At 41.9% G+C, this 144,179-nt stretch overlaps 2 protein-coding genes across 5 annotated transcripts in view; both read right to left on the bottom strand.

Moving 5' to 3' along the window:
• The window catches only part of SPECC1L (sperm antigen with calponin homology and coiled-coil domains 1 like), a 54,805-nt gene extending 4,074 nt beyond the window's left edge, over window positions 1-50,731 (bottom strand). Inside the window, exons 1-15 of one of the 2 annotated variants that reach the window (XM_072350835.1) lie at window positions 50,709-50,731; window positions 41,164-41,353; window positions 36,406-36,568; window positions 33,809-35,436; window positions 32,034-32,241; window positions 26,813-26,886; window positions 26,172-26,347; window positions 24,251-24,414; window positions 22,527-22,618; window positions 17,559-17,649; window positions 15,707-15,790; window positions 14,869-15,025; window positions 11,821-11,923; window positions 1,818-1,934; window positions 1,411-1,470 (exon numbers count right to left, since the gene is read on the bottom strand). In XM_072350835.1, the coding sequence (XP_072206936.1) occupies window positions 1,411-1,470; window positions 1,818-1,934; window positions 11,821-11,923; window positions 14,869-15,025; window positions 15,707-15,790; window positions 17,559-17,649; window positions 22,527-22,618; window positions 24,251-24,414; window positions 26,172-26,347; window positions 26,813-26,886; window positions 32,034-32,241; window positions 33,809-35,436; window positions 36,406-36,568; window positions 41,164-41,316 (3,270 nt within the window). In that variant the 5' untranslated portion in view covers window positions 41,317-41,353; window positions 50,709-50,731. Of the gene's footprint in view, window positions 1-1,410; window positions 1,471-1,817; window positions 1,935-11,820; window positions 11,924-14,868; window positions 15,026-15,706; window positions 15,791-17,558; window positions 17,650-22,526; window positions 22,619-24,250; window positions 24,415-26,171; window positions 26,348-26,812; window positions 26,887-32,033; window positions 32,242-33,808; window positions 35,437-36,405; window positions 36,569-41,163; window positions 41,354-50,393; window positions 50,521-50,708 lie in introns of those variants that run through there. The other variant, XM_072350834.1, reaches the window with a different exon arrangement.
• Window positions 50,732-56,609: 5,878 nt separating this feature from the next.
• BCR (BCR activator of RhoGEF and GTPase) lies at window positions 56,610-143,815 on the bottom strand. 3 transcript variants are annotated; one of them, XM_072350629.1, is made up of 24 exons: window positions 143,725-143,815; window positions 141,131-142,684; window positions 100,698-100,882; window positions 92,382-92,486; window positions 91,690-91,875; window positions 87,747-87,854; window positions 86,200-86,260; window positions 85,259-85,311; window positions 84,779-84,919; window positions 76,597-76,718; window positions 75,644-75,812; window positions 75,002-75,121; window positions 73,921-73,996; window positions 73,251-73,355; window positions 72,755-72,829; window positions 71,944-72,041; window positions 71,147-71,278; window positions 63,361-63,420; window positions 63,130-63,239; window positions 62,282-62,421; window positions 60,760-60,894; window positions 60,091-60,196; window positions 59,299-59,461; window positions 56,610-58,585 (listed from the first exon to the last, which is right to left on the bottom strand). In XM_072350629.1, the coding sequence occupies exons 2-24, from the start codon at window positions 142,644-142,646 to the stop codon at window positions 58,496-58,498; spliced, it is 4,056 nt and encodes a 1,351-aa protein (XP_072206730.1). In that variant the 5' UTR covers window positions 142,647-142,684; window positions 143,725-143,815; the 3' UTR covers window positions 56,610-58,495. The 3 variants fall into 3 exon arrangements, with proteins under 3 accessions (XP_072206730.1, XP_072206731.1, XP_072206729.1); XM_072350630.1 differs by lacking the exon at window positions 143,725-143,815 and adding an exon at window positions 143,031-143,199; XM_072350628.1 differs by lacking the exon at window positions 143,725-143,815 and adding an exon at window positions 143,107-143,173.
• Window positions 143,816-144,179: the final 364 nt, after the last annotated feature.

Raw genomic sequence — 144,179 nt, 5'->3', positions numbered from 1 at the left:
CTAAATCCTTAAGATGGATGCAATTTGCACACTGAATATTTATTTCCTTTCAATTTTGCAGAAGTCTGCAATTAAGTACATGACAAAAATCAATGGACAAACAGCAGTCACTGAGACTAAAGCTAAAGTAAGAAAGAATTACTGCAGTTATTTTCCCACACTGTAGTTCTTACATCAGCACTTGGTAAGAAACTTCCAGGTTTCAAATCCCTGACAAAGCTTAAGTACTTATGTCCAGGATCTGCACTGCCATTGTGAGCAAACACAATGCTGGTGCAAAGGCTCTGATAGGGATCAAGGAAAGTGTTATTTTTAAAATATCTGACTTTGCTGGGTACCTAGTTGCTAACTATGGCAGCTTTGTTAGAATTGAGATTACTCAAATATCACTTGAGGATCAGTTCTGATACTGGCAATTTTAGTTGAATTTCTGCACTTAATAACAAAGGCTTGGGATACTCTCAATTCTCTACCTTCAGGAGTCTTTCACTGTAAATACTATCATACTGAAAATTAATTCCTTTAAGCCTTTAATTCCTTTAAGTTTTTTTATAAGACACATAATAACCAATAATTGAAAAAAAAAAAACCAACAAAAAAAACCTTCAATTATTTACAATGCTGACTAATTAAATCTGAACTTAAAAGTCTTGACTTTTACATTTAAGTGAGCAAAAGAACAACTTCCATCGCTTGATGTGTACTTCTGAAATTCCAACAAAACCAATTAGAAAGTAGAACAGAGACAGGAAAGAGTTAATGGATCCTTGAAGATGGTATCACAACTATTTCTCAAATTACTTGATTTGGGTTGAATATTAGAAAGAATTTATTCCCTGAAAGAGTGGTGAAGTATTAGGATAGGTTGCCCAGGGAAGTCACCGTCCACAGGAGTGTTCAAGAAACACATTGATGTGGCACTTATGGATATGGTTTAGTGGGAACAGCAGAGATAGGTTGACAGCTGGAGTGGATGATATTAGAGGTCTTTTCCAATCTTAATAATGCAATGACCATTCTTTGGTGAAGAATCTTTTCCTATTATCTAACCTGATCTTCAGTGCAGCTTCATACCATTCCCAATCTGCCACAGGCTATTTTGCTGTTGCCTTTGGTGCAGCAGCTTGAGTACAGATCTTTATCCTACTCACTATTTTACTGCAAAAAACAGTATTAGCTTAAGTGGCTGACAATATTGGATTTATACTAGACCAATAGAGATTAAGCAAAACGACTGATGTACTTGCTTACCATTTATGTGTTTTTTTCAGTCAAGCATGATACAGAGACTATAGCCTCTAGCTGAGCTCATCTGCTGTTTTTCCTTCAAAATCTTTCAAAAGCACAAAGTGGAATAATTTATTTTTTACGAATGGGATGTAATTTGTTCAGTATGTGTTTAAAACTCACCAGAGTAGATTTGATGCCAACACTTTCAGCTGCTTGAAAAGCCAAAGTGAAGTTTCTTCTCTGCATGAGATATGAAAACGTATTAGAATACAAGTAAATACTACTTCATAATAAGGTGGTGTTAAGAAAGTTTACAGTAAAACTGCTAATTTTGCTTCAAAGTGAGTCTGTAATTGGATGATATTAATTTTAAAAGGGCAACAGGAATGAACATGTCCTAATATCATCCAAAAGATCATATAATATTAAGGTTTTAGAAAGAATAGCAGTAAGGTAGTCTGAAATGTTTCAACACTATGATTTCTAGTAAGATCTTTTTTCTAGTGCTTAGATTAGTTCATTCTTCTTTTTAACCCATATTAACTATATATGCTTTGGACACAGTAATGGGAATTTTAAAGTCATACCTTGTCCTGGCTGTTTAGCTCTTGATAAGGAATATGGGCTGGGAGGTAAGTATGGAGGACGGCGCAGAAAGCCAGGCCATCATTCCAGCTACTGCTGAAGTTTGTTATGTCAATATTCTTAAAGGAAAGAAAAAAAAAGAGGAAAAAAAGCAAACAACATTAAGATCATACACTAACAAGTATTAGTTCAACAAACATCTTTTTGTTGGTAAAAACTCAATTTTGAACAGCCTAACACTGAAGTTTTGTGGTAAGAAACCAAAAAACACTGCTATGGAAAATAAAAAAAACACAAAAACAAACAAGCCATGATAAGAATGTCAGCTAACCTTATACAGGTTAAAGAGAAAGCACCTAATATGCAGTCTGAAATTGTGCAAAGATGGGCTAGAAAAGAGTATTAAGAGTATAAATTTGTTGTAACTGTACAGAGCAAAATACAAAAGCAAACAATAATGGATGTATGTCAGGGCTCTTCCTAAAATCCCTGAGGTAGACCACATAGCTGTATCTTTGCTAATACAAGACTTCACTTCTGTGCTTTATTAACAACCAAGCAAAATTTCTAGTTAATATTAATAAGGAAAAAAATATTCTTTCCTAAATAAAATGTTTCTACATGAAAACTTATGTGAACAACAACACAAAGAGAAATCGAATTGTCACTGCAAATAAAGATATTCCAACTGATTTAACAGGTACCAAGGCAGGGAACCAAACCTTTGTGACTGAAACTGAAATTGAAAAATGCAGCCTTGCACTCCTGATTCTCTGATGACACTCAGTAACACTGATAAATGCCACTTCTAAGAATGCATGCAACGTTACTGTAAAAAGAGTCAACACCGTTCATACAAGTCAGGAGCAAGTAAGTCATCAGCCTTTCAGATCACTGCTTACTTGGCTGTTGGCAGCCCAGCAGTGGAAGAGCAGCTAGGTGGGCAGCAATCAGTCTTTTAGGAACCAAGGGTCACCCTTTTACCTGACAAGAAGTTATAGACATCACTTTTGACATGCACTGAAACATTTCATTCCTCTAGCAGAAAAATGAACACAGAACCAATGTTAAAGCTGCAGGACACACACAACTAAGGAAGCTGAATTTCTTGTCAAACTGATGATTTGGATACAAACGGAATACAACTGCAATCCCCTCTCCAACTGAGGAAAAAAAACCTAACAAAGCTAAAAGCAATTTCTAGAAGAACGTGAGGGAAATCTCCATTTCCTGCTCAGCTTTCACACTTCTTACACAAAGTCTGCATGATACAGGTTCAGGCTGTGGTGACGTAAGTGTACGTGCTGGGACACACAATGCCAGGGCAGCAGTCTGAGCCCAGCCGGCTGCCTGCCCACAGAGGAAATGTCATTGTTGGAGACCCCCAGGCTGTGGGAACATGGTCCTCACCGCTTCCTCGAGCTGCAGGGGTGGGAAAAAATAAAAAATGAAAAACATAAAAAAAGAAGGAAAATAGCTCTCCATCCTTTCTCCTCAAGGGACAGCAAATTGGATTTAAATTAATGTGTGTTTAAAATTTTGGAGTTAGGCAAATAAATGCAAGATGCAGTATGAGACTAAGGGAAAATACCAGCAAGAAACAGATGCTGAAACATTGCTGAGTCTGATTAACAGACTCCAACACATCAGTTTCCAGTCCAGTGACTTAACGGTGGACATCAGTCCAACAATACCTGATAATAATGACAGAACATACGCAATAAACCAACAGCCTGTGAAACCTTGCTTACAATTTGTGCTTTTTGCTGTTGTTGTGACTTCTGTGTTTTTGCTTTAATTATTCTTATTTTTGGTGGGTCTTTAAGACTGATAAGCTAAATAACTGATAAATATTAGCCCTAGACCATCAACTGATGCTGTACATACCTTATGCAGTATAGGAAAGGAGAATTGCAGTGAGGACTCTGAAGGAAACTGAGGTTTTGTGGCTGGCTATAAGGAAAAATGCTTCCAGGCTGCTCCACTTGTTTCAGAGCAGGCACAGCAGTATTAATGTGAAAATGTTAGAGCTGCAACACCAGCGTTCCTCAATATATATGTCACTGAAAGCCCACAGAACTGAGCTGAAGACATGTTTAAAAAAAAACCCAAAAAACAAAAAACCAACAAAAAACGAGGAGTGCTCAGCTCCAATTAGAATGCATTTATAAAAAGAAAAAAATAAATTAAGTTTATTCACCTGTAAAGGTGAGCAAGGAAAACAGGACCAAGTTGTGCTGAAAGTGGTCAAAGAAACTAAAACAGGAGAAATTCCCACAGAGATAATAGCTGTGTAAAATTGAAATGTCATTTCAAATATTAATAACATCTATGGAATGTTATATCTGCAATATAAACATGGGAAGTCAGGCCATTAAAAAATGTCCACCAACAAGTTTGGATGGTACTCAAGAAGAACTTGGAATCCCCTGATTTCCTACATCATCCTGTAGGATCCAGCAATTATTACTAAGATAACAAGCAAAAAACAAATCCATCATCCAAGAATCTTAATGTATCCAAAGAAGCTGCATTAAATACAACGGAAGGAAACAATTAAAAGGGACTGGTCTCTGTTCCCAATTGCTCCAAGCATTATGAATGGTTATTAACTCTCTGATTGAAGAATTGTAATATTGGTCAGGCATTAATCTAAAAACTGGACAGACTTATTTAAACCGGAAAGTTTAATCTTTTACACAGGGCTTTGAGAACATAACTGGCACTTTTAAATATGGTGTAATTTTATTTCCCAAATGCTTTTAACTACTTGTGTTTTTCCAAAAAGCTCGGTGGGTATAATGAAATCAATCTTGCATTAAGCTCTTATTTTTCAGAGCGCTGACAGTAAATAGAACATGGATCTAACATCTTTGACATAATTTCTCCTTTGTTACTGCTTTTATTAAGTAATTGGCTCTATTAGGCTGCTGGAATCTAGTCTGGAATTTTTCTCAAGCCATTTCAGACCACAAAGTATTAAAGCAATTGAAGGGCATGCTTTCAGATAAATGAGGAATGAGCCTTTCTAGAGAGGTGAACTAGGAGGAGTTTCATCAGTCCTTGTCTAACAACGTTTAATACTCAGCACAGGAGTGAAATCATTTCCAGTATTACAGATTTTCTGCAAAAAGCATTTCTAACAGTAAAATGACAAGCCTTAGTCATAAGGTGATGGAAAGCACTTGCCAATCAGGAATGAAAAACAGAGTTACAAATTTTTAAGACTTTTTTTCTAGAGACAAAGTATGAGCAAGAATATAACATTTCAAATAATCAAACAGACCAAGTTCTGCCCTACAGCAAAGAAGGAGAACAAACAACGGTGAAGAAACACCCACAGCAAAACACATTTCAAGCATGACTCAAGCTCCTGTCAGAATGCAAAGAGTAGCAGCAGTCACCCCCAAATGAGTGTCCTCTTGTGTGCACATCAGAAAAATGAGTAAGAAAGTTATTCCTGAAACTCCGATTCTGCTTGTCTCCCCATCATATCACATTCTGCAGCTAAGAAAGCTACAGAAGGCACGGCTCCTAAGTTACAAACTAAGGACAAAGTTTCCCTAACACTCTCTTTAGGGTAGATCCACATCTGTCTTCCATCTCCTCAAATACACCAATCTAAGCAGAGAAGCACCCTGCACAGCAGCTAATGCTCCAACCCTGCCCTGCACAGGGAAGCGAGGTTCCCACATCTTCACTCAGCTTGGTTCACAAATGAGTTAGGACATAAGGAAAATAAAAACATGTGTCTGTGTCTCTGTTGTATTAGTTAATTAAATAAGTGGCCTGAGAAAACATAATATGATTCTGTAGCATAATATATGAAATCATTAAAGGGAGGTTTGAGGTTTAACTTTACCTTAACCTTGGCAGGCTTTTTGCTGTGGCATAAAATTACTACTAAAAAGCTTTTAGAACCTTTTAAAAACACACAGAAAAGAGGAGAGCATCCATTCAAAAATTAGAAAGGTAAACTATTAAATAAGTGTTCCTGTTATGCTTTTGGAAGGTTTTCTAGATTGCATTTTCCCTGGTCTTTCTGTGGTATTAATCAGCATCAGTATTCCTTCAGTAGGTACAGCAGAACAGCGCCTGGTAATGTCTCCTGGGTACAAAGCTGTATTCTGAGCTGTATTCTGTCCTCAACTTTTGTCCATCTCTCTTGGGTAGGGCTGGCTCTCCCAGTGAGGACAGTAGTGTCTGCTCCCAGCCATGCCATACCAAGTCTCTCCTTGGAAAAGTCTTTTTTCATTGCCTGTGTCAATGGAAAGCAAGGACTCCCCATAGACGAGGAGACCCACTTCTTCCTACAAAAGGCTCACCCACATTTAGAACTGGGGTTAGGTAGGAGAGGCTCTCATACTAGGAACAGCTGGGTCCATGCCCACCAGACAGCTTCTTTTAGAGCAGGCAGGTCAGCTCATGTTGGTGGAAAGGGAACTGCTGCAGCTCAGCCTTACCAACAACACACTCTTCTGTTTTCCAGCTGCACCTTCTGCAGGCAGTATAGCGAAGCACATCACCTTCTATCTGGAACCAAGTATTTAAAGACTTTCCCCCATCCCTTCTTATACAGTGTTACTATGCCAGTAACTGTTTCTAATATCAATATTAGGCTCAGTTTGCTACTGGGCTTGAGGTTCCAGACAGCACAAGCTGAAGAGCAAATCCTGAGGAAAAGGCTTTGATGTACAAGCTGGTGGTAATTCCAAATTCCTGCTGAACCTAGTACCATGCCAAACAAACATGACTTTCTTGCAATCAGCAAAAACTCCCATCTGCTCCCCGCTGAATGCACTGCTACCCAAATCACACACTAAAGCTGAGGCTGGGAGGTAGTAGGTGACAATAGCCAAGTGCTTCTGGAACAGACTCAAGAGCAGTTCCAACCACAGGCCTCCTCATTCCCAGCTCTGAGAAGGCAGTAAATAGGAAATATAAACCATCAGGATCCTGAAACATTGACTATAAAAGTTCCTTTTTACACCAAAGTTATGTTAGTTTCCAATTTCACTCTTTAAACCAGGGAGAGAATTATTTTGGCAGTCAGTTATTTCGGTGAACCAGACAGTGCCACAGAAAGCGTGCGTACACTGCAGCAATTACTTCAGCACTAACAAAAGTGCTCTAAATGCAACCTATGCAGCATTTTTGGCTTGTTCGAGCCACGCAGGGAAATCAGTGAGAAAAACTGGTACCATAACTGAACAACACACCACTGCATGAAGACCACTACATGCCTGTCCTGAGCAGCCCCTTCATAATCCATCCTCTGTGGAAGCACAACCACTAACACCAAAACTAACCTGCCAAATCTCTTGGCCTTGGGTAGAATCCGAAGCCCTTGCTTTTGTGCATGAAAATGCGACGCAAGTGCATGAGAAAAGATTAAAATGAATGTCATTTGACTGATGTGCACAGAATAGATGATCTTTTGATATATTATTCATTTGTTCCTCCTATTCTTTCCCCTCTACAGGATAGAAAAAAAGGAACATATTTTAACTAGGTATCATTCAGTTGTCAAGAAATCCTCCCCCTGTACCCTGCCATGTCAGACACTTCTCCAGGTTCTCAGACAGTGCTCTTTCCAAAGCAAATACCGGACTTACTTTAAAAAATGAAGTTTCAATTTCAAATATGACGCATATTTACAACTACAGATATATCTCAGCAATTTCATATTACATAGTCAGCCTAAGAACACTGAGCAAAAGCCCTATTTCTTACCTTAAATACCTTAACTTGATCTCCCAGCAATTGCTACTGGACAGCTAAAATCATACTTACTTATGCAGCCAGTTTCAATGTGTAAGTCACCAAGAAACCAAGAAATGACTGAATCCTAACACAGACTCTTCAATAGTGTTAGCCAATAATCTCATACCTTTCTGATCAAACAGCACGTTTTCAATAAAGACTCAAATCAGGCGTACCCACATCACAATCATTTCAGGCTGTAATTATCCCATTGTGAACAACTGCAGTAGCATCACCAAATGTTGTACATCACTGGAGTGTTAAAATACAAAAATCCAAGTTCAGTAAAGCTCTATTATTTACTGCTGCCATGTAGATACATTTATTTATTTTTATTAGACTATAAATATTATGTTTTTAAGATTGTTTTTTTTTAGGAGACAAAAGTTAGGCAGCATTATAATAATTAGAGAACAGGTGCCATAGGGCTACATTACAGGTGTCTTTCAGTACATCTGTAAATAGAAAGCATGGAAAGAAAACTAAAAACATATATATATACATAGTTCTATTCTTGCAGCCAACTTCTGGCAACTGCTTTTTGGTGCTAGACCTCTGGAAATTAATCCTTTCTCAGAATGCTGACAAAAGTGGAAAATATACTGTTGTAGATAAAAATGGGTAAAGGATATGTGTATCCTGTTTATTGGTCCCCTTCTTAATGTGAAACATGCATGCTCACATTCCTTTTTGGACTTTTATTAGTGATGTACTTAAAATGAAAGTAGCAGTTCTTCAGCTAGGCTAAATGCTCTATAACAGCTGGACAGGACTGTGTTATGCTTTGAAGATATCTGGAATTTATGACAGTTTTATGACACTGTATGTATTTTAGAGAAGCCAAGAAAATGTAGTACTTGACACAGAGCTCTAAATCAGTACGTCAGACCCTAAACTAAGGTTAAATGTGTTTGTCTGTTGTTAGTTTTCAGCACAAAATATCATGCTGAAAACTGATGATCCAAATCCTCCAAACAAAATAAAATAAAATAAATAAAGTCCACAACTCATCTTAAGAGACCAGATCTCCTCTTTCATGGCTTAAGGATCTGTTGAGTCTTAAACTCAACTCACACTAACTTAAGTGAATCACAGATTCATAGAAATACCCAGGTTGGAAAAGACCTCAAAGATCATCAAATCCAACCACAGCCTAACCATAGTGCCCTAACTCTAACAACCCTCTGCTAAATCATATCTTTGAGCACCACATCCAAATGGCTCTTAAACACATCCAGGGACGGTGACTCAACCACCTCCCTGGGGAGCCTATTCCAGTGTTTAACTACCCTTTCTGTAAAGAAGTGTTTCCTAACGTCCAACCTAAACTTACCTTGGTGCAACTTGAGGCCATTTCCCCTCGTCCTGTCACTTGTCACCAGTGACAAGAGACTTGCCCAGCTCTTGCTGTAAGCACCCTTCAGATACTGGAAGAGAGCGATAACGTCTCCTCTCAGCCTCCTTTTCCCCAGACTAAACAGCCCCAGCTTCTTCATAAGGTTGATTTTCCAAGCCCTTCACTGGCCTCGTTGCCCTTCTCTGGACCTGCTCTAGTACCTTCATGTCTTTTCTGTACTGAGGTGACCAAAACTGAACACAGTACTCGAGGTGAGGCCCTGAATGCAATGCTACCTAGCTCAACAGCCTCTTAGATGAAAGTTAATATAGAACCTGCCTGCTGCTAGATAGACCTTCGGCAGACTGCCATTCACAAAGCAAAGCTTCAAGGAGGAGTTCTGCCTGCAAACAGCATTCAGACAGCATGTCTGTTAAAAGGAACAATATAAGAGAAAATACCATAGAGTTTCTTGTTTCAATAACAATTTCTTATTTTCATTGGCTGCTTTGGCCTTTATTTTTTATTCAGGTACTCCTGAAAAGAATACCAGGTTTGGCAATACAGTTAAGTATTGTTTTATGACTAAAATATTTCTATTCATCAATTTCCTTCCAAATTTGCTTAAATAAAACAAGAAAACTGCACAATGAAGTAATTTATTAGCGGTTTTTAGATAGAGTTGGTATTAGTTTTTTGCAATGCATTCACAGAAGAGAGAGATGTAAGATTGCTTTAAAAAAATATTGCTCGGTATTACATGTTTGTCAGAAGGGAAAAGAACAGTTTGACAAATGCCTGCGAATGTGTATGAAGAGTTCTAAATAAAATCCTCCCAAATTAGAGCTTCACAATGCCACAGTCTTTGAATTGTGTAGCACTCACAACATTTCAAACTTCTAAAAGAGACAGATAAGACTCTTAATCAGAAGCTTGAAAGTAACTTCCTGGGGGGGATAGGAGTAATTCTTCCATTTTATTTCAGCAGATAAAAAAAAACACCAGTTGCTGCAAGCAATTAAACAGTACTATATTCTCCATGAGCATCTTATGGATACAGGAAACCTTCTGTCTGTGAAGCAGTACAGACCTTGGTTGTGGTTTTTTTTTCCCCCATTTAGTATTTTTAAATGGGATAAAAATGGAACAAAGTGCAGCTCAAGAGCTACAGCTGGCCTTCACAGAGAATCATGCTTAATCATATGCTGCTATTTATTAATAACAATAAACCAACCACACCGTTGTTTTAACATTTTAAGCAACTGGCAGCTCATCCATAACTCTGTACATTAAAAACTTTCTTTAAATTAAAATTCATATCTGGTTATTTGTTCAATTTCTATTTGTTGTTTCTTCAACTGCTTTCCAATTCGCAGTGCATAACAGAATGCCTGGAATGAGAGCTAAAACACCACCAGTAGCAAGCATAGTGCCGCATTAGAAACAAGGCTTAAACTCATGTGCATGGTTCCACCTCCATTGGTGAAATATGAACAGTTGGAATAATTCCTTAGATATTTTAAATACATGTTTGTATAGAAAGCTACATCTCTGAGAGTCTCCAGATGAGGCAAAGAAAAGAAAACCAGTGTCTGTATTTGGTAACTAACAAAGATGTGAACACAGCTTTCCACGGTGGCAAAGACATATTTAATAATACTGGCTTTCAGAGCAGAGTTTTACTTGCATATCAGTAATGTTATGAGATTGGCATTAGAAGTAAATTGCTGTGATATTAGAAGGACTTCCAGTAGTAACATAATCAGAGATCCCTATTATAATTGCTTAGAGAACCTTACTACAGTAATAGTAAATGTCAAAACTTATTCTTCTTTATTCTTCTACTGTGTCTACAAAACTCAAGAAGATTAATTGGAAGCAACAATCTATTTAAACAAAAGAAAGCTCTTCTACTTTTTGTTTGTATGTGCACACAACTGTAGAGTGAAAAAACTGGCACACTTTTCCTAACCAGGTGTTGGATTTATGTATACTTAACTCCAAGGCACTATGAGAAAACACTGCTGTATTTTGTTTTACAGGATTTGTAATGCAATATAACGTCCTGCTTTCTTTAAAATGTAGGGAAGGAGAAAGACTCTGTCCACAAAGCTATTCCTCAGAAAAAGCAGTTTAGCACTAGATGTGCCACAGGAAGTGGGGGGAGGGGTTATAGCACAAGCCTCTCCATTGTACTGAAAGAGGACTTTTCCTATGGATGGGCCATCATCCTGTTTTGTGGCTCTGAACTTCCTCCTGCATTGTGAGCCTCAAGTCATGGAAAGAGTAAAATTCTTAAACTGAGGATTGTGTTGGGAATTCCAAAAACTTTCAATACAAGTTAACCAAACAAATACATCACAGTCCGATTGTTAACATCCTGGTTTAGTTTGCTGAAGCCACTTCTCTTTTGAAAATTAATGTAATCAGGAGAACTCTGGATAGTTATCTTGTTACTTCTTTCAGGTTCTGCTATCATTTAGACCAACTGCAAAGAAGTCTGAAACTACACAAGAAATCTAGGTACAAAATGCAAGACAACACAGTTGTCTAAAATCCAAGGAATCATACTACATCTGCATTTGGGAAACATTAGTTTAAAATTTAAAGTGCTGAAGTTTAAAATACTGTTATGGTTTCAAAGACTGTTGTAAAGTGTCTCAATAGGAGGTCACCTGCCCCCTTAAGAAAAAAAACAAAAACATTAACAACATGGAGCAAAGTAACTAAGAAGCTATTAATGTTAGGTTAGGACTTGTAGCACGTGTTCCAAGAAGAGAGTACAGTACATACCTGTGCCATTGCAATCTATGCAGTCAACTGTGGAGCAGTCTGGCTTATGCCATTGGCAGAGTCTAATTTGTTGCAGCTACAAGTATGCTATGTTAAAACAGCTCTACAATTACCTGATATCCTTCTGTTTTTTTCTGGCACCATTTCAGCAGGGCATTTCTCTTTGATCCTCCATATTCTCTTGCTAAGGCAGACAAGGGATCTTTCCTTTCTTCCCTAGGAATGAGGGAGAAGTGCAACTTATAACTAATTATTTACCTTTCACAACAGACATACATATTACAAAAGCTTAAAAAAAAACCACCATAATTTATTGTGACTGAAAGTAGTAGGGTGCAGCATTACTAAGAAAAAGAATACAGAGATACTTGGCAGACTTAAGAGTTACTTCGGTGAAATACTTTCATCAGTAAACCACATGTGTTTTCCCCCCTTAATCTAAACTTCTTCTAAGTATTTCAATATCAATGATATTATTTCCTAACAGTTTGGAAAGTAAACTCAGAATACTCTAAGTTCCAGCTTGAAGCATTAAGCTAACTCAAGTGACTTTATTTTGTATTTAAAAAGAGAATAAACTGATGTTATCTCTTCTGCACCTCATGGCTGATTACAAGTGTCACCTTGAAGCAACAAGTTTGCATATCAGCCACATGTCGTTACTAACAGAACATTTGCATCTGGAGTTCTCAAAAAGGACGGGGTAGATCTACTATGTAGATCTGCTACCTGGTACACTGGAACAATAATGATTCACCTTTTTTAAAACATCAAAGTTCAGTTCTCTATAAAAGCCATCTGTAGTGACAAAAAGACAAAAAAGACTGCTGTTATGGAACAGTTACTGGATGCAAAGTGTGTGAGCAGTTGCTCCTGTTTCTCACAGAATCACAGAAGGGGTGAGGCTTGAAGGGACCTCTGGGTCCACATGGCATGACCTCTGCTGAAGCAGGACCATCCCCTGCAGAGTGCCCAGGCCTATGTCCTGGTGGCTTCTGAAGATCTCCAAGGAAGAGAACCCACAGCCCCTCTGGGCAGCCTGAGCCATTGCTATGTTACCTGCACAGCATGAAGTGCTTCCTGATGGCCAGACAGAACGTTCCAGCTTGTGCCCACTGTATTTTGTCCTGGCACTAGTCACCACTGAAAAGAACATGGCTCTGTACTCTTTGCACCCACTTCTCAGGTATTTATGAAAAATGATAAGATTTAAAATCCCCATGAACTTCCTCTTCTCCAGGTTGAACAGTTTTAACTATCTTGGCACTGACAGTTTTGTGTTATCTTCAAACTTACTGAAGGGTGCACTCTGCTCCATCACCCCAATGGTTAATGAACACAGCTAGAGAATTGGATGCAGTACAGAGCCCTGAGGTACACTGTGAGCAACTGGCTTCCAAGCCAGGCTTCATACCACTGAACTGCTCAGCTAGCCCACACAGAACAACCTGGTTATGAGGATCCTATGGGACAGCACCAATGGCCTTACTCAAGCCCACTTCAGAGGAGGTCACAGAAGGTCACCAAAACAAGTAACTGCATATTCCATCTACAATCAAGATCACGCAACACTACAAGAGCTTCAGCACAGAGGTTTGGAACAGTCTGTTAGATCTTAAACTTCAAGATCCCTCTCTTTACATCAAATCAAACTGTTTAGCTGTGAGTGAGCAGCACAACCTGTCCTCAGATTCCCGTAAATGCACATGGTTTATATTGAGTTGTCATAGTTAAGAAGACACTGCTGAAGGAAATAAAGTAGTGTAAGTTATATGGAGGCAATGAGAATGATGTATAAATCTTATAAGTTAGTATATTAGGTCAAGTGAATTCCTAACCAAAATAAGCCAATGAAGTTTCAGCAAGAACAGGGAACAATAAACTGCAAATGTTTGTTTTAGTGAACTATAGCAATAGCTGCTCATTTTACCACAGCATTCAGAAAAAGGTAGGGGAGAAAAACCTCCATCCCAAAACCACACAAGTCCAGCAGCAGTGTTTTGAGGAGTGTTCCCAGGAGCCCAACTCTCACTGCACATGCACAGCTGCAGACCACACTGAAGAGCTGGGCCTTTCAGTCAGTGCCAGGGCAGCACAGTATCACAACTGTACAATCACACCATGAAATGACACATCATCTGCCACAGCCTGCAGGTTGTGATCAGTGCAATTTTAAGTTACCAGTTCACAGTTTGAACACAAGTCTTTGAGTCTTTTTTTTTCTTGCTGTGCTTACTTGGTCTAAATTTAGGTGCTAACACACAATATTCATTGCTGCTTACTTGCTAAAGTAACCACAGATTCAAATTCAACTTACTTTCTGGAAGGAGAGCAGCAGCGAGGCATGTTTCAACTGATTTCAGAGAAACATCATTTTTATCACCCACAGTTGTAAATAGCTTCACAATTTAATAATGTAATTCCTACAGACTGCAATGTCTCCGAAGGCTAAGAATATAATATTACTGCTGAACAAAAACTGTCAGTTCTATGTTAAATAGTCCTGAGAAAATAATTTAGTCTCTGTCTGTCAGTTCCTCAGTGCAAGAGGCAGGGCTTAACTTGCATAACATGAGGCTTAAATACTTAGAACTCCTTTAACTGATAACACTGGTAAATGTTACCAGTCATGCCAACTGTCTCTGTTAAACTATCTGTCAAGATTTTTTTTATCATGCTAACAAAAAAGGGGTGCCTGGCTAGTGTTACCCATGGCTTGCATTATGATTTCATGTGTGGTACAAATAACCCAGGCCCATTGACTCCTTGCTATTCAGAAGGCTTGGCAGTGTCTGGAATTAAGACCTAATTGTGCTGCTTTTCTTCAGCTGTGATTACTAAAGTAGAAGTTTATCATGTGATCTCCCTTGAACCAAATCACTGTGAAAGGTTTGTTCAGCATGCTGGAGCTCATTTCTTGGATTTGGCTTCGCAGTATTTTGAGCAGATGTGATGTTATTATTTATTGACATTATTTAGTCTGGTTTTCTAGTGTAGCTTGAAGTCCTGGTATGGAGCATATAAGCTCTAAAAGGTATACTAAGCTGCAGCAAACTTCAGTCTAAGTTCTCAAAGGTTACTGAAGATGTCTTCCTACCAACATTATATAATAGACAGCTGCAAAGTTATAATTTCAATAAGTCACAAAAAAGAGCTTTTACCTTATTCGACTTCTGGTTGTAGGGGTGACAGATGCAGTAGGGGAGGATGAGAGGGACAGCTGTGGTGAGGTGGTACCCATTGCCATGAGAGATGCTGGAGATGCTCCATCGGGTGCACTGATATCCCGTTTGATTTCTTCACTACTTCTTCGAGACACTATGTAGTAAAAAACGTCCATGTATTTAAAATTCCCAAACATTAAATCTTTTGAACTCATTCCTACTTTCTAATAACCAATAGTTCAGAAACAGTGAATGGAAATCCATACATGATACTAGGTTTTAACACTTCACATTTCCTATCTAAGAAGTACCAAGGATTTAGAGATCAACATTACTGATAAAATCTGTATCTGAAAGCAAACAAAATTTGATGAATGCATCTAACAGCATATCATTACTTGCACTGGGAGGACAATATGCTTCTCTGCCTCCTTATCTCTGTTTAAAGAAAAAAAAACACATTTAAGCAGAAACAGTCAGCTATAGCTTCTTGGAAAATATACTTCCAAACCAAAATTACTTCTAATGCAAGGAGAGGATGACATGAAAGTCATGTGCTGCATGCAGAAAAAAATCTCTTCAGTTTCACTTGAGGTGATAGATACTATTTTTTAACCATCAGACTTATTTTTCATTGTTTGATTTTTCTGTTATATGAGGTTATATGAGATTTTTCTGTTAGTGAGGAAAACTGCTCCAAAAATCCAATCTACTGACAAAATCTCAATGGTGTTAACATAAAAGGTCTCTCTTGAAAAAGTAAGACAGATACATCGGTAAATGATTGAAATAAGAGTTCCTAATTTTATTAGTCATCTAGAAAACGCGATATTACCTGAAATAGATTTGGCACTTTCCATTGCAGGAACTCTTGGTAAAGATGCTGGTCTGCTAGTAGAAGATGTTCTCAACAAATGTTCTGGATAAAGAGAATGAAGACAGAACACTATTTTCAAAGATGTCAGTTAAACATAAGAGATTAGGTATGCATTATGAATACAGCCTAGCAGTGCCTGACTTTGGCTGTATTACTGAGAGCAATATTTCCCTTTCTATTTGAAAGAGAAGGCCTAAAATTTGCACATTACCAATACAGTTCACTCATGTATTATGACACCTTCCTAATCCTTTTACAGTATGGCCTCTCTTACACATACAGCTGCCCTTGGCTACTGTAAAGGAACTGTTAAACCAAAAAGTCCAAGCAAATAATCCCCACTTGGAATGCAGCAAAAAATGCTTGATATGTCATTTACAATGTGGATTGGTAAGTCACATTGTTTTGTCCCTTATGTGAACTCATTCTGTTCTAGTTTTTGTTGATTTGATTTTTTTGTTTGCTTTTTAAACAAAATTTTGCTTTCTTGTCTCCCCATGCAGTGGGATCCATGAGGTACCTTAACAAACCATAGGGAAGATCAGTTCTGCCCACCGCCATTGAGTGAAACCAAACTGTAAGAGAACTAACTTTATGAAGCATTTAATCAGAAGTAGCAACCTTTTTCTTAACTACCTAGAGAAGTATTCCTTTAGCAAGCACCTTAGACTGTATGCAAATGTTTACATATTCCTGTTGTTGCAGAAACACTCAAAGGTACTAATTTGAGTACAAAAATAATTTTGAATCATCATCCATCCTTTTCATAAAATGCTAAACCCATTCCAAAAGCTGACCCAAGAAACATATATTGCGAATAAAGATACTTTAAAAGTATAAACAGTTATGAACAGGAATTCTGTCTGACATATTCTCTGTTGGAATGCAGTCCTGCTCCTGCATTGACTGTAATGAAAAAGCAAAAACTACATAAAGTACACCACTCAGTTTGTGTTCAAGCTGATGTCTACTCATGAGCTCTGTTACAATTAAAGAATCCTAAACCATCTTCTTGGAAAGATATTTCAATATTCCTAAAAATATCGAAGTTTCTAAAATTAAAACCCCAGCTGCATCAACCAAAACCTCAACATGCATTGAACAAAAGCAAGAAGGAAATCTGGCACATACAGACCATTACAAAAAGTCACACACACAAAAAGTACCCTTTAGAAAGCATCAGACCTCAGGAATACCAAACTGAGAGGAAATATTCAGTCTGGAGTCATATGGGTATTATCTTGAGAAACATCTACAAAAAAAAGCCTGAAACAGGCATAAATCAGAGAGCTACACCCAGCACATGATAGCCATTCATTCTCACAGGAAGAGCACATTGTGAGTGGTACTTTTAGAGACAAAACAAAGTTCACAGAACAGAGAATTATTGGAAAACAGATAAATCAACACTCAATTCCACTCAATTTTTCATCTGGCTCCTGAAGATTCAATATTTATTAAGTTTGTATTTTGTTATTCACATGCAATATGGCCCCAGAGATGAAAACAGCAGCACAAAATCATCCTGACTGTCTCACGTCTTCATTTTGCAAGTGATCACTTTATGCACACACAAAAAACAGATTCTTGCCCAGTTACCTGGACAAAAATGTGAATTTGTTGAAGATTCAGTGTGTTTGATGAAACAAGTAATAAAACCTTCTTGTTTCTTATTTTACATTTAAAATACAATGAAGTCAAAATAGTTTGCTTTAGCACCATATAAGATAATAATCATCTAGACAGAAAACACTGTAAGTTACAGAAAAGTAGCACTGGTAAATAAGCGTAAACGAACTCGAGTGATTACCTTGAACAGGGATTTCAGCATAGCTTGGTCTTTTGTCTGTCAGCGTAGTAAGGGGCTTGGAAGCAGAGATTGGTCCACTTATAGAATGCCTCTGAAACAGAAAACACAACATGTCAAACATAATTTGGTATGTATAAATCAAGTAGAACAGAGTAAAACATACAACATACAACTTCTAAACATGCTTTCAAGAGGAGAAAAAAAAAATGAAATGCCCTTTTTCATTTCTCCACACCTCTGTTAGAAATGCATTCAATTTTTTCACAGTATGGATTCCTCTGGAGATACCTTAATGAAAGCCTCCTCTCTCACTCTGAATGGCAAGCAGAATCCCACATGGCTTGAACTGTTGCTAAGAAAGCTGTACAAGTTACCGTCCTAACATTTAGCAATGCATGGCTTCTAACAGCTTGATGTACAAATATGCAATGACAGATGCATCTTGTACACAAATAACCATTGGACAGCAGTGAAATAAGCTTCTGTACTATCTACTATCACACAAATGAACCACACAACAAAATAATTACCCCCACACTTGACACACACAGTTGCTGAAGACTTAGGGAAGACATGGTATGGCTGCCCTCCAGCTCACGCTGCTCAGGGCCCATCCACGGCCTTGGGCACCTCCAGGGATGGGGAACCCACAGCTCTGGGCAGCACTACCAGGGCCTCACTGCCCTCTGAGTGAAGAATTTCTTCCTGACACTCTCCCCTCTTTTAGTTTAAAGTCACTCCTCCATGTCCTATCACTATCAGACCATGTAAAAAGTTGCTCCCCTGATTGTAAGCACCCAGCAAGTTCAGGAAGGCTTCTTTTTCTCTGAAAAAGAATCATTTCAGAGGACCAATTGCAAACTATAGTACATTCTTAATGTACTGTATGATCTATCAGATTCCTGTATTTAATCACATTTAACGTGCTTATCCTGAACTCAGCTTTAACCTTTCAGAGAAGCTTAAATGAGCTACCAACTTGGTAGCCTTCCATGATGTTGTCACTGGCTGGGTGGATGGGGGGAGAGCGGTGGATGTAGTCTACCTTTATTTCAGCAAGGCATTTGATACCATCTCCCACAACATCCTTATAACAAAGCTGAGGAAGTGTGGGATGGATGAGTGGACAAGTGAGGTGGGTCGAGGAAGGTGATCCTTCCCCTCTACTCTGCCCTGGTGAGGCCTCATCTGGAGTACTGTGTTCAGTTCTGGGCTCCCCAGTACAAAAAAGACAGGGATCTCTTGGAAAGAGTCCAGCAGAGGGCCACAAAGATGGTGAAGGGCCTGGAGCATCTCCCCTATGAAGAAAGGCTAAGTGAACTGAGTCTGTTCAGCCTTGAGAAAAGAAGACTGAGAGGATACCTGATCCAGGTACCTGATTATCTTCATGAGATAATAAAGTTCTGACATTTCCCTCCAAATCATGTAGTCAAGACAGATAAATCCAAAATAATGATAAAAAAGTTCACAGTATCTATACACTACAGCATCCTATAGCATAGGCTGGATTACAGGGCTACTTATCTAACATTTGTAGTCTAACTAAAGTTATGCTTTTGTGCTAGAAATCAAATGGAGAGCAAAGAGCAGCCAATATCTAAGAATCCAAGTACAAAATACACTGTGAAAAATTTTATCACCTTATATATCAAATGTCTTGTATGTATGTAACAGATTATTCCTTTAAACACTTAAATGAAAGTGACTGTAACCATGAGCCACACACAGCACTCACTGTAACAGCTTCCCATGATAACTGGTATTTCAGGCTTTTGTTACCTTTAGAGATTATTTCATCTCCTTGAGCTTTCTTTTTTTCTTAATAAAACACTGCATCACAGTGACAGTCTGTTTGTTTCCAGTAAATAAGGAAATAAACAAAACAACAACAACAGCAAGGTAATGAGGTTGGAAAACATCATGTCACTTGGCCACTTTTGGGACTGTCACTATGAAGGCAGAGCAGTACAAAGCTCAGTCATGAAAGGCAGGTACACAGAGCAGACACTCTGCTGGGTCACCACAATGCTTTATCACATTCTCAGTTTCAGGGTATCACTGAAAAACAAACATCCTTTATGGATACTGGCAGAAAATGACCACATTACTCAATTGATAGCTTGCTATATCTTGGTCCTGTCTCCTTGTTATAAAACGAAATGTTTGTTTTGCTGCTTTTTACTCCTATTGACACTGCAGACTGAGCTTAACTTCACTGTTGCTAGTTCCTTGTTAAATATGTTACAGTTACAACCATCAGCAGTAACATACTGTCTCAGGAAATCAGAGGAAAATGAACCAACTAATATGTTCATGCATCAAGTTCTGCTTGGCAATACCCTCAGAGTAATACTGCACATCTGTCTCAAGGAGAATTACTTTTCCTGAAGCATTTTACAAGTATTAGAAACATTTCTGCTCAAGTGAGCTTCTGTTGCATCTGCTGATGAATCATTCACCATTTCACCTACATCTGAAGCACAATGAAACACGTACAGATCCTACCAATCCCTTGATAAACAGACTTTGTTTTCCTTCAGCTAGAAATGTACTCAAACTTGTTTAACTGCTAAACAACAATTTTCCTTAACACTAGCGATCAAATTCCTCAACACTAAGTAAAACAAGATCCAAAGTTCTCAGGAATAATAGACTTTCTGAGGCTACTCATGGAGATTCCCAATGGGACAGAAATTACTAAAGAAGCTTTACAATCTCTGTTCCTGGTTTTCATTCACTCCACTCTGAGGTCTAGCAAAGTAGTACTTTAGATGAGGTGCAATAAAGGAAATTGTTCACTTAGATGTTTTTATGTAGTAGTCTCTGAATTATGTAATTACAGTAAGAGATGAAATTAGGGTTGTTAAGATCATCACCAGTCAGTTTCCCATAGCCATTCCTGGCCTCTACTAGCTGTCTGTTACTCTCTTCTTTTCCTTGCTCCAGAAGAGGAAAAGTCACACAGTACAGAACGCAACAGAAAAAAGAACAAAGATCTGACACTTCAAATTTGAGGCAGAACTACGGCAAGAACAAATCCCTCCAACTATTTTGCTTCTGACTCTTAAATGGTGTAATCTGCAGTTAGCTTGGGACAGAAACATGACCTTCAGCTACTATTCAGGTATCTATTTCTGACCACTTTGCACTTCAGTACATACTTAAATGAGTACCTTAGTAAGATGTTATACCAATTTCAAAATAAGCACAGCTTTTTGAACACTAAGTAGTTACATTGTGGAAGTTTGACACTGAATAGCCTGGAGCCTGAAAGCTTCTTGTATGTTCAAAACAGAACTGGACATTCACTGTTGATCAGGGAATCTGAAACCACATCTGCTTCATTCTTCCAACTACTAAACTGAAAAAGAAAGTACCCGGGGAAACCAGTTATAAACCTAATAAGCCTTTCCTTTATAAACCTTTCTAGACAACTGCGTAGCCACTTCTGGGTTAAGTTTTGCTGTGTTTTACATTCTAAAAAGCAATGTGTTTATGTATATTTTTTCCAACTGTTCTGCAATATTGTTAAGGTCTGGTATACAACCACTAAGCTTTACTATGGGTTCAGACCCAAAGCTAGAAAGGGGTTTTTGTCTGGTTGTTTTCCATTTCTCATTAAGTTCCCACTCTAGTATTTCCTGTGATAGCTTTTAGAAGTATCTGACAATAAGCACTGCAACAATCATATAGAGAACAACTCTTCCACCTTTACTCAAGATCTTAAATCATAGATTAGTTCTGTAAGGTGAGTCTATAGATCAACTCATGCAGCAACTACTTATAAAAAGGCAGACCAATAAAAACCAGAGAATGTCACATTTAAATACTTCAGAAAATTGTCATCTAGAGTGACAGATCTCAAAATAAATAAATAGATAACTAAATCATTCAAGTAATACGTTGAAGACAACAGGAGGATTAATGACATTAAAAGCATAGAGTATAACAATTTGTTGGGTTTTTTTTGAGAATCTGGGGCCATCTTTGTCCTTAAGTTTATTTGCTTCTGTTGAAATCTCTTCATGCAGCTAGTTCTATCAAGCTGAGCATATTGATGATACATTCTTTAGTGTAGTGTTGTCTCCTTTACCTAGACTCCTATAGTGGCTGAACACATGGAGAAAGCTTCAAAGGAGACACAACAGAACACACAGTACAGTCAGCAACTGGACAAAACTCCCAGCCAGTACAAAATGAACAAAGATAATCAATTTACAATGACTTCATTTCTCTCTGGTCAGGTCTGGAAACAAAAGCCCATGCAACGTGGGATACATTTATACTAATAACTGCTGACAGATTGTACAGAGCTCAGTCCACTTTCCAAAGGAGGTGACTGCTGCTTCCATGCCAGGCACAAGACTAAGAACTGATAAACAGAGAGTCTAAAACTAGGGAATGTAGATAGCTTTCCACTTGTAGTCCTCAGCAGCACAGGAATCGTAACAGTTGGCAACTGTTACCAATAACTTCCAAATTATGTTGTCATTTCTTGTATTTACAATAGCTTTTGCCATGAAAAACTCCCTGGGAAAGCACAGGGCAGGCTAGAGCCTTTTACAATTTTTCTTTAATTGCAATGCTTGAAGAGACATTAAACAAATGGGACACACAGCAAAACATACCTAAGTTATAATAACGCCCTTAAAAAGAAGATAAGCTTTTAAGGAGGTATCTCCATGTGGACCTGAGCAGTGGGGATGAAGAAGTAAGAGATGTAAGCTGTATCAGTAGCAAAAGCACAGCATTTTTCATTTCTCAAATACAGCTGCCTAAATGTCATTTTCTCAGAGGTCTCCTTAGGGAAAACAAGCTTTCATTAGAACAAACACTTTAGTAGCTACTTACTTGCAGCATCACTTTATCATTATGTCCCCATAAAGACAACCAACTTTTGTGTATTACTGCTTGTAGATTCATGTGCTCTTCTTCACAAAGGATTAAATGTGGTCATAGAATACATACCTGCATTGGGGATACAGCAGCAGCTGGGGGTGTCTTCATAGGACTCGGACTCAGAGGAGTGCGAGGAATTGTGGCAGCAGCAGGACTTGGAACTGGAAGAAACACAGCAAGGAAGCCATCAGGAGCACTGCCCTGTTTTCAATGAACAAGCAGTCTGTCTGCAAGTAGCAAATTCTCCCCATCTGTGTTTTAAACTCCTAATTTTACAATATAGCATCTTTGAAAATTTCAGGTAGCAACTGCCTGCAAAACCATTTACAAGGCTGTCATCACATTTACTCCTCCACAGTCATATTCATTTTCTGTCTTGAATATCTCAGCCACAGTAAAAATATTTCTAAGTTTACTAAGAGCTGGACAAAGCTAAGGTGTAGGATGCTATTAAGCTGGTAGATGTAAATGAGAGCATAACTAGTTCTCTATCTCCAGGCAATTGAAGACACAGGCTCCTGGGCCTGCCAGTAAGGCATCCCCTGTATCTGCTTTCTAGCTTTCAATTCAAGTCCCACAGCTAATGAAGACTTACTGTTGTGTAATACACTTTCTGAAATTTTGAATTAAACAAATACCAGGTTTAGAAACACATGAGAACAGAAATATTGAGCTGGGTGGTTAGTCATCTAATTCTATAACACCGTGATTAGGCATAAGTGCTGAGGAAGATAGATACCAGCTTAAAATATATGGTGAAAAAAGGTAGAAAGGCTTTATTGTTTTATCAGACTAACTCTGTCAAGAGAGCACTTTCTTGAAGAATAGATTAAAAAACCTTTTAAGTTAACTCTACAAAAATTAGAAAATGTAAATATCTATAAAAAATGAGAACACAAACTGAAATGGAACCATTCACAGAATCATCAGGTAATAGAGGAATTTCTATAATAAATTTTCAGTCATTAGGTATGCAGAAATAGATGAGTTGTGCACAGTACACTTATTGCAATACTGAGCATAAAATCTACTTTTCAACCAAGCTTTTCTGCATCAAAAACTTAGTGATTCTAACAAAAATGAAACTCAAGGCCAAAAGGCTTGTGGCACATGAAATATTTCCATTACCACTTCAAATGTAGTCAAACCTAAAATCCATTTCCCATTTTAGGGTAATTAATTGGATTCCTTATTCTGCTCATCTATAGAGGACAACAGCGTCTGTTTTCACAATCAGAATATTACAGTGAAGTCCACTGTCTCAATAGTGAAACCCTTTTCATTTCAGAAGGTAGTCTTTAATTATTTCATGGTGAAACTGGTTGGAGCCTGTTTTGAACTTTTATTAGCACTGACTACAAGAATGTAAGTTATAAAATGAAACAAGCCCAGTTCTAGCTATTACACAGATTTAAGAATGCTTAAGTCAGTATGTAAGTTCACAGCTTAAGAGAAAGGCTGAAGTCAGTTGTGCTTCCAGCTACAATTATGCCATGTGAGTTTATGTATTTCTAATATGAAGCAGCACTGAATCAAAGTGTATAACATATGAATCACTTGCAATTTGACAGAGAAGGAAAAATAAGGATAAAAAAAATGATGCTTGCCTTTAGCCACTTTGAATAACCTGTCAAGCAGTCTAATTTAGGTTGGTTTTTTTCAGCTATCGCTTATAAATTATGATTGCACAATAAAACAACTTATCTGTGAATTAGCTAAGCCATTAGAGGTGTTCATGTCTACACATCCAAAATAATAACTTGGTACAGACTGCACTGGCTGCAGATAGTTACCCTGGGAAGCACTGTCAAAGGACTTGATGAGTGTTTTGACAGTCGGAGTTGGCTCTGAGGAGGTGGACGACCTGCGGCTCAGCCCCATTCCCTGTCTCAGAGCTGCCAAATCTCTCTCCACAGCATTCATGTAATTGTACACTCGCCCACGTTCCTCTTCCTGCCTGAAATCAAGTTTAAGGCATTTAAAGCCACCTTAGCATACAAAGTGTTAAAACTGGAACATAAATTTGAAGACAAATTTCAATCTACAGAAAAAAGAATTAGTCATTAACCCAGTTTTCTTTCCACTGTAATTTAGGAACAGATTATCATCCTACATTATCAATTTAAGTTCTCAGTATTAGTCAGCAAGACAGCTTAAGCAACAGGCAAAAAGTCTATCAAATCAATACCCCACTTAAGGCTTAATTTCTATTAATTTCTGTTCCTCTCATATACACAAATACATACACATGCATATATGAATTGAAAATTTAAGGCTCAAAAATTTCACCATTTCACATAAAAATGGGGATTTTTTTTCTTGCCTGCATAAACAGAAAACAATGTAAATCAATTGTAACTAAGTAAGAATCTATTCCTGGTACTGTTCTCTGTGCAGTATCCAAATAAGCTTTGAATCAAAATAAACAAGAATCTTAGAAGAGAAGATTTATGGTGGTTATTGTATTCGGTATTACTGCTATGACAAGAAAAAAATGTTTCAAGTGATCTATTTCCTACAATTTCAATTAAACATGATCTGTTTTCTGTTTCATTTTACGTAACATACTTTCTCAACACCTCCCTTTCATGCAGCAGTTACACCACTTTCGCTTACTACCTCAACTGCCTCCTTGTTCTCTGTCTACAGTGAATCAAATGATAAAAGTTGGCTGTGTGTAGATAATTACTGAATATACTGACTGGAATCAGCAATTCAATTCTACCTTCCAAAGTACAGCTGTAACTTCAAAGTTTGTGGAATTTTTTCCCCCCCAAGGAGTACCTGAATGATTACAGTTTTTCCTGAAGTATATTAGTAATGCTCATTATAATCAGTTTAGAGCTCTTAGCTCAGACAAGGAGTCTTACACCCACCACTCACTGTCACCAGTCTGTTCTTCCTACCCCTCATTTCTTTACCATCAGGCTTTTCCCAAGTTCCATAGCCTACGCAGGAAGTAGGACTTGAGATAGGCACCATGTGTCCTTTACAAAGCTCATCCACATGACAAGAAAATTGTTTAACATATACACATCACAAATATCATTATTCTAGTTGTAAGCTAAACCTCTATTCAAATCCTTACAGACAATGCAGTCAGGATTGAAATGGTGCAGCTCAAGATGTCACTATTTCATGGAAGTTTTGAGAACTTTAATACTTCTGGGAGATGTATGACTTGGTTTTGAAATAACTGTATCACACAGTTCAACCTGGGACATATTATAATCTGAAATATTTCATCTAAAATGTTAATTTATATGAAGTGCCTCTAATTACTGCCAGAAATAATTGTGAGAGGAAAGAAAGAAGTACAAGATGTGTGCAGAAGAAGGTTTCTTCTCAGGTAAAACATCTCTATTTATCATAGCAAAAGCCCTGGCTACTAAGGGGAAGTATTCAGGATGCACAGAAAAGTTGACACTGCTTATTTTCCATACTGAAGGAAGATGAATTAAGTCCAGACATTTACTGGGAAAAATCCCCTATGAGAATCAAGTTTATACCAAAGTGCCAAACTAAATATTCTTGGAAGAGGACTAGATAGAAGTAACTTTTTCATCTACATTTACTCCTGAAAGCCTTCACAAGGCAACGTGTTTACAGTGAAAGGAAGAATTTACAGCTTCTAGAGTGTCAATAACACATAGTGGATTTTCAAAATCATATCACCCCACAAGACAGACGATATTCCCATTGTCTCTTGCATACTTGCGTGACTTGATTTCCTCCAACTCCTTAGTGAGCTTCTCGTTTTTTTCCTGAGCTTCGTGTAATCTTCGCTTTAGGTCTCCTATCTCTTCCTGGGCCTCAGACTTTATATCATTTGCTATAACCACCGCAGTCTGGAGATCAGCTTGGAACTGACGCCATTCAGCTGACTCCTCCTATAGCAAACAAAACATTAAACTGAAAGCAGCAGCAAGAATTTTGAAGTTAAAAAAAAAAAAAAAAAAAAAGTTATGCATATTATTCATATTTTCCCCATGTTACTACAACAAACTATTTTCAGGAGCAATTAAAGGCACTCACCACTGGTACTGTGCATAGCTTAGCTTACAACTCACATTCAACCAGTTTTGCTAGAAACAACCTGTGAGAATGATTGTAGTATTAAAAATGTATGTATTAAACAATACATCAGCAGACACAGGAACACATTCTCCAAAGTACAACACCACATCTCTGGAATGCTGAGAGTTTTTCAGAACTAATCTTCAGTCTCTGTCAGTTAGCAAATATATATATATATTCCCCTGGGATGCCTTGCTCTCACCAGCACTTTTAATGTCATTACATTTAATCATATTACTTTTTCCATACTTTATTGTGCTTTTCTGTTTTCAACCTACCCGGAGTCTCCTGTGAAGATTCTTTATCTCTCTTTCCATGTCATGCTTTTGGTCCTGAAGTTTTTTAACTGTATCTGAAACGAAAGTAAAATTCCCTGTAACATTGTAGTCAGGGCTCTATTTACTTAAGAAACAGTAACTGAAACAACCTATAAATGTTTTTAAAACTTACCCAGAGAACACTTCAGTATAATCAAAGCCATCAGGAGAAAAACAGTATTACTAGAAATAATTTGGCAAAAATCCTCGATAGATACCTACTGCTCTATGACTGGTGGGGGAGCAGCAAAAACAAACAATTCCTGTCACAACATTAAGATGACAAAGCAGTAAAAAAGAGCAAATAAAGTATGTATTATTTTTATTTGATAGGTGGGCAAATTAACATGGAAAGATCCTAAAATGGGTATTTTCAAATACATTAAGCCTCCTGATCAATTTCCTCCTCTGCCTCAAAGCAGCCAACAGAACACTGTTGTGCCTTTAGCAGGGATAAATTTCTACCTGAGTCCACAAGAATTTTACATTCTTGTCTATCAAGCTACTATTTGGAATAGAAACAAGCTACGTTTACAGCAAAGGGACAAACAGTCAATGTAATTATGTTATGAAATAGATGGTTCCTCAATTCTGTCAGCAGCTGCACAAAAGGGTATGCAGGGTAATCAGCAGCAGCTCCTAATGTGGCGTCTGACAGGTTGGCTACAGCAATTATTATTCATTTGGTACTTTATTCAATACACAAGGACAGTGTGATTGATTACTCCATTCTTATAACTAGCAACTAATGAAGAAGAACATAAGCCTCTCATTAGCGTGTCCCTTCACTGATCCTAGACTGGAAGATGTTTCATTTTTATAGCACCGTGTATTTCCAAGATGTAGAACTGATAGGCCAACTGATTAACCATGTTTTAGCGCAGATTCACTAATTCAAGTTCTGTTGGAAAGAAACATTTCCAGCATGTATTGGCAAGAACCTTTTCACAAAGACTGAATGTGCAAAACACACACATTCATGCAGATAAATTGACACTGTAAGGTTTTGACGGTCTCATTTCCCTAGATGGAACACCCTCCAGGATTCTGACCTGGTTATTAGGGCTCAGAAAAAACAATGAACTCATTATTTGCTCCTAATCAATGTTCTACCACTACCACCTTCTCCCTGAGCAAGCCTATCACTTCAGTACTCATCTTCTGCCACATTGCTCTTCCTAACAGTAAAGATGAAGCTGTGGAAGACTAAGTGGAAGACAGTAAGCATTTCAAAACGTTTAAATGAAATGCAACAATGACTAAGTACACATTTAAGCCCATTTATGATATGTACATTCAAAAGCCTCAGCTAAGCTCACAAGAGCATTAAAATTTTTCAGCCATGGAATTCTTTCTGGTTTCATCAGAAGAAATTCTTCAGTGTTGTCTCAACAGCCCCAACTCAAAAGCTTTAAATGCCACGGCTGATTTCTGTACAAGGATGATATAAACCTTAGTTGGTCTGAAACAGTGATAACCTCTCTGGCTTGCGAAAGTTGAAACAGTAAAATTAGACAAATATTTCTGAATGAATCTCATTCTTTCAGGACTGCACAATTTAAGATGCATCCAACTGATCTTTAAGTTCTGAAGACAGCCTTAACAGAGCAAGCCACTCAAACCACATGCTGCTGTTATACTCAAGAAAAGTTCTCCTATTTTTAGTTTGTCTGTATATAAAACTTGGTTGAGATAAAGTCAGCACTGAAATGAAAGCTTCAGGTGAAAGTTAAAGAAGTTGCTTCCTCTCCCCACTGTTTTTTCCTTCATGCTAAAAACCACCATCAGCTAAAAACCACCAGCAGAACACCAACACAAATTTGCAAATTAGGTACCTTTCGACTGTGATGGCAAGTATATAAGGAGATTTCAGCAGCACTTGGAAATGAAATTGAGTGGATGGTGGTCCTTTTAACAAGTGGTTCAAAGACTGTCCTTAAAAGTAAAATTTGTTCTACTACTGAAAGCAATCTGCAGTTCATCTAAAAATAACCACAAGCCAGAAACCAGAAATGCATCCAGAGCTAAGGTTGTATAATGCCATTGTTTTGGGCTTTTGTGAGATATGAAATGCACCATTAAGTTTTAGTATATTTATGCTTTGAAGTAAAACACAATGGTCTGAATATTCTGCAGTTACCATAAACAATACAGAGCATTTCATAGCAGTTGGAAACAGTTACCTCTGCACAAACCTTAAATCCATCGAAGAGATTCAGAAAAAACAGAACTGAAAAGAATTTGAAACTTAGATAGACTGAGATAGGGGATTTCTCCTCTTACTGCTCAACTCCACTCTTCACATTGGTTCTGAAGGCCACAGAGCCAAGCAATAACAACAAGCAGGGGGCAGCCACTGTTGTACAGCTGCTCTGGGTACCTTTCCTCACTGCATCCTCTTTGCCTCCCCTAGTCTTCTCTAAAATGCACAAATAATTAAAAAACTAATGATTTATTTTCCCAATATTACGTAGGAAAGGACAAAACATCATTTGTACAAAGCATGCGTGATAACTACTGTCAAGGTCCTTTTGAAAATGAGACTGTATTAAAAACTAACTCTGACTGTCCTACAGTAGAAGTACTCATTCACTGAATCACTGTATCACACTTCTGGCTCACCTAGTCTTGTACAAGATATGTACTGACTGAAATATTGATGGATGAAGAGAACTGATACATTTAACACTCATATCTTGCAGTAAGTGAATGTACAGCAGGTATTTTCAGACATCAGAACACTGACAACCAACAAGTTAACCTACAAACATTAACTTTTTGCAAATCATGATACAAAATCCTCCATACCATTTTTTCCCTCCCTTAGCAAAGATGATGATCGTGCCAGCTTGGTTACCTGACTACTGAAGCCTGTCTGAAGTGGCACACAAAAAGTAGAGCACACACACCACCTAGCGCAAGGCTCTGCTGCTGCTCTCCTGCTCACCAACACCTCTGTGCCAGCGCTTGGCCCCACACAGGCTGCTTCAGCTTGCTGTGTCTAGCGATAGCATGGAACTTAAGGCTTATTGCAGTATTTATTTTCCTGATTCAGTCCAGAATCACTATGGCTAAGTCTCCTTATCCAATTGATGGCAAGTTCAGGTGACACTGACTGTAGGCCCAGCCACACCTGGGCTGACTGCAAGAGCAGTATGCTTTTAATCAATGACTTCAGAATTCCACTGTCCTTATCCAAGAGATTGCTGTTTTTTCCAGGCACTCATATTCATATAATAACAGCTAAAATGTGATAATAATATTCCAATAGCTGTGAAACATGTTTCATTGTATGATCCTTGAACTCTTTCCTAGAATTAGGAAAGCCTGCAATGAAGCATGCTCCAGGCAGTCAGGCCAGAGCATTGCGTGATCCTACATGACTTTTTAGTGCAGTGGCTCATCAACACTTAATGCAAACTCATCAGCTCATAAATGAAGCATCTTCCTCCTAATTGTAAAGTCTCTCTTCTCTGATTTCATTAAGAGATAACTTTCTGCCATTTAACACCTGCAATTTATTTGCTGTCTCACCATCACTCTCAATCAGACAGCAAGTTTGTCATTAGGAAAGCTCTCTCATGTTCTCTCAAATTCTCCCATATTTGACACCGGGCAAATGAGAGATTACATAAACCTACAACACATCTCCACATTTGAAAGCATAGTATTGTCTGGTAGAAAACCAGATCAGCCCACAAGTCTGATCAACATAAGAGAACTCTGTAGTAAGATGTAATTTCCTATGACTTCAATACAAATCATTAAAATTCTGTCTGTTACATATTGCACGCACTTCCACAATTCTCCGTGTGCAATCCCTTCTTCTGGTCGCTAGATGTCACTCTCCAGATGCTCGTTTCCTCTAGAAGTAACCACACCAAACAGCCCAGCTGCCTTTCCAGAACTATTTCTGCAGATACAAGTAACAGACTACAGCAATTTTTGTTGAAAATCTCAGCACCAATAGAATTTTTTCCCACCAGCATGTTTACCAGTTTAACTGCAGAAACATTCTTACAAAACGCCTGTCAAAACGACATGCCCTATTCCCAAGGCAGAAGCATCTAAAAATTAGAGCTGCCTTGTAATTAGGTATTACTAAGTAAACACCTAAATGGTTACTTGACGGTACGAATGGATTTCAGTTAAGACAAAGAGAAAAAACACAAGTAGAGAAGCGTTCCTTTTTCACAGTGTTTGTTATAAAATGACATCAGGAACAACGTCAGAGCCACTGCCCATACACTTCAACACCCATTCCTGGATGGGAATATGTTCCTTTGGCTTTGGCACAGAAAGAGGAGGAAAAAGAATAAAAAGCTAAAAGAATTTTGTAAAGTGAAACAGCAACTGTCTTGCAAGATAAGGAAACACTGCTTGGGGAAACTAAGCTGACATCCACATCTGAAAATACTGCTTTTCAGCTGAATAAGCAGTTTTGATTACTTGAACGACTATCTTTCCTTGATAGCAGACCAATTTAAAATAGTTACTTACAGTGAAAAGGAATAATACTTTGGCTTTTCATTATCTTATTTAGAAGAGTGGACATTTTAATTCCCTAAGCAATACAGCACAAATAACAGCTTTCAGAAGGTGCAGCTGCCCAAGTTCTTGCTCAGATGGACACTAATTGCTGAATTCCAGTCTGCGGTAGGAATGCCCGAGCAGGGCTCAGAGGTCAGATGGGAAACAGACAGATAGGTGAGTGTACAGTAAATATGAATTTCATTATAGGCTCCAACCATTTCTTGTACAGTGAGTTGACAGAGGGAAGAAATCATCAGTTATTCACGTTCTCAAGCAATCAGGTAAATCCTGGTATTCAGGCACTTGAAAAAGAGCATTAAAAATAATAATAATTTTAAAAAGATTAAAAAAAAATAATAATAATAATCAATCAACCAGTTTCCAAACTGCACAAGTAGCACACTAGTATTAAGTCTGTAAGTTTTCGTACTTCAAAAAGTAACTTGAAAACAGCATTGACAGATTTCATATTCACTCTCATTTCACAGGTTTTGGTTCACACACCAACTAACAACAGGACTGGAAAAGAAAACCTGGCTTTTTTTTCCCCCTACCATTATAAGGGTGACTTAAACTCAGACAAATGAGAATATTTTCACTATTTCAGTATTCTGCTTCATAAGTTACACAAGCAACACATAACACTTACTCTCCAAATCAGATATGATGAGATTGTCATGAAGCTTCACAGCACGATGCTGCTCTACTTCATCCTCCAACTCAAAGATAGTTTCTTTCATGTCACTTCTCTCAGTTTCTTTCTCATCTAGCTCTGCCCGAAGTTTTTCTAGAGTCATATTAAGGTCATCTATTTGTTTCTTGGCTTCTTCTTGGAATACTCTGTATTCATCTTCAACCTGAGAAAGAAACACCAGGTGTCATAACTAAACTGTATTCCCATAAAGATAAACTTTCTGTTTTCCAGCTAGCATACCTACAATATATTTTTGGAACCATAGGAAAGGGCATTGGCCAAGAAATTAAACATAAGCCTTTAAAATTGTATATGCAACTACTTTTCTGTGACAGAGTCAAACCATTTTTCTCCCAAGTTGAATAAATGAGCTTCCCTCAGCTACTCTATCAGCAGTAAGAACCACAGTACTGGGGTTTCAAGAGCAGCTGATGCAATTTAACATCTAGCTGCTATGTACACAGGGGAAAAGGCTTTATCCTTTCTTTATCTTGCCATGAGAAACCCACTCTTCCTCATGCATCAATATTAATGCTTTCTGGTTCCCTAACCTAGTAGCAAGATTCATATTTGTGCATGTGATGTGTGTCAGTGATTTGAAGCAGTTCCCTGAAAAGTCTTAGAAAATACTGATCTGTTTAATTAAAAAAACACCTGTCAGGGAAAGAAAAAGGCAGTAGACCTCTTTTCAGGAACAGCAAGACCATTTTATCCTGCCTCATGAAACTGCAGCCTAAATAACAAGCTGAGATCAGAGGCTCTTTAACATTCACTCCCATGCCCAACAGCAAAAAACAAGGTCATGGCTTAGGGCGGGTCAGCACAGGCACCAGTTTTAATCCACAAAATGCCCTGCTTTAAATTACCTGCTTCAGTATTTATTTAAATATCACTACCCAACTTTAATTATTAAAATTTTATTTTACTTAAATCTCTAATTAGGATTAATTCTAACTGGCTATTGACCTGCAATTAACATATAGCTGAGACAACATGTTCAACAAACTTTCTTATCAGGAAGACTTACCTTCAAGTAAAGACATTTTTACTAGACAAATTTGTTCCATTCAAAACTAAAACCTTTAGCTAGCAAATTAAATTACATGGAACACCTCCCCTACAAGGACAGGCTGAGAGAGCAGGGACTGCTCAGCCTCAAAAAGAGAAGACTCCTGCGGGACCTGACAGCGGGTTTACAGATATTTTCAATTTCTCTAAGAGTCTGTAAGAAGGAAGGGGCAACCTCTTTAGCAGGGACTGCTGTGACAGGACAAGAGGAGATGGTTTCAGACTAAAGGAGGGGAGATTTAGACTGGATATAAGGAAGAAGGTTTTCACAATACAGGTGGTGAGACAGTGGAGACAGTGGCACAGGGTGCCCAGAGGAAGTGGAAGCCCCCATTCTTGATGATATTCAAGGTCAGGCAGGATGGGGCTCTGAGCACCTGACCAAGCTGCAGAAGTCCCTGTTCGCTGCAGGGAATTTGCACTAGATAGCCTTATATGTCCCTTTCAACTCAAATGCCTTCCCTATAATTCTGTGATTACATATATTTTTAAAAAGCCTGCGGCACTTTCATAATAAAAGTGAAGAAAGCCATTAATCCTAACCTTACCACAATCCAATTAGCCTTGTAATTAATCCTCTACTTCTGAAAGAACTGCAATGACCAACAGTAAAAGGCTTAATATAGAGGTGATGTTAAAAACACAGCGAATGTAAACACTACCTTAGCAATGGCATCTTGCAATCGATTGGCATCATTACGAGTGTGCGCCAGCTCCTCTTGCAGACTGCTGGCCAGCGTCTCTGCTTTTTCTTTATCCAGCCTGACACTCTCCAGCAAATCCTGTATATCTGATTTGTCTCCAGAGTTGTGTATCGAATACAACTCAGCCACCTTCTGCTTCTCATGCTCTAACTGAGCTTTCAGCCTGTTCATCTCTATCTGGTCACTGGCTACTGTGGCTTTGTACTCCTCTAAGGTCGATGCTATTGCTGTTTTGCTTTTCTGTTCTGACTCAATGATCCGTTCCATGTGGTGATTGCGTTCTTTCAATGCCCCTATCATTTCTTGGGCCTCCTTATTGTCCTGTTCTGCCATCTTCAAAGTGTTGCTCAAGTGCTGCTGAACACCTAATAGCTGCTCCCGCTCAAACCGGGCATTCTCTGCAAGGTCCATGTAACGCTGCTCTAACTCCATGTAGCGACCACTTTTCATATCTTCATCAATTACATAGGAAATATGGTGTTCATCTAAAAGGGACCGAAAATACTCTATCTGACGACTGAAATGTTCCAACTTATCGCTTTGCTGGCACAAAGACTCCATCAGGATTACTTTTTCCTCTCCAAGTCTTTCATTTTCACTGTTTAGCTCTTGCGTTATTTGCTGCAGATCTGCAAGCTCTTGAAGTGTGGCTTGGAGCTCTTCTGCTGTACTGTGCTGGTTCTCTTCCATCTGATGTATCCGCTCTGTCAAACAAGCTACAGACACTTCACTTGTGTTGCCACTGCTTCCTTTTCTAGACCTTTCTATACTTGGTACGCCTTCAGACTCTGAAGATGATGGAGCATCTAAAGCATCGTCACTCGATGTCAGTGGCTGATAAACTTCACTGCACTCACTATCTAAATTATCCATGGAATTACTATGCTGGTTGTCCATCAAAGTATGTTCATCCTGACTTAACAAATCTTCCATTGATCCAGGAGCAGAACCTTCCACAGAAGATGTTAGAGTACCACCACCATCACTGTGGCTGCCAACTGTAATCTCCGGACTCAACGACTGATAGCCAAAGAGTTTCTCAGAGTTGTCCAGCCTTTGCTCCAAAGAGAAGCCTAATGCATTTAGTCTGTCTTTTAACATTCGGTTCTCATTCTTCAGCTGGTTGAGCTCTTCTCGGATCGCAGTGTTTTGTTCCTGTAACTGTAGCAACGTAGATTCTACATCAGTTGGCTGATGGACAACAATGGCCTCTTTTTCTTCCGATTTTTCATCACCTTCAACTTGGTCTTCATTAAGTCCCAGCTGAGCACGCATGTCCCTTAGTTCATTTCTCAGATGCAAGATCTCCACATCCTTAGTTTTTGCTAATGTCAGAAGATCATTCACCTTTGCTTCCAATGCAGCTTTGTCACTGATCTGATTGTCTGACTTGGACTTGCTCATCCGAATATCCAATTCTGGATTGGTGCGACTGCGGGAACGTTTTGCCAGTACCGTATCATTGCTGCCCTGTCCAGTCAGAGGCAGTTTTTTACTCTGGCTCAAGCGGGAACGATCACGTATTCTCTCCCTAGAAGAGCTTGATTCTTTAGTTCCAGATGAAGTGCTACGCTTAGCTGTGGAACCTGTAGGGTTTTTGAAAGTTAGGGATACTCATTTAAAATACAGTATTTGTAATGTAAGACTGCGTATTTTTTAGCCATACAATGGCTGATTTTCTAAACTACACTGGCAAACACATCTCATAAAATAGATTTACAGTTAACATTTACATAAGCCTACTTATGAGGTAGAGCAGCAGTATTTTATTTGATGCATGCTTTTCAACTGCTATGCTGCTGCAGTATTTGGAAACTCAAACCTTAGTTTAACCGTAGCATTTACATTTTTCTTTTTTCCTATATTTAAAAGCTTCTGACAAACTGTACAAATAGGACAGCAGTGTTTTCCTGCAAGTTCAAATTTCACTCCTTATAGTAGTTTTGAATGCAAGCATTTAAGTGATGAATTGTGTATTACAGGTACATAAAATATAAGGGTACTTGCTACTCCATTTTCATCACATTTCATAAAGGCATAGATGAATTATTGCTATTTTATTCCCAGATGATTTACAGCTTTGCAAGCATTACTGAATCTAAAACACAGTGAGGAAGGCAGGATGTATTTCCATCTGTACTGAGAGCACATTAAATAATTCCACTTTTCTGAACAGTTTGTGAAAGCTCTTTTACTTTTTTACTAAGAAAGCCCCACACTGATTGTAACAAGCAATCACATCTTAAAGTTTTAATGCTTGTGGCTTGAACCTTTTAAATACAAATTAAGCCATGACTCTCCAGATGAATTTCATGATCTACTATTATATAGTAGTTACTTAAGCAGTACTAAAAAAAATTAAAAGGAGCAGCCTCCAAAAAGGCAATTACAATATTACCAAATATGTAAAGAGGATCAAGGCCAAAGCACAGAAGGTATTCTATTTGACCATGGCCTTACCAACCACTTCCTTAGGCAGTCTGCATCCACACTACAGGATAGGAAAATAAAATTCTACCCAATTATTGTCTTCAAGAATCAGAATATCCATCTACCTGCAACAGTTTTAGGTTTATTTTCCAGAGTGTTCATGGTTGTCCCTGTAGCTGAAGACACTGTTGATGCACACGTGCTCTTTTTTGCCTTGACACCACCATTGGTCATTGTCACTCCACCACCAGTAGCCATCCCTGCTAAGAGGTCATCGTTGCTCTTAGTCTGAAAGAAAGGTAAGACACAGCTTACAGACATCTGGCTAATAAGTTTGCATAGCCAACATTTCTTCTGTGAAAGATTCCATCAGTACACTGATGGAAGTACACATTTGACCAGTCCTGTCTCTGTGCAAGTATGCTGAAGCATCACTGCATTGCACCATCCAGAGCAGGTGAGCTGAAAATGAACTTCAACTACTTACACACAAATGACCATAGAAATCAAGTCTTCTCTCTCCCAGGAGAAGAAATAATCAACAGTTTTTATACTAAAGTGGGGAAAAGATAATAACAATGATTAAAAAAAATTCACAGGGAAGTGTAAAAAGAAGAAATTATAATGAATTTTTCTCAATTTTGATGGAAAGGTTCTCCAAGTATAAAAATAAACCAACAAATAGGAAGTTTGCATAATGTTCTTCAAGAGAACATGATCGAGCATTTTCTGTTGGACAAATTCTCAACAAAAATGAAACCTAACAACAATAAAAACCAATCCAAGACAAATAAAATACCATTTCTAGCTTAAAATGCTAAGCCACAAACCACTAGAGACAGTATCAAGAGGGGGGGAAAAAGCCACCTTCACCATATATCCCTGCCTTGTTTTCATACTCCTTCCTGGGCACGCTCAGAGACAGGACATTTGTTTCATGCACTTTTTGTCTGACCTCTTAACATCATTCCTGAAGCTACTGTTAGCCACAACAGCTGCCTGGAATGTGACAAGAGTAAGCACAAGGATCTCAAGAGCCAGACTGCCAAATACAGAATCCATCTTCCAGAGTAAAGCAACATCTAAAAATACTAAGTACCCAAGTATGAATTGGCAGACAGTACCACTCTTTAAAATGCGATTTGTCAAATGGACAAACAATCATAATAGGCTAAACATTCTTCCTATTATAAGGACCAAAAGGACATTAAATGTTTAACAGCATCCCCTGAGTAACTGTATTATTCAGTTAGATAACACATTTGAAGTCTCAACCAATGTTCCTGCCAAAAGGTCCTAGCCAGGTGCTCTACATCATGACACAGAATTCTGCAGATTTGTAACCTCTGTACCACATACATATCTGTGTTAAATAGTGTAAGCCAGACACAATGGTTTTATACATTATGAATGAATTTACATATGCTTAGTTAAAACCAATATTCCATCTCACTCTATTATAAAGCTTCTTTCTGCAGCTGAGAATTTGATGACAGCTAGCAACATTTATAACAGTGATTCTACCATGTCTGACATGAGTCAGACAGACTATTAGCTCTTGGCATTTGTACCTTGCTAAGAGAGCAGAGAAATTAGATTAAGCTTTTAAACACTTGTAGCACATGTTATCAAGCCAAATAGGTCAAGACGTGACTCAGCTTGAAGAAAGAGCACTAGGTTAAATGACATTAGTCATCTCCAGCCCTTGCTGAACAAAGGAATTTCAGGCAGCCGTTTTCTCTCTGACTTACCCATGCACTATTTCCAGGGCGGGTTGGAAGGCACTGCCTCCTCTGCAGCCAATTAATAAACAGTTTAGAGAAACTGTAACGCTACACTGTTGGCAGGGAAAACTATTTAGCAAAGCTTTGGAAAAATTACAAACCAGCAGCTCTCTTCTGAATGCTCCCTAACAGAGGCCACACTTGACTCAAAAAATCAAAGTACTTTTACAGTATATGTTTTTATTGGAACTGAAATTAATGTTGTATGTTTATTAAACAGTGTTCTCAAGGAAAAAAAATCTCCCATTTACTGGAAAAGTTGCATCCTTGTTAGCAATAAAAAGCCTTCTTTAAAAACTGAAAGACAAGAAAATCAAATAAGTGTCAATGCAACACAATTCACAATCCATTTTCCCCCACAACTTTATTTCTTTCAGTGCAATGAAACCTGAATTACTGCCTCTAGAATTCATTTCACATTAGTTTCCCAACATGCGTATCCTATTTACTGCACCTCATTCAAATCCTTTTTTCAACTATCTACATAATTATTCCTACATGGATTTTCTTTGATACTCACTGTTGCTGCATTGAAGTACTTCCAATACTAAACTTCACAACAATCCATAATTAAGTTATTGCATTTTGCAAACAGATCACTGAAGCCCAGACACAGGAATACTGAAGATACATTCTGATTTTTAACATTCAAATGTTAGGTCTCACTGCTCAGACTTTCCAGGAACACTGGATTTTTGCAATTCATTTGCACCAAGAGCAGCCACTGTCTAATTACAGCTGTGTTTGTGAACATGACTGAAAGCTCATTGGCTGAAGAAGTAAAAAAAAAAAAGCTTATCTTAAACACAATGCTGTTTGCAAAACTATTTCTTGACAGATTAGAAAGTAGGGGTGGGTGGCTATTAGCTGTCTGTTGTAATAACGTGTGTATACAGGTGGGAAAGTGGTGGATGTTCACCAAAGTCCTGGGTACAGCAGGAACCAAAACCTTATGAGAAAGATCACCTGAAAGGGTTTCTGAAACAGTTGGGTCAATGGCACACAGGCACCCTGCAGCAGACAGACTGACCTCCAAAACAGCATTCAGCTGTACTGAAGAATGGGTCTCCCATTTTCTTCCTGCACTCCCTGTCTAAACACTTTGAAAAAGACATGGAACAATGCATGATTAAGGAGCCCCTACCTCTTACCCAAAGCAAGGCACCACCCTACAGGTGTGTCATGAAGGAGACAGGAAAAAAAACAGTACTAGAATTAGAAAGACATTTTCAACTGCACTACTGATTGAGTAATGTGCCTGTGCATTTCTATTCCTTAGTATCTGCCTTTTAAAAACCAACCCAGAGGTTTTCAGATCTATATGCACACTTATTTTGTGGACTGCATAAGTCAGTAAGCTGCTGCAACCAAAACTATTTCATACCAGCCATGTTTGTGTTATTTCAAGGGATATTAGAAGAAATTTACCAAATGCAGACCAATTTACCACGTCTAAGAGGAGATTCTGGAAACTACTTTAATGAAAGCAATAAACCAAAAACTTAATTGATAAGGTCAAACATAAGACCACACAAAATAAATTGTTGCTATTTCTTTCAAATCAGAATTTACACAGGTGATTTGACAGCAACCGTAAGTCCAAAAATACAAGCAACTAACTTTTTGTTTAAGTATGGAACACTCAGAGAAGATAAAATAAGAAAAAGTCATTAAGTCACACAGCTGGCACAGCAGCAGCTTGACAAGGAAGAGACACCCAACTGCATGAGTAAGCCTGGCTGTAACATAAAGCTGAGATAAATCTCAGTAATTATAGGGAAATTTTTCATTGTACCTCAAACAGACGATTGTCAAATTCTAATCCAACACCCAAACATAGCCAGAAGTGTTACTAAAGTAAGAAGTAAAATTGTGAAAGCAGACTGGGTCAGATTTCTTTAGAGTTAGATCATCTTCCTCCTTTACCTCACTGAGAGGTATCGCTTCAGAAACTTGATCAGTAAACTACAAAGGGGTTTTGTTTCTGTATTCTTTGAGAGGTTTCTAGAAATGCAAAATGAGAAGAGTCAACAATCATCAAAAGATTATTTCAAGTTAGGAAAAACGGAGTGGCGGGAGCAGAAGGGGCACATAGGGAGAAAAATCTACATGAAAGCCAGCTTGGCAGTTCATTGCAGAAGTACTAACTGTTATTCAGTAACAGAGAAAAAAGAGAGCAAGACAGACTTTGGCAATTCTGCAAAGTTATTACAGAGTGACTTCAACTACTACAATTTCTTAATTCTACATCTTGCCAGCTACGTACACAGCCTCTCTGGTTGCCTGTAGGCAGCACAGATTCAGGTCTCAGCTGCACACAGCAGCCCTTATCCTCAGCATGCTCCTCTGCTGCAGGGCAGCTGCAGAAATACTGTAGCTTCACACACTGGGCTGCAGACAGGCAGCAGGAGGGGAGCCCAGCCACATCTCAACCAGGACAAGGAGGCAGAGTGGGCAGACTCATAACATCAGTCCAGTCTTTATGTACTCTCAGGTCAAAAATTCCGCACCAGCAGAAATTGCTAAGTCCTATTTCTTGGTTGTTGAAAAGTCTATGATCCTAAACCCAATAACATATGAGAGAACCTCTACCTTTGAACTTGTTCTAGGAGCAAGAATTGACTTGTGCATGTGCAGCTCAAGCAATAGTTCACACAAAGGAAAGGTCAAAACAGCCAGAAGAATGCAGCTGTGCTGACCTGACATCAACCACCAACATCAAAAAGTTTCTTGTGTTAGGTACCTCATTAGTTCTAGTTTCAGAACGGTGCATAGCTCTCTTCAAATCCCATCAGTCACTGACACAACATTCAAGCACGACACATGACACTGCTAATAACACTCATTCCAATGCAACTTCCACATCACTCCTTTTGCAGAACAACCAAATTCTGCAAAGTATACTGCCTTCCATCCCACCACAAACTGCAGTGTGAAAATAAAGCACAAACACCCTATCACCCTGCCCAGTGCTGTATAACCACTACAATTCCCTTCAGTGCCCTGCAAAACAAACCTCTAGTTGCATTGTAAAATACTACGCTTCTAAAGTTTTCTTGTCAAAAACTGAAATAGTCAGAAAGTTGTCGTAGCTTTTACCTTCAAAAGGGATGCTGACGTCCCAGGTTTGGAGAGTTTTGTTACTGCAGACAGTGAGGAGCCACTTTCCGGTTTGGTTTTTTCAGTTGTTTGAATCTTATTTACTCCAGGCACTTTGGGCACTGAGCCAACACTCCTGCTTGCTTTCTTCATTCTGGGCTGTCTGTTTATGATGCATTTACAAACAAATCTGCAAACAGAAAGAAGTCTTCAGCACAAAATACAAATGAAAAGCAACTTTTTTTCTTTTGTAACACTCCATTTAAGAGCGGAAATCCAGAACAGCACTATGAACAACAAACCAGAGCCAAACAGCAGATATATATATACGGGACTGACCTACAGGTTTTATGCTTTTATAAAAAGGATTGAGTTTATTTTTATTTTACCATGAGTTCCTACAGCTCCACTCCAAGTTTTATTTTTTCCAGTTCCCTTTCCACAAATGGCACTGAACCAAAGATACTTTATAAGTGACCCACATTACCGAGTTTGCTCATTAGCTAGCAAAAGAAAGGCTTATTAGGGCTGCAGTGTTCTTCAGTTCTGACTGTGGGAAAGAAAATACCGTGGGAGCATAAAGGCAACAGACTGACTCCCAGCAACAGTGGATCTGAGAAAAGATTAGCCTGGTAACTGAAGTACTGAAGAGTATCAGCAGTTGCAGAGAAAATAGGCTTATATAACAAGTCAGAGAAGTTGAAAAATTCAGATTCCTTGAAACCAGTTATTATTAAAAGTCATGTTAATAAAGATGTGGGATTTCAAGTGTCTTGAATTTAACATTTCATACTGCCACATGATTATGATGACTGTCTCCAAGAAGTAACCCAGCACGCCCTGCCACGGGACACCTGAGCACCTCCTCGCCTTCTAGCTCCCTCCAACAGCAGACAGCTGTCAGACCTGTAGTCCAGCCACAGAAAACCAAGCTGACTTCACACAAACATGGAGCAGATGTAACAGACAGCTGCACTGCCAACTCCAGCAGACAGCCACAGGAAAGGCACAAGAGATGACAGCTTGGTGCAGGGACACAAGAAGGACCGGACACGTCATGCTCATCCTCTCTCTTGCTGGAGCAGGACAGCTGGCAACTGCATTCCTCATCCTGCCTGAGCCAGCAGACAGAGGAGAGAACACCCCTGCTCCTCTTCTAACCTCCCAGGCTGGATGGAGCAAGTGCTCTGCTCCACCTGAGCTCAGTATCCCACAGCCAGTTACAAACACAAAGCCCATTGACTTCTCCCCATTCTTCCAAAGCAAAGCACTTCCGAGGCTCAAAAAGCAGATGGGCAAATGAGTTCAAGGGAAGTGCTATACAAAACGTAGCAATCAGAAGCAATGTGTTACACTACCAAAGTGATGCTGAACACCGAGCACGCACTCCTCCAGCCCAGCACCACTCCTGCACACGAGCACATTCCAACTCTGACCTCCCTCAAACTCAGTAAAACTCTCAAAGCTTTACATCTTCAGATCTCCCAGCACCATCAACACAAAGTCTCATTTCAAGACACTGAAAATATTTGTTTACAGCTTCCAGACTCTTGAACTCTGGCATGAACAGACACACAAAACTTTGGCCGCTGCTGCAGTTTCACCATCAGAATGTCAGCAATTCAGCAGCACTGCCATGCTGCTACCAGGAACCAGAACACCCATGCAGAGCAATACATCACAACTCCTAAGAAAAACACAACAAAGCCCAAACCAGAAAAGCCCCAACCAGAGAAGCCCCACGAAGGTGAAGCACTTGCTATACACCAATACCTCCCCAGAAGGTGATGTTTATAGGTAGGACCATGCTGTCACGCTCACACTTGTTACCTTTTCCATGTTTGTGAGCCAAACACTTACACATGGTTTTGATCTTATTCCACTGAAAATCAGAGCTGAAAAGAACAGAGAGAACAGAGAGCACAAAGAGAAAATGGTGCAAAACCAGTTCCATTACAAATGATATTTGTAATGTCCTTACTGATTACAAGTGCACCCATAGCACACTTGAGAAACAATAAAACCTCTATTCTTGCAACATTTGCTTCAGCCGTGGTGATTTCAATAAGCGAAAATAAAGCTGTGTGAGCTTAACATGCAACACAACATAATTCAGGTAAGAGCTAAAATAACATTTCAGCATGGTTTTAAAGAGCAAACACTGCATACAGGACTGCAGTTAATAACTTACCCCAAGGAGAAGGAAGTTACCAATGCCTTCCCTCCCGTAATACACTCCCTCCAACCTCAGAAAACCCAAAGCAAAGAGCAGAGAGGAGCTCAGCACTAACAGCAGAACACAGCCTGCATCCCCACCTGAGCTGCTCATGGGAATGCCCCCAGCACACAGCCAACAGATCACCGACCCACTGGCAGGGTACAAAGCATTACTCCAGCTGTTTGATTAACACCAGCATTACAGTATCAAGTATAGCATTAATAGGGATGGAAAAATGCCCAAACGAGCCCCAGCTATCAGACACAAAAACCACATTCCTGACATGCAATGCAAGTGCTGCCTCCAACCTGTATCCCCTCCCAGAGCTCTCTCTCTCAGCAGCACACATGGCTCAGGACACAAAGGCAGATCCAGCCGAGGTACAACTCTGGCAGTGTATGGAACCAACCTGGTGATTTGTACAGCTGGAAACACAGCACCATAAATAATAATTTGAAAGCACTCTGACCAATAACACAGCTCTGCTCCTTGCTGCAGGCCGAGCTGATGCACCCAGTCTGGCGCTGGGAAGTGCTCACAGGGCTGCCCCTATGTGCACCCACAGCCTTCACAGACCTGAATGCTGCAAGCAGGGGAGATTACTTATCTTACCTTTCTTCATATGCTTCTTCATGCAAATCCTGCTGTCAGAGAGGCAAGGCTTAATTAGAACAGAAAGCAGTTTCCTGGGTTTATAAGCCAAGAGGGCATCCAGCCGCAAACACGGCACCAGCTGTCTGCTGCTTGCTGAAGATACCGCATCGAGGAGTAGTACAATGTTTCACCTATTAATGTCTTCCAATAAAATCTGGTAAATAGTATCAGAATGCCTCTCAAGAGTTACTTAAAAGTAAAGTGAAGAGATCCCTCACATTTGAGGGCATCGGGCCTTTTTGGAAGCACTTATGAAAAAAGCAGATGCCCAAAACGCAGAGGGAAATGGCTATCTTCAAACTGAGCCTTGCACTCGGTACGCTCACTCTCTGTGTACAAATTCCTTGGATTTGATGTACATAGGCTGACGACTTCTGCCCAAACAAGCAGGCAACGACAATTTTAGGCCACTCAGACAGTCCCAAAAGGCAGAAAAGGAAAGATTATGCAATACAACCCCTCTAGCCTCCTGTAAAAGACACATCAGAATCTCTTCAAGTCTCTGCAGGCAAGAGAGCATAACTACCATCAACTCCACGTCTGGAACATGAAATAAGCTACCGGGGCAGAGACTGCGGCCTCCATAACATGCACTGCTCACACCCCCAGCCCACAAAGCTGCTGGAGGCATGTTCTGAACTGATCAACACTGCTCTGCACAACTTCAGTGCTTCGATTTGCAGCTTCACAGCATTTGGGAGAAGTGAAAAGAGTAAAAGCAATTCCAGGAATTACTGAGAAAGTAACACAAAACCATAAAGCAAACGCAGAGCTCAGCAAATCCGTCTCTCCTGCCCACCCACATGTCAGTTGATACGTGCTGTTCCCCAGCCTCAACCTAAGGGCTGCATTCGGACACAAAGGAGCCCCGGTGAGTGGAAAACATAAGATCAAAGGCACTTCACGCTCCACATCACCTGGGGAAGGTGATGAACAGCCCATGGGATCCCAAATGTCACAGACTTGGGCAGAGCGGGGCTATCTGCAAACCACCACTGCTGCACCAACAGCTAAAGCCAAGTTCCAGTGAGACCAACTGTGCTGCTAATGCAGCACTGATATTACTGTTTTTCTTTTGAAACCAATGGGATGAAAGAACAGAGCTTTGGACAAGAAGTGGCCGTTGTGCACCTCCATTCCTCTACTCCTTCTTTGGAGAAAACAGCAGAGCTCTAACTGCTCTGAGCAACGTGCAACCGTTGCAATGCTTCACATTCCAGACAAGTGACAGGAGCAGCTACAGAGCTCCTAACTCACAGGCTGTGCTCTAAAAAAGCCTTTTCATAACAAAATTAAATAACGCCTTGTTTCCAAGCTCCTACTTTAAACAGAAATTGTTTCAAACCACTGCTGAGGACAGAGGAAAGCAAGCATCCATAAGACGGGCTCAGCTGCCCTTCCCAGCACAGACTGCAAGCAGCACCTACGGAAGCTCTTTTGGCAGCTCTGCCAAGCAGAACAATGGCCCCAGGGATGGTGACCTCAGCAGCCCCTGGGCAGCTGTGCCACTGCATCACTGCTCTCTCAGAGAGGAAACTGTTTCCAATACCTGACCTGAACCTGTTCTGCTGCACAATGTGGCCATCACCTCTCATCCTATTGCTGTTCCCTGGGGAGCAGAGGTCAACTTCCACCTCACCACCACCTCCTTTCAGGGTGTGGTAGAAAGTGATAGTTACCCTTCAGCCCCCTCTCCTCCACTCCGCACCTCTTAGTAAAACTTACACTTGCATCCAAATTTTATACTACGCACACACAGATGATACAGTACAGACCTATTTCCTGGATCGTCATTACAACTCTGTGTCAGAGTTTAAAGGTTTAAGCAGACTTGGCAGAAGAATCCATCTTCTCTACAAAGCTCTCAGGTTAGTACTGTATTAGAAGAGAAGCACCGTTTTGGAACTGCAAGCTTTCTGGGTGAAAAATAAAAGCAAAGATATTACACCACAAATTTCCTGGCCACCTTAAACTGCAATCAGCAAGTGGTAGGTAACCCTGTGATCCCATCGTCACCCACCAGCTGTCACAGGGAGCTCTGAAGTAACTGTTATTGCACAAGCCCATCAGCCTCCAGCTACAAAGGTGTATTTATAATCTCGTAACCTTAAGCACACATTCTATTATTTAACCCACACTTAGCTTGCCCTGCACCAGTGGAGATTCTCCTTCTGCAGCGAGGGACACACCTGCACGAAGAGCAACAGGCTAACTGAATGGCAGGACAGCTTCCTTTCAGCCCAGCGGTAACACCTCATGGCACTCCCATACCCAGAAGGACAGGCTGCAGCACTGAGCAGCAGTGGCCTTTTCCTGGTCTCCACTCAACTCTACCAGCTGAACTCCACTACCAGCAGCTGCACAAAGCCTTTCGCAGCATGAGGCCCAAAGGGAGAGGAATAAGGTCAGTATGATGGCTCCCATTAGAAGAAGGGGGACAGAGAATGCCAGTAGACAATCGGTGTGCTGCCTGAGGAGCTAGAGCAGTGCTTTCCAACATAAGAATGGACAGGTCAAACCTGTAAGTGAATAAAATCGACCAAATCAAATATTCATCCAAAATACTCTACCAGATCTTCCATTTGTGCAAAATCCCCAAGGCCAGCTTCCTGCTTGCAACTTGGTCATGACTATCAGGCTGTTCTTATCAGATGCTGATTCACACATCCTCAACTAGAGGACTAATGCTGCCTGCATTTCTGCTGCTGGGAGACACCAGAGCGCTCCCTGTGTCCACTCCATCGCTGACCTGGCCCAACAGCATTCCTGAAGGGCTGCACCAATGAGAGAAGATCCACCACTTCCATCTCAGCCATCCCAGCCCCAGGGCTCACACCTGGATTCCCAGCATAGAACATCCCAGTTCTGGTCACAGCTGGGCCGAACAAACGGCATAGGTGGGAATTGCCCACCTGTAAACCAGTCCTGCTGGGGCTGGGGGAGGGAAATGCCTTCTGGGGATTGCTTAAGCCAGTTGTGAAAATCATTTAATTGTACCCTGCCACCAAAAGAGACAGTCCCACCCCTTCCTCAGTCCTCTCCCTTGTTTCAGTTCTAGAGATCATAGCTCGTTTTCTGATGAGTTCGTTTTTTTCATCAGATCTGACTCACCTTATAATTACCAGGCACTACGCAGAGCAGCAGGCCATGGAACTGGGAATGATAGGAAGGCTCCCACCGTGGGGCACTGCCCAACTCCAGCCTGAGCTTAGGGTGAGACAACACGGCAGAGCTGCCACCCTGCTGGTGCCCCACCACCACCACTGCAGGGCCACATCAGCTGGATAAGGAAACTCGTGAGCTCTGTAAGCAATCTGAAGATAGAATGCAGCGGCTGCTAGTGGGGCTGAAGATCAGCTCTGTATTTATCTTCTCCTTGTCTCAAAACATGACAACTGTACACTCATGACTTGGTTTTAAAACCTTAAGGCTTGGCAGACAGAGATGAGACAGAACTGCATGCAAATCCTCCCTAAACACCCTGCTAGCATCAGGACGGGGACATTTACCTGCCTGAGTACGAGCCTGCAGATATGCATTTGAGTCATACATAAGTGCTGGGGACATGATGGAGCCTAACAAATTGCTCCTCCAGCTCTGTCTCTGTCACCCCAAGGCCTGCAGCACCACACAGGGAAATGCACTGCTGCAAGAAAACCACACTGCAAACCATTTTGCAGCTGAACGTTCTGGAAGGTTCCATCTGCCAGAACTACTGTGAGTGCTTTTAATTAAGAACACACAAAGAGAAATGGGTTAAGAAGAACATGAAGTTTGAGGGAGAGCTGTAAGAAGCCAGCTTCCTGGTCAAGCTGTCCGCATCCCAAACACACATCCCATTGGGCCATGCACTGCATGTGTCTGTGCAAAGAAGCACCCTTTGTGGGCTGAATGGCCAAAACGAAGACAAATCATAGCAGTACTTTTAGGCTGATGTCATCAAATACATCACCCAAGTACTTCAGTACTAACTTTATTCGCCTTTTTTTCCCCCCCCTCCTTTAGGAGGTCTTCTTTTACCTACCTTCACCACTTACTCATGAATTCCTCTTTTAGTCACTCCCAGTTTTGCCATATATTTGCAACAACACCGGTTCTTTGCAAAATTATTAGGAGCCATTTACTTACAATAACAAAGATGACAAGTTGCAGCGCCCTTACAGAAGTCTATTCCAAAGAAAACCATGCATGTGCACAAGCACAAGAACAATGAATTATTTATCTGAGGAGAGACAGGATCCTATGATCACTCTCTGGCTGCACTAAGCTGCTAAGTGCTCCAAAGGGTTGCTTGCTCTGATTGTTTCAGCTGGAGTAAGCTCAAAAGAAACAAGAAATATGCTCCCTGTGAGTCGTCACTTCAGGCCACATCCAAGTGTGTAACTCAGCCTTGAATGCCCGCTTATTTTCCCTTTTTCAGTAAGAGGACTAAAAATAAGATCAAATGGGGTGATTTCTGCAGGCAGAAAGTACAAACATAACTTTTCTGATGCTGCTTTTCCCACTGAGCCACAGAGATTCGGTCATGCCAACAGCATTACAAGTTCCTAAAACTGGATCCTGGTCGGCAAGACAGGCTCTAACGTTACAAGATCAAGGAGAAAGAACAAAAAAAGGAACTTCTGAAGTATGTCTGTGAAAGCTCCCTTTAGAGATTCCCAACACATGGCTCCGTCTCTAAAGAACGGATTTTCTTATTTTGTACTGGAACAAAACCAGCATATAAACTCACTTTCCTACACTGTGCTTCCTCAAGGTAAGCATTTATTCTCACCTCATTTATGCTACCTCATCTACTGCCCAGTGCAATGAAAGTTATAACAGCCCAGAGATCACTCTCTGCTGCTTAGAGAACTGCTGGTGCCAGCGCTGTACTGAGGATGTGCAGCAGGCAGCCAGGCCCAGCCTAATGCCCCAGGTTTCCTCCTAAGGACAGACCCAGTGTGCTTGAATGCCACAGGGACTCTCCTGCCTTCAGGTAGAGGGGAAAGTGAAACCTCAGTGAAATCTCACCCAGCTGCAAAACACCAGAAGCACAGTCCTGGAGATCTGGTGGTGCTGCTGTGACGCTCTGTAACCATCACACTGTAATAAAGCAGCACCTCATAGAGCTAAAGTAAATAAAACCACAGATTATTATCAGCATCCACGACAAAAGTACCATCAACGAGCTGCTTGGAGCAGACAAAAGGACTGGGAAATATAGGCTGCAGGGTTTAACTACACAGAAATTGACAGAAATAGAACGAATTAAAAACATCTCAGACACTTTGTCTCACAGCCTTGTCCTGTATTCAATAAAGAAATCAGGCATAGGTATTCAGCAACAAAACATCTGAAAACAAGTACAGTTTTCTTCTTTCCTTACTCCATACAGCCCAGCAGCCTAGAAGCTGGTTTTTCCATCAGCTGAAAATCTAGCGATACTGTCACAGAACATACTGCCATCTCTGTTTTTCAGATCATTATGGTAAGAAAGAGCACTAGGACTATCTGCTCCCAGCTCTGAGCCACGCCTGGGACCACTCAGACCACATCACTCGGAGTGACACCACCTACACTCTTCCTGAGCACCTCTGAGGACAGTGAACCCAGCACCCTATGGGCAGCCTGGGCCACAGCCTGACTGCTCTTTCGGAGACAAAAACTGTTCTTGGCATTTTTCTTAGCTACCACTTAACAACGGGGCTGGAGGAGTCACTGTGCTGCTGAGCTGCTGAAGGGCTGCGATGCCCACAGAGTGTTCCCGCCGGGCTCAGCTCCACCTCAGGCAGCCGAAATCCACGCCGAGGAGGTCCGTGCAGGAAGCAGAGCTGTGTTTGCCTTTGGGGCGAGCAAAGCTCTCTCGGGCCGCATCCTCTGATGGAGCACACGGCACTTTTCACTCAGAGGGACAACTCGCAACATATCTGCCGCTCCAGAAGCGCAGTTTTTAGGTCCTGGCACGGACGTACACACAGCACAGAGCAGTACGAGTGTCAGTGTCGCACCGCTTCCCTTCGAGCCGCTCTGCGCTGTCACTGCGGCGCAGCTCCGGGAGCTTTTATCCCGCTCCGGGTGACGCCGGGCGGCAGCAGCAGCGCCCCAACGCGCAGCAATGCGTACCGGCAGCGCTCCGCACACGGGAAGAGATCGGAACGCAGACGGAGCTCCCACCCCCCGCCCCACAATCCGGCTCCGGCCCCTCAGCGCTGCCGCGCGCCGCCCCTTCAGGCCACCCCCGGGCACGGAACGGCTGGCCGGACGGCGCGGCCCCTCAGGGCGAGGCGGGGGGGAGGGGCGCGGGGGTACGGCCTGCGGGGCCTTCACGGCCCTGAGAGCGGACCCTCGGGGGTCGGGGCCGGCGCTCGGCGCTTACCGGGCAGCCTCCTCCTCCTCCTCCTTCCCGCGTCTTCGCGGCGCGGCCCGACGTGAGCAGACGAGGCGCTGCCGGGCCGCGCGCGCCGCCGGCGGGAGGCGGAGGGGGCACGGAGGGGCGCGCGCGCGCGGACGGCGAGGGACCCCCCCCCCCCCCACCTCGCTTTGCCCCGCCCCTCGCAATGCGCATGCGCCAGCCGCGTCGACCCGGGGCCGAGGTGGCGCGTGCGCCGTGTCCCCGTGCGTGCTCCTATTGGCGGGCCGGGCTCGGCTCCACAGCGCAGTTTGAGTACATTGGCAGGGAAACGTTTCTTACGTGCTTATGGGATCAGGTTACGATGAAGCTGCGATTCCCCGTCCGTTCCTCTCCGTGCTGGTAGGGGTCTCTGTGAAGGGGAGGGCGGCTGGGAGCGCCGAGCTGGTTCGTGAGGGGAGAGCTGAGCCCAAGGCAGCGTGAGCACAGGCCGCTTGTGAGGAGGCAGCCGTGGGTATGCTGATCCCACCCCATGGTTGAACTGCAGCACTGCATGTCTGCTAGCTCAGAGAGCCAGCTTACGGGAGGACTCCGCTTTCCAGCTGTAAGAAAGCAAATGTGAAGTTATGCTATACAGATCCACCGTGGGTAAGAAGCATTCGTAATGCCCATCGAATTCCCTTGGGAGAACTTGATTTAAATAACTGATTCAATTCGCACCTTGATTGCTACAAAACACTAATTTAAAGAGGCCTTGTCGTACCCTACAAAGCCAGAACTGATTTAATAGCAAATATGTAATTACGGCTGAAGTGCCGTAAAGTTTCCATCTGCACACAGATGGAAACGTGAGGTGTGAGGCTGGCTGCACTAGTAAAGTCATAATCCTAGTAAGGGATTAATTACATACCTGATAACGTACCATTTTGCCCAGCAATACTTCCCCGCCTTCCATGCTGTTCCTGTATATCGTAGTTGCTTTAATTCAGCAGCGGCCTTGTACCAGCCTGTAGATTTCACTTAATTAATACAGCTTTTACCTTGTAAAACATGAGGTAACTGACTTAGAAAGAGCAGTGATAACTTCTGTACATTTAGCAATCTCAATCAAACACAATTCACACACTGAGTTTAATGTAGGCCCAGTTTTTAATTAAATAAGACCCAAAGAACCCTGACAAACAGATACAGGAGATTTTATTTAACACTGTGTACAAAGAAAGGCTACAAATGCCTTAGGCTTTTTTTCTTCCCCCAAATACAGTTATTTTATCCCTCTCATACCACTTATCTCAGAAAATAATAAAAATAATAAATCCTGAATTATTATTTTCCCCCCTTTTTCCATTTTTTTTTTTCCTCCCATGGGCCTAAACTGAGATATTTAGCAGTTGTTTCAACACCTTTCAGTATTAAGCTATTAGGATTGGTTTTCTTTGCAAAAACAGAGCACTGAGATACCGAAGCACTGACAACAGCAGTATGAAATGTCAAAACCAGACTCTAACACAGCAGGGTTAAAATAACACCAATAGTATTAATTCTGAAGAAACCCCAAATTATCCAAATAAAATGACAAGTTTTCTTCTACATCTCATAAATTATCACGAATTATATAATTGCATTTGTATTTAAGTAGTCTTATTACCTCCTTTCATTGGTGTTCTTCGTGGATTATAAACACTGGTAACAGAGATAAGAACAAACTACACAACCAGTATAGGCAAGAGAAGGCTTTGTTTTGTTCTTGTTCGTTTTTGCTAGACAGACACAGGAAGGACAACACATCACACACGTCCTTCCATGAGATCACATTTAACTTCACCGTACCATTGTGGTGCTGTCATCCAGCATTAATTCTTTACCCTATTTTTGCTGCCTTGGATAGTTCCTAGTTATCGATATCCCACCTCTGTAAAAGATCTGTCCCTGTATATCCAGGATTCCAAATTACTGACCAACTTCCAGAATTTTTTGTATGGAGCTCAAGGTAAGATTTCTCCTGATACTCCTGATCAGAGTGGATGCATTAGAAGAGGCTGTTGTGAAGAAATTTTCTGCAGTGTCAGCATTTTCATTATGCTACTGTTATGTTTGAAGGAGTTCTAATATTTAGATCAGTTTTCAGCTATTTCCATAATCCCATAATGGTAATAGAAGGCCTCTCCCAAAACATGACTAAAATGGAGAAAATTTGAGCTTGCCTGTTTATCTTGGGGGTTGATAATTCCATTAGGCACTACAAAGAAGAGGTGGGATGGCTCTAACCCCATAATTGCTTTCTGGGCTTTGCTTGACCAGGGAAAACATAAGCCTCTAAGGATCAAGGCCATCTGCTTGCTGGTGGGCTCTTCCCATTGTGGTTCTTTTGGGCCATCTGTGGGAAGCAGCTATGTTCTCTTTTCAGGCAGGAAGCTGTTTTGTATACAAGCATGCTCTTCCATATATCCACAGGGATATAAACTGGTACTGCAATAGAAATCTCTCCGCAGATGAATGGCTGATCTGCAGAATGCCCTGAAATCTCAGAACATCTTGTCACTGCAATAATTACATGAACACAAACCCTAGCAAAAAAATCCAAGAAGAATTCTCCATTCTGATGAATCACTTCAATGAGATCATCTGAGCATGACTGCAATTAAGACAGAGCAGTAAAACAAACATTTCTTCTAGGCTCGGGCACTCTGTAACCATATTCATTCCCAAATATGCTTGAACAGGAGAAAAAATAGAACGTGTCTTACTTCAAAACAAGCCTGCACAAAACTGGAGCTATAACACTACCTGGTCCACTCTGCACAAGAAAACTGGAAGTATTCTAGCCATCTCCAGGAATAGCCCTGCTATAAACTCATTTCTACAGTATAGGATTATGTAGTTTCTGATGGAAAAGGAGAAGAATCGAGACAATGCATACACTCCATTTGCTTTGGCCCTTCTGTTTCTGCCATTCAATCACTGCAGGGTGTTGTGATATTCTATCCTTGAAGTTTAGAAACAGTTTCTTCTAGCTTAAACTGTATTGTAACCTCCTGGTTCCCTTTGTCTTTTCAGTAGTGTTTCCCCTTTGGTATAACACAGACTCTGGTACTCTTGCCACAGGGGAAAAGAAAAATGTAGAGATCATGTGATAAGCTTTGCTTTCTTGGCACTGAACCATGAAGTTTCAGTAGTGAGAAAGAGGGTTGCAGCACATCCGAACTGGGAGGCTGCAGTAGCTGAATTCCTGGCATTCCTAAATTAATGTTTATTTACTGACAAGTCAGTCTGTTATTGAGGCCACGGGTCTTCTTCTGTAACTTGAGAGTTTCTGCTTTGTACAGTTCCAGATCATCTTATCAGAATGATTCCTAATTATGGTGGTGTTTTTTTCCCCCAATTTATGTCAGCTTTCTTCCCTCAGACTTTGGTAAGAAACAATTAGCCATGAGTACCTCCTTCAATCAGCAGTCCTTTCTTGATTTTAAGGATGATCCATGTACTTTCATCTACCCAGTGAAAACTTCCATGGAATGCATATGGGTATCCATTTAATTCTGGCTGAGAATGGAAGGCTGCTAATATTAATTGTAAGGCTCCATGATCTCAGCCGCAAGTGCCCTGTGTTAAAGGAAGTGGATGGTATCAGATTGATTTTTTAGACAGCACTACAAAGGAATGTTAGAAAAGCTTACAAAGAAAAACATATGTGGACTAAATAAAAACGTTAGAAGGAATAAGTAAGTGACTGACTTGCCAGCTACTCCTAATTTTGATGATTCTAAACATATTTTCTTGCTTTTTCAGATTTTTCTGCAAGGAACAGAAGCAAATCTCTTATATCTAGCATAAATGTACTGGTCTTCTATTACTGAAAATCCTCATCTTTTTGAACTGAAAAGACAAAGCAGAGGCTTTTCTTAAACATTTCTCACCTTCTTCCTAACATTGCCATGGTAAGAATGCCACATCTGACAGCACTGCTTCAGCAGAACAAGCACTGAAAACAAAGCATTAATCAGTGAGGAACCAGAGAGGGTTGCTTTTTTTTTTTGCCATCAGATTTTAAGTATCTTTGAAAGCCGTGTTGGTCAATTTACATTTTGTACATACTTAAAAGAATGGTACATTAAGATAAATGAACAAGTTGTCATGCCTTCCAGTGTTACAGTGGGTGACAGGCAAACTTAAGAGATCCACATATGCTTTACAGAACAGTACATCCATTTAAATAAGCTCATATAAAACTAACTCAACAGTGAAACACGATTTTAAACAGGTAAAATGAATGAGCTGTGAACACACTGCAGCTCCTATCAACACACTCTGTGATTCTACCACCTCGTGGCCAACACGACTTACTGCAGTTCTGCTTTATCTGCACGCTGATTGCCTTAACATGAGCAATGGAAGGTCGGAATCAAGGCGGGCAGGTGACATCAGCAAATACAGTCAGTGCACAGCTGTACTTTGCCCTTAGCTGATACATTAAAACATAGCAGCGTTAAAATACAGCCTGCAATAACTTGGCTGCTACCTCAACTTGCTTAAAATTGTGTGAGGATAAAGACCATCAGCAGCATTTCAATGGATGCGTTTCAGTTTAATTTCAGTCTCCTCCCATGAAAAGCACACACAAAACAAAGTTGAGAACTATTTAGTACTATTTACTTCTTGCCCATCATCAAACCTTTTCCCTTATTTTGCTTTAAATTTTAACTAAAAAAACCCAAAAACAACTAGTAAGTGTTTAAAAAGAGAATTTTAGAATAGTTTCTAAATGCCAACAAACCTATGCTTCTTTCTCTTCTTAAACTGGAGGTACAGTCTGTCCTAACAACCTGCAATATATCCACTGAAGCTGTTAATGTTTCAGCTGCACGCAGCTGAAAGCTGCTTTGTGAAGAAATTTCTTTCCAATACAGTAGAAACAGAAAGAATATAAACTCTCAGTGCAGTTTTGAAGGGTAATTTTTTGGCTAGTTTGCTCTTACGTTGTTTATATTGTACCTTTTCTTACAGAAAATGGAGAAGCTAGATTTTCTGACACAGCTCATGGGGGCTTGTTAACTCAGAAGACCTTCTCTAAAGCCACGTTTTACAAGTCCCTTTATGTTTTAAGTGTGATAAGGCTTATTAACAACACAACAAAGTATAAAAAAAAACACAACCCACAGCCACAACATCCCTTGGGAAAGAAAATAAAAGCCTTTTGGAAATGCTTCATTTCTGAACACATACGTCTACCTGAAGAAAAAAATGTAAATTGCAAAATTAACAGAAATTCTAGAAATCAATTCTCATCTTTCAAATCAGTCCCATGATTTCATCATTAGCAGAAATGTCTGCTGTTTTTTTCCAGCCCAAAATTACCAGCTTTGGGGAAAACATACTCAGCAGAAATAATTATTGGGTTACGTTAAATTACCTTTTTTTTTATTCCCTGATCCACATGCCTGCATGTTAGATTACGTTACATTAGAACTGAGCATTGTAACTGAGAGACTAAAGCGACAACCTGTAACAGTAACCAAAGCAAAAGCCATTTCTCATGGTTACACACCATACATCAGTAACTTAATATTAATATTAATTTCCTATATAAATAAAAATAAAAAAGTTGGGTAAAAGTAAATTGGCACAGTCATTATGGTATTGCTTTCCAGTTTCAACACTGCAAGGAGCAGCCACAGATTCTGAACACGGAAAGGAAAAGGTTTTGTCACCCAACCACCTGCTGTACTTTGCTTCTGCTGTTGGTTTGTGCCACTGCCTCAGATGCACCACACAACAGCTTGGAATGGGCAGGTGTGCAGCTAGCAGAAAAAGGATTGTTAAGGAACTACTATGTGGAAATGAGAACAAATACAGAAAACCAAAACCACAGAGTAGTTTACGGGTCTGCCTGACTCAGGTCAAAGGTTTTCAAGATTGTGACTAACTTTTACCTTCAAAAAAGGCAGAAATAAATATAAAAAATGCTAAGCCTTCAAGTTTTCTTGCCTTCGTTATCCCCTCCCCCCAAAAGCACCTCCTACAATAAACATTTTTTCTGTTTTCCAGATTCAGAAGTTGGAATGTAATGGAAATACATATAAGAGAGAAGGAATTTCTAGTTGTACATTACATTACAAAGAGGTTTGCTCCCAGACCTAAGAAGGGAGGGATACTAAGCAATATAAATTCTTATAAGGATCCTTACATAGCATGCAAAATGTTGATATACTCACAAAATTGGAATTGCTATTTTTTTTCCTTTTTGAATTTGTAACTTCACAGTACAATATTTTCTAATATTATGCAGCAGTCAAAATTCCATTGACTACAAAACCATTTCCCTTCTGGTATTATTATTTTTTTCTCTCCATTCGTTTGAAAGACTCCTTTGTTGGTATTTTTTTTAATATATATTTTTGTAACTGAGAGACTGCAGATCACCCATCAGAAAACATCTAATTCAGCATCACGGGGGTTGCTTTGTCTGTGGCATTTCTCCTCAAATGCTGTTGGCAATCCAACTACACCAATCAAGACCTGTCCTTCCCTCCCTTTCTCCATGCTGATTCCTCCCCTTGTCTTCATGCTGCACTTTTCTTCTTGCCTGGATGATGGATGGTTGCCACCAAGCGGATGCTTCATAACCGGGTAGGAAGCAAAGGGGGCTGGAGTTGTTAATGAAAATGGAGTAATTCCCACCTCTCCCAGGATGTTTGGCACATCTGCTTCATAGCCAGAACCCTTTGCTTTGGATGCCAGCAATTAGATTATGCTTTCAGTTCTCTAGACAAACACCACTGTCCTTTATGCCTGTGTAACCCCCATGGCTTTGACCACATTAGGCAGGAAGATACCAGCCTAGTATTTAGTGAGACCTGCTGTGCTGCTCCATGTGGCTCCACAGAAATCCCTTTACTACTCTTACTTAAAACAGGCTTGAAATTTCTGAAGAGTACACATGCATACTACTGGCTAGGTTGTCCATAAAGTACATTCTGACATATTTATCAAAGCATCTATCAGAAGACGACTCTCATAGAAGCAATGCACATACAAAGCCTCCAAAATTCAAATACATATCTATATATTAAAAAAAAGAAAGATGTTCTGATGAGAGTTAAGCAGCCAGGCAACCTGATAACCACTAATCATTTGTTTTGTCCACAGATGCTTCAAATACTTTTGTTAACATCTTTTCTTTGGAGTGCTGGGAATTAACAGCCTTCCCAACTAATTCTCATTAAGTTTGGCAGAGTCTAAGGAATTTAGCAATCCTCTCTGGATAATATTGCTCCTGCTTCTATATGCAAACAAACAACAAATCACAAAGTACTGACTCAAACCATCCCTGCCTCTCTTTAATTTGCTGTATTTATTTGTATTGAAAAATCATTGAGTCTGGGCCCTTCAACACCCCCACCCCAAAGAAATCCATGCCATCACAAGTGCAACATAGGCAAGAGCACGGCATCTCCTTGTATAAACATTTGCAGGAGAAGGGGTGGGCAAGACGAATAAAAAAGTTTGTGTTGTATGCAAAACTGTATCACTTCTTTAGAACCCTGTTCAAATCAGGACTTCAATTTCTGAGGAGGGTATCTTAGACCCCAGACCCTTCCCTTCTTTCCTCTTCTTGCAAAGCCATGCTATTTTTGTGGCCTAGAACAGTACTTTAAAAACAGCAGTTATTAAAGACACAGTTGTGATAGATTCTTTAACTCCCTCTCACCCAAAAAAGGGTACCCTACCAAGTGGTCCATTAGAAATCTTGATGTTTCTTTACGACAAATCCATAAAGCGAGGAATGCCTTTCATCACATTCCCAACAAGAGTAACAGCCACACTCAGTGGTGCATTTGTTCAAGTGTCTATTGCTCCTTCTAGTGGAGATTCTGCACAGCTCTATCTCCGCTTCCATCCTCATCCTCCTGATCAAAAGAAGGTATTTTTCTACCTTCTCTGCTTGCCACTGGTTAACAAACAGCAGAAGCACTGAGGGCCATCATTCCCCAGAAGAGGAATGGGCCAGAAATGTCTGAAGAATCAGAAGAACCACAAGTCTTCCTTTTGTCAAGAGTGGCAGATTTATGCCAAGAACAGGTTGGGTTTGTGGGTTTTTTTTTTTGCAGTCCTGTTGGCATCACAGACATCTACACCTCTGTGGAAAAGAGAATGCTTTGCCTCTTGCTGTCTGGGGTAGGGATGGTCTCTAGCTGCAGGAAGTACAGAAGGACTTGAACCTGGAAAGAGAAAGAAATGGGTAAAAATAAAGCCCTGTTAACTCACTGTCAGGCTGGCTGTTTTACAACTGGCAGACAACTGCACTGCTCTACAGTGGACTTTCTTTGCACTTACTATTTTAATACAGTCCATAATACCAGGAGGAATATTCAAAATTCCAATGCTTTGAAGGCACTTTTCACCTTCAAGGATAGCAAAGTGTTGACATTCCACTTTGCTGAAAAAATCTGATCTATGAATTGCTGTCACTCAGTGAAGGAAGTAGAAAACAGCAGGATGAGCTGATGCAGCCTCTAGGTTCCTCTAGCTGTCTGCACTGCCTTCAGAAGGCTGCAACAGCAAAAGAAATCTGAATCTAGCAAGGATTATTGAGCACTGTGGAAAAAACAGACAGTCCTTTTATCCTAGGCTGGCATTACAGCACTCAAAAAGCCTTGAGACAGCTCTCTGAAACCTTACTGAGCACAGAGAATGCAGCATGTGTGCATATCAACGTTTTTTCAAGCTCTATTACTACAGGTACAAACTGAACTGCCTGAAGAAACACAGTTCTATAAACAGTCTACAACATCTGCGCTGGGGGGTGAAAGTTGCTTATGTTTCTCAAAACTGCTATGAAAACAGAGGAGGAAAGCTGAACAAGGCCTTGTTAGATGACTACAGTTTCCAACTACTGCCTTTAAATGATTCAATACTACATTTCCAATTTTACCTGGGACATGACTTCTAGTGACCAGCTATCAGTCATTGTTATAGGTTGGGTTGGGTTGGCAGGGATTTTACTGTCCTTCTCTGAAGGTCTGAGCAGCGTTGGTCCAAAGACAGTCGCAAGATTATGCAGGGACATCTTATTAATGCTCTCCCTCTCAGCAACCCTACGAGAAGAAATGACAAGTCACATCTTTGATCTCTACAGTGACAGTCTCTGGTATGTACATATACTAATTAAAATACTGTGCATGTATTAAACAAGTTTATTGTGTTACTATCAAACACGCGGAAATATTTTTTCACAGTTGCAACCATATTGCAAAGACAGACAAGATCAGTAAGACCAGTCTGAACAAGGAGCTGACATCTTCAGTCAGAAGTGCAAAACTGGATTTTTTAAAGATAAGTTACGTTAGAAAGCAACACCCTTTGAGACAGTACTGACGAGTCCTTAAACACAAAGTTTCACAATTAATACTGAAACCTTCCCTGATGCAGGTGTGGTTTTGTGGAGATATCGCAGCAAGAATTTGCATTTGCACTAGATAAATCCTGAGACTTTTGTTACCCCTTTCGTTCAGTTCTGATCCTCTCAGTTTCGGTGAGAATGCAACTTGGGATTCAGTGCTTCACTAAATGAGCATGAAGAAGCAATAGTTACATGACGAGCACATCAAATCAACAAATGCTTCTTCATTTGCCTGATTCAGCCTGTGCTTGAGAAGAAGGCTCCTCTTTTCAAAATAACAACGCTTTATACATTGAATAAGTATCTAAAGGATCCAAACGTTACCTTTTTAAATGGTCCAAAAGGAAAAGGAATGTGACAAGGTTGGGTTCTGGAAGTGATAACAACAGATTCAACATACAGCTTTCCTTTGCAACGGGATCTGAAAGCGCTACAAGACAAAAAATAATAAAACATCATCAATTGACTGACTGTATAATGTCCCAAACCAACAAATATGGCTGGTCCTGAATGGACTATAGTTGCATCATAGTTTGGAAGGTCAGGCACACGTAGATGCTCCAGTGTCTGAAACCCTTTTCCCTCTAGCAGTTCACATGCTTGCAGATGTCAAATCATTAGGATGTTTTCCCCTTCATTAAATATAACAAGGTATATCCCCCTCCAAAGAGGACTTCCCTGGAAGACCGAATGCGCAAACAAAAAGCACAAACTCAACAAGTAGGCTGTCATTCAATCTTTGCTTGCCCTTCAGAAACCTGGACATTTTCAGCTTACAAAAAAGAACAGCATTTGCTCATCCTCAAACTTGCTGCAAGATGATGTCATTCCAAAGCTAATTTCTGAGATCCATTCCACTTCCCTTACAGTTTGTTCCAAGCTTCTGTTCAATGCTCTAAGTACTGTTCCGTATTGCTTTAGGAGCAGCCTCCTGCAGAAAAGCATCTTTAACACAGATCCAGGTCATCAAGAGTTATTTCTGCTGCTACCTACCGATGCCCTCTGCAAAGTTGGGGTACAGTTCATCTGTAAAGAGAGGCTCAGGCAGCTCTCGAAAGTACAGCTTCAATGTGCCTGCAATAGCATTAACATCCATCTCGCTCATCATCACTGACACATCTTTGTTATCTGAAAGAGGGAAGAGGGGAAGAAGGGTTAATAAATCGCTGGCCTTGCATTCAGTTTTTGTGTGCTTTGACTCCTCGTTTATCCACTGTCTTTGTCCAAACAGCTGAGTTTTCCTGTTTATATTTCTCTCAGTTAAATGACAACTGAGAAATGCTGCACAAATGGCTGCAGTTTCCAGCTTTATATCAACTAGAAGGAAGTTCACACTACCCACGGTTCCTTCTGCTCCATCAGCAACCTAGTCCTGATCTGGAAAAAGCCCTGCATGACTGCATTTATATGCATTTCAGCTTTTCCTTAATGCCCACATTGACTGTTCCAGCTCCCTGCCTCAAAACAGCTTAGAATAAGAGACTCAGGCTGTCCAACTCCTACTGACTGCAGCTGAAGTACACAGGCAATTCAAAGGCTCACATTTCAGTTTGGTTACTTTAAAGAACAACAGAACCACCTCCTTCCCTGAAAACAACCATCAACCAGCAGAGCCGGTGCTGGCTTAGCAGAAAATGGCATTTAATGTAAATGAAAAGAAGTTGTTTCTCAAAATATGAAACACTTTTATTTGCACTACTGAGCATTCACAAATCAATGCTTTTGGTAGCTTAGGGGGGCAGAAAGGGTAATACAAGAATGAAGAAATGCCACAAAAATAAAAAGAGCTCAAGAGGTCCTTTGGTTACCAGGTGGATGCTGAAAGTATGGCAGAAATTTCCTTTTCCATAGCACAGCAATCTGGAGGTGTTTAATCTGCTGGGTTTGGATCTCTTTGGGGGACATGTATGCCATTCCTTGAAATACAGCAGCACTAAGGAGCACTGTTCTGTACGAGATCAAGGAAGGCTTTAAAATACTGGTCAAAATTAACTGAATTTACAATCTGCACAGAGCAGTCAAGCCACAGAGTCAAGATAAGAGCCCTGACCATCTGCTAAACCACCTCTTCTTCCTATGCAACCACAGAATCGTTTCATTTATTTTTTGCTCTCTTCCTTCCACAAAACATTCTCAAACAATTCCAAGGATTCCTATTAATCTGGAGGCAGCAATGAGGAAAACTGCAGCTTCTAGTTGCTGCTTCCCCTGAGGAAGCGACCTGCCATGCACAGTCTTGGCAAGGCCTGCAAACCAGCCATGTCATGTCTGCTGGGAGGAATAACAGACGTTATTTGGTACAGGGATCTATTGCGTCGTATGTCTTGGGTCACATCTGTAGCTGAGGAATATGAATAAAACATGCAGCCAGGTTTAAAATGATTGTCCTTGAATGAGAATCTCTCCCTCTTAATGCTTCTCGGGGAATGTAAGATTAAAAATAGCACGGCCATCTGACAGGGAGCTCACACAGGTTCTCACAGTTAGGAGGAAAACATCAGGCACAAATACTTACTGACATCAAAGGCCGCTTTCAAAGCCTGGATATCAGTTGCGACCCCAGAGACGCGGTAGATGCCCACCTCCTCCATTCCACGGCGTTCTATCTCCTCCACGCACTGGCGCACTATGTAAGGCACCTTTGATCTCTCCCTCCTTAAGAAAGGAAAACAGAAGAGTTCAGTAGAGCTCATGCCCTTAATTTTTGCTACCCCAGCCAGACAGGCAGGCTAAAATCACCCTGCCATTTTACAGCAGCCCTGAGCACTAGAGCTTCTAACTGGCCCCTAGTGCCCCCTGTGTCCACAGCCCTGCAGAGATAATCAGAGCATTCCCAAACTACCCTTGGATACATAGCAATGCTGCTGCTTTCAAATTAATGCAGTTCCAAAGCGAGGAAACACTACGCTTCCCAAAGCATGTCACAGAACAAGCAGGTTTATTCTGGTAAACAATCTGTGACAAAAGATCAGGGGTTAAAATAACACAACAGAAATCCAAAGAACTTGAACATTTCTGGTTATGGAAAGGAAATAACACCCTTTAGTGGCTCTGGAACTTTGTGACCAAGCCAACTAACTGCAAAGTAAAAGGGCAAGGGGCATTTCCGGAGCTCTGAGAAGTGACGTGCTGGAAGTAGACACCCAAGGTTTCCAAGCCTGCTTGCATGTTGGTCTTTTACCCATGCAAAAACAAAGCTCACAAAATGTACATCATCTTTCTGCAACAACAACCATCTGCGCTGCTAACCGAGTGGAGCAGACTGTACTGAGAAACCCCTCAATGGGATTAAGACAGGTGCAACCCACTGGCTAATTGGCTTTCTCAAAAAGCAATAGGGAGAAATTCAACCCATCCACTCACTTGGTGACAATAGCGATCTTGACCCCAAACACCCCTGTCTGTTTCCGTGATGGCATCCTCTTCAGGCTGAACTCTCGACTGGTAAACTTCACTGACAGCTTCACTTCAACCTGAACAAAAGAGGGCAGATGTTATATTTCAAGCATTTTCTTCTCTTTTTTATTCTGCAACAAACAGCAAAGACATAAACCACATCAGAGGTGCGGAAGCAGTGCTGTTTGCTGTACTTACTCCATTCATTGAGATGACCGTGCGTTGCCAGTCTTTGTCCTGCAGTGTCTGTGGGTCCAGCTGAAAAACATGGAAATGACCCATGAGCCAAGAATAGACTTGGGCAAAGTCAGCTAGCCTGAAAGTCTTCTGAAAGTAAGCAAAGTTCCACCACTTTCAATGCATTCTTTCATTCCAAGGCTTCCCAAGTCTTGGGTAACAGGACACATACTGTGCCATTCTCCAAGCTGGGATGATGATGACAAACTCATTCATTTAGAAAATCCAGCAACATGTGAGCAGTGTCTGCTCAACAGCAAAGGAAACCTCAGCAAGGAAAATCAGTATTTGAAAGCGAAGAACCTCACATTCCATGGAAAGGGAAACTGCAGTTATTGCTGTAGAACATCAGGCACATCAACATCAGGCCAAATTTGTCCCGTCCTGCAGGGCTAAGAGTCAGAAAAGGGAAGGAGAGATTTCTGAAAACAGACTGATTCGAAACAGATCTCCTTCCTTCTCAAAGAGCTGCAAGTTCCAAGCTCATAAGTCAGAGAAGATCCCCTTTGTTCTCTAATTTCTTGCCTAAAAGAAGCTTTGAAATTAATTTTCAGAATTCAGAAGTAAGATCAGGAATTGGGAATCTCTGTGTCTGTGTACACAGGAAATCTCTTTGCTGGACATGCATGCCTGCTTGCACACTCTACTTCAGTTTGGGAAGCCTCCTCATAGTCTCAACAAGCCATGGCTGCTGAAGTGCAGTTCCTGCAAGAGCTGTTCCTCCCACGGTACCATAAAACCTTCCAAATGCATGGCAGAAAACAGATGCTGGAATCTGGTCTCAACTGGGTAAAGTGGACCGCAGTTTGCCACAGCTGTGTCTGGATGAGCGCAAAATTATTGTGCTGCAATAACAAGCCAGACTTGAGAACTTTATAGTTCTGGGATATGAAGCCGATGGATTCCAAGAAGGACAATGTTCTGCTGAATTCAAAAGACATAACGACCCTACTGTGAGATAAAGGAATAGAAATGGAATGTGATCTACACAGAGGTGGGTAACTTCCAACAAATGAAACCTGTGTCAGGATCCGACAGTGAAGGAGAAAGTCAGTTCAAAAGCCACAGCAAGCTGTCCCACTTGGAACTGGACATTACTTTTAATTTCATCTTGTGCACAGAGTCAGGAAGAACACCTGGAAGAACTCGCGCTGCTATTGCAAGAATTCAATAACCAGAATCAGGTTCTGAAGCAAAGCCTGAAGAAAAATCCCATTATCAGCTTTGCTTGATCTCTTCTGAGAACAGTTGTGAGGCTGGGGAGCAGCTGAATCAAATCCTCGAACATCACCCAGCAACTCCAATACTAACTGAAAGAGTCCAAAACCAGCTGATTTTGCAAACCCTTACCTCAAACTGGCAAAAGACAGAAAAGACCTTCCTGCACGAGGACTTCCATCAGCAACCTGCACCAGCAAAAGCAAACGGACTTCAGTGCCTCCTGAGGCAGCTTTGTGGCACTTGGCTCTGGAACACCTGAGCTCAGGGTAAGCCAGCTGCACCACACTCTGTGTTTTGAATTCACTGTTATCAGCAAAGAAAAAGACACTAGGGCTATTTCTGCAGTTCCTCCCTCTCACAAAACTCCATGTAAAAGCAGACTTCTCTGCCAGGCAGAAGTAAATGTTGGAACAGTGGCACCTACCACCTTATGGGAGATCTCACACACCACCATGCTCATGCTTCCAACCATCAATAAATGAGCCCAGTACTGCTGTCAGGCACACACACATGGCACTACCCCCAACCTCCTGCCCCACTCCCTGAAAAAGAACAAGCTGAGAGAAGTTTCTCCCTGCTTACTCACACTGCAGAGGCCCCAAGAAGGAACAGATGAGCAAGTCAGGCCAACCTTGTCTCTGCGCACCTTGTTACGGATGTGATCCCACAGCGGGGTGCTGCCAGCACACACACGCTTAACTGCTGAATTGGACTGGTTCTTGTAGGTGCAATCGCGGCAAAAACTCCTGAAGACCCCTTGTAAGGAAAAGTCAGTAACTAACAGCTCCCACATTCTGAGACTGCAGAAAGGATTGGGAGGCTGATGTGCAGAAGTGCTTTGCTGAAGCACTACAGCAAGCCCAAATAACAGACTGTCTGCCAAGAGGGTTTGCTTTTAACTCTGGCGGAACAGATCCACCCCCGCCTGTGTGCCTGGCCAAGGTCCCTACAAGTTGGCTGGAACCTAAGCTGTTCTCCCCTGAATTTCCGTAATGGAAGTTTGGTTTCTATCAAACTGCATTATTTCCCAGAATCGAGAGGAAACCATTTTTGAAGTGTCTGGTTTCCTATGAACAAGCAACCACGCTCAGTATTCCTGAAAACCTGACATTCAGCTGCCTACAAAGTTATCAGGAGGGAGCTGATGGTAGAGGCTGCCACAGCTAATCCTCCACGTTGGAAACTGCTTCTGTCTGCTGGTAGAATGGCATTACTGAGGGTGTTATTTGTATCAGAGACTAGCTAGAATAGCAGGGAAAAGAGGGTTTTGAATATGTGCAAAACAGTTAAAGGAGAATTCTAGCATGGCCCAGTTCATTTAAGCTAGCAGGTATTACCAGTTCTGCTTAGGTTATGGCTACAGAACTCCTACCACTGTGCAAAACAAAAGCAAGTAAACAGACATTAAAAAAGATGAGTGGAAGTCCTGCTCTGTCTCCCCTGTGAATGCCATACAGGAAGAACCAGCAAAAGCAGTGCTCTGGACTTGGGAGCTCACAGGGATTCTTCTTTGCTGGGTAACAATGGGGACTGAGCAAGGACTGCTGGTGCACCAATTGCTGCCTATGCTCCTCTGTCTCTGAGCTCTGCTGCAGGGCTGGAGGGACCCCGTGCTCCCCACCTGCTGTTTGATCGCTGGTAGAGAACAGCTTGTTCTGAATGGAAGCAGGCGGGGCTGACCTGAGCCAACCCTGCATAAATCAATGGCTACAACAATAAAGAATGAACACAAGGTGCTTTTTAAGTAACCCAAGGTGCTTTTTTAGTAACAAAGTCAAGCAGATAAAAACTAATAAAAGAACAAAGCTTGAATAAGTTCTCAGCAGTACTGAATGAAGCAGCAAGTTAGGTTTAACAGTCTGACAAAATCACAGTAGGAAATAATAGCATCAACGGGAAGCAGAAAACATCATTTATGCCTTGAGCGAGCTTTTAGTCCCAGACTAGAGCGGATCAACCTTCTGAGACCAGTGAGAGCAGCACAGGGAAAGGGCATCAGGAGCAGGCAGGTTACAAAGCAGACTGATGACAAAGAGTTAGTGAATGTGATGCTCCAGCACAGATTGCAGCCTGTGACAAATGGGGTCATTCTTTTGGCCTGATTTGGAGATCAGTGGCCTGGAAGAAGGAGCACTGAGTAGAATGTAATCTACACAGAGACGGCCAAAAGGAGACTGCTCTGAGAGAGCACAGAGCCCCTGAGTCGCCAGCCCACAGAGCACTGAGGCACTATGAAATGGCCGCCTCTGCCTTGAGGTGACAATGAAACGTACTGCACCTCTAAACATTTCCTTCACAAGTTACCTGGTTTGAGTGACAAAAGGACCCGTCTCATCCGCCACCAAAAGCAGGAAAGATTGTGCTGGTTATCCACGCAAACAGGACAGACCTGCTAAGAGCCCTATGGGCTTGTTTGCACAGCCCCCACTGGAAGTGTGTGCTGCACAGGAAAACATAAACAAACTGGGCTGTGCTCCCCCAGCACCTCCAGGTCTCTTGTGGCCCACTTTTTTGGCATTGGCAAACTACAGCCCTAAATTCACTAACGAATCAAGCAAATGCCTCTCTGAATCCTGCACAAAACACAATAGAACAAAGCAGCTCGGCACCGCAGGGATTTCTGAGTGCAAGGTTCTAGTGCTCTTAGCAAATTAGCAATGAATTAAGGCACACAATTAGTGTACAGAAGCCAGCAGAGGCTGAGCATGCAGAACACAAAGCGGCAGGGACCAGGAGAAAGGCGAATGGAGGACACTGGTCAATAGCAAATGCAAGGCAGGCACTAAGCTGACTGTGCTTTGTTTTAAGAGATCACCACAGTTTGCTGATTTTTGTCCACCAGGAGAGAAAAGAAAACATACAGAAAGTGGAAAAAACAAAGAAGCATCAGCAGAAGTGAAATGTCTGGGAACAATGACTGAGGAAACCCTAGCACACTCATGTGTGCTTTATGTTATTTATTTACATTACTTCCTCCCTTTATTAAATCTCCCTGGCAACTTCACACTCAATCATTTTTTAAGCGTAACTGATGTGTCATACATGTTATCAAAGTCTCACTGCTGCTGGAAACTCACAGTCCAGCCCATAACCCCATTCTTCTCCAAGCTCCCCGCTGACATGTTAATCTTTGTCGCCATCCCCCCTTAGACGTGACCCGTTGCCTTTTTCATTTCCACCCTGTTTTCATTGCTGGGGTACTGTTCTGCATGAGAAAACTGTTTAAAGGAATCCAAGCATGCACAAGGTTTTCTGAGTTGGCACTTGGGAGGCACTGCATATGACAACCTGTTTTGCATGGAAAACAAACCTCGGTGTCTGTGAAACAGCCATGTGTGCTGCTATGAGACATCCCAGATAATTAAGCAGATAAGAGTGATCATTCTGTACGGCAACAGAGGAATGATGGTGCGCTGCTACCACTTAATGACTGCTGTAAGGTCACATCCTCCCTGATTTTCCTGCTTTGAGGGAGAAGTAAACAGTTTGCTTCAGCAGAGCTGATCACGCAGTAAAAAAACCCAACAAATGAAGCGGTGTATCTAGGAGGCACCAGCTGGAGGAGATGGATCACAGGATGAAGCATCAGTTTGCTCAGGCAGTCTGTTCCCAAGGCTGAGGCCAGTACTGCTGATACATGTGCTCGCTTGTCTGCACAGCCTCAAGACCAAAAACTACACTCAAAATGTGTAAAAATGCAGCTACACTCAAAATGTGGGGAAGCATTTGCCACAAGAAGTATAAACCTCAAAGAGCAAAAGCGCCATCCAAGTGCCAAAGACAGATCGCGAGGTAACAGGAAGAAAAAGTAGCTCAAAATGCGAGACAAAATGAGCTGGAAGCTGAGCTCAGCCTCATGCACCCAGCTGCAAAATACATCCCCAAACTCCTCACCAACCTCAGATTTACAGTGGCACCTTCTCTCTGCATTTCTCGGTACCTAAGGCATAACAGAAGCCCCCACCCCATGTGTACATCCAGCGCTGTCACTCCCAGGTCTCATGGGGATTTCAATATCTACCTGTACGGGAGCTGGTCCCATATTAAAACCTTGCAGTTTTACTTTTGAGAGAGAAAATTTGCAAGCCACAAAGCTCTCGCTCATGGCTATAAAAGCAGGTAAATAAAATATTCCATAGGAAGAGAAAATATGAGCAATGGGAGCTATTAAAGTCACTGCCCATTCCTGAAAGCTTGTGATCACATGGACCAATTTCCAGTCTTCCTTCCTCCTGTGCCCTTATGCAATGGAGAGGTTTAATAAACATTTCATAGCCCAAACAGTCCTCATCTCCCTGATTCATTGTCTTCCTCTCTGCAGCACTGAGAATGTGGTGAGTCAGAAATCCCAGCAGGGGGAAGCTGCAGATTTACAATAATACATACATGGCTCGAGAACACATTACCATTTAACCAACACCAAACTGTCCCTGTTTTTATCAGCTAGAGGATGCAGACACGACTCCTGACCTTCCCAGACTTCTTAACTATGGGGAATTATGGAAAAAAAAACCTCACCCATCTTCATAGACATTGCCCTTAGAAAAACAACAGACTTTGAATAATAATGACAACAACAGCAAGACCTGCACAGACCAGAAACTCCAAAGTAAACAAAACCTCTGAAAGAATGTAAAACCAATGATTGGGAAAAAAATGCTGACAGCATGAACACAGCAACCTGTGTTCATAGTACAACCTGTTAATAGAGAGAAATCCTGGGAGGTTGGATTTAAAATTAGAACAAGATAAAAACCCTTTAATAATTCTTATCAACCACAAATCTCAGCAGACTAAGTCATAAGGACTTAAGTTTGCTGTTGCTCAATAGCGTTAACAAGCCGTGTGATGAAACAGAAATCACTGAGAATTGAGGATGTTCAGAAAGGTCACAAAGAGGCCTTAAAAACTGCAATGGGAATTGATGGAAAATGAGAGCCCTTGTGTTTGTTTTCTGTGATAAAACACAGCACAATTTCATGTATTAGCCAAAACATTTCTATTGAGCTTTTTTATGCTTTCCAAGCTGTTTAGATTTCCCTAAAAGAATCAAGTGACCGAATCCAAGTGGCGCCAACAAGTATTTATACTTATTAAACTTCATGCAAGATGTTTTAATACAGCATACACATACAGTGCATAAACACACACACTCCTGTGGGGGAAAAAAAAGGTAAAAAAAAACCAACAATTTAATCTTATGCATTTTTTTATCTACGTAACACATTTGAAGACTTGAGAAGGTCAGTGATTGCAGAGTTCTCCAATGAGAGCACAAATCTCCAGGGCATTTCAGGGCTGAAAACTTGTTCTTTTGTAGTTGCTCAGCTCCACAGAAAATCAGCCTTTGTCAGCAGAAGGGACACACAGATCTCTGCTTGACCTGAGAGTCACCTTCTACTAGTATTTATTGATTTCTATGTACATCTTCCAAACACCCACCATGCATTTGGTGACAAAGCTTTCCCTGAAAATAGTATGAGAGCTTCAGGGCTCATCAAACTTATTTAGACAGCAAACCCTTCTAGAGTAACAGTGAGACATGATCCTGCAAGCTGCCCACAATCAGAGCTGCTTCTGAAATGCCACCGATGGCCTTGGCCTGTGTGATTAGCACTCACATCCTGGAGAAAGCAGTCATCCAAGGAGTGGCAAAGACCTAAAGGTAAGCAAAGGTGAACCAACACTATTTTTCTGCACACCAGAAAGGAAAAGCTACCTGGGCAGGGTACAACACCCAAGTCCAATGTAAAGAATGTGCCCTCAGAGCAAATGCTTAAACAACCCCCTAAAGCTGTACACAGATGGTGCAACAATCCGGAGGAAGCGTAGGAACACGCGTTCACCATGACAGCACCCACTGAGGAGCCTGATTTCTCTTGCATGGAGCTTTAGCCCTTTATCACACAGCAGCTCCTGGAGAGCAGCACCCCGCCTGCAATCATCCCCTTCCCTATTATGTTTGCTACACAAAGTGCCCACACTGATTTACAGTGGTGGATGAGTTCAAAAAATCCATTTATCTCAGATGCAGTCTGTTGTCATGGGCACTAAACTTTGGACATGGCGGTTATCAGGACAATAACCCTGTCCTCCAAAGCCTTGCTAGCACATCAATAAACTTCCAGCATACAGAGAAAGAGGGAAGGTAGTGTTCTTCTGTACAGTATTTTCACTGCTTCCTCTTTTATATCAACAGTCCCCAGGGCTCACTGCAGCCTCTGTATACTCTGCTGGAAGTGCTGAAGTTAACAGAGCAATTAAGAGACCAAAACTTATTTTTTCCTGAAAATAATACACATTTTTTAATAAGGGCGCTGACATAAGCGAAGGGGGCAAGGTAAGAGGAAAAAGGCTGCTGGTTTCCCATCTGTGAATCTCACTGTATTTCTCACTGTCTGGAGGAAAACTCCTGCTGTTGAAACAAACAGAAGGCAGGAAAAAACTGTCTGGGATGCTCCAGGATTTAAAAAACCCGTCATGTTTGTCAGTAATGGTATCAGGAACAAGTTAAGTGCAGTCTTACCTGGATCTGTCCTTTTCCCATTATGCGATCTGTGCTCTCTCCATCCTCTTTGGTGAGCTTCATTTTGTTGTAGCACTTTTCATAGCACAAAATCCGCAGAGTTTGTGAGCCTTCCAACTCAATCTCAAACTCCTGCAAGAGCACCAGAAAAGGACAGAGCAATGAGTACACCACAGCAGGACTTTCAGTCTCCTAATAATCAGGATATTATCCTTAAAACTCTTCAGGAAGGATCACTTCAGGTCTGGCAAAGATCTGAAACTGGAGCTGTATTTTGTATACATGATGTGGCCAAATTAGAGACTAAGACAGCTGGGTCCTTTGCCAGGTTTCACTGACATGCAGCAAAGCATCATTTAAAGAAACAGACTCACCTACATTCCTCTAATTTTGCTCTCCAGCAAATTTGCAAGCTGGCATATGTCTAATTCTTCTCACAACAAATAAAAACACCTCCAAAAAGATTCTCCTTCAATATATTTTCACTGATGTCTTATTAAAAAATAATAATAATCAGGCATTTCTGTTTTAAGTGATGAGGGGCTGGAAAATGCAAGATTCATTTTGTACTGACAAGATTTATTTAACTCCATCCAGACCAAGAGAAAAATCTGTGAGGAGGAATTAGAGCCAGGTGGATCTGCCATCAATGTGATTGCTGAAAGGCAGCACATGCTGCACAAACCCAAAGCGACCAGAATGGGCTTCAGACAAAATGTTCTTTCATTTGCAGTTTTTCTACCCATCATGCACTGATGGCAGATGGAAAACACCACATCAAGAACGACCCAACCTACCTCATTCCAGTTGGGCTCCGTGGTGTCTCTGTATACTCTGGTTTTGGCCTTGTTCACGAAATACCCGAAAGAATCGACCTCTAATGTGCAATACAAATCTGAGAAAGGGGAAACAGACTCAGAAACTTCATAAAAATGTCCAGAACCTCCTACCTTACATTAAACACCTTTAGGATGTTTCTTCATTTATACCTTCTCTGTATTAGTACCAGCAACACTGAACAATGCAAATTTTGTTAACTAGACCAGAACTTGCTCTTATGAAGCTGAATTACCAGCACAGAGGTATAAATAACCTCAGCACAGACGAGCCTTTTACCTTTATCAAGAGTCTGGTGTGCTATTAACTAGTATTTCCCACATCAAGACACAAGGAGCAGAAGGTTTACACCAATGAGGAATGAAACTTCCCTAGGTAGACACCAGATCCCATCAGCACATCAGAGCTGATTTCACTGGCAACAGCATCTGCATAACATCCCTCCGAGACTAGCTTAGGGCCGAGTCATCAAAACCTCATTATCTCCACAGTGTTTAATTATGTGGTATCTAGTGTTTTTGAAAAACTAGTAATGAACTGCAAACACTGCCCCTATTTTTATGTTTTAAGTTATGTTAGCCAATACCAGCACTCTAAATTGATACCCATGTCCCAGTTTCACTTCCAGTTCCCCGAATCACCACTCCTCCTCATCATCATCCCAGATGCCACAGTCCTAAATCAATCCGCACCCAGCTGTCAACCACACCATCATCACCCCCTGCTATCTAACATCCCCCAACATCTCTGCGTTACAGAACTACAACTCACTTGAGCTTTGCTTGAATCCTGCAGCAGAGTGGACAATGACATTCAGGAATCCATAGAGACCTGGAGATTCATCATCTATACAACAAAGCAAAGCAATGCTGTTAAATTCACAAAGAAGCCAAGATTGAAAGACAGAGTGATGAGTTAATTTTACAGGTTATGTCCCTAAAATGGGCATAGCAGGAACATGTATTTTAGCCATTTATAACTTCTGGGAATTTGGGGCTTTTACAACGCCACTGCTAGGGTCAGTAAGACAGCATGGAAGAAATACAAAGGACAGAAGTAGAATACAGACACAAAGCCTATACCAGTAGGCTAAAAAGCGACATAGGAGGGTCTCTGATGCAGTGTCCTAGATTTGGAACTCATCACCAGATTGAAGCTGTACCAGAAAGAAATACTATGAGTAGCTCTAGGGGAAATACACAAAGGCAGGCAGAGATAGGTTGTCACTGCAGCTATACCATATGAAAGCATAAATTGTACATCTTACCTTCCTTATTGATAGTGAGGGGAATGTTGTGGACGGTCTGGAGTTTCACACAGGAATTTGTCAGCATCTGGAGTTCCACTGATGTGAGCGAGAAGCTTTTAAAGCCTGCCACAGAAATCCAAAGGAGGAGCAATTAAAATTCAAAGCAAAGGCTGCATGCATGCTCTCTCATTCTGGGCATACACAGCTGCTCCATGGGCAACACTTAGCAACAGTACCATAGCATTTAGGTCTGTATTACTGCCACAGCCTCTCTCTGTTTAGGGTATGTTCAATTACTCCAAATTTAGAGTAAAATGTCCCAAAATGGTTCACTGTAATCAAGGGGCACCCACATTCTTGCAAAGCCAAAACACACCCATGCCAAAATAAAGCCTATTTGATCAAAGGGTGCAGTTGTTTCCTCTGCCTGGAACTACACATCTCTACCTGTAGGGTAAATGAGAGAAGCTTCTCTCACACATTCCCTGCATGATATGGGAAACAAAATTCCTACAGACAATGCTCAGATGTGCAGAGACAGAAGACGTTCAAATTCTAATATGAATTCCAATGTGTGGTTCTCTTCTCTGAAGAAACCCTGCCTCATGGAGGGGGGCCCCACATCTTATCTGGATTCAATTTCTTAGATCACACCATTTGTACCAATAGCCAGATGAGGGTCACTCACATTTCTTCTGCTGCTCCCGGATGTTCTCCCTCCATTCTGCCCTTTCATAGTCTGATGAAATGAGGAACGTGTAACTCTATCCAAGAAAAAAAACAACAGATGAACATGGTGAATACATTAGTCTGACCCACCATTGAGAGCTGGTCTGCCTCCAGTATTTCCTCCAGCAGAAATTCTGGGATATACTGCTCTGCTGGTACATTGCCCTGTATCACAGCTTTGTCAATGACAGGCAGGACTCTGGCAGGACTCACAGGGCTCTGCTCTGCAAACAGCAGCTGTGGCCCCTGGCAGCATGAGGTCCCGTGATAGCTCTGCACAATTCCTTACAGCACTTGCACCATGAAACCCAAGAGCTTCCATGACAGGCCGAGACACTGATGCAAGCTGAGGAAGCAGTGACCAGCTTCTGAATTTTGACTGGTTAGTAACAGGATCTTATGACAGTCCTTTGCACTGTGTGCACTAAGGCCACAGTGATAAGTTCCTGTACTGTCAGAGCAGGTGATACCTCTGGCACACTGAGAGTCCTGCAGAGCTAAAGGGAGATCATTCTCAGCATCAGTGGTACCAAGTGATCTTGAGAAGTGCAGCACACAGCTCTGAGGAGGCAGCCCTGAATGTACTAAGCCTTGAACTGAAGGGGAGACCAAAAAAGGAGTAACTGCAGAGCTTTTTCTTAGGTGAAGAGGGCATTTCCTATTGCTCTGACAGGACCTGTCCAATCACAGACAGTTGCTGAGCTTATAGATTCATATAAATAAATAGATTTTATATATATATATATATATAATTACACATATGCATATATATATATGTATATGTGTAATTTATTATATATATATATATATATAATTTACTTATTCATTATGCCAATGTCACATTCAAATTAGTCATGGCCTTCCAAGACATTACCATAACCTTCAGTGTAGATAGAGTTAGGTGTCTGCTCCTTGGAAAGTGTTTTCAGGCCAGACAGAAGAAAACAGGATCACCTTATACTACTCACATGCAAACACACAGAACCCTTTAGAATCTTTCTGGTACACAAAGCCTGAGACAGACCAAAACAGCCACTCACCTTGCCATTGCGATTGTGCACCCGGAAAGCCATGCTGGGAGACATCAGCAGCAGGAGCGATTCCTGTTCTGAGAGCTTCTTTTTCAACCTCTCAATGACCTTGCTGCCCTTATTCGCCCTCTGAACGGTGGGGGAGAAAGGGAGACAGAGGACACGTACATCATTCTCCTACACTTGCTCCCATTTACACCAACGCACAGACATGCAGTCCCTTCCCTCTAAAGGAAACGAGGATCAAACTCCGACAGTCAGATGCCAGACTTTCCACATATTGGTATGCTACACTCCCAGCCTTTCTCACATCTATTACATAAGAGCTCCATTTTCAACATAAATGCCTGGAAATAATCACAAGCAGATCCATGTAAGCAGAGAAGCAATACAGCATCTTTTGTTGTTTCGGCCTCCTTCAGAGGAGGCCATCATACAAGCAGTGCACCAGGATGAGCAATGATGGGCTGTGCAACATCCTTAGATATCACTGATAACTGAGCTGCACCACAGATCTCTGCTGAACAGCCTGTTTTAGCAGGATTCTCCATTCTGAGCAGCTCTGGGAATGTTGCTTCTATCAGCATTTCAGCAGTTATTGAGTCTGTTCTGTATGTGGGATGGAATGCTCAACAGGTTTTGTTTTTTTACCTTTTCACGCTGGATATCATTCTTGATTTGTGATATCTTGATCTTCATGGCATCCAGTTCCTCATCAGGTACCAGTGGGATGTTGGGCACTGCCTCAGACTCATCCACCATTTGGAAACTAAGGTCAGTGAGTGGGATGTACCATTTGCAGTCGTACTGCTGGCTCTTTCTGAAAGACAGAAGGTCCAAACCTTTATTGCTTACTGGTGCTTGGTAAACACTCACTCCCTCTTCCTACAGGTCTTTCTTCATTAGATTAGATTAGATTATCCTCATAAGATATAGATTCTTTATGACTTCCACATCAAAAATATATCTGGTAAAAGGCTGCTTTCCAGTTAGAAAGCCAAGAAGGGCCAATTGCCAGCACAGTGCACAACAAAATAGACTGTTTTGTTACCTAGTTCCTTCTGCCCTTAAGAAAACCCACAAAAATCTTTTGCACACCCTTTTAATCCTCTGCTTTGCTTCTTCAAAGCCTCCATAGAGGTAGAGTTTGAAAGCAAAGCCACATGTATGAATGGTTGGCAGCCTGTGGTCTAAGCTCAGGTCTCTCCTGCCTGAGCTGGGATGGTCAAGTGTTACAGCACAAACATCGGTGTAACCCAACCAAAAGAAAACTACACCTTGTGACAGCCATTCCACAGTGCTCTCACCAGAATACCCTGTCCATGTTCTTTTAACGTTCCGTGCTATTTACTCTCTTTTTCACCCTGGAAGTGCATGCCTCAAAAAGGGCATCAGCAACTTGAGAAGAGAAAGGAGAGGAGTTTCTCAGAGCCACAGTCTGCTATGATGGACAGGACATCCCTGTTGATCACACTTTCTCCAACTACATTTTATAGATTCCAGTTACCCAGGACTGGAGTATTCATATTCATCTGTTGTTGGCTGAACTCAGGACTCTGCTGAAGCTGAGACGCAAAACACACAGACCAGAAGGGAAACCTCACCCTCCAATCTGCTTCTTGAGCTTGGCACACAGGAACAGATCAGTAAAAAGAAAGACGTGACGTAGTTTGCGAGCCCCCTCAACGAGCTCCACCATGAAACTGTCCTTCAGCAGCTGCCGGTGCTGGTGAAAAACAGAGAAAATGTTTCAGTTAGTGAAGAAAGGACCCCAGATAAAGCACTGAGCCTCCCTCAGCAACACACTCCTTATACCTGACTCCTACCAGAGCCAATTCAATAAATTGTTCCCATTCAGGAAAAAAAAAGGCCATTCTATGCTCCTTGCTGTGAGCTCCGCTCCCTGCTGCTGCCTTCTCTCTCAAGGGCAAAAATGGCTTTATTCATCAGGTGCCAACTCAGGGCTGAGGTTTATTTCCATCACCTGCCTCTGAGACCAAGTGTTACTTATGGTGAGTCATTGCCCAGCTTTAAGTACCCAAGGGCCATCATCACAGCATCCCCCTTTCACACCAGCAGAGAGCAGCAAACACCACTTTTCTGTCCAGACATCCCCCATTATTTACCTACTGAATTCAGCTCAAGTTACCTCCACTTTGCATTTGCCAGATACAAAATGTGTATCTAGCAAATTTCTCTGTAGTTCCTTACCTGTTTGTGTTTAAACAGGATCATCTGGATATGCCCCCACCCCACACCTATTAAAAGCTTTAAAAGCTTTTTTTTCCTCCTAAATAATTAATAAAACAAATCAAATATTCCCCAAACCCAGAAGATACAGATAAATTGCATAACCTTGATGCCTTTATTCCTATTTCTAGTTCCCAGGAGACTTAAAACCTCCTAAATAACAGGCATACATTGGAGGGCAAAAGCATCTTTTCCCTTCTTCCCCTACAGGGACTCCATATCTGACAGACAAAAAGGCTGAAGCAGTGGCACTAAGATTGGTCTGTGCTGTCACCAGTGACAAACACAGGAGTTTCAAGCCCTCCACTATGCCCAGGCCTTCTGTTCTGATGTCAGAATCAATAGGAGTCCGAGTGCACATCACGCTGAATAGAAACCTCCCAATGATTTTCCAAAGGAAGCCAAGGGTATGTCACTTAGACCAATTTTATTCCCACAAATAAGTCTAACTGTCAGTGTTAGTTTGCCTCACAGCCAGTCCAAGCAGCCACCATCAGCTTCTGCACACAGGCTTCCTAAGATGCTTTTTCCTCACCCACAGTACTTTTACTTGTTACTCCAGCTAAGAGGGTGGCCTGCTGACACCAATGAGTGACGTTACACACTGTACATGCCAAGACAGCACCATGGTTGGAGAAAGGAGAGATCAGCTCACACTGCTCAGCACTAACCAACAACATCCCCTTCTGCTCTGTCACTGTCAGCCCCCTCCAGGCCCACGCACGACTTGTCAGTAGGACAAGCATCTCTGCAGGAAACTCATATGCAAAATCTGTCCTTTGCCAAGAGGCAGTCCTGCTCAGCTGTGCAGCAGTGTGCAATAGGAAAGCGTTTAGCCTCAGCAAGGTCAAGACATTCAAACCAGAACTGATGCCTCAGTTTCTCAGGGTTGTGTCTCATGGGTTTTACTTGCTGCATGACTTAACAAGCCTTCAGCATGTTTACTGCAGAGGGTGTGGGAGTGCAAACCCCCGCAATTCCTTCTCCTTCCTCCCACCATCCCTCCCATCCTGGTTCTCCAAAATGAAAACAAACCACATCAGCCCCAACCCCAGCAGGCAGCACAGCAGGAAACACACGGGAGAGAAATGTCCTTGCAGTCACAGTTCTTGTTTCTAGTCTGCTCTAAACTTCCTGACACAGACTGAGACTGCATTTTCCTGCAGCCACAAGCTGCTGAAGCACAGACAGTATTTCAGCATCTCACCTCGGGACTGCCTGCCACTACACAAAGGCCCCAAGAGTCAGTGGGGAGAAGCAAAAGCTGCACCTTTCCCAAAGTGCCAGGCAGGAAACTACAATACTATTATTATATAATAAATAAGAAGAAAGAGGCATGTTGGTAGTAGCAAAACCACTCTTCACAGCTGCAAAGAATTTCTTTTGGAAGCAATAATGAAGCAGAGAAAGAGATTTTGTGAACAAGTCCCAAACCTGATCTTGGGCTGCTAGATCTGATGCATATTAATTATGCTGCAACTCAGCTCAGCTCCTTTGGGGCAATGAGAATTGCTTCCTGTTGCCTGCCCAACCTCTGCTCGTTGTTTGCCTAAACCACAGTAATTTGAAGGTAAATTTCCTTCAGTGATGGGAAGCCCATGCAGAGGGAACAGTAACTGCAGGCCTTAGTGCCAAGCCTCCACAAAGAAGAGTCCAACAGCAAATCCTGCAGCAGGGCTCCACACAGCCTTCCTGGTCCACTTGGTGATCCCTCTTTCTGCCTTCTAAATTTGCACTTCATTGCACAGCCTTTGGCTGCTGTCATCCAGGCAGACTTTCTCCAAGCAGTCATGCTCTCTGTCCCACATCTCCCTAAAATCCAAGCAGAAAGCTCAGCTACATGATACCAAATCAGGGGTGTGATTCAAAAGCCTTTGTACTTCCCACCTGGGACCAAGGTACTACTTGTTTGCACTGAGTTTATTTTGGCTGGCACTCTGAGGTATGAATATTGAGATCAACAAGACATAGGACTTCCATGAGGCAGCAAAAGTTTTTGGCAGCAGGTTATCTCAGAAATAGAGCTGCGTGGAAAGAAGACAAGGGTATATTTCCTAAGCTTGCTTGGAACAGAAGTAAAGAGGTGAAAGGGATGTATGCTAGTCAGCCACTCGGGAAAACACTAAGCTTCCCAGAGCTGTCATTCTTCATTTATTCTCACTCAGGGGGAAAGTTTCCCCTTTGGAGCAAAGGTATACTGCCACAATGAGCAACCAAGGATCTAATGAGGAGAGGAGAAAGAGTTTGTGGGTCAAGTCAGGAAAGGTGTCCTCACAAGGGTGTGGAGCTTCATATTAGGTCTAACTACCAGCTTCTCTGGGAAAACAGGACTTTCATTAGGCCTGGCCACAACAAGCGTGCACCAGGCTGCTCAGCATCAGTGGAGCCACAGAGGAGCACTCCCAGCAAAGGGTCACATCCTTTGTTGCAAATGAGTCAACTTGCCAGGAGGGTTCAGCAGGTCTGAGAGAAACAATCCATCACGTTCCAGAGGCTTTTGCTATGCTCCTATATTGGTTCAATACAAGCCCCAAGTCTCCTTTCTAGACCTTGCTTTCTTCTCCATGTTTTTAGCTGCTTCTTCTCTCACCCATCTCTGTGTCCCAGACAGAAAAGCACCCCCTTTATGTCCTTCAGTGCTTGGATATCCTCTCTGCATTGCCTGTTGCTGTCCTCCTCTTACCTCTGCCAGCGAGCATCTTTCTCTGCCACCAACATGCTCATCTATTCATTCTACAGCGTTTTTGTGCTATTTGTATATGATAAACCCTGCTGCTGTCACGTACCATTTAACTCCAAGAAGTGTGGCAGAAGATCAGCCTGTCTGAAACACATTAGAAGAAGTGGGATTTAAGAACACATTCATCCAGAACCACAGCTGTACAAAGGGCCGTCTCCTCACGTGACAGCCAAGGAAAGAGCTCATCCAACGTGGTGACAGCAGCAGCGTGCGTGGGTGAGAGCCCCTGAAAAGACTGGAACATGTGTGATGCAGGAGGAGGAGGGTAAAAGCAGGAGATGGGTATTGGCATATGTCAGTGAGGAAGAGGTGGTTTGGCTTTCTGCAGTGTAGGAAGAAAATGATTCCTTGTGTGTGCGTATGTTTCTAGATCAGCGTTGTAGAATTAAGCGATTCTGTGCTTAGAGAGATACCTTGGCTACATTTTGAATATTTAATAGCTTTTTTTTTCCTTTATTTTTTTCCTCCCAAGCTTCTGTCACTCTCTGACTCCAGCTGTGAGGCAGAGTGTGAAGCATCCAAGAGTATTTTTAAGTATTCTATTGTCAACACCTGCCCCAGGGCTCCGGGAGAAGCAGGCACGAGGCCTAGAGCTGTGCATGCCTGCCCGCATCTAGGCTTAGTCCTCAGCTTTCCAAAGGCTTTTCTTTGCACTTCTGCACCCTTGCAAACCTCCTCTCCTACTCTAAGTCAAACAGAAGCCAGTTTCTTGCTTGCAGTTACAAGCCTTGTTTAGATACAAGGTAATCTGCCAACAACCTCTTTTCTGCAGGGCAGGAGGGGAAGGTCCACAGCAGCACGAGCTGATCCAAAATATGAGCTGGGGGGACTTATTACCAGAAGGTACAGCCCTTCTGCTCTCTTTGCGTAAAGACTGATGCTGAGGATAAACGACACAAAGCTACTCAGTCAGTAGAGTGACCCAAAACAAAGAAATGGCTTACTTTTCAGGTAGCTCCATTCCTCCATACCACTGTGGGATCACACAAATCCCAATGCTAACACTCCAAAGAGAAGAGGAGTGTGCAGCCACAGGTGAGGCAGAATGGCAGCCACCACCACTACGATTAGTTTGAAGTGTCCTGAAACAACACCCTGCAAAGAGTACAAGATAGACGCACCCAAGGATGGAACACACATTTCCCAAATGAACTTCACAGTTTTGTTAACCTCCGCTTTACAAGAATGGGCCAAATTAGCTGGAAACACAAATCTTGGCAGGGAAAGACGACACGTGCTCCAACAGTCATTTGCATCTAGGTTCAGTTGAGAAGAAACACAAAATCTGCAGAGCTCGTTTGTTAATAAGTCTGGAAGAGCTATAACTCCCTTCTGGCATATAATGTTTGTACATACTTAATCTCAAAGCACTTATTTTCCTGCTTCTCTAGATGAAATAATAGAGGAGGAGAAGGGTCAGCCGTGAGCAAATAAGAGGTCTACTCCATGGTCTTAAGGGGTGCAAGACTCTCCACACTCCCTTTCTGAGTCAGAGGGTACTGTGCTATTCAGATCCCTTCTCTCCTCCCTTTGTGAAACTGTTCTGAGTTGGTGAAGTAGATATCTGCAGATAAAATATCAAAAATGTAAAGAAGTAAAATTACAGAAGTAGTAAGCTGGGAAGAAAAGGAGCAGCAAGAGAATGGCACGGATCAGGCCGAAGGGGGACAGATTTGAAAGTCTGGAAAAAGCATTCAGTAAATCCCTCCTGGCTCCCCTGTATTGCCATCTACAAAAGGCTCAAGCCATTCCTGAGAGGTACAGACTGAGCTGGGTCTGAAATTCTCCAGGCAAGAGCAGAAGAGACATCAAAAATTGCAAAGCCTTTACTCCTCCCCCACATTTCTCCCTTTATTTTGAGTCTTATTGTAAGGACATATCCAAACCCTTCTGCAGATCATAGAGGAACATGACGCATTCTTCTCCTCAGCACAGGACTCCCATGCTCTGCTAGCCAAATTCAGGGCTGCTGCTGCCTTCCCAAACACCACACAAGTACACTGAGTGGACCACTCACAAACCAAACAGGATGGGGCTGGTGCTATCCTAACTCCTCTGTGCCAGCAGCCCCCAGCAAACCACAAAACAAAGAACTCTAGTTATTGTTAGCCAGACCAGCAGCAAGGGCCAAACTATGTGCAATATTCCCTCCATCTTGGCTTGTAGGCTTAGCCCATTGATCCTCCCTCCCCTGTTACAGCCCTTTCTGTCTGCACAGTGAATGGTTTTACTCCCCTTGCATTCATCTCCTCGCAGTGTTTGAAATATTCATTCAGCCCCAGCAGATTAAATCATGTTCATGCAGCACAGAAAACCTTCAGTTTACATGCATAACCCCAGAACTAGCAACAGAGCCTGCCATGAGAAGCAGGACTTGGGTGCTCATGTGCAGGAACGATATCTGATGCCACTCAGGAAGGCAGCAGGCAGGTCAGTGTGAGCCAGTGCTCACAGAGCAGGGAACAGCCTTCTGCAAAAGAGATCAAGACTGTTCGTGAGCTTGTTCTATGTTTCGACCTGCACTCTTCTTAGCAGCCTGTCACCAGGGAGATTAGCCACTCGCTGCTTTCCCCAGTTCAAAGAGATCCTGAAAAGAAGAGCTGGAGAAAAGGAGATCTGACTCCTCCCCATGATGCACCCCAAGGAGGAAACATAAAAGGCAAGGACTGGCTGAAAAAGATAACTGAGATCAGCACCTAGGCAATGCACGAGGGGAAAATGCTGTTTTCCCTCCTCCTTTTTCACCAAGGAAATTTCAAAGGGGAGTAAGACAAATAATGAAGGGGAAAAAAAGCTATCAAAGCAAGCTGGTGATTCGTTCACATAAAAAAAATGCATTATGTATTGAGGGTAGTCAATTAGGAAATGCAAACTGCACACTGCCCTGTCACCCCAGGGGAAGCATAAGCAAGGGGAGTGGGAGGAGAAAGGGAAAAATGTACAGGCATAAACAAAACCCAGCTATGACCCCAAGGTGAGTAGCCTGTAGGAAGCAACACCTATCACTAACCCACACAAAGCAGTTGGAAGCCTGCTTCTGCCTCTGGATTATTGTGCAAAGAATGAACATAGCTGCCCTCCAGACAGTTACTGATTGGAAAGTAAGTGGAATATTTGTCTTAAACAACTGGAGAAAGTATCCACATTCAGCTTCCCAGAATGGAAGACAGGCTGGGAAACATCAGAAGCAAGTTCTTTTATTCCCTGGGCTCAGTACAAGCAGTGTTCACTGAGGCAGAGCACAAAGGGTTCCAGTTTCCTCCAGCACACCTACAGCCCTCTCCTTCGATATGTTCTCTCCCTCCATCGTACACAAAAGCACTACAGGACCCCTGAGATTGTGAACAGCCCTGCTGAGCACAATTCCGATAGGCCTGTCCCCTCCTGCTTTGTAAGATCTGACAAACATATTGCTCCAAAAAGAGATCATCGGGATTATCCTCTCGAGTCACCCCCACTGCCTGTGCACTGGCACTTCATTAGGATTCTGCATGACACTTTCCAAAGCCTGCATCCTTCATTGAGATGCTGACAGACAACTGGAGAACACAAAGTGCTCCCTCCCCTGCAAGGGGGCATTCCAGCCTGCATCTTCTGCTGGGACTCAATCAGCATCCGCTTTAATGAGGCTATCTACTATCTCCAGGCCCTGGTGACTGACGATTTTGAGCTTCCATTTCAGCTTTCAATTACTCAGTCTCCCCTCTTCTCAGCTGCAGCCTTCCTCAGTTAACAAAATGAGAATAGGAAAAAGAGCTGCAGACGAACAGTACACCTAATTTCCAGTACTGTGGCTTCTAGCTGATCTCTGTCAGCTGATTATCAGTTTAACAGCTAAAAGCAAGTATGTTTAGCTGACAGGATTTGGGAATACATCATGAAGGTTTGTGGTATGTTAGCGATCTCCTGGGCTTTGTAGGAGATGTTTTTGTACAGGGTAATTTGGGTCACTTTTGATCAGCCAGTGTCTTCAGCATGCTGCCACAATTCCTCTTACAAATTTATTATCTGAGCTGCACCTCTCTTTTGTCCAATCTCCTACATCCTCCTGTCTCTTAGTACTTCTGTCAGTCCCAGTGTGCCCTCATCAGGAAGGACTGAACTGTCACCTAATGAAATTACAAGGCATACGAATCAAGCCCATTGAAGCACACAGAGGTTTACTGCTGTGTAGGCTTATGTCTTCCATGCACAGCACGACATGCAGGTAAGGGAATTCCACATCTTAGAGCTTCTTGGGCATATTCAAACTCATAGCAGAGCTAAGAAGAACTGTACCACACCTGTAGGATTTTAACATCCCTCTTAGCTTTCCCAGTCCATTTCATTTGTTTTGCTTCCTTGTCCCATTTACAACACTGTCCTTTAGAAACAAGGATGCAAAAAAATGAGTCTTATGGTATAAATTCAGATTCTAGAACGTAGCATTTCCTAACCTGTTATCATTTCTGATATTCCCCCATCTTTTCCTCTTCCTAAACTTCCTGTTTGGTTTGTGTTTGCAGGTAAAATACTGATCCATTGACTGCATAACTATGCATCATAAAAATGATGTATGACAAATTATTATAACAGTGCTAAGGACAAAACTCTAATCATTCTGTTCCTCTGGGTTTCGAAACTGTTTTCCAAGCAGAAAACAGAGAGGAGCTGTACAATATCCTTTAGAAAACAAGGACATTGCATAAACTGTTTCTTAGCAACAAACAAATGAATAGCTCAGGTTCCCAGCCTGCTCCACAAAGGCATAACCAGTATTTAGGAGCTGAAAAAATAATGGAAGCAAGATGACTCACCTCTCCCTTCTTTACAGTCATAGACTGCCGACGAGGAGTGATCTCCTCATTGATGCTGGAAAGGAAGTTCTGTGAGATCCGCAGGGCATCCTGCAGGAGTGGATGATCAGGGTGGCTCACTGGAGTGTGCTTGAGTAAATCCTGCCACCAAGAACACAAGCATAGAACAGAATCATGAGCAGCACTGGAAAGCAGTGCCCCCAGAGCTCAGTCCCAAACTGAAGCTATCCGAGAAGATATTCCATGGCTTCTACGGCATGGCTGTAACTACAAAGGAAGAGAATAACAACTTCACACCTCATAACATCACCGAAGACCTACCAGGGTACCATGGGCTCCCTCTCCTCAGTGTAAAGACAAGAGGCTCCTATCCAGCATAGCAGCTTAATTTTTGCAGTGCTGCAGCTCAGTGAAAAATACGAGGGAAGAAGAAAATAGGAAGTGAGAGAGAAGTTGGAAAGCTTCCCTTCAGATACTTACATGCAGTACAAGTGTGCTGCGAGTCACTCGATCCACTGGCTTGTACAGCAGAGCTGTGAAAAAAACACAGCAGAAACATTAAAAAAAAGGTACCTAAATGCAGCCCCTACAGAACAACTTGTCCGATGCCACAGAGTGTACAGGCACAGGTTTATTAACTGATGATTAACTCTTCTCCAAGGTTAACATGCTACACAGCCAGTAAAATACACATGAACACACAGAGGAAAGAAACATGCTCTACAGCAAACAAATACCCACTTGTGAGCATACTCTGTCACACAGTGGATGAGGAGCACACAAAGTTGTACAGAACACTTGCAACAATTTCCTGGCAACCTGCCTGGTCCCACAGGTCAGAATCGGGCCTTGCACTCTTTTAAAGTTGCCAAGGAGGTCCCTGAAAGGTTGGCAGTGCATCCCTCCTTCTGGAGTTCAGCATGACACTGTTGAGTGCTTCCAAACCCTGATAATAGGCCAAAAAAGGAAGGGGATTGGCTTTTACGCTAATCATTATGGAAGCTTCATATAACATAGCTTATCTTCTACTGTGTATACATATAAAGGCAAGCACAATGAGAACTGAGCTTGACAGCTCAGCTCTCTACAGAAGGCAAAAAAAAATAGAGCAATTACTTCAAGGCTGACGTTTGTGCTAACATTGGGTAGTAGGTGTTTCCTTAAGAACACAGCAGTCCTTTGGTTAGCCTGGTTATGCCCAAAGGGACTCATCAGGTTTAAGCTGGGCAGGAGCTCACCCATGCACACATGCAATTTACTATGCAGAAGCTCTACTACTTAGCAAAAGGGAACTGATTTCCCATGTAAAGCCAACAGAGACTCCACAACCTTCCAACATTTAAAAAGAAGTGAGAGTGGAGGCTTGGCAACAGCCCCCACACAGTCCTGACAAACCAGTATCCTCTGCATGGATCACTCACTTTCCAAGGAATTTTTCGTCGTCTGATCTTTAGATTCCTTTGTGCTTCTAGCCTTTAGATTCTAAAAGAAAAAGAAAACCCACGTAGCAGACAGTCAATCACCTTGAAATATCACATGGAAATGTAAGAGACTATCTGCTCCTCCAAAGAAGGGCCAAAGAATGACTGGAGAACAGCCCCCTCACACTTCAAATCAGTGAAGGAAAAAATATGCTTGCTTTCTTGATAATTTCACCATTGCCACGACACAGGCACCTACACATCTCAAATAATAATCAGATTCCTTAGGAGTTCACGTCAGTAGAGAAGCAACAAAAGAAGGAACCACCTAAAGCAACACAGGGATGGTGGAATCACTTGCAAAAGAAAGGCATGTCCATAACAATGCAGCCATCACAGCATGTATACACCACCAATAAATACAGAACAGGATTGGGATTTAGCACCCCCTGATTATACTTATCTATGCCCAGAGCTAGGAGACCTTGGAGAAGTCAGCTATTTTTTCACAATAGAAAAGGAAAAATGCCTGTGACTTTTTTTTGATACTGTTAATAAATGGGAAACTCTGTGGAATGCCTTTCAGTACTGAGAGAAAAGTAAGCGCAGAGGAAGCTGCTCTGCTAATAAGCTAATGCCACAGGAGCAAAGAAGCAGTCAGATAAAGAATCAGAACCCAATGGAAACCCTCAGTAAAGGAGAGAATAGAAGAACTTGCACTCTGTTGAGTAGTACATCAGATCCCAACAGGCAAGACTTGCTTCCCTTGTTTCACAGAGGGAATGTTTCATATTACCTCTTAGTCATAGAAATCTAAAGGGGTATGCAATATTGAAAGTACTCTAGCTTTTTCAGAGCAATAAAAACCACCAGTATTATTCAGCTCTGATTATTTATTTGCTTGTTTTTAAGGATACAGATATGAAGTTCACGTTTTCTTGGCAACTGAGTTCTTCAAGATATGATGACTGCAATGCAAACAGTCAAGGAGACCATGCATTGCAAGCAAAACTGGTGGCCTGGGAAGCCTGGAAAACATCTTCAAAATGTTTTGATACAAAGTACTCCTCTTAGAGGAAATCAGAGCAGCTGGTAAATAATCTAGATTACACTTAACACACTTGCCATTTTAAACAGAGAATTTTCTCTCCTCCAAACCTGTGAAGCCTGTAAATCCACTCTGATAGGCATAATGCAAGTCATTAAAGGAAGCATCATCATTAGAAAGAGCAATGTTTGAGAAGCTCAAATAACAACTTTTCCTTCTAGAAATGCATGCAGGTGGCACAGAGCTGGAAAGCTCACGGGAATGTGAGTTGTTGTGACAAGATTTCCTGGGTAGGGACAGCACATAAAGGCATTCTACAGGATAACCTCTATTAGTCCAAAATATAAATCACTGTAAGAATGCAAGCTGAAGCAGTGAGTCTAAGGGAGCACAAATCTCCTCCAGAAGTCAGGGCTGAAAGTTTGCTGAACAGATAAGTGACATTGCAGGGTATTAGTCAGATTCAGATGGCTCATGTGTCTGAATACCGTGACATTACCTCAGAGATTTCAGCAAACTGAGCATTGGCTTGGCAGCATTTCTCTGCTGTCTCCATAGCAACTTCATAGTTATCCACAAAGGCCCGGTACACTCCCAGCTGGCTGGCCTGCCGGAAGCAAAACAAAATCAAATAAATGCTGAGGAAGATGAGTTTGGGATGGCCAGACTGAGTATCTAATGATCAGATCACGTTCCTTCACAACATAGAACTACAGGGAATACTGAGCAGGCCTATAAGGACATCTCTAACCTGTTAAAAGCTTACCCAGGGCAGGTCTTCCATACACCCAACTCCAAATATCCTCAACAGATTCTCTTACTGGCCTGTGAGGATGACACATCTTTATTACTGCCATCTATTTTTCCCTTCTAACTGCCAGATTAGTATCTATTAATATTTTAGCTCACTGATGTAACTGGAGCTGCTGGATGTTTGCCACAATATATGAATCAGACAGGAATGATTCAGCCAAACAGCACAAATGTGACCCCAGTAAGCTACTAGCTGGGGCTTTTGCACACATGTTGGTCACACTAAACAAGCCCAGATATTAAACTATACATGCATCAGCAAACGTTGCTATAAGGATGGAAGATGCTGAAAATGTAGCAGAAATCCAGAGCACAATTTGTTCGGAAGGCAGTGACTGCAGCACTTAGGTCCAGATCAAGATGGAGCAGAGTCCAGTAATGAGCCATTATCATCACTGAGCCCTAGCACTGATCCCATTTTCTGGCTTATTAACTGCAGCCATATTTGTGCCAGAGAACAAAAGATCCAGCTCGGGAAATCCCTGGGTAGCTTCCAAGCTTGTCTGGATCGCAGAGCAGTTTTTATGTTGCGGAGCTGCACAGGCTGTGCTGTAAACACCTCAGCAGCTTGAACGTGCTTTCAAATGCATGGTCAGTAGCGAGCCAATAGGTGGGGTGCTGTAAAAGACTCTACTTAAAAGAAGCTTGTTACCAGAAAAGCTTGCATTTACCCTATCACTTCTGCACCTCCCCTGACACCTTTGCCCAAGAGGTCCAACAGGCAGAGCAGTGAACTTTCTCACAGACAGTGCTCCTTTCCTCTCTGTCTCTTCCATAACCAGTGTTCTCTCCATTCTCTCTGGAGCTTTATGCAAGAGATGATGGATGAGAAAAAGGCACTGTCTGGAGAACATTTGCTGCATCAAATGTTAGCTTTAGCCAACAAAGACTATTTTCTGGGGCAAATTTTACTGAAAGACTAGGTAGTGGACTAAACTCTCATACCACAAAACATGCTTATGACTGAAGCTGAAAGACACTGTGCCCAATCTGCCAGAGGTGACCCAGCCCCAGCTGCCAGTGAGGCACAAATCCCTGAAGAAGTAGCTGTCAGAATTACTGCTCACTTGCAGGGCTTATGACACTCAGGTTTGGATGATGCCAGATGACAAGGCAGAGATTTAGAGTTTCTCCATTATTGTATGGCTCTTTCATTTCCTGCTATTCCTGAACAGGCTCTATAAGCTTTGTTTTTCTTCCCTGCTGTCATTAAAACATCCTTTCCATTAAAAACTGATCTTCCAATCAAAGCAGTAACGCTCCCCAAATTTTCATACCAGTTTAAGTTTTTTCTTTTTCAATTAAAAAGAATATAATGAAAACTAAATAAACTTTGGCAAAACTAATTGGTTTTTGGTGAAAGGTTTTCCATTCTTAGAAACTATTAGAGAGAATATTTGCTAAATATTTATTTCTAAAAATCATACAAAATATCCCACAGACACGAGAAGTTTCACTTCTACATTCTTGATGGGTTTTGTTGTTGATGTTGTTTTTCCCCCTCTCTTTTCCTTAGTTTCAACGGGAAAACCCATCCAATGACAGGACAAGGCAACAGGCACTAACTGGAACACAAGAGGTTCTGCCTGAGTATCAGGAAACACCTCTTTACTGTGCAGGTGACTGAGCACCAGAACAAGACGCCCACAGAAGTTGTGCAGCCTCCATCCTTGGAGATATTCCAAAGCCTCTTGGACACAGTCCTTGGCAGTCTGCTCTGGGCGGCTTTGCTGGCCTTCTTTGAGCAGGGAGGTTGGAACAGATGACCTCCAGAGGTCCCTTCTGACCTCAACCATTCTGTAATACTGTGAAAAAGGTGGAACAACAGCCACAGACATTGCAAATGGATGATGATTTGTGCCAGACCACATGATATTCTAGAACTCGTGACATGCACTAGCTTCGATCTACATTGCTTCATTTTAAAAGATGGTAAAGAAAATTCAAGTTTACAGAGACCTCGGGATAACATCAAGGATTCCAGTCTTTATCAACAAATTGTACAACAAAACCACAACTAAGCAACCTATTCCAAAAGATTTGATGTATATCCTGTAAAGCTATCTTCTAATGCCTGATGATCTGTCTGTCTTCTGCCAAAAATGCTGAGCTATACTTCATCCAGCAAAGAGTTCACAGTTCCCACTGACTCTGTACCAAACCATCAGAATCCAAAACCACTAAGCTAGCTCAGTTGCCCACACTAGGTCAATTTGTTTCTTTGCTTCCAATACTAATCCAACAAAACCACCAATTCTGTTACAAACTCACAAGAATCGAGGGAAGATAAAAATGAGAATGCCACAGAAGGGCCTGTAACCACCATCAGCAAGAAATGGTTTTAAACAAAGGCCTAAATAGCAGTAGAGGTTGAACCTTCCCACCAATATTCTGTTACATGCTGTTGCTGTGCAACAGATGACAGCAGAGGGGCATTCCGACAGAAAGGCATCTGACATGGCAGCGAATACGAAGCAGTAGTTTTCATGGAAATAAACAGGAGGCATTACTTTCGGAATACCTATGTATATCATTACTTTGGCAACCAGAAGCAATTGGCTTTGTCTTCTTAAATCAGATGCTTAAATTGCATATGCAGAGCTGCTGGCCAAGGTATCAACTTGATCCCTTCTGGCCTAAACATGCTGGCAGTGAAAAGCAGATTCCTATATTTTCATCTTGAGCTGCCAGCATGCATGGCAAACATCCCCTTACAGGCTCTTCTCCCCCTGCTCTGCAGGCAATGGTGCTGGTACTGGGCTACACAGCTGCTAACAATTGAGTGACCCTGGTAAGGAGCGCTCCCTGTCCAATAAACCCCTCACTGGAATGTCACTCCTACCCTGAGAATCAGAGGCACCTCAGGAATGCAGAGATTCTTTTCTTTTCTAACAGGAAAAAACAGCCCTTTTAATCCTTTGCTCTCTGCATGCTCTAGGGGAGAGGCAAAAGAGGCCAAAGGAATCTCCTAGAATGCAAACAATTTTTCATCTGACTCAGAAACTCAGCAATTTTAGATCAGCCTTGGGAATATGCTCTACATGACTTCGGCCTGTTCTGCACTCAGAGAATTTTGTTGAGGCTGCATGGAGAAGTCTCAGTATCAGACTGACTGCATCATCTCAGCTGCAAAGGGAATATCAAAGCCACCACAGTGCTAGAAAAGCAAAGCTAAAGGCAACCACTATAAAAGAAGCAGCTCAGTGTAGACCAAAGCACCATAAAGAAAAGGGAAATACGTGCAAGAGAGCTCAGCAATAAGGTGAAATATTTATCTTTTGGTGTTAAAAGACTTAAAAAAAAAATAAAGGAAAAAGAGAGAGAGCAAACACTGCCATTCTTCAGTCTTCCAGTAAAGTCAATGGTTTGATGACACTGAAGACAGCCTGGAGATTCAACATTTCTGTGAAACTGTATTTGTATTAATATCATAGCTTCTTGGAATCTGTAATTTACAGCAATGAGAGAGCCATTTTTTTCCACTGTAAGGCAAAGCTAGAAACCTGTCATTCACTCCAGGGACAGATTTCCATCCCTCTAGTCCATGCAAAATCACCAGAAGAAGCTACAGCAGCACATGTGAAATGAATGAGAGGTAAGAGAAGCTTCAGTGACTGCGGCCAACTCACCAGCTTTTGGAAGAGGTCTCCAACACGCTGCTGGTGACTCCACTGCTGCACTCGGGGAAAGAGTCCATCATAGAATTCTTTGTGGATCTCGTAGAGCTCAGGCACTTTGAAGAATATTGTCTCAATCTGTTGACTAGTCAGCACAGGCTGAGAGGTGGTGGCAGCTGCTTTCAAAGGCTTCATAGGCTGAAATGAGAGATGAAGGAAACCATTACCATGCAAACGAAGTACATTCACCCTTGCCGCATTACAAAACATATTTCCAAAGAGTTGTTTTACATCCTGTTAATAAGTGATGTTTGCATGCACGTAGCTGCTGAAAGCTAAGCATTAGCAAATTCTCTCACGGAGATCAGCCACCTTTGGTATGTGGATCTTCCCAGAACATTAATGATGTGATTAAAACGTCTTTGCACTCAGTTCCCTCAATCTCTGTCCAACTATAGAGAAGTGTGTCTAATAATTAGCACTGAATACTGACAGTGTTCCTGAACACTATCAGATTAATACCTCCTAGGATGTGCCATATCCAGCCCTTTCCTTCAGCTTCTCTCTCTCAAATGGAGAAGAGGCTAACAGGTACCTTTGGCACTGAGGAACTGACAATCAAGGTATGTGAAGTTTTGGGAAATTTTGGATGGAAGCAGCAGCAAATAGGGAAGTACTGGTGCTGGAAAGGTAGCAGTGCTTACCAGCAGCAGAGCCTCCAGGTGGCTCAGGTAGGTTTCCTCACTGGCCAGGATTCCTGACAGGACCCATTTTCTCATCTCCAGGCCTTTCTCCAGATCTGGCTCACTCTATAAAGAAGTTGTTAAGTGAGGAGAAGGAACAAAAAAAGACAAAAGAAGAGAGAATGAGGATGGAGGGGGTGAGGAGAAAGATTGTATTTACTTACAGGCTGATAAAAAACAACTTGTGCTTAGTGTCAAGATTCTAGAAACAGACATAGAAACATCAAAGATAATTTTTATTTACCAGAAAGTGATGGCACTTAGTTATAGATGATAGCTTTAGTCATCTGTCTTTGGTGCCTACATAAATAAAAACTTAAAACTTTTATATTTAAAAAAAATCTATTATTCTAAATGAACTGTAGGGACTTTTGGCTATGTGCAATTCACTCTCTCCTCCCATGAGAATTCTCTATGATTTTGTTCCAAAGCCACGTGTTCCTCTACACAGACAGGATCACTTCCCTGTTTCTACACAGATGCACATGAATACAGAGCAGCTACAGCCTGACATTGCTGTTAAGATGGCTGTTCTTTCTCCCACTCTTTACTATTCACCAAGTTATTTTCACCGCCAGCTTGCACAAGGTCTATTTTTAGTTAGAAGTCTGAATAATCAGCACTGCTTGGATTGCACATGCTGGTTTTCTTATTGGAATTCCATAAAGCAGTTCTTAAACAAAACAACTGGAGAAAAAAAAAAAAAGAGAAGAATAAATACATCCATGGGCAAACACTGATGTTCATTACCAAGTTTTAAGAGAAGTAATAATCTTTTTTCTGCATTTCAATTGTATTTTTTCTCTTGAAACCGAAAAACATCTAACCTGATAAAATAAAGCATTCCCATGAATTCTGAAGAGAGAAAAAAAAAGGAAAGCCAAGCAATGGAGGTTATAAATAATGACGTGCCACCATCACCCCTTTTTATAGGTCTCATTTTCAACTTTTTATTTCTATGAACGACTATCTTAAAAATAAAACAAAACCCAACAACCCTATTTCACACCCTTGTTGTGTTGCTAAAAGACTCCAAGAGCAGAGACAGTCATTAGATCTGAAAAAGTAAATAAGTAAATACTTCCAAGGGCTTTGGGTAGACTGTTATGGACCCCACCCTACTCCTGTTAATACCTACAGGAACCTTTGTCCACTGAATTCAGCAGAAGAAGGATTAGGAAACATGAACAGTATGTTCCGCTCTATTGACTGAATATAAAGCCTGTCTACAGCTGATTTTAAATAGCTCTACTTCAAGTCCTACGCTCCGAACTCTGCAGATGTATATACAAGGTTCATTATGGTACCTTGGTTACAGGTAAGCTTACAGCAGTTATCACATTGAGTGCAACTTGGAGCCCACGCACCACGCTAAGAAAGAAACGGATCCTCACGCTCCCAGATATTTTTGGATTCGGTGTCATCAATAACAACCCTGATTTTTTAATGCTTCCATTACATTTCATAAGCTACTTTTCTAGGCTAAAAGACTTTGCAGCAACTAGTTAATAAAAATTTTGTGAGGTGTCAAATACCTCTAACACCTCTTAAAGGAAAGTGACAGACAGAAGCTGTTCTAAGGATAAGAGTAAAACGCACGTGCACGTTATGTATGACATGGAAAACATTTGTCTTTGCATCCCACCTTTCAGCAAGGTTCAGTGATAACCACAGTGCCCTTTAAAATCTTGAAAGGGCATCTCAGAGAAACCAGGAACTCACAGTTCAGCAGCCACATGCAGAAGATTAAAGAAAAACACCAGTGACAAACTAACTACGTGGTGACAGGAACAAAGGAACGCTGCAACACATTTCTGTGCACATATATGGCATTTCTTAGAGCTCAAACCAAAATCTCTAACATTATGACTGTTCCTTACAGTTTTTATTGGCCGCCTAGAAAGGCAGTGGATGCCCCATTCCTGGAGGTGTTCAAGGCCAGGTTGGATGGGGTCCTGGGCAGCCTGGTCTAGTATTAAATGTGGAGGTTGGTGGCCCTGCCTGTGGGGTTGGAGATTCATGATCCTTGAGATCCCTTCAAACAGGCCATTCTGTGATTGTAGCAGCAACATCTGGATGTCCACTCAGGCACCACTGCTAGGCACGTATGTGCATCTAACCCAGAAAGACAGCACCAAGATGTTTAACAAAGACCTCTTTCATTTAAAGGGACATCTAGCTGCCTGCATGAAGCTCCTGGGAGACCTGATGCAAGACAAACACTGATTTCTGGGTTTCCAAAAACTTCTTACCATGTTTACAAAAGAAAAGTGCAGCTTCACAGAGAAGGATCAAAAAAACAACTGACAGTGCTCTGAAGTCTCCACTGCTGAGGATGAAGTAACTGGTCAGTGTTGACAAAGCACTGTAATTATGTCTAGCACGTTCTATTGGAGGAGGTGGGGGCTTAAAAACCAGCTGGGTATGTTTGTAACATCTGTGAAGACCACCTCATGATGACAAGTAGCTTATATGATTCAAAACTTCTCCATCACAACTGTGACACAACAGTTTTCATTACAGCACTGAAAACAGCTTTCCTCTTCACAAATAAAAGCTTTAATTTATAAGCCAGTTCTTGCTGGGCACCATCAGCTGACAGAGACAGCACTTTCTGCCTGAATGTTAATTTCCTCTCAAAGAGATTTGCTTTCAGAGAGAGAAACATCTCACAGGACACACTACAGGCTCTCCTTCCTGGCTATTACCACAAGGTCACATTGAGAAGCCCACAGTATTGTCCTAACTCTTTTTATAGGAGCATTTTCCAAGTACAATGCTTACAAAACGACAGCCTCAGATCCAGCCAGTCCGAACGAGGCCTAGCTGCTTTAAGCTACAGTGCAGCAGTTGCTGAGGAAACCCTCAGAGGGTTTTATACAACAATCACAGAGCACACTGCAAGGTTCCCGATGCAATACCTTCAATTTACACACAGATTCCTCAAATGTGAAAAAAAATGATCTCCTACTGCTGTCAGGGATCAATAGGACACCATGCTGCTGTCTCCATTGTGCTGCCATTCTGTATTTCTCCCTGAGAGGCAGTGCCCGACATGAGCCTCCTGCTGGGTATGGCCTCTTCTGACAATGTCATCTGATGCACCAAACAGCTGCTCTTGCTGCTAGAACTTCTGGAAAGCAGCCTCAGGGTGCTTTTAAGTTATTCTTGTCACGAAACTTGTACAATGACTGAGAAATTCACTAGGAACTAGTGCCAGAATCAGGGAAAAAAACAAGTTTATTATTTGGTATCACGATGTTTTTTGCTTACAGAATGGGAAACAGGCTCACCTGCACGCTCAAAACAAGCCAGAGCAATCAGCAAGCAAAGATACCACAATGCTGTCCTTCTGTTCTCCCCTTAGAGCACAAAACAACATGATGCACCCAGCACCACAGGCAATTTTTGCTTTGGCCATATCTGAAGGAAGGGGAACAAAGAACAACCTTGTAACCTCAAAGCCTCAGTGACTGCTCTATTCCTGTGCTGCAGGCAGAACAGCAGTTAAGAGAGGGAACATCCTGAGCTTAGGAGGCATCACCCGGAGGTTCACAGGTCCAGGGAGGTCTGTCACGGCTGGGTACTCACTTCCCTTGCGAGTGAGCTGTTTGTGGCAAGGTAGGGAGCTGATACTACATCCAGAAGACCACATTAGCTGGGGCAAAATACACCTATTAACCTACATGCAGATGGGATGTTCTCAGCAGGATGTGGGAGCACCGAGCAGATAATTCCAAGTGGTCAGCAGTTCATGTAGGCTTCCTACCTGCCTTGTTTAGTATGTTCTGGACTAGTACAAGTCTAACTAGTATTTCACGTTCTGATTTTGTCCCTACTTTTTTTTATGCAACTATCCATTTCTAGCCTTTCCCCCTTGCCCTCCCACCTTTTTTGGCCATGAGGGCACACTGCTGGCTCATGGCCATCCTGTCATCCACCAGAAACCCAGGTCATCACCTTCCTTACTTCAATGGAGGAGGCAGTCTTTAAGTGTGGAGCTGACTGCCTCTTCTTAAAAAAGCTTGGAGCAGGCAGTCCTCCCACCTCCTCCCAGATCGTAGATAAAGCATTAAAGATACTAGCAGATAGTAGCATTAAAGATACTAGAGAGCGTGCGCACGCTGGCCTGAAGCCATGTCTGTTTTGAATGTGTTTACAGCTTGTCAGCCTAAGTACTCCAGTTTACTAAGCAGGTTGGCACTGCTTGTTGTATCCAATTATAGCAAACCTGAGACTCACTAGCTCCAAGGATTAGACAACTTCAGCTCTTCCTGACTCTTTTTAAAGAGCTCAGAGGTTTGTGGTTGTTATTTAAAATAACAGTAATAACTCCTTTATTGCAAATGTTAAAAGAACGGAGATTAAGAATCTAGAAACCACCACGTGTAAGATTTGGCCAAGTGGTTGATGCCACAACAGCACTGTAAAGAAAACCAGTGCTTCAAAGTGAGCATATAAAAGGCACTTTAACTCTCAGACCTTCCTCTGGTACAGCGTGTTCATATGTCATGCAATGAACGCGTACAAAGGAAAGGTTTCCTGTAAGGACATCTCAAACTCCCACAGACAAACTAACACACTATGGAAAAAAACAAAACAACAACATTTATTTTAATTTTTAAAGCTTAAATATCTTTGAAAGCATCTGCCAAGCAGCCTGGAGTTGTCCTATTATCTATGTGATTATTAGGCAGGGCAAATTCTGCAATCAATTCAATCTTGCCTCACACAGGGGAAGGAGCAGGGACAGGAGCCAACATTCTTTATAACATCACTACTGCTGTGCCAGCTCTCCTTAGGAAGGGCTGTACAGCCAGGCAGAGCCCATCAGCAGCCCAGAACTGGAGAAGAAAGAGTTGCATCTGTAGGCCTCTCTCCCTTGCAGGCTTGTTCAGAGCAACAAAGTTTGGTGGAAGTGCTGGCTTTATGCTTCCACATCTCGGTGTGAGATTCTAGAACAGCCAGAAGAGGGGTACAACCTGGATTGCTCAATGCAAACATCTTTTAAGGCTGCCTTACTACAAAAATAATAAGTTGGGATGTTGAGATGCACATCAAAAATGCCCTCATTGTTTACATCCTCTTTCAATGAAAGACAAAACTAAGGCTGGTGTCCCTCATAACCCTCCTTGGATAGGAGCAGATGTTTGAGTGATGGACACAAAGTAGGTGAAACAGAAATACAGAAAATGCAGCTGAATTTGTAAAATTTGAACGCAGAGCAGTCAGCATCTTTTAGTCTATTTAGATGATGCAAGCAGAAGGGGGAATTGGAAAATAGTTCCTAGGTGACAAAGATTGAGAAGAACAGCAACCTTCTGGAGGTCAGCTTGTGGCCCTCACTTCCTGGAACACAGGGAGTCTGTCACCTCACAGGCTGAGGAACATAAAGCCCCAAAGCAGGTGATCCAGGAGGTATCCTCTTGGTTTCTTCTGGAACAAGACACTGCTTTGTCACTCTGCATCTTCTCTACATTGGCTAGGTAACCAAATAGAGGCCAGCCTGCCACACTACAGTTGCTATCAGAATATAGAAGGATTTACTCAGTTGGTAAAAATATATAGATATATAAATCCCTTTGATATAAAATATGTCACGGAACAATGCTCTCAATGTTCAGATATCAATGATCTGATCTCCAAAAGAAAGACTATTCTGACAAATAAGGCCAATGAACAACATCAGAATGCTGCCGAGTCTGTGATTCTAAATGAATTGGTCATAATCACATTAACAAAAATACACCATTGTTTGCATGCTTTTCATCTGGGCATCTGACTGAAGTGCTGTTAGCCCCTGGTTGCAAGTGAAATTAAAGGAGTTTATCTTTGAACATAAAGAACGCATTAGCAGTTAGAACTTGGTTTTGTGTAACATCAGGCATCTCAACATTAAGGACTCAAATTAGCAGATCACTTCCTGTAATCTCTCTGCCTTCATTACCTGTGATAAGTGGACATGCTACCTTCTTATCTCACAGGAACACTACAAGGATAATTAAGGCCTGCATAGAATTCCAATAGTATTTGGAATTAATGGTCATGTCCAAAGGAAATGAGTACTTGTGTACTCATAACTGAGTTTAAAGTGCCCCACATACACACAGCAATAAAATACTGAATCCAGCAAGTACTATTGGCTACATGCACTAAATAATGCAGAAAGACTACACTAAACATAGGACAATTGTGCAACTGAAATTGACTATAAAGACTCAAGGCAATCTGCACAAGGCAGGACTGCATAATCAGTAATTTCTTCCTCCTTGTTGTGGACCTTCCTCCATAAGTAGCATTGTCAGTTATGGACTAATTTCAGCCACAATCAGCTGAAACAGTTGAGGTTCATTACCATAAGTCTAATCTGCCTCAGCATCCCTCCATTTTTTGGAAACAATAAAGCGTCTTTTCATAGTCAGGGAGAAGAAAGCAGCTGTTTATAAGTAATATTCCTTTTAAAAGGCAGTCTTCTAGCATTGCTAAGACAACACTAAATTATCTACTCTTAAATGCTTATGAGGTGATGTTCAAATAAATCAAGAACAAGATGGAACATTTGGCAGTTTCTCTTCCAGGCCTCCAGCTACAAACAGTGTGACAAGGGGTTCTTTGACTCAGCCATATGACGCCAAACTGCATTTTCATTTTAACCTAAGAAACATGAAAATCTCAAGCCAAGATCAAAATATTTTTGGAGCTTTTGAAATTATTGATAATCATTTCTTCATTCAAAAGGCTCTTATGTATCACAATTCTCATCCTGAGTAATTAAAAAAAGGGAAAAAGGGCATCTCAGAGTTAATAGGCTAAAGCAGAAGCAGCTAGCTAGCTTCCATGCACTATATTCAAATGAAATAAAGCAAATCAACAATATATGAACTTGATAATGCTTTAAGAGACCTTGGGGAGAAGAACAAGAACACTTTCAAGTAGTCTTTATAATCTAACATTCATCCTGGAAGAAGTAAGGAAACATGATGCGACACTAACCAATGAAGAATGATAAAAGGATGGATAAAATGAAGGCTAAATAGCAACGGTTTGTGGAAATTGTCAGACTCTTGAAAACATTTTGATACAAAATAAATAAAACTGTCTGATTAAGGTGTTGATTTACATGTATACTGATATCTGTAAAATATCCATCAACTTCTCCCATGACACTTTGAATAATAGGAGAGAACAATACAAAGCCAACACCAATTAAACAACTTAAATGACAGATTTCAAAGTGTCATTTGAAAATTGGGAATTCAAGGCTGGTTGGCTACACTGTCTTAGAAATATAGTAGGAAGAAACTAAGAGTTGTTTTTGTGCTATTAAGTATTTTTTATGAATGAAGTGGGGAAACCAGAAGTCTGCAGATGACAAAGATTGTCAAAGAAACACCAATTTGGTATGGAAGTGCTCTGCAGTTTTGAAAGCAAAAGGATAAAAATGGCAAACTACAGTTGAAAGACAAACAGATCAAGTTAAATATAAGATTTCTGACTGAAAGGAGCAGTTGGTAGTTATGTACCAAAGCAAGCGGTAGATTCTCTATCAAGATTAAAAACACAATAAACAAATAAAATAATCAAGACCTAAACTATAGCCATTCCCCTGAAGCAAAAATAATGCAAAATAGCTGAATGGTCACATAAAAACCACAAATCAAGCTACTCAGTCAATTCTGATAGATAAAAAGCTCAGAAGAGATTGTATGGATGTGATAAATATCCATCTCCCACACAAGTCACTACAGTTCAGAGCTGACTATGTTAATTCCTCTTATTCTACTTTCATAGAGCAAAAGAAATGGACTATATATTCAAGATACTTTATCAAAGCCTTTAAAGTACCCAAAAATAATTAATTTTCCTTGTGGAAGACAATGACATCCCACATAAACAGGTGCTCAGATTGAACACAATCCTCTAAATGGACTGTGGACTTTAGGATGCTTTGGTTCAGGATTGCCTCTTCCAAAATATCTGGTATTTAGAGATCTCTTAGCAGCATTTAAGCATCCCTTCAGTAAAATGCTAAGCATGAAAAAATGAGTTAAAAAAATCATACACAGAACACTCATGTCTGAAGTTTAGGGTGAACATCAATCAGAAGTATCAATTTAACATTAATTATACAGTATGACTGATACTGTATCAACTAATCTGTCTTACCATGCTGGCAGCCCCCCTATTAAAGCAGTAGCTCCCCTCCCCCTGAAAGCAGTCTACCCCTTCCAACTTTACAAGGTTTTATTTACCCCAAAAAGGTAGGAAAGGACTCACTGATTTTGTAGACTCCAGAGACCCTGAAGATAGAGTGTCTCTGCTGCCTCGACTCTTGGAACTGAGATGGGGGGAAGATGATGGCGAGTCATCGATGTAGGGCATCATATCATGATGTCGCCTCTGCTCTTCAGCACGGTCTGCATCATACGCATAGCTGGGTGGTGTGCCACTGCATGAAGCATCTGCAAAACATGGGAGAAAAATCTGTCTGGTCAAAGCCAAGTTGGATATAAAACAGGCTGGTGTACCATGGCACTGCTGATATCCCAGCTTTTAGTTTACTGATAAGTAATCACAGGATCAATGATAGTTAAATATAGATCAAGTGGAAGCATAAATTTAATTAAACTCATGTCACCAAACATGCATTTTGATCATTTTAAGTCCTAAAAGGCAAAGTCCTTTCTAGTATCTAACACTGGTGTTCATGAAATTGCAGCTCATTCCTCCAAGTTTTGCTTCAAATGTATTAGCATTAAGATAAATACTCGTACAGGCTGTATTCACATTACACAGTCTGGTTCTATGAATGTGGTGGGTTAGGATGATAGCCTCTGTTTTGTTCTTATTTTTCCATGGAAATGAGAAGATTACGTCCCTGACGGTTTAGCAGTCATCAATTATACATAGCCCAGGAAGTGAACAGTTGGACTTGATGATCTTGAAGATCTTTTCCAATCTAAATGATTCAATGATTCTGTAACTCCCTTCAGACCTAGAAACAAGACGACTAGGAAAGAAAGGTCTTGACATGTCAAGTGAACAGGTCTGCTGCCAAAAACAGAACTCTTAAGAGGCTCTCTTCCACTGGCTGCCTTCCTCCTCAATTCTAATTCCTTAAGAAAATGAACGATCCCCCTCCTCCTCTCTAGTGTCCCCAAAATAAAAACTAAATAAAATGGTTAATTTGATTCTTCCTACCACAACTGAATTTTTATGAGGTATCAATGAATTTCTGCAGGAAAGATGAGTAGTAAAATTGATTTGGTCTCTTTGGCGATTGAACCTGTTTCTGCAAAAAACTGTACTGAGGACACGCACTGAACATAACAGCTCCCTGTGCTATAAATTAACAGGTCTTTCACCTCTCTGCACAAATATACACAAAGGATGAACATTTGTTTTCTTGCACAGTGCCGCAGAATCACATCTGTCTTGCTCAAGGGAGGGTGGAAACAAATTTGCATGTTGCTGATACTTCCTGTGTGAAGCATTTTCACCTGCCAGTGTTCAGAAGTGCGAGCATTGACAGCCAAGCTCAGGGCATGGCAGAATCCTCTGCTGCTTTCAGTTACAAGTCATCGATTGCCACTCTCCTCCCCAAACTGAAGAATAACCAAAGGCAGACACTTCTACTGTAGCAGGCAAGCCTTACGGAACACAAAGCCATAAACAAGGATTATTTTTTCTTTTCTTTTTGGTCTTAAAAAAGTTTTTAAATTTCAATTAAATTCACATTGGAACTCACATTTTAATTGTAGAACTAGTTTCTACTTGTTTTTACATATCTGGGTTTTGCAAAAATAATAAGCAGCAGCTGCCAAACATACTAATAATCCTGTTATACATCACCAAGGCAGGGTGGAGGAGTAACATTTTAAAGCCCACTTTCCTCCTTCACAGTAAACTCAGCTAAAGCATGACTCATTCCAGCAAAGGATGTGAACTTTGTGTGAAACAGAATAAAACTCAATCCATGTGGCTTATTCAGGAGGGAGAGCCGGTCCAGGGAATTTATGCAAACAATATACTGAAAACCCAACAATAAACTCACTGTAGAAGTGAGCCTCTGTCTCAATTTGTACCAAATACCAACCAGCTAAATAACTCTGTATATGACTTACACGAGCCTTCGGGCTGCTGAGTGACCATGGCAATATTATTTCAACAAGCTCGATGAGTTTTATGTTGCCTACCCTCTCATGGTATTATCTCGTGCTCAAGCCCTCAGTTTCTCAAAAGACTTTTAGATTGTGCAAGACCACAGGAATGGGGACAGGAGAGGAAGGAAAAAATAAATAAATAGTACTTATTCTCTGAAGTGGACTTTTATTGAGGTGTCAGACACCTTCCAGGTTTTCTTAGTTGTTTAGAACTCACCCTATTAAGTTAATTTGGTAAATAGAGGCTTGAAATAGAGTTGCTAATGTAAGGATGATCGGTCACAAACAAAAAAGATTTCAGATAAGTTGGATAATGCCCACATATCAACAAGTCAAAGAAATCACAGATCTCATGCTTGAATTGTCCTCTAGCTAAAAGAATACAGAAGACATCATGGCCTCTGCATTCCACTTCTCAAACAGGTAAGGAAACACTGGAAGAAATCAACAGAAATAACTTCCATCTCGCACAAGGATGAATGGTCTTCTGTGTGGTCATAAGGCATGTTTAGGGACCATTCCAACTCCAGAAATTAGTATTTTATGTGGGAAACAACCATTCTTCTTTCTTCCACCTCTACAGTATTCATGTCATATTAAAAAATAAATAAATAAAAATGTAACACTGGGCAACTTCACTGGGGGAATGCAGATACCCGATTTCCATTGAATTATTCCTCCTTCTAACCCAAGAAACCTGAAAAACACAGCTGATAATTTAACACAGAGGAACATCAGTACAGGGTGCTTATATCAGCTTCATGTCTTTGATCAAGGAAGAATTCCTTCAAACTCCTATTTAAACCAGTTTCTCCTGCACACACGCAGTAACAAGATCAGTTTGCTGCGCAGAAATGAAGGCAGGAATATTTTTTTCACTCCCAGTGCTTGCTTTCTAATTTTATGGTTTTCCTGCATTTCTGTTAATGGAGAAATAAACTCCATCTAGAATATGTCAGCAGAAAGGCTTGCAGGGAATCACAGTGTTTTCACTTTCCTCACTTTCTCCTGCTAAGAAGTAGGCATCGTATTTCTAATTTCCATAACACATTTTGTCTCCTACTACACAGGGAAATCATCATCTGAAGGGAAAGGAAGATGGAAGACTTAAGGTTAGGAAGAAGAGATTTATTCCCAGCACTGCATAAAGATTCAGTTTACCTTTGCATCATTCACTTTGTCTCTCCATCCATGAAAATGAAAATAAGACCTCTCAGCAAGGAATGAAGAGGCAGCACATCAGTGTCACAGACTGCCCGAAGATAACTTTAATACTGTATCCATAACACATTCAAAAGCTTAGAAACAGTCATAATCCCTCTTCTTCCTATTATTGTTGCATAGAGCACTGAAATCCACCTATGGAGATTTTTAATTATCTCTGAGGCAGACAGACCTTCTTGCTTTTATTCCACCATTTATTCCAACAGAAGCTAAATATTACTCTAGTGAGATACACCGAGCAAGTCCTAATACTAATAACAGAGGTAGACTTGCATCTCTGTGATTAAAGAGACCACTGTTGCTAGGGAAACTAGGTTATTTGGATCTCCTACAGGCAGGCACAACTCTGCACAGGCTGTTCAGGCTCTACCTGGCAGCAGAATGACTACAGCAAAGAGAATGGAGCCAGGAGCTCACTGGACATTTCTAGCTGCTCTGGGTGACCCTGCTGTAGATGTAAGCAATCTCAGGGAGCAAAGCACCAGCGCTGCTTTGGGCAAGGGACCTGGCTTAGCCATGTGGCCAGGTGACAGTGAGCAACAAATGCTCAAGCTTCCCTCACCTCAGCAGCAGCAGCTTATCTCTTTTGGCAACTTATAAGAGTTTCTCCCTCCATAAAAAAGTCTGGCAGCTGTGACTGACCAAAATAAGCCCTCTCACCACTGAACTGCAGCTATTTCTGCCACCGGCCCTCCAATATTCGCTTACATTCCTCATCTTCTGCACCAGAACATCATCATGTGCAGCGAACTACTGGGGGGCTACAAAGGTTTTTCATCTATTTTGTACACACTCAAATGGTTACTTCCACCTTTTCGTTCTGATGACTGCAACCTCCCTGGCCTTGCTTTGTTCCAGTCTTTATGAACCTGCCTCACAATCCTCTTCTTCAGTTATTGCTTCTACCCCCTCACCTCCCCGAGCTTTCATTTCTGTTTGGTGTGCTCAAACTCAGTATTCTTCTATTTTTCTGTCCCTTATCTCTTCTAAGCTACTCCCCTCCCTCACTGCACCAAATTTCTCCTGGCTGGGAGAAAGGAGCAACCCAACAAACCTGCAGTTAGCTACAAATTCCCTTGCGCTCAGTGACTGCACAGTAGCACCACTGCCTTGTGCTTTTGCTGTGTGCCACATGCATTCTTTGTGAGTATGAGACCAAGGTAGAGAACTACATTGCCAGCATGAAGGGAAAAAGAAATTAACTTCAACATTAAAAAGACTAGTTGCATCTAATCCGGGGCCACACAGTGACTCAAGTGTCATGCTTTCACAGCATCAGAACATCCATAGCTGCTTGAAAGGCTTAACATCAGCATGCAGAGAAGCTTCCAAGCTAGTTGTGCCCCAGCTAATCCCACTAAAAGAACAGTGAAGCCACAGCAGCCCAGACCTGCCTGCCTAAGTAAATACAGAGAATCCTGAAGGGGGTGGGGAAGCCATTTTATACCAAAGCCCCACATCACTGTGGCTTCACTGTAAATGGTACCAAGGCTAGCACAAGTTTGCAACATCTATACTCACTCCAAAAACATTCCTGCAGCTGCACAGGAGAAGAGTGTTAAACCAGTCTGCATGCTCTGACTGTGCATTTCTATACCAAGGAATGTGCAAGGCCACAGTTTGATAATGCACTGTCTTGGCAGCAAGAAGAATCTAAGGTTTCCACCACCAAACCATAAACCACAGCATGACCCTTTCCCTCTTATCCCCTCAGTTATACACAGCCCACACATGGCTATGGCCCAGATAAAAAAACTCAGCTCAAAGAAAAACATCTTCCACAATTCCCTTCTAAGCTGGATCAGCTCTCTGATCCAGTTCATGGCACAGAAATCCCAACTAAAAGGTTACGGGCATAGTGGTTACAGAATAGGCACACCTAAAGCTGGTACAGCAGCTGAAAACAATGTATTAGCAAAGCACTGATGGAGTTTCCTTTAAGCAGAAGTTTGGTCAGTTCCTGGATTCAAGATATGGCTGGTTTGGGGACAAATAACTTTCACGCAATCCTTGTTGGGTTTTTTGTTTGGTTGGCTGGTTGTTGGTTTTGTAACCTTTAAGTTACTGATGTGATCTTCCAAACTTAGCTCCAGCTTTTACATACCACCATTTGCTTGGTGATAAACAATGCAGGTTCATGCCATCATATTTCATAGTGTGAATTCTATTCAGTGGCCCTGACCAGTCCGCTTGGAGAGGGATCAGGGATTCATTCCCAGTGCTAAGCACATGCAGAAGTACATTTATGTGGATGGGCTGTGAATGCAGTTGCAGCAGCACATTCGAAAGTATAAAAATGTTAAACTGTGGAAAACTGAGCATTTTGCTTATTTTCTTGACATCATCTGATTCATCATCTGCAAAACCAGGAGCAGTGCACATACACTTTAGCACAAAGCTGAGATCCAATAACAGTTATACTGTCTACCTATATCAGGAGTTTGTTCCAGAATGAAGACCAGGTATGGGGTGGGGGGGGGGGAAGATAAAGAAAGCAGCTGCATTTGCCATGAAAAATCCCTGTGGCTTTATCCTTCTTGGACTGATGAATACAAGGCTCCATTAAGACAATAAACAGATTCAGAGCAAAGTCTCTTCTTACATAGATAAGAGATACGATGCTGGAAGACAGTACAATTGAATAGATGTTTAGTGAAACCTAAAGCCCTCAGCCAAATATCAAACCAAGTATATTTAGCAGAAACAAACAAAAAACCATACACGCATGTATGTATAAATAAATAAACCAATCGCCATTATTTCAAAGAAAATCCTTTCTTTAGTATTAGATAAGCTTGTAAACAGAAGCAAAAAGTAACAAGAGCTAGCCCCAAGTCTGCCTATGGCTTCAAGCTATAGTCCTCAATAAAGCACAACTTTCAGTGCTAACCAATCAACTCATATCACGTGCCATAGAAGTAAAATATCCACACAGGATGATCTTCCTTACCACTGCCAAACAACCTGTTTGAGAGCATGGGTTGCAGAAGAACTGTGGTGAAATACATAACACAGCCCACCCACAGGAAACACCCATCAACACACAGATGAGGCAGAGTTAAACAAGCAAGTTCATACAATAGAGCCAAGCTCCAGTTTCCCATCTGCAGGCAGGCATTAAGTGGGCTCTGGAAGCATGTTGTATGTTGATAACCTGCAGTGAAACTCTTTAGGGGATAGGATGCAAGTGTAGAGGTACCCCAGGCTTTCTAAACACAAAGCTGGACACTGGAATGGCAACTTCAGGTTATACGACAACTGAAAGAGCAGTTCTGTGAATTCAAAAACTGAGCAGATTTTCCTGAAACCCCCATACTTGTTTCAGGTTTGTTCCCCTTCAACCCCCTCTGCTCCCTCCCCCCCTTTCCATTTTCTTTGAAGTATAACGGTGTGCGTGTTTGTGCACAGGTGTGCATGCATGCAGTGATTGAGAACTGCATTTTAGGTTTTGAAATGGAAGACAGAAAAAGTACTTTACATATGGGAGCAGCAAGGGACAGCTGGTGGTTCTCCCTTCTCCCTTCCACCTCCCCCCTGCCCCCCACCTCGCTCCCCCAGGGGATCTTGGGCTATAGACTTTAACCAGCCCCCTAGAAACTTATGTCTGTGCCACAGATGAGCTTTATCCCTATAGCAGACAGTGCCTGTAAGTCTTTAGGAGATGAATTAACTGCAGTCCACTTTTAATCTTTTAGGTGTGCCAAACGCAGACCACCACATCTAAAAAAGAAGACCAGAGATCTGTAATGTGCCCACATGTGGTTCTATGAAGAGTTCAAGCAGAGACTAGAGGATAGGCTTGATCAGTTTGCAGCAGTCTATCACTGAGACACAGTGTTGCTTTTTGCTCTTATTGAAATTCTCCTGTAGGCAGATTTAATGTGCACACAGATCTAAAGCCTACGCAGACTGAGTTTCCACGATCCAGCCATGAAGTGCAAGCTAGAATTACTGCAACCGTTCTCTATCTCAGGGAAACCTAAAGGCATCCTCACAAAGGACAGGAAGAATTGCTCACTGAAGTCACTGAGAGAGCTGGTAGCATTAGAGAGAAATTCATGATGCTAAGCTGGTCACTGAGGAGAGTCCACCTTTTCCCTGACAAAGCTGCTCTGTAATACGCACATTCAAAAGATTTTCCTTTTGGCAGCCTTCTTGCTGCTCATCTTCATTGCAGACAACTCGAGCTTAGCAACCAGAGAGCGCTGCATACTCAGAAGGGCAGACCAGGGTGTCATCCCCACGCTGCACTCAGCCAGGCTCTCAGACTTGGTATGCCACAGAGGCCAGCAGGGAAGAGTAGCAGCGATGTAAATTCCCATTTCTCTAAGACATTTGGCACTTGATCAACTAACATTAGGATGGACGCACAATCATCACACACCACAAACTGGACAGAGGAGTCCATCAGATGACAGCAGTTGCAAGAAGGAGGAAGTCAGGCTACATGTTTCAAAGATATGGCCTTTCAAATACAGGGTGTCTCAATAGAATTTTATACAATTTAAGATCCTTTGCAAGTAGGCTATGCGTTACTAAGATCATCACAGAAAGTTAGCTGTTGTTACCACAGGAGGGGAGCCTTGAACATTTCTCTCTGATAGCTGACTATGCATATGGCCTGCTGGCTTCCCACCAAGGCACTCAGAATAATCACCATCGTTTAGGGCTCTAAACATCTGTCAGTAAACACACAGGTATGAATGAAGTATGTTCACAGAATCACTGACTGCAAATACGCAGCCAAAAGAGAAAGACAAATTCTGATCAAACTTAAATTATATTCCATTCAAGGAAGCACGGGAGAATAATTGCCTTGCAGGTCACGACATAGCTCAAAACAGTGAAACTCCTGCTGCCTTTTTTCTTCTCTGACTCTTCACCTAAAAGCTTTGCACTAAGTCATGTGGTGCAATGTAATCCCCATAATATGAACTGCCTTGGATGCAGTAGAAACTGAGTATGTTTCCATCCAGGGTCTACACCTTTAGATTTCTCTCCTGTTCTATGTTTTCCCAGGCAGGATGGAAACATTTCCATGTTCAGTTCATGCTGGCAGTCAGGCCATTAGATGTTCTTGGCAAGGCAAGTCCCAGAGCAAACCAGAATGCTTTAACAGTTTTCTTTTCCACTCCTTATTACAGGACTGTGCACAAAGCCTAGCTGCACTACAATCCTACTAGGCAGAAAATACATTTTAGGTCTAGTTCTTCAGAACTGGAGCCTTTTGTCACTATGAAAGTACAAGGACAGGCTGACACATCCACAAGTGAATGCAGGTTTACTTGAAAGGCACCAACAACTTTAGCAGTGACTGAATCAGAGGCTCTGATTCTGAATCAGAATCTCCGCAAAACGCATCAACATAAACTGGGCACAGAGGTGGGATGGAACAAATGTGCCTGTTCAGGTTAGCATTCCTGCTGCGCTCAAAATAAAGCCTTGGTTTCCCTTCTAAAAAGAAATCTAGTAACAATGGCTAAAAGGAAACTGCATGTACTAACATTTGAAAGGCTGCTTCTTCCTTGCCTACTGTGGATCTATCGTTTATCTCATGAATGGATGAAAATTCCAGCAACGACCAACATAGTATTTACCATTGTATCCTCGCTGTTATTGCAGAGTTTTGCAGTCAATTCAAACAACATTTGACAACAGGATACTCCAGAGAAATAGAAAGGATTAGAAGATTAATAGAAACAAAATGGACCAAGTTGCCACAGCAGGATCTGTTAGCGAGAAAACACCCCACGATGTCTATGTTCCATTTCCTGTATTTAACTTGAGCAGACCAAAAGTCCCGCCATGCAGAGAGAGGAAAGTGCCTGTTAAAACAAGGGTTTAACTGAAGTGCCAGGTTTGTGAGGAGGAAGGGAGGACCAAGCCCAGGCAGTGGGGGATATTTAAAGTCTGTTTGAAACAAGCAGAAAACGATAAGAACACCATTCTGTTTCCAGGCCTTCAGCCTCTCAAGATGAGTTTTTTTTCCTCCAGATTGTTGTTTTCTCACTACTGCAGCAAGAACACTAAGAAGCAGATAAAGCTAGCCACTGTTTTCCAGTTTACAGTGTAAATCTAGCTACTGACATCTTCCTTGTTACACTGTTTAAAAAAAATATATTACAAAAAAAATATCATCTTGGCCTAGAACAAGTAATCCAAGCTCGAAATGCCTTGCTAGGCAGATGGCTCTGCCTACACCACTATAACAACCTTTCCTGAGCACAGCTGCTGCACAAGCTCAGTGTCTTCCTGTCACCTGGATGGAGAAAAAACTACTTTGGTGTGGCTCATAACCATGACAGAGCAGTCTGTAAGCTATAACTATTATTTTTAATTGAGGGTGCTGTAGGGGGAACACAGCTCCCCACAAACACTAATAAACACTATCTTCTCCCCATCTCCTTTCCTTCAAACCTACTAGATAAGACCAAGATTCGTTCCGGGCTAGTAAGTTCTCATGTAACATACCATGTCTTTTACTTCCAAATTATTTTTTTCCCTTCAGATCCTGTTTCTGGAGGTGTTTATTCTCCTGTAATCACAAGGAAATTAGAAAAGCACAATACAAATACAAGCAGCACAGCAGCGGCACACACAGACAGAGGCTGACAGAGGCTGCATTGAGGCTGCAGAGCAGATGAGAGAAAAAAAACACAGTCTGAGCCTATGGTGTTCTCCATCATACACCAAAAATGCTATTTTACACATCAGTATCACTGACTGATTCACTGCTATTCACATTTTACTAAAATATGGCACGATAAGAGAGAGCTTATTTTGGTAATACAGATGCATTACGTTACCATTTCATAAGGTCCCACCATCCACCAATATGGATGAGACAACAAGTACCAAGAAGGCAGGCCAAGAGGAAACAGGACCAAACCACTTCCAACCATCTCCCTTAAAGCTTTCTTCTGTATCATCCAAATTTATGTATACAATGCAGAGCTCCTGCATGGACATTAGTTCTCAAAGCAGAACAGACAGAGCTTCAGCATATATCCCTCCATCCCTACTTTCCTGCTCGAGGTCTTCTCTTTCCATAGTGACAACTGAAGCAAAATAGAGAAATGCTCTTATACTGAACACGGTATCAAAAGCAGTAAATATATATAAATATATAAACATATATAAATCTGCTGTTAATGCCTTCATTTCCAATTTCACTGCTTGATAAAAACAGGTAAAGAGAACATCTGAGCATAAAAAAGCCAGAAGTAGAGACACAGAACTGGTTTACCTAGAGCGGCTAACTTAAAATAAGAACTTAAACAATATAGAGGCAAGGGAAATATTTTCTATGTTGTTTTAAAGCTACTTTCTCCTCTTATTTTCAGTGGCATCTCTCTCTCAAAAGAGAGGACAACCATTCCCCAAGAAGAAGCACTGAAATTTCATAAGGACTGATAAACACAGTGGATTGACGGTGGCACATAAGGCCTGCTTCTGATTTCAAGCCTGAAAAAAAGGAAAATAAATCAATTATGTGCCATAACTACAGTCTCAATCTACTTAGTAGATAATAAGCTGGGAATCTCCTCCCTCCCCCTTTACAAGCAACATTTTGCTAGAGAACAAAGCATTAATGAAGAAAAGAAGAGGGAGCAGCTGGAATAGGAGGCTGTCTTGCACTAGCAGTCCTGCCACACAACTGCTCACGAACTGAGATGCACTAACAATTGGATCTGCCCAGGGCAGTTCCCAGCAGGCAGATGGTGATCAGAAGCAGAAGCCATTCTGCAAGGAACCCCTGGGCACCTCAGACCTTTGTTCACTGCAACAGTCAAACAAGGGTCTGGGAAGTATCTCCGTGCTTCAGCCTAAGCAGTGAGCCAGGCCTGAACGCCTGAACAGTCATCATGGAAACACAAGTTATTTGATGCTCTGTGTGAACTGATAGTCAGAACTGTGTTTTTACAGGTAAAAGCAGCTACAATCCAAGAACCACTGAGAGTGGCTCAGAGGGCTATCTGTGGCTGTAAGGATTAAAAAACACCAAATGAGACAAAAATCTAATCTCAAGCCTCAGACATGGGAGATCTAGAAACCCTTTGTATGATGCAAGAGATGCACTTTGTGCATAAATGCATTACAAATACACTGTGATCTCAGTGTCTCAGCTGCACGTTTGAGAAATGATAGAAGGCTAAATGATTGGTCAGCCTCAGTTTTTAAATGTTAACACAGTTGGGAAAATATAAGTGGACATCATTTTCTATTGCACTGGAAGATGGTTTTTGACCACACGTACTTTCAAACAACAGGTTTAGCAAAGCTGTCAACCTCAGCTCCTCACATAGCCCAGGGGTATGCAGACAAAGATGTCAGATGAAATAAACTGCTCACTGAACGGATCGCTCACTTGAAAACAAAAGTCATCATCACAGTTATCCCCATCAGAGGGAATGGATCCAGACCACGCTTTCTGTCTTGACCAAACTGATTTGGGATGGAAAAAAAGATCAGCCAGAAACAGACACTCTGAGCTGAGCAACTTGTGCACACAGCTAGGCTTTGTGACAGCAGCAGAGCACACACCCAGCAGCATGGCTGCACTCCTCCACGCAGCACAGCTGGGACATACTGGCTTGCATTAAAGCTCAGCTGCCTTGGTTCTTCACTTCTTTTTATAGAAAATGTGTTTATTTACTTTAATTACTCGTCATTCAAATCACCTTTGCAGGCAAACATTTTGAGTGAACACTTCAGAGGAAAAGCCAAACCTTCTTAAAATAGAGTAAACATAAAACCAGAAGCAAGTAAAACACAACAAGGGAAAAATAAAGGCAGGCTTGTACACCAGCACTATATTTAGATACTGCTTTACTAGGACTTCTACAGAAACTTGCAAGGCGTGTTGTGCTGATGCTTTCTTGGTCCAGCCTTAAAAAATCTCCAAGCAATTCACGCAGCCCTGAAATAGAATTCTGACGTTTTGGACTGCAAACTACACAAACCAGATACTGTTCAACAGCACAGTGACTGTTTTTCTATACAGTTTCATCACACAGCTATGTTTCCTGGATTCATTCACTTTTATTTTCAGCAGCATTTTTAAACAGCAACTACACTGTATGTCAGACTAATGCACTTTAAGTTTGAAATGACTGAAGAATTAATGGGACAAGACAAGACAACTGACAATATTACTACAGCAGAAAAGCAGCAATGCTACTTCTAAGTCTCTATGTGGAACTGAGGCATCAAATTCGGCATCCACTTGCTTTAAGTCAGAAGCTGGTCCCAGAATGGGAAATAAAGCCAAACACACGTGCACAGAACCAGAAAGCTTAATCTGAGATTTGCTTTACTTCCTCTGAACAGTGCATAGCACAGTACAGATTTCATTGTTAATAAAATGCATCAACCCTGTACTACGAGCATATATTTGATTACAAAAGCTGCATGTGGCAACAAGAATCCTGTTCAGAACGTCACTACCACAAAACAACAACTACCTTCCACATTCCTATCTCAAATGCTAATTTCTCCTCCTAACAACAAAACATGGAAGATAGGAGAAAAGGAAGGTATTCTGGGAAGGTGAATAGAAAGAGGAGCAATGGTACAGGACACAAACCCTAGTAATTAATCAAAATAAAACTTAGACTTAAGCTATTCCTGCAAATTTTAGCAGAGATTCCTGTACAAGAAGCTTTCAGTCAAAAAAGAGCAGGTCATAAAAGCAGCAGGTGTTAAAGATGCTCCATAAGGACAGCAAGAAGTAGTGGAAGAAACAGTTCGTACAAATGAGATGACAAATATCCTTGGGAATTTTCTTTATCTTAATGATCACAACCGTTTAAGCTGTTAGTTTCACATCATCAAAATAGGGTGTGTGGACCACAAGTGGCTAGACACAGGAGGAACCACAGGAAGTGAGATCTGCTGCTTCTGTCTCAAAATAAAAACAGGCTGAGCTCGGTACCAACTGAACATTTTACAAAGGGCAAGCTGTCTTTTAACAGAAGCTTGGATGAAAAATGATGGAATAGCTTTGCTTTTGCTTATGGGTTTGTTCTTAATAGACAGGGAGAGAAGAAGAGAAACGAAACAAGCGTAACTCATCCCTGCTACATATTACTCCAGAATGTAATAGCCAAAGAAAACTGTCAGGGCTTCACAGACACCTGCACCAGTGACCCATGTGTATAATTAATCTTAACATGGTGTTTTTGTAAAGCTGAAAGCAGAACTCAGGGAGCAACGTGAGACTTTCTTAGGTGAATGCAGCATACCCTTGTGCCCACCAACTTCCTTTCAGAGACCAAAGCTCTCACTTCCAGCAGACAGGGTCTCACATTCAATTAGATGCCCCCTTTAACAGGAGCTTGAGTATCCATGCAGAGCCCAATGGCACTGCAAGATTAGGTACACTTCTTTCTCTGCTTATGACTAGCAATGGATCTTGTCAAATAGGAGGGGAATAATAAGAAAAAAAAGCACAGGTGAAAATAAATTAGTAAAAGCAGGATCTGCAGCACAGCAGTCTCCCAGTGCACAGAGTTCTCTAAAGGGATTACTGGCTATCAGGCAGCCTGAGGGGGCTCTTTGGATGAGGCTCTCTCCCAATAGGCATCGGAATGACACAGACACGAGGTAACAGGCATAACAAACCCCACATACACTGAAAATGCATCAGTACACTTTGAGAACTGGGAAAAAGCAATTCCAGCAACAGGGGAAGGTCTTGTCAGATGACAACATAAACTCTACTGTGACAAGCCATGCACGAAACACCATAACACAAGAACAGCCCCTGTTGAATGCAACAGCATGAGAAGTACACAGCCTTTCCCCCACATCTGGAGGTCCACATCAACAGAAGGCCAAGGTTGCCAGGAAGCTTCAGGCACCATGCAAGCAGCTCAGTTAGTTTTGTGGTCTAGCCACAGAACCCCACGCTGCCATTTGAACCTAGTAAACACAGCTCAACTAACGGACCCAAATGCTGAATACAAAATATTCATATTTAAGGGAAGAGAAAAAGGGGGGGGGAGGCATGAATAGAAGTCTTTAGGTCAAGAGTTGCTCTCTATCTGGTTGTTGTGTATTTTAAATCTCTCCCACTCCATTGCCCATAGTTACTGAGTTTATTACAAGAAAAGGATGGACCCAAGTTGTACATGCCTCTCTTGCCTAGTTTCTTTAAATGTTAAGAAGTTCCATTTAGTTTCACCACTTGTAACTGAAAACTAGCATAATCTACTGTTGCACCTAGTAATTTTAAAATATTTAGTTACTTACAGAGCAAATCTAGCTCCCTATTCCCAGTGCTGGTCTTTCCTGTTCTCATGCTGGATACAAGAATTATATATAAATGACATGTAAAGCCAAAAAACTTCAATTCTTTAAATAGTAGAGCGTATGAAAGTCATCCAACAGAACAAGATTCTCAATCAGCGTTGAGAAGAATTTGCACATGGAAAAAGAAGTGGTATTTCTTGGGATGTCATTACTTGCAAGAAATGGAGCACAGACATCCCATAGGACTATCCAGAAGAAATGGAAGAAAAACGTGAAGGCTTGGAACAGTTGCTATAAAGGGAAACCCATCAAATAAGTTTTTCTGTACAAACAAAACAAACTCAATGATTTCTGAATGTTCCTTCTGTACTCCATCGAAACAGAGACTTACTGCAGTAGTAGAACTGAAACCTCTCTCCTGCTTACATGAGGAACACATCAATGTCAGATGTGTAATAGATTATGCATTTGAGTTAATGCCTCTCCTGGCAGTAGTTATTGGATGATCCTGCTAACAAAAGAATGATATAAAAATTCCACTGTAAAGGATAAAAGTAACTTACATGAAAACTGCAAATTAGGAGAACTAAATCTTTGTTTAGATAAGATACTCTCTGCAAGGGTAGGGGAAACAAATAAAGTCACGAATATTAGAGCTGATCATAAACAGAGAATTCAGTCCAAAGAGGCAGGATGGCAAAGAGAAGGTGGCTTCTCTGAGAAGAACAGCTGGAGAAAAGAAGTCCTGGCATGCAGGAAATCCTAGGCAGAAAGCACTTTCCACGCCTCCACAACTACTGGAAATTAGGAGTATTCCAGTAACTTAAGCTCAGTTGCTTGTAACATTACAGCTCTTGTATACAATCAGGCTGCTCTAAAAACTGGCAAAACATACAACGCCTTCAAATACCACTTAGTGCCTCCTTCTCTCAAATAATAAATGACCCAACTTGTAAATCTCTGTATCTCGCATACGTGCAAAGCCTAGCTAAAAAAATAACAGCCAGTGATTCACAGCAATAACTAGAAAAGTCTCTAGGAAACTCTCTTTTGCATGGTTTGATAGCATGGCACCATGGTTACCAAGACAAGGCACAAAATCCTGCTCTATAGCTAATCCTTTTGTGTTTACCATTTGGGACAATTTCTTTCAAGAAACAGGGATGAGCACTAGTATTTAAGAAATATGGCTGTTTGACCAACGGTTCTCTACAACATGCAGAGATGTGCTAAATGGATTATTTTATTTGCTACTATTAGGACATACAACAGAAAGACAACAGCTAAGATCGAAGTAATAGTTCATATCTTAAGAAGCAGCAGCAACAGTTTGATTTCCTCAATTTCAAGATGAAGATAATATCTGCTTATGCAACACTGAATTATAAAGTAAACTATAAAGTTCTAACAGCCATAATACTTTCTTCCTCTTTTATCTTTCCTACTACCATCCCTTTATGTTGAATCCATGCTAAGCAAAATATAGATGACTAAATAAAATCAAAGCTTTTACATGGGCACGCAGGAAAAACGACATCGGTCACTAATCAATAAGGTCTATGTTTTTACCCCTACACCACACACTCCCTTAAGCTGTGATTTCACAGATGCCAGTCCCAGTAGATAGTCCTGGGATGGCTTACGCAGTAATTGACTTGGCATCTTCTCAAATGCTTGCACGTATGAAAGGTCACTATATGAGGGCACCCCCCTCTCTCACACATCCTCTTTTTTCTCATACTTCTTTTAAAATCACACTGTCATCAAGCATCACATCCACTGCCAGTGGTGCTGCTGCATGAGGAAGCTTGACAAAGACAAAGCTAGCTTCTGCACATCGCCCTCCACCACCCCCCAACTTGCAGACAGGATGAATAAAGGCAATCATCTGGCGTCTCACTGTCTACACTGAGCTGCAACCTGCTATGCTTGCTTCTACAGAATGACACTTCAATAAGTAATTAAAAGAAATCTGTAGGATCTGTGTGCCCTGACCGCCAGGACACACAGCCAGACTGCTCACTCAGCCTGAGCGGGTTCTACCACTCCAGGAGCCCTGTATTTGTAGTGGGAATGCAGCTGGGCCACTGTCTTATCCCAGCAGAACCACAAATACAGCCTCAGTAGCCACCTGACATCGATTATTTGGTGTCCCTTTTTGTTTGTTTGTTTTGTTATCTCCAATCAATCATTCCCTTTAAATCAAACCCTGGGTTTTCCTGTTGTTAAGAACAGGGATTCACTGCTTCAGCCTGGCTTCCTCTAGGACACGTGGGGAGGAGAGATAAGCCCTCCCTTTCAGTCAGTGCTGCCTGCAGATAAGCACAAGGGCTTTATTATTTTCCACCTGGTCTCTACCAGTCGAACATTAGTAAGGATAATCTGCAAACTTGGAAGGTTGAGGAGTTGAAAAAACAACTGCTACTGCAGCAAGTCCCAGCTCACTAACATGGTCTAAGCAACAGGGCACATTATTTTAGGCTCAGGAAGCAACCAAATCTGAAAATTCCACAGGAAAGAAAATTACTTCTCCTCCCAAGCAAAACTGAGAACAAATAGCTGACCACACATCACCATTCTCTGGCAGCAGCAAGTACTGCCAAAGCTTTTTAAGCTCGTATTTAGTGGCATTAATTCCCTTTAAGGCAAAGGAATCTGAAGACCACAGCCACACAGATGAGGAAGCTTTGCCGCCTCATCCTTTGCAGGGAAGCACAAGTATCAACGCTTAAAAATGTCAGAGGGGCATTTAAAAATACACTGTAGATCTGGTGCTTCAACAAATGCCAGGAAATTCCAAGTCCTGCCTCATATTTTGTCCCAAAGTACAATGGTATAATTTATGAAGGGTGTGTGAAAAGTTTTTTGGGGCACCTTCACTGAATATGCTGTTGTCCACTGGTAGAGAAGCTGCATTCTACATAGCACAGCAGCCTGAACTCTTGATTTCTCTCTTTTCTATTACCTAAAGCTATGCTGAAACAGACACCACTTTAAAACTTGATTTTCTTTTCTATCCTGTACCTACGCCGTGCTGTAGTTCTTAATAAACATCTTCCCCAGAATATATCTTATGAGACCTTTATGAGAAATAAACAAGCAAATTAATTGAATTCCAACACCTGTTTCAGCAACTGTGTTTCTCATTTGTGCTCATGCCCTGCATTCTCCAATGCTTTTATGTTTATTGCCACATTCCTAAAGACAACTATCAGCACGGCAATTGTCACTGTAAGACTTGAGTCCCTCTGTAGACTTAGGATGAAAAAGACTCAGAAGTGAGATACGAGAAGAGCCAGTAATATCAAATATTTGGAAACTCTTAGTCAAACAGCTGAGACAACTTTTCCACACTGGAAGAATGTGCTCTGTTCATCAAAATGCTGCCTAGCACTTGATGTGGATACATTTCCCTCTGTGCCATCACTTCCAAGCTGGATTCTCTGGCTAAATCAAGTCCTGTATGGAAGCTGTTCAGCACTGATCTAGCAGCTAGTTTGCATTTCAGAGCCATTTGGAATCTGAACACATAACACACCAAAACACTTACTGTGGGATTACACATTCACAGGCTCGGTTTCTCCCTCAGAAATTGTTTCTTTTTCCTAATGAAAGGTTTGAGATATTTCTAGGCCAGAATAAAGAAATAGTATAAAAGAATAATTTAACATTTTTTTGCAACTTGAGAAAGTCCTTTTTTTTTTTTTTTTAAAGCTACTGGGTTTATATTTCAGAACATATAATTGGAAAACAACACAGAAAGGGCTACTCCCCTGCTAAAGCCATGCATCCCTTAAAAGATACAAAAGTCATTTGCAAAATAATCCAATTTAAAACACAATCAAACCACTCCTCCAGAAACACAAACACACAAGGCAGGACGCTCTCAGTATGCACACGCAGGCACTGCTAGGATCTGCCCATCATTTGACTTAATTTGATTCCCTATACTGTTTATGTAAAAGAAGGCATTTGGATAAGCAAATCCAAATATTTTGTTTAACCAGCAGCCCCCCAAGAGCGTGACACAAGACTGCCTGTCAATTTAGGAAAATAACACTAAAAGATACACTATTTCATTTAAAATAAAATGAAGAAACACTCCCAATTAAAATAAGCATGGAAGCCCCCTTCAGTAAGAAAAAGGAGCAACCCTGGGGCAAGTCATTGAGAACGGGGTTTAGATTTGACAAATTACACAGTAAGCTTAGGGGCTACACAAGCAGTACACTGTGCAGTGTACGCAGATAGGGAAGATCACGCAGCACATATATCAATGGACAGCCTACAACGTGCAATTAAATATTTAGTGAAATTAGGGCCTGCACAAAGCTCTGAAGGAGCTCTTGCTTCCTTACAGTGTGACTCTGGAAGAAAAGGCAAACATTAATTAGCTTTTGCACAGATTCTGTACTCGATAAGGGTGGCTTCTTGCAGACATTTACATGGTTAGTAGTGGCAGGGGAAGATGTGATGTTCCAGGTGACCAAACAGTTCCACAGAAGCCTTGCACAGTTAGCATGTGAAAAAGTTGCACGGTCCCAAAGGCTTAAACAGTCTGACTCTTACACTGACCACACAACCAAATCAGCATCACAGACATCAGTAAATACCAAAACACGCCAGTAAATGAGATACCATGTCTTCCTTAAACAAGAGCTTTCAAGGAACTCACACTCTGTGCAAGGCACAGAAGTGAGAAGGTCTCGCTGCTGAACCAAAGAAATATTTTACACACTGGGACATAAAAATAAGGCATCAAGCATTTAAAATGTCTTACAGTGCTAATCTGTACATGGCAAACTGCAGTATCAAAACTACATCCTTCATAATACATGTGAAGGAGCATGTCTGCCTTGCTCTTAGACCACTATGAAGAGAGATTTCCTTGAGAAGGAGCCTCTCAGCATTGCTACAGCAAAGCAAGCAAGACCACACTGCAACAACTGCCCCATGAGTACAAAAGGAAATAATGCATGCACAAAAATGGCGTGGACAACCAACTTGTACATGCATTTGTCTGCAATTACAGGTTAATACTCAACAAATTCTGAAGACATTAGTACAAAATAGTCTCTCAGCACCAGAAGAACCAGCTGTCTGAGGACTGCTGCACTGACAGCAGCCTTTTTCCCCCCTTTATATCCCCTTACAGTGACAATCAAGCTGTAGGAAAAACAGACAAGACACAAGTTTGAGCTGACATTTATGGAGTGGGAGGGAGGCACAGAGGTGGTTCAGAAGACAGTTTCCCCAAAGACAACACAGACCAAACAGGATGAATGCCAGACCGAATGAAGAATCCTGCCAGATGATAGGTCCTCAGGTATTTACAGGTTGCACAGGAACATCATAGGAAAGAAAGGGGCACCACTCCATGCCTCATATGCTGCCTCTCTGACACATGCAAGTAGGAGGCTCTGCAGGTTTGCCTACAGCCCGAGTTCTGAGCCCAGCAGAACTACATTCCCAGAGAGAATGCTGGACACTAAAGGCAGGAATGTGCAGCTCTTAGGAGAGGTCATAGCTTGCCAGTCCTGTCTGATAACACTGTGGGAATAGCTCTGCTGCATCAGCACAAGGAGTTTGTCTGGCCACTAGTTCTGAGCCAAGTCACATTACTGAGCTCTTCCCTAAGCCAGTTCATTTACTAAATCACCCTCATGTCATACCAGTTTTCAGCTTCATCACTAAAGGTCATTCACCATGAGCCTGATGAGCTGTAAGATCTGACTGGAAAAGAAATGTTACAGAAAACTCCACCCAGCTATTTCATGAATTTTCATTTTAAAACTCAGTTTTCTTGCTAAAAGAAGACACACTCTTAGGGATTAAGGACCCCTAATTAACCATCATCGCTGAGGAAGATACTGATTAAAGTGCAACAATTTAGCTTTAAAATATTCTGGAATCGAATTTTAATGGTGCCATACTCTGCAGATCAACTTTTTTTGAGCAAAAAAGAATTCATTCCCATTGACTGGTAGTTTCTTGGCAGATCACACAAAGATTTTCAGGAGAAACATAACTGCAATAAAAGAAAAAATCATTTTTGTTTCATCTTCAGTGTTTTCAGTGAAGGTCCAAACAGTGACTTTACCAAGCTCTATAAATCCAAACTATATCAAACTAATAAGGTAACATTTTTCCTTAAAATAAGCAGAACTATGGTATCCTTAGCTCAGCCCTCAAGAACCTGAGGTAGCACACACTGCAGTGCCTAAACAAAAGGACTACAGACTTTCCAGAATGGTTGCTCCTTTACCAAAAGAGCTCCTTTGCACCCAATCAACAATACTATTCTGTCTTCTCTACTCCCCCTCCCTGCTTAGAAAATTGATGTATTTCTAGGGTAAGTTTCTCAAGAGATGCTCAGAACTGACTTCACTCTCATCACTTCAAAAGCAAATAAACTTTTAAATGACAGAATACGACTGAGACAACACACAGAACTTTTCAAAATCCTACCCTTAGAAATACATCAACCTTGTTCCACACATGCACAGTGTTCTTGACAAAGGCTCTTGTACCCTAAAAATCAATCTACAGTTCTTTGCCAAATGGATCTGCATAGCTGGTTGAGGAATTCCCATCTTGATGGTGCTGGGCAGAAAACCTGAGAAGCCAACAGCTTCATAGTATATATGGGAGGGTAGAAACCCCTTCAGTTGCTCTTCTCTATAGCAGAAAAAAAACAAATGACAAAAAAATACCAGCACAAATTCCACTCCGTTCCCAAGAAAACAGCATCACAGCATTTACCCGCTCCCCAGTTCACCTCTCTCAATTCACCCTCCCCAGCACCTATAACAGCAGTACAAGTTCCTGACATACTGCCCAGCTGTTGGCTGTGCCCATGAAGTAAGCAGACAGACATCTTTTGTGCATCTCTCAGTTGGCAGCTGCAGAGGAGAGGTATAGGGGCAGGGAGGAGGCTGTTCTCCCGACACACCCAGGGGAGAGCATCAGCAAGCATGGAAAAAAGGACTCAAGAAACCAGGGGAAACAACAGAACAAGCATGCAGATGCCCACGTATTGACATCCTCTCCTTCCTTTCAGCTTGCAAGGGCTATTTTTCCAAATGTTAGAGGAAATTCCATGTCCACCTCAGACTGGAGAACTTAAAAAAAGAAAACATCAAGTACAATACAACCTTGTCTGTTTGCAGCCTTTCTGGGATAAAGAGGAGAAAAGCCTTTTGAGAAAGCATCTTAGCCCCAGTAACCCATAGCTTCCACCATCAGCCTTTGGCAAGATGCAAGTGACAAGTGAGAGGGACAAGCCAAAAGAGCCAGGGAGCACCCTGCAAGCAGTGGTATGTTGCCATAGGATCTGAGTCCTGCCTCACAGCCTGGCAGCCAGCAAGCAGATACCATAATGGGGCGTGCAACAGGCTTCCATACCACAGACAACAGGTGGATCAGCACAAATGGCAAGTTAAAAACCCCAAGAGAAGAAGCAGCAGAAAAGCAGGTGGCAAGCCCAGCTGACCCAATCTGGAACTGAACTCAGCAAGTTACGAGGGCAGTGGCAGCAGCAGCAAGTCATCTAAGCAGCAGGAAAAGATACAGTCTGCCCCAGAGCTCTGAGTTTGGTTTGTCAAACATGGAAATAACAAGGTTGAAAAAGACCTCCAAGATCATCTTGTCCAACCAACCAACTGCCACCAGCTACTTCCCCACTCCACCACGTCCCTTAGTACAACATTTAAGAGCTTCTTGAACATCTCCTGGGATGGTGACTCAACCACCCCCCATTCCAGAGCCTGAGCACTCTTTTGAAGAAGACATTTTTCCTAATACTGAACCTTCCCTAGCACAATTTAAAGCCATTCTCCCAAGCTCCTACAAAATGGCAAACTAGCACAGTAACAACAGAACAATCAATATAACACGTTTAAATGACATTTAACAATTTCTGCAAAGAGAACATGCTCCCTTTTCAATTGTTTTTTCTGCTCCTTCCCCTACTTCTCTGTGATCCTCCAGCTAAACAATGACTATCCCTCTAAAGCTCAGTAAGCAGTGAAACTCAAATGTGTACACAGCACACTCAGGTGCTGGCTCATCCTGCAATTTTCAAGCTAGATCGTTACATTCTAGAGCACAATTCAGTTAATTAACACCAGATCAGCTTTGACAGCACCTTCTGTTTTTTAATTATGTCAGCTGGCCTACTGGCTGTTTTCTGCAGGTATGCTTGCACACTAAAGCAGAAGTTTGGGCTCTAAACTCCTTAGATTAACAGGGGTTAGATGGGACAAATACATAGGCACAAGTGCTTTGAAAAAGACACGAATGGAAGCGGAGCTGCACAGAGGCCAGAATCCAAGTATCACCCAACCAGTAAGAACTTGAGAAGCACATTTAGAAGCAACAGATAACCAGGGGCTGAAACGGGCAGAAACTCCCTAAAGAATTCACACTGGCACACTTCTCCATCACTGTCACACAATGGTAGGGGTTGGAAGGGACCTCCAGAGATCATCGAGTCCAACCCCCAGCCAAAGCAGGCTCCCTACACCAGGTTACACAGCTTGGTGTCCAAGCGGGTCTTGAATATCTCCATAGAAGGAGACTCCACAACCCCCCTGGGCAGCCTGTCCCAGTGCTCCGGTAAAGAAGTTCTTATGCACATTCATGTGGATCTTCCTATGCTCTGGTTTCTAGTCCTCCTTCCAGTAAAATAAACACTATCATAGATTCATACTACTGTCCATTCCTAGTGACAAGAGCAGCCCTGAAGAGGAGTACAGACACACCTACAGGCAGCACTGCATGGACTTGTTCTCCCTGCGTGTTAAGTTTAAATTGCCTTGAAACATTATAACAGAAATAATAATCTTCCACAAGACAGAGGAAGAAAAGAGGCAAAGCACATTGTCTCAAACAGTCCCACCTTTTTCCACTGTATTATGCTAAAGGGATCCCATTCAATTCAGGCCTTCTTGTATTTCAGTCCAACAGGACTCTGCACAGTCAGAAGACAAAGCCCATTTATCATCCACAGAGAGGTGGATCAAGAGAAGGCAGCTGAGGAAGGCTGGAGCACAGCATGCTTTAGAAGTTCCCTGTTTAACAGCTCTAGGTGAGCAGGCTTCACTGCTCCAACAGCTATTCATTCAGCACTTGTTATTCATAGATGGCAAGAGGGCTCCAGAGACTTTCTGACACTTCACTTTCATTCACCCTTAAGAATCCTCTCTGCATCACTCCATCCAACACACACTGAAAACCATGGCATGGAAGGAATTATAATACCAACTATAATACCAACCACCTGAACTGGACGGATGACTATCCCTTACTACCATCCATTATCCAAATTTCTGGTGACTCTGAGCCTTTAACCTTCCCAACCAGCAATACCATCCCTTCTGAAATACTCCTGTGTCCATAATAACTTCTACCCCTCCCCTGCAAAAAGTAAGTCTGATGGTGTGCTCCCAAATGACTAAAAGCCAATACATAAGGAACAGCCTGAGAAAACTGAAGGCCTCTACAGCCTACAAACAACACATGAACATAAATGAAACAATCTCAATACAAATGACACTCAATTCAAAACTTACACCTGTAATCAAGGCAAGAGAAGTGGTTTTTTGCTCTTTAAAAAGTCAGTCAGACCCCAGCTGCCAGGACTCCAACTGCAGGAGCTCAAAACAACTCCATGGTAAGCTCCAAGATTAGCGACTCTTTCTCCTGCTTTGCTGGGGGGCAGTCTAATGAAAGCAGGGGTTCCTTTATTTAGAGTTTCTTCCCTCCCTTTTACACTGGTTATTTCTAAAGGATTACGCTTCCTGTTTTCACTGCTCCGCTTCCATCTGTCATTCATTGCAGCCATTAGAGTAGGAGGGAAGCACAGGAGAGCAGACCAACACAAAGCAAATCTTTACAGTTCAGCAAGCAAGGGATTAAATATCATCCCTTCCCCCTTCAACCTCACTCTCTCACAACCCCTCAGAAATGTTATGTGAACATGGCTTATCCACCAGCATATACCCAGACTCTGACAGCTTTTGCAGGTCAGAGATTTCAGGATGGATCAGACAGGCAGCCTATTCATACTGGCTTGGAACAGCTATTTACTGTCCCTCGGGCTGGTCCAGTTCACATGAAGAACAACTTGTTCCTGAAAATCCCTGCCTATTTCTTGTAGCTAGAAATGATAGCACAGCAGTTTTCTGTGATGAAAGCAGAGAAATAAAACCAGATAGCCTTACTTGTTATGCTGCTGACCTAAAGACGTTTCCTCTCCCCCCTTTTCTTCTTCCAAGTAAAAGCACAGTTAAAAATAAAAATAATAATAATTATTAAAAAACTCATAAAAATTGAAAAGGATGCAATCCACAGAACTCAGCTTTTCCTCATGTCTCCATTTATACCTTCCTTAACAGCAATCTTACAAAGTATCTTGATGAAAACTGTACTCAGACAGTAACTCAGATCCCTGTCACAACACTTGTTCTGCAACTACAGAAGTACAATGGTCCCCAGGAACAATAAGCACATGGGACATCAAAGGTTAAGAGCAGCAAAAACAACTGGTTTAGAGCAGATAAAGGTTATTTTAACTGTTTTAATACCCTCTCAAGTATCTCCAGCTATTTTCTCTCTCTTCATATGCCCTTTGTCATAGCCCTGCTCCTGGTCAGTCACCTGAGACTCCCAAACACATATGCTACCCATGAAAACTAAGCAATAACACTTTTAGCATAAGTGGAGCTAGAAGCATGCCTCCCAAGTCCATTAGGCCCCTCTCACAATTTATCTGCTCCTATTCATACAATGCACAGCTTCCCCAAGGCTGCAGCTACAGATGTAATCTTCCTCCCTCTATTCTCTTGATCACATTGCAAAGCAAGCTGTCCTAGAGGCAATAATGCACTGTATCAGCAGCGGACGATGGCCAGGGGATGGATGGAAAGTCGAGACCAAAAGGCAAACTCAGAAATAAAGAGCATTTAGTTTCTTGAAAATAGCTGAAGATACAGCTCAATCATATGGCTAAGCGTGTTTGAGTAAGTGTTCATTTGTGTAGCAGCAAATCATACACAGAAAGAATTCTTACCCAGGGATCAGATAGCAATTAGGGGCTTTAATTAGGCTCAGGGTAGAGAGGTCATCACCAAAGATGAAACTAAACACTTGTGAAACTGAACCATGGACAGCATGAGCAGACAGGATACCAGTAGAGACTGGGATGGTAATGAGCACTGAAAGAGAGAAAAATTGCCACAATCAACCCCCAGAGAGACCAGTCAGAGTCTGCAGCCATCTCCAAGAAAAAGATATTTCTGTTCCCAAGTGTGGGGCAGAAACAAACTTAAACTTGTGGACCTACAAAAATAAATAAATAAATGTATTTCAGTAACCAATGAAAAAGCAACTAAAATCATAGCAAAGATCAGGAATGGATTAGACTCAGTATCTGACAGGTCAGCTTACACACCTGGGCAAGAACAAGAATAACAATGAAGATAAAATCAGTTTCCCAATGCAAAAAGTCAAGTTTTCCCTTCCACTGTATTAGCAAGAGGAGGAATCCTACCAACATCAGCTTGAAAGAGGCATCTACTCCTCTCTAAAAACCTATGCCATTCTGGAAGACTACTACGAACCTGTAACTCATGGTACCCTGATGTCTGTTAATACAGAATCAAAGAATCATTAAGGCAGGAAAAGACCACTTATGCCATCTAGTCCAACCACCAACTCATCACTACCATGCCCACTAACCATGTCCTTCAGTTCCACATCTACCATTCCCTTGAAAAGAGATAGTGACACCACCACTACCCTGGGCAGCCAGTGTAGATGACAGCAGGAGGCTACAACTGCAGAGTTAGTCAGGAGAAAGCTAAGAGCTGTGCAGGTACTGTTCCACTCAGGTGATACATTCCTGAGAGATGGGTATTTATTTTTCCTTTGAACATTACCACCTTATTTCTTGCTAGTACTGTAAACAGACTCACCACAAAGGCTTACAGAGCTCCTGAATCAGAGCAGTGAGAACTTACTTAGGATTACGAAACCTTCCTTAAGAGGTAAAACAAACCCACTAAGGACCAAGTTGCATACACAGACCCCCCCCCAAACAATGAAAACCTGGGCAAAGCCACAGCAAGGAAGATACTGAAAATATCTAGGCACCACTGGTATACCACATTCACAATGAAATTGCATTCCTTTGCTGAGTAAGTATACCAGCTTCTCCCACTGATCGTGAGAATGTTAATGAGACCTACCTGTTAGGCTTTAAAATTTAGGGGGAGTGCTGTTCCTGGTTAGAAAATCAATCTGAAACACATATTCATGCTGTGAATGTACCTTTCCAAGAAGCCTGAGAAAAAAGCAAAGAAAAAACAACAACCCAACACCCACCCAAACCCCCACAGACATCCCATCCCAAAAACACCAACATGCAGATCTGCCTTCAGAGGAATCCAAATAAGAAAAGCTTGTTAGTCTAGAAGTCAATCCTGTAGCATACAAACACCAGAATTTGTTTAATTTCTCTCTGTTCTTGTTGCCAGCTAGAGATTGGTTTGATTTCTTAAGCAAACTCTACTGTGGAACGCACTGGACTTCCCTGAAATATTCTTCCACCACATAATGTCTCCATTACAAAGTATTCTCTTAAGTAGAAAGTGTTGCACTGCTCTAAGAGAGGAAACATCAAAAGCCTGGATTCTGCTCCACTAGGTGCTACAGTAACGTTAGGACAGAAAGACAAAGACCCAAGAGCTTCATAGTAAGGTGTCTGGTAATAGTACACAATCTACTGTATAGTTGCAGTCATTTACATTCATTAGTAATTAAAAATAGTTGTTGGGTAGATTACATAAAAGAAGCTGTGGTCACCAGTATGGTTCTTTATCATTTAAGTATCTGTGGAGTAGGACAATAAAAAGCAGCAATAAAGGAAAGGCAAACATGGTTTGTGGATTGAACTAGCTCTCCACTTTAGCTAGCCACTGCAGAATTCCAGCAGAACTGGATAACACAAAGGTTAAACCATACTTATCTAACGACCACAGATGGAGATGAGCCAGGATAAAGCTTATTTAGCATCTGCATTGCCATGTCACTTGCAGATGAGATGTACAGACTCTCAGAGATCAAGTTCTAGATTTGAGAACAGAAGCGCAGGGTCCATATCCCAGACTTATCACATGTAGATGATTGTCCATGCCTCAGTTTACCTGGGTGAACAGGGCTACTAGCAGCTTAACTTCTTCGTGATCCTGCAGATCCAATGAACAGATGAATTCCTATCATTATGAGATCACTAAAAACTAAGCCGGAAATTAATAGCCAATTTTAATAACACGCAGTCTGATTATTTCTACAAAAGAAGAAGAGATTTTTCTCTTCCTCACTCACTAGGCAGGCATAGGATGCAATACTTTGTAATGTTAGAATGACAAGTTATTCTTTTTAAGCTGGGCAAATAAATGAACCCACTTACAAGTTTCACACAGATTTTACTATAATTAAAAATATATTTCAATATATTGAAAAACAACAACAACAACACCCACCAAGATTAAAAACTAAAGGTGGGGGGCTTCCAATGTCTTAAACAATGCTCCTCTCTACAGGCCTCCTCTGAAAAAACATTCACCCATCCCATTTTTGCCTTATCGGGAACCTGCTACATTCCCAAGAGCTGTGCTCAAGATTGTAATGTTCTTTTCCAGGCATTTTTGCTGTCTGTTTCTCTGCCAAGTATGATCTTTAGCAGGATGCACTTGTTTGTAAGAACTCAAAACCTGAGACATTCAGACAGGGCTGCACAGTATGCTGACAAAAAGAAGCGGGTTCCTGCTTACTTCAACCAAGGGGTTTCGCCTCATGTATTCTTAAAACCACAAACTGATAATTGAAGTTTGTCTTCACAGAATCCTTTGATCCAAAAGCAAAATAAAAGGATGCATAAAGAAACACATATGCCCTTGGGGTGAGCTGCAAGACAACTTCAACTGCATCAGGTGGAGAACAGAGGACAGAAAGAATGCAACTTTTGCCCTTGAAAAAGGGAAATAACATCCCACAAGCAGGGCTACCAGACTCTGAGTATTATCTGAAACACCAAGTTGTAGATGGCATGATGGTAAACAACATAAGTAGTTTGCTACTCCTAGAATTCCCCTATAAATAGCAAGCCAACCCCACTGCCTACAGCACTGCCTGACATCTCCCAGACACACTTGGTATGCATGCAGCAGTATGACAGAATTTGACAGCAGCAGGTTCCACTTGGAGCCATCTTCAAGGACATTCTAAACTATGCAGTTAAATCCACTTAAACTCTCAACACAGTATCAGAATAAACCTGTTGGAGGGATTATTATACTAGCTGATTTCTACAACAGTCGTATTTGTTGCAAAAGCTCTTTAAATGATTCAGAGATAAGAAAATCACCTTGGGCCAGAGGCCTGATAGAGCACGTAGGTCGGACTCATGGGCCTAAGAGAAGAAAACAGCTGTTTTAAAAAGAGGTTTGGCAGAAGGGAACCAGTTCCATCCACGCTGAGTTGTTCAAACTGGCTCAGATATTACTCCCATTTCAGGAATACAAGGAGTGCTCTGGGCACAGTGAGTCAGCAGGGTGGGGATACTTTTCCATGTTTGTGGGCTGAGCAGGAACAGAAAAAGAAATAAAAAGAAAAGCTGGAAGCCAGAAATGTAGCACCTGGCTGCTCTAGAGACAGGAATTCAGAAAGCTTTGTCAGAGGAACTCACAAATCCGTGGAGATCCAGCACTGACAGGTAAAAACAGATGGGAATCAAGTCAACATTATAAATAGAACAGAAAATGTAAACATCTTTCAGTGCTGTAGCTAAGCTAGCTGTACTTTTCCTGATTACCATTCCTCTCTTCTTATTTTAGACAAAGCTCTTAAAGCAAATTGTGTATTTTACCCAAGTTTTATTTGCAGTCAGGCTAGGAGAACAATTATATCCAAACAAACAAGTGTAAGAAGGCCCAGAACTCCTCTTCTGCAAAACACTCATCAAGAGAATATATTCACACACTACAGTTATGAGACAATATTGTAGATGCCTTGTTATAGTAATTATATAATAAAGATAACACAATCTTAGCCCGTGACCATTCAGATACTCCTCTAAACAACACGCTACAAGCTCCCCAAGGTGATTTGATTCAGTCTCCTCTAAAAACTACGCTAATCTGTCATAGAGGCCTCCTTCCAGATAATTTACAAGCAGAACATACTGCCAGCAGAAGCTAGAGACTGTTTTCAGTCTTCATAAAAAGAAGTAATTTTATCATCTTCTTCATTTTCTTCTGGCCACAGTCAATGCAGCTGATGATGCAGTGATGACAAATATGAAGTGCTTACATAGGCAACTGAAAGGGGAGTCAGTTACATGGACTAGGACTGTTTTGCAAACAGTGACAGAAAATACATCATTTTCCCTCATTTTCAGTTCTAATATTCAGTGTGTGCTTTAAACATGCTTCTACTGCAAAACATCAGCAAACCCCCAGGTAGCATTTTTCCCTCTACCCCCCCCCAACTTTCAACTGCAGAAACAAAGCATCTGACCAGGGAAATACATACACTGCTCAAAAGGTACCCCAAATCTCTTCCTGAAATCCCAGAGCAGCTGGCTAATTAGAAGTAACATTTCCAAAGTTAAACATGACTTCTCAACATTAATGTTTCCATTGTTATCTGAACTACCGGCCCCAGAATCCCACCAGACTGGGATTTAGGCACTCACTGTCTTCACAGCATTCAGATGTGGCTGCAACACAAATATCTGTGGCAGAGATGGATGGGATCCATGGCTAGAAGTGTTAGTGTTATGCTTTGGGAAGGGGGAGTGATTTTTTGATTGGTTTTGGTCTGGGGGAAAAAAGAAAACAACAAAGCAATAAAAATGGATGAATTCCCTGATGCAGTTCTCTGTGCAAACCTACAAACGAACAGTTGTTGGCACAACTGACAGGGCAGCATGCCACAGCATGAAACACCATCACCAAAGACAGTTTAAATCAAGACAGCCTCAAGGGGCATAACACCAAAATACCGGAAGGCACACAGAAATGTATTTTGTATGTCAAGGCAGCTTTTGCTTCGAATCTTAAAAGCTCTACAGAGTAGTAAAATAGAGATCAAAACATGCACAGAACAAAACACGGTCATAGGCAGGCAAACGCAACCCAGATTTTGAACTTAATTACTTGCAGCAGAAACCTGTACAAGTTAACATGAGAAGAGAATCAATAAGGAACATGTGAAACACTTGAGGAATTGTTGAAATCAGTAGCAGGGCAAACCTCCAGCACAACAACTGTCTGTCTTTATTTTTAAACAGTATCTTCCTTTAAACTTTTATGTGGATGTAAACTAATTTCGAGCTACGTACATACAGAAAGTATTAATCTATTTTTCCAGCTAGGAGTAGTGTGATACTTCCTCATTAAAACACTTAGAAATGCGTTTATGCAAATCACTAGACAAGATAAAAGCCTGCTATAAAGACAAGGCCAGCTTTCCTTTTAAAGTTCACTTTTCATCCTTCACATGTGTTTGAACAGTATTTGCAAATGACTGTTTTCCTCCCACTGACAAAACAGAACAACTACCAAATACTAATAAAAAAATCCTATTTGCAACATGAATCAGCCCTATGAGGCAAATGCTCATTAATGGGAAAACCAGGACGTTTCCTCAACTAGTTGTTGGTTTAAACAAAAAAGAAAGTTTGTCACAAAGTTGAGGTGAAACTTTATAAGACTGCTTTTATTCTTGCACCAGTACATATTTGCACACATTGAGACCACACTGAAACATCTGCATGCTGAATAAAATAGATGAAAATAAAAATAAAATCCTCCTTTTCTAACCTTTCTTATGCTCTTATATTTACAGAACACATTTACAGAACAGTCATGTCTCCTCCCTCGCTTTAAGTGGAGATACTGAGATTTTATACATTTAATGAAATGAAGAATGGGCTCTAACAGTGGACAGATGTATAATCCTGCATCTCCAGTATAAATTGTTATATTAAAACACCGAGTACAAAACAAAGAAGCCCCTAAGTTATATTAGTACATATTTTAGTTTGACCAGACAGTGAGTCCACAACAAATTACGTGTAGGTCAGTGCTCAAGCCTGAATAACTTTGGGGTAGCCAAGGTCACGTCTAGGACATGTTTGCTGAACATAAACAGAGCAGGTCAGTCACATCCCAGCAGCTCCCATCACATCACGGTGTAATAGAACTTATGTTTGTTACAGACGTTTTGATGCAAACACCATTTTGTCACTTCATCTTCTCTTTTACTGCTTTTTAAGACAGCAGAAGCAGTGTGGCACAGAAAAAAAATAACACTGAAGTAAAAACACTTTCCAAACTGCAGCCAGTGTTTCCATAGCACCCATCCAGGAGGCACAGCATCTGACATATACAGATAACGCTGTGTTCTAGAAGTTAAATAACTCTTTAAAATCAGAACTGGTTTTGAATTGCCTGCCCAGTGCAGCTCTTGACTGCACCTGCAATACGGCTGCACGCATATAACAGTTTTGAAACGTTTATAACCAAGGCCTGTGAAAACTCTATTTGTTCACTGAGATCAAGCCTATCGTTCAAAAACCAAGGTATCTTGTGAAATCCTGGTTCAAGCAGCTCTGCAGAAATCTATAGCCAGTGTCACAGCTAAACAGTCCATTAGAAATTCCCTGGCCATGGCAAAGGCCAGATCCAGCTCTCCATGAGATAGTGTTTTATCTCTCTGATAGTAGCCATGGTGTGCCTATTTCTAAGTGCAAGAAAAACAATAACAGACCAAGCAAAAAAAAAAAAAGAAAGAAAAAGAAAGAAATAAAAAGAATTCATGAAGTTCTCTCTAGTTATTCAAGACTCAACCTCTTTTCCATTAGGATAATATTTTTTTCCTGATAGGAACCCTGACCCTTTCAGCAAAATAAGAAAACAAGAGAAAATGCAAACTGACTTCAGTTCTGTGACCGCGTGGGGAGAATTCATGCTTTCAAGTGGATTTTTACTGCAGGTAAAGTGCCCTAACCCCCTGCAGACACACAAGGAGTGTCATATGGAGCTGTAAGGGGCTCTAGTTACTGCCTGCCTCCACAGCACAGGTATGGGAGCAAACTGCTGCTGGGCACAGCCAGTTCCTTATTTACTTTGGGGAGTGTTGGATTTTCTCCCTAGCATTATTTCCAAATCATTTCACCTGTTGCCCTCCCTGGTGGAACTTTTTAGCGTAGAGCAGGATTTCTCACTCCTGTTAGACTTGGAACACAAACAAATGTATAAAGACAAAATTGACATCAAATAGAATACATTGTCAGGGAGCTCTCGAGATGGTGGTTGAGGTGACTAATACAAACATCACGATGCTATCACCCATTGCAATATTCAGATGTTTCAGTAAGAAGACATTAGAACTTTCTAGTACACATCCCTCAATGACAGCCCTACTGAGATAAGATTGCCTGAAATTTACCCCTCCCTCTGAAGTGCAAGTGGCAACAGATCCTTCCATCTCCTACACCTTCCTGCCTGTTCCCCCACACTGATACTGTCTCTTCCCAAGACTTACAGCTCTGTTCCAAGGTGCTCCCTCCCACTATACCCCCATCCTCCACAAGGAAGACAAAGGCAGCAAAAGGAGAAGAAGCAAATCATGTTCTGTAACACTGCAGCAGGTGAAAATCAACATCAGCTTTCTGGCTGATGCTGGTTACCAAATTTCTGTTAAGCTTTCATGGTAACCAATACATGAAGCCCCACTCTTATAGCTCCAAATCTGTAGCCTGTTTTAGCTATCAGTGATCAGCTCACTCTCTCAACATATTATTTTCTGAAACTTCCACTGGTAACATCAGTGCTGACCATTAAAATGTTTCCAGCAACAGAGCTAAGCTAGCAGGGAAAAAATAATGAAGACTGCTCTTGAGACAGCTGGATGCTAACAGTCACAGAAACATGCTTTTCTGTGTCTTGACCATACTAAGCACCATAATCTAATCTCCTCTGGGAAGCCCTGAGCCCAGCCAGGTTGACAGGCCATTGCTGTCTCCCTGGGCAAGATCACACACTGCTATGTAATTGTAGACTGCAACAGATATAGTGCTCTGTTTGTGTGCTACACCTTGCCAGTGACAATAGATCAATCATGTGTATTTTTTAGCAGCACAGATACATTTAAAGCTTGAAGCTTCAGGAAATTAAACATTTTTCCTTAAAATACATTGTTTCTTTTTGAAAGAACACAGACGCAGCTGTAGGTAACTGAGAGATTCTGGTTTGATTTTAAAAATTTAAAACAAACAACCAAAGAACCAACGATAAATAAATCAACCATCCTAACAACTAGAGCTCACTTCAGCTTCACCTACATTATGAGTTAAGAACAGGTACTCCTTACGTAGCTTTGCAGCCAATGAAGTACACAGTTTCTGATAACATAATGGGTGGTACATATCCCATCAGAGAGGTAGCTGTTTTTCAGCGTTAAGAGCAGAATATTCTGAAGTCCTTAAGAAAAAGTAAACAGATGTAGTAAGCCAAGACTGCAAGTGTACTTTTCCACACACCAGGGAGAGATCACAAACACAGAAGAGCTGCCAAGTCCATACACTTGAATTGTTCACTGTTAAGTAGCTACTGCAAAAGCTGGTTTTGTACGTGTCAGATTCACAGCACCGTCTGTTACTGTTGTTATTCATCTGTTGTCACTGACCAATCTGCAAATAATCCGGGGACTCCGGACACTTCATTTCAGTGCAACAGATACAGTTCTCTGTTTGCATCTTCCACCTCTCGAACTCGTGCAGAAGCCCCAAAAGATGCTGTCTTGTTTCTGTAATGTTTGCTATTGATATTCCACATCATAACATCATGTGGAGCACAGAGAAGAAGAACTACACATCCCAGAGGACCTCACGGCCAAAGAGGAAAATGCATCACGGAAGTGATGCTGGCTCTCTCTCTCACTGCCTGTGAGTGCGGGTGTGCTTCCAAAAGGGCATTTTATTTGTAAAGTAAAGAAGGTAGCGGTGGATTTATCCACCCTCGTAAAATAAGTCCTCCTTCCACACTATATAAAAAACAAACCAACAAATAGAAGCAAGAATTAGAGGTGAAATGGCTGTAAATAACAATAGGGGATGACGATAACTAGCCAAAGGGCCCACAATACCAACAAGCAGAATTCAGCAGTACAAACCAACTGACTGAGCTTTACCAATTCACTCTTCCTTCAGGACAATCATTGTGGATTCTCACACATATACTCCTCACAGATTCAAGTAGCCACGAGCAACTGACCCAGCTCCAGCTGCCACATTTAGGAAGAGCTTTCTCTGAAACAGAGATTCCAATTACGTTTGCAATAATCTTATTACTACATCAGCCATAACCTGGTTAAGAAAGGGTCTGATAGACACCATTCTGGCAGCTGGGAAGAAGATAAATGGGAGATATGCTTTTGTAATTTTAGTAACTAGGAAGATTTGCAAATGACGGTCAGAATCTGTGACAGAAATACAGCTTGTGCAGGCCAGTTTTACTGTTTAAAATACACACAGTACAACTCAGAATGAGTTTAAAGAAGTTATGGACTTGTAAAACTGCCTCAGCTGTGAGACAGACCAACGTGAGATTTACTTACAATTTATGGTTTAATTTCTCATCACCAACAATTTAAAGACATAGCCAGGAAAGCAATCAACTTCATTATCAGTGAGCTGATTAAAACCTGCTTTGCAACTTAAGACACTCAAATTGTTATCCTGGAAGTACTTCATTCACATGCAGTTCACCCAAGCTAATTACTCTCTGTCAGCATTTCTGTTTTCACTTGCTGCCTATTCCTCTATCTGAGCAGCAAAGATTGCAATTCAACCTGTACCAGAACAACATTTCGTTTCCTTCATGTGCAAGCAAGAGATTGTGAAGTCAACAATATTTCACCAGGGACAGAACAGAATCAGGGCCTTATTGTTCTCTCCACACTTATCTGACCGGGCAGAACAAATCAAAGAGGAGACAGCTGAACAACCTGCTAGCCTTGGTTTCTCTGGGGACAAGCCAGCTCCAGATACGCTGTGCCTCCAATCAACAGCCTGAGTTGCATGAACAGTATGCTTCCCTACGGTAAACGAAATGGAGCAATTGCCCTTAAACAGCTTGCTAAACCTCACCTCATTAGCCTTTATGGACTGACCTCCACATTTCCTTGAAGCTAAAATACAGATCTCACTTGCCTCTGTGCTGTAAGTGTTCAACCCTAGCAAGCTGAGGAATGAGGAAGGGCATTAGGGATAGAGCTGCTAAACACATTAGGATGGATGGTAGAGACCTGTTTGCAGGCTACTACTACTTTACTGGTGCATCATCAGCTGCAAAACCAAGCACAGGTTACAAATCATCCTCTGCTCCCTCCAACACTTCTTTTAAGAGTCAGCATGATGAGCTGTTGCATACTGCCCACTATTCAAATAACCCACACTTCTATGTGTAGCAGATTTGGGAATTCAACCTTATTCTTCCCTCTTTTCACTCTGCCACTTAGGATGCCTACTCCCCATTCCACCCTACTCACTTTATTAGATGTTTCAAGACAGCGTGTTTTTCTGCTCCCTCTTTTCCTTATTTTTGCTTCAGCCACCCAGAAAGAAGCCTCCATCTCAGGGGAGACAGCAGACTGTCAGTCCATGGATGCTTCCAGCTCTCCCTGCCAGCTCTCAGGGCAGGACCAAAACTCTGTGCCAAACATCTCTGTATTTTTATCCAAAAGCACTAGGACAGAGGCTGACAACAGCGAAGCAGCATGGATGCACAGTATGTACACATCTGTCAGTTGAACAGCTTTGGCCATAAACCAGTGCTGAACAACAAGGACCATAGGAGCAGCTCACTCAACCACAGACTTACTACTCTGGCTTCACTTGTCTACACACTTCCTGCTCAAATCGAAGGCACCATCATCTTGTTTTGTGGCACTCACTGCAACGATTCAAAATAGCTGGACTGAAAATGCTTAGCTTTAATTGTTGGGGCACACAGAAAAGTATCCTAGACTATGGTCATCATAGTGTGGAAGTTGTTTGGATAGCCACACAACTCGGTTGCTACTCGATCCTAGTCTTATCTCCTTAGAACACTCCCAAACTTGAGGCACACTCTGGTATTATATTTATTCTACCCATTTACAGTTCACTGCCTGCCTGGGAGGCCAAAATGCAGCTATGGCAGCTGCAGAAAGTGGACTCATCTCTACTGCCACATGGGTCACTCTAAAACTGCTGGTATTACACAGGGATGACAAGCTTCTTTTACTTAATCCATTACTCCCAGACCTACCACAGCCAGAATGCATAATACTTGATCTGGTCTATTCATGGCAAAACTGGTTCCATTTCCGTATTTCTGTTATGGACCACAAAACCAAGCTTCATACAGACAGACCAGGGGTCTTCTGTACTTTTTAGGGCTTCCCTGCATCAGGCAACTAATGTCTGGATTGGCTTACCCTCTCATTTCAAAAGCAGCTGCTTTGTGACTGCCAAGAAGCTGAAGGTTGTGGTGGGAGTGTCCTGTGATCTAAGGGGACCCTAAGAAAAACCAATACAAAACCTGTCTGCATGCCACTACTGATAGAGGACCTGACGTAAGTAAGGGTCAGTCCCAGTTTGTGAAATAAACAAAACAAATTTCAACAAAAAAAGACTGCATAGTCCACTCCAGTCACTGGGGACATCAAATGGAAAAGGTTTTCTTAAACTCAACTGAAGGGAGAGAGAAGAAAAAGAGAGAGGGGAAATCTTCATTCAGACTATGAAGAGGGGAGTGGTAGGACAAGCAGCTAGATAATCTCAAAAGCCACTAAATCTCTGGAAAGAACTGGGCGGAGTGAGCAAAGCCCTTAAACAACATCTTGTCATCAGTACTGCTAGGAAATCCACTGACAACCACAGGATTAAAAGATGTTTTAAAAAAATTAATAGCTAAATGAACTGTGAGAGAGAAAGTATAAATCTCATTCCTGAAAGATCACTGACCGACAGTGGGACCTGTAGCCAGTAGCCCTTTAAAGGACTAAGTGAGCTGCATGAGATGGAAGTTCCTATACTTCAGGTCCTCAGATGGAAATTACAAACATCCCCAAACTGACTTTATATTGAGCACTACAGCTGTTGGTATCTTTCCATAGAGACAGCATGACTAAAGTCTGTGCAGAGCAGCATCCAGTCACTTTAAGGGAACAGAAGTCACCGCTGGGGTTATCCATGAGGGCTCCACACAATTTACATGACATAATGCAGGTAGATACAAAACCTTCCACACAGACCTATGAGAAAGCATGCACCAGTTTTATAAACCAAACTATAACATTGCTCTTCCTCCACAATCACAGTAAAAAAATTCAAGTCTAATGCAAGACTTGATTTTTTTTCTATTCCCACTGCAGGAAATTAGTGCTACATAATTCATTCTAACATAAATATATTTGCTGAGACTCCATTAAGTACATTTAACAAAATGTACAGTCATTATCAAATCTCACCCCTCAAGCTCTCCTTCTGCTCTTTGAAATAAACCGAAAGCCTCCTACCCTGTCTCATTTAAGGTTTTTGATGTAATCCATCTCCAAGAACCCAAATACAAATAAAGACTTAGATCTCTTTCATTTGAGAGGCAGAGGCAACAAACCATCACTTGAGTGCGAACTCAATCACAAATTAAAACAAAATATCACATCAGCCAGTGAAGCTCAATACATGCTGGTAGGGCCGATCCATAAGACTAAGTTCGCTTTGCACCTGCCACACAGCATTCAGCATTACTATGGGCAGACTCTTGAGAAGTTAAGCCAAAAAAGCAAACAAAAATCTGAATATGCAAAGAAATCAAATACTGTTGAACAAATCCCACCTGATGCTGATTGATAATAAGGCTGGCCAGAAACTGCTGTGATTTAAACTTGCACTCTGTTTAAGCACAACTTCAGGGAAGGCTGACAGAACTAGAAGCTGAAGCACAGGTTCAGGAAAAGCTGGCTGGGTCTGTGAACTGCCTTCATGTCCTGCACTGATGTAAAACAGTCTGCATCAGTGCATGGTTGTTGGGAACAGTAGCCAACCAGCTAATCACACAGTGATCACTCAGGTCTTTTGTTTGTTTTATGAGAAAGAGGTTTGACCAATTAGATTTGGGTAAATCTTCTTTCTATTTAGGAAAGAACACACACACACACACACACACACACACATATATATGTATAAAATGATGCTCAGTTAGAATTAATCAGAACCACAGTCAACCAAGAATGCTTGTGACTTCATGAGAAGTAAAAAGTTACCACAGCCTAACATGCAAGACAGTAAGGATGAGCCATCTGGTGAAGGTTCCTGCTAAGCTTGCCATGTAATGCCCTTTGCTGAGGAGAGCAGAAGGGGAATCAGTTACATTTTGTCCTCGCCTGCAATTGCATGGCCAAGCCTAAGAACAAACACTAGGCTTTCCAGCACAACCAGAGATTTTAACTGTTCAGAGTTTTTTGCAGCCCATTTTACTCCTAATGCAACCCACAAAACATGAGCTAAACTATTTCAAATAAAACTGATCTATTCAGTTGCTGAAATTATCCTCAAGCTTTATTGACCTTTGTTGTTTATGTCCCTTTGTTTCCTTTTGCATAAACTGCAACTGCCAGGAGGCTTCCCAGTCATCTAAAGAGCATCAGTAAACAAGAGCAGAGACAGATGGCTGCAGCTCAGTTTAAAACTGCACTACACCCAGCCTCTCCTGCACTTCTAGCGCTCCCTGGAAGATACAAACGTATGCATAAGACCAAGTAAGAATGCAGCAGTCCCAAAGCAAGTATGTATCTATAGTCAGATAAGGAAGAAGTCACTGTGAGGACAGGATGCTGAGGTTCCACGTACAGTGAACATTCACTTCAACTGTACAGCCTTTTCTAATCAAATAATTTGTTGCAAGAATGGCAGAGAGTCTGAGTAACATCTCTGATAGGACTCATTCACCTGCTGCTTCAAGGATTCAATCATGTTAACAAATAGGTTAACTCCTTATTAAAATGACAGACTTAAAGAATAGAAGAACGACACAAAGTAACTCACAGATCTAGAATGACAGAAGTCTATCAAAGCAACCTTTTGTTCCTGGATTTGATTGCTTTTTCATTTAGCACATAGAAGATTAATGGCAATGTTAATAGAAGATACTGCCTACAATAACGTACAATTATGTATGTTGACTTGCTAAATAGACTGAGATGTCCACAAGCATTCTGTAAGTTCACTTGAATTGACATAGTTCACTGTTCACTTCTTCCACCACCTCAAAATCCACTGCAATTCCAGACATCTGCTTGCCTTTATTTTACACAAGAATGAGTTCAAACATGGGCCCATTCTTCCCCAAACCAAATTCTGATTCTGCTGAAATTAAATGAAGAGCTCTCTCAGGGCTTCCTGATACTCCTGGTTATCCCCTCATTTAGTGACAGCAGAAAGTTTCAACAGGGTTGCACAATCATCATTTCCAATCAGCTATAATTGGAGGATGACAGAACGAGAGCCTGGCACCTCAATTAATTCAGGCAGGAAAAAACAAGACCATGAAAAGAGTGTGATTACTGGTAAAGCTCCAGCAAAACCCTTAGGCTGTAGCATGTTGACATGCTACCACCTCTGAGGCAGTTTAACCACTCCTCAGTGAAAGACTTAGAGGAAAGGAATGATCTGTTGATGAATACTGAACAGTTCTGGCCCCCTTTTACCTCAACAATCACACCAAAACTTAGAGAGCTGATTAGCACCAGACTCAGCTGATCCTCTCAAGAGAAGACTGAAGAGCAGTCTGAGGAGTACTGAAGAACAACTACAAGGTAAACAGTTTCCACCATGAACAGTACCCCTCTTTGGGCGATTCAACCATGTTCACCTAGAAAACCTCTCCTATGAACGCCTACGATGCCATTTCCTGCTCCTTCCATATTTTAAAAACAAAATAAAAAGCTGGCACACACCTGCATCTCCATGGAAGAGGCTGTCTTGGTGACATCTCCCGGAAGGCAAATCTCCATCACTTGGCCAGATCTGTCCCGTTTTTCGTACGCCCACAATAGTAGCCTCAGATACGATGACCTGCTGCTGCCTGTGCCGTTTCTGAGACTGTGGAGTTGGTGGACTGCTACTGTCAAAGGACTGCTGAGAGTTCTGGGAGGGAGAACGGCTTTTATCCCGATACATGCGGTAAGTGGTGGGGCTGGGGGAGATGTGGCTGGACTGCCCTGAAGAGAAATCTTCTTCACTGGAGGTAAGGTTCTCATTAGAGCTACAATCGGGAGTATACCCTCCTCCAATGTCTTCAAAACTCCTGGGGGAATAAGATCTCCTGGGCCAAGTGAGATGTTTCTCAAGGTCCCCTATACCCTGATTTCTCATGATAGGTCCTTTCCCTTCTGTCTCCCCCATCATTCCACCAACGTAGATACTCTGATAGGGTTGAAAGTCCATGGGCTGCCAAGGTGAGCGGTTGCTACCGTTGGCATTTATCAGATTATCTTTGAGAAACCTGGGGTTCAGTTCAGCATCTTCATATTCTCCATCATAGCCAAAACTGCTCTCTGAGGACCTCCCCCTGTAAGCAGGCCGCTGGAGTTCATTGAAGCTGGGTACCACGCTTGAAGGAAGGGAGTGTAAGGACTTCTTGCGTTCCATTTGCATGGCTTGACTACCAAGAGAGCTTATCTTATCAGAAACATCTTTATCATTGACCTTCACCAGACCTTTCTCATGATGATACTCCATGTTTACATAAAAGGGTTTTTCAACAACATCCTTGTTATCTCCAGAATGATGTGAATTGCCCTTTTTAATCCTCTCAAAATTGGACCTTAGGGCTGCCACACTGGTGCTGTTCCCTCTGTCCTTTGAAATAGGTTCAAACAATCCCTCCTTCTCAGCAGATCCCACCAACCTGCGAGTGGAAGACGATCTGTGTTTTGAAGGAGATCCATCTGCGTCACAGCGGCTTTCCGTATTTTCTACGACTCTCTTCAGTTTCTCCTCACCGTAATACTTACACCTGTCCTGTTCTCCCTCTCCGTGATGGGGACTGTCCAAAGGTGACAGGTCTGACCCATCGCTCTGGGCAGACAGCTTCCGCAGAGAAGGTATCCTAGCTTTGAACTTTTCCTCCCCGTGGTGCGACTTGCTTTTTTCATGATCATCTTGCTCAGCAGACTGGTGATGAGGCAGGTCTCGGATCTGCTGGTCAGCACCCCCTTCAGGCAACTGAGAAGCACGTTTAAAACCCCATCTCTGTCTATCATAGCTTTTTTTCTCCTTTGCCAGAAGAGTCTGCAGGTAAATCATGCGGAACCTCTCCTTGTTGACCTCCATCTCCAGTCTCCGGATAGATGCTTTGCACATCTCCAGCTCCTGTTCAATGTCACCCACAGATTTCAGATCCATTTTAGGAGGCTCAGAGTCTGCAAATTGTGCTTTCCAAGCCTCTACAAACCCCACAGGGTCCACCATTTTGCATACAGGAGTAATTGGAGAATAAGGGAAAGAAGCTGGAGAGAGATAAGTGGAGAGAATAAACCAACCGGATCTCACATGTAGAAGCAGAAACAGTTCCGACAGGGTCAACTCAGCGCGTTTCGTTCGCGGTCCATGCAGAGAAACTGGGAGGCAAACAGCGATCCTCGGAACAATCCCTCCTCCTCGACTCCCCCACCTCTCGCCGTCCCCAGCCCCCCGTACGCTCGCTACTCTTCCCCCGTCATGACCGATCCTTCGCTAGCGAACAACAGTGCTCCCACCCCGGCGACTCCATAGCACTTCAAAGGAGGGTGGACAAAGGAGCAGGCTCGGGGCGGGGGAGGAAAGGTAAATATCGCCTCCCACCCATCCACCCACCTCCCGCCGCCGCCGTGCCGGACACGGTCCTCGGCGCCTCCGCGCTCGGGAGCCCTCCGCTCCGTCCTCCCCTTACCAGCCCCCGTGTTGTGCTTTCTCTTTCTCTCTCCTCCTTTCCCCCTGCCCCTTTCCCTGTCTCCTCCTCCCGGCTATTGTGCAGTCCTCCGGGCGCACACGCTCTCCGGAGCGTCGGCGCGTCCCGCGGCGGGGTCCTGCCGCTACCCCTCGGTGCCCGAGCGCCCCACGGCCCTGCGGGATCCCCCTCGGCGCGGTTCTGGCGGCGGTCGGCGGCGCGGCTCCGGCGGCTGCCCGCTGCTGCCCATCGCGCGGCCCGGCTCTGGCGGCGGCACCCCGAATCGCAGCGCTACGGAAGGGGAGGAGAGGGAAGGAGCCGGGCGCGGCGATTGACACGGAGCCGGGGCCTTTCTTAAAGGGGCAGCCCGGGCCGGCGGAGGGAAGCCGTGCCCGCGGGACCCCGCCGGGCTTGGGGCAGCCGGCCGGGAGCCGTTCCCGTCGGCACACTCGGAGGCGGCCGGCGGGGAGACAAAGGCGCGGATCTGCACACCGCGAACACGCCTGTCCGCTCGCGTTTGCGGCCACGGACCGCTCTTCAACCGAGACAGGCGACCAGACCTCGGCTCGGACAAGGCATGGCCCTGTGCGCGTACCGCCCTGTATCCACGCCCTCACATACCGTGTATATAAACAGCTGCACGGCGCTTCGATCGGGCCTGTGCTTAGAGCAGCACTCCCCTCTGGCGCAGGTGTGGCTCGCCTTCAAAGGTCACGTTTGCCCCCACACCTGCGAATGCTGTTTATTAGTAGGAACTTTATTCATTCAAGCCTTCCTTCGCGATCAAATGTGCCAATAAATGATAAGCTGGTACTCAAAATGGCTTTGGTATTAGTAACCAAGCCTGATTTGGTCCATCATCACTCTCACTTTTGCCCTGTATGTTCTGCTAGCCAAAACAATTCAGAGCACTGCTCTGCAGCTCTGGGTGAAGGGTGGTGAGCTGTGAACAGAAGTTTGGCTGCTTACTATCCTGCTTCCCAAACTATGGCACATAGCCTTGCTTAAGCCCTTTCCATGTACTAATCCAGCCTCTGAAAAAGTGGAATTACAGATATATCTATGATTGTATTTCC

This window comes from Excalfactoria chinensis, chromosome 16 (genome assembly GCF_039878825.1).
Source record: "Excalfactoria chinensis isolate bCotChi1 chromosome 16, bCotChi1.hap2, whole genome shotgun sequence".
Classification (NCBI taxonomy): Eukaryota; Metazoa; Chordata; class Aves; order Galliformes; family Phasianidae; genus Excalfactoria; species Excalfactoria chinensis.
The sequence above is the reverse complement of the archived record's forward strand: the minus strand, read 5'-3'. Positions and strand labels throughout refer to the sequence as shown.

Coding starts and splice junctions, on each gene's coding strand:
- BCR (XM_072350629.1), bottom strand. CDS start 142,646: ATGGTGGACCCTGTGGGGTTTGTAGAGGCTTGGAAAGCACAATTTGCA. Junction 76,719..84,778: donor TGACTGTAAAGAAGGGAGAG/GTGAGTCATCTT, acceptor GTTTTTCACCAG/CACCGGCAGCTGCTGAAGGA. Junction 73,997..75,001: donor TGCACAATCGCAATGGCAAG/GTGAGTGGCTGT, acceptor TTTCTTGGATAG/AGTTACACGTTCCTCATTTC.